This window comes from Perognathus longimembris, chromosome 28 (genome assembly GCF_023159225.1).
Source record: "Perognathus longimembris pacificus isolate PPM17 chromosome 28, ASM2315922v1, whole genome shotgun sequence".
NCBI classification, from domain to species: domain Eukaryota; kingdom Metazoa; phylum Chordata; class Mammalia; order Rodentia; family Heteromyidae; genus Perognathus; species Perognathus longimembris.
The window spans coordinates 12,537,362-12,681,540 of NC_063188.1; the positions used below are offsets into that span (position 1 = coordinate 12,537,362).

At 40.1% G+C, this 144,179-nt stretch overlaps 1 protein-coding gene across 8 annotated transcripts; it reads right to left on the minus strand.

The window, feature by feature from the left end:
- Positions 1-56,151: 56,151 nt before the first annotated feature.
- Fhl1 (four and a half LIM domains 1) lies at positions 56,152-111,793 on the minus strand. 8 transcript variants are annotated; one of them, XM_048335920.1, is made up of 7 exons: positions 69,387-69,742; positions 61,457-61,638; positions 60,347-60,524; positions 59,580-59,749; positions 58,901-59,087; positions 58,048-58,247; positions 57,554-57,637 (listed from the first exon to the last, which is right to left on the minus strand). In XM_048335920.1, exons 1-7 carry the CDS (start codon positions 69,406-69,408, stop codon positions 57,554-57,556), a joined length of 1,023 nt encoding a protein of 340 aa, XP_048191877.1. In that variant the 5' UTR covers positions 69,409-69,742. The 8 variants fall into 8 exon arrangements, with proteins under 8 accessions (XP_048191878.1, XP_048191876.1, XP_048191877.1 ...); XM_048335914.1 differs by lacking the exons at positions 57,554-57,637; positions 69,387-69,742 and adding exons at positions 91,758-91,827; positions 111,689-111,793 and having other exon boundaries at positions 57,858-58,247; XM_048335913.1 differs by lacking the exons at positions 57,554-57,637; positions 69,387-69,742 and adding exons at positions 91,758-91,827; positions 111,295-111,416 and having other exon boundaries at positions 57,858-58,247.
- Between the last annotated feature and the right edge of the window lie 32,386 nt (positions 111,794-144,179).

A 144,179-nucleotide genomic window follows, 5' to 3' on the forward strand; every position in this document is an offset into this window, starting at 1 on the left:
TGGTCCTGGGGCTTGAACTCAGGGCCTGGATACTGTCCCTAAACCTTTTTGCTCAAGGCTAGCACTCTGCCACTTGAGCCACAACTCCACTTCAGCTTTTTTTTTTGGGTTATTAATTGAAGATAAAGAGTCTCACAGATTTTCTTGCCCAGATTGGGTTTGAGCCATGATCCTCAGATCTCAGGCTCCTAAGTAGCTAGGAATAGAGACATGAGCTACCAGTAATTGGGTGATAATCTTTCCTAATAAAGAAAAATGGTAATAAATCTTGATGCACTGAGATCCCTGGGCAGTTTCCCAGATGAACTTTGAGATACACTAACACGAGGGGGGAGGGGAGGGAGATAATTTTATACCATAATCTGAGAAAGCTAAAGACAGATGTGTACTTAACTTTGCCAAAAGTAGGTCTTCTCCAGACCCCATTGTTCTCAAAGGGAATAATATTGGCCTGAAGACAATGAAGGAAACACTTTGATATTTAACACACCCATAAAGTCCTATTGAATTATCTGTTCAACTGGATGATTGCTGGGCTAGTACAGAAGGACCTGGCTTTGCATGAAAGCAATACTCCTTTTAGTCAGTAGGTGGCAGCAACACCCAGTTTTGCCATAGAGCAGCAAGTGGACTTTGGTGTTATTTCTAAAATGACCTCTAGTGTGTTTGGTTCAGGAACAAGTTCATGATGTGTATTTTTATCTTTTAATTTTTCTGAACAGCTAAGTGATTTAATTTAAATCACACATAATTACAAATAATTATACACATTTCAGGAAGAAGAAAAAAGCGTAAAATATAAAGCCACAAAATGAGAGCTGTAATTGAATAGGGCCTTTTAATTTACAAAGAATAAAACACAACTAGAGTGACATAGATCACATAGGTAGTTAATGGCTCAAATCGTTTTTACTTTCAATCCTAGCCTTTTCTCCTTTCTATCTTTTGGGAGGCAAATACACCCAATAATTTCCTTTAGTAACTGTACACTGGAGCAGTTTACTGAACCATCTGTAATTTGAGAAATGATCATAGGACTTGTGTCGAGTTTTCATAGGATTAAATAAGACCATACATGTAAGAGAAGGAAGTCATATCACACTCAGGAAGACTTGTTACATACAACAGGTGTGTCACATGTAGGACAGAGCAGAGCAGCACACACCAGTAGGGATGTTACACACAGAGATGTGTGAAGACACTTTGTACTTCAATTCCAGATGATAAAGTCTGGTATAACATATTACCTACAATTTTCTTTCTTTTCCTTATACTAGACAGTGTATGCATTTTTAACTCGAATCAAGAAGCTAGATTCAAAAAATAAGGATAAGGAAAGGGAATGTCACATGAGAGGTTCTAAGGCCTCTCCCAATGAGAATAGTGTCCAATTCCAATATGAAGGTATAATAAGTCTAACTCTAGGTGTCTCCCTTAGGAGAAATGCTTTCGATAAAAGTCGCATTTCATGCAACTACAACAAAGACCTGAGTTAGAAGACTTAGGCTTCCCCTGACAATTGAGACCATGTCTACTTTATTTGATACTACTGAAGACAAGTACAAGACATGAATGAAAAGGTCAATATAGGTGTCTCCCACAGATGAACATCACATTTACAAACAGCATAGTGCAGTCATTACCTGGGACCCAGTACTCAGACATATATCACTAAATCTCTCCAGCCACATGACTATTTGGCCAGGTTATATGACTAAGCATCCCACTGAATTATTATCGCTAAATTAAGCCTAACTGATGATAATGACTTGCATTTACAAAATGCCTACCCAGTCATACAAAATTTTGCTCACTCTTTATGAGATGCTTTATAATTTTTGTCCCATTTTTCTCCTTGAAAACACAGTAGAGTCCATATGACAGACAGTAAGTCACATTCTCATCAATGAGGACATGAGTGGTAAAATAAGATCAAGCTAGCTATAATTGTATGCACCTATAATCCCAGCACTCAGGAAGCTGACTTGGGAGAATTGAAGCCCAGGAGTTCGAAGGGCTAATCTGGGAAACATAGGCCTTCTATCCTCCCCCCACCCCCCGCAAAAAAGAATCATGACCCTTGAATCAGATGACTTGCGTTCATACTATTATTGTGATGCTTCCTAGCTTTCTGATTCTGGGAAACTTAAATGATCTTTCTTAATTCTCAATTTCCTTCTCTATAAAATGGAGGCAGCAGAATGTACTCCAAACATTGTTATAAGGATTAGATGAACCTACTTAAGGTGGCTGGGAATGTGGCTTATATTAGTAGAGTGCTTGTCTAGCATAACTTCAGCCCTAGTTTCGATTCCTCAGCACCACATACACAGAAAAAGCTGCAAGTGGCAATGTGGCTCAACTGGTAGAGTGCTAGCCTTGAGCAAAAAGAAGCTCAGAGACAGTGTCCAGGCCCAGAGTTCAAGCTCCAGGACTAGCAAAAAAACAGAGTACATAGAAGTACTGAGCTAACTATTCAACACTACTACTTAGTATTATTAAATGATTAATGATGTGTAAGTGACTGAAGTTAGAACTAGAAATCCAGTGGGCTAAATGTTTAAATTCAAGTACATGGGTATGGAGATAAAGAATGAGATCTTCCCTCTTCTCCTCCCACTATTTGGCCAGCACACAGTCCCTGGTGAGCAGAAGAAAACTGGGATTCTCTCCTACTTGGCTATTCCCCCACCCTAATCCTGACACCCACAGACTCATCATGGGTCTGGAAATGGTCAAATCTTGTATTAAAATGATAAGTTTTGAAAATAAAACATATATTCAGAGAATTTACCAAGTCTAGCAAATTTACATTTCTACTGCTACAACTTCAACGCTACAGTATATGGAGTGGCAAGCTTACCAACCACAGGGCAGCTCTTTGTTTCCCTCCTAACTATCTGGTGGCTTAATCCATCACACCCACAGTTGGGACAGAGCTCAGGTTTCCTCTTTCTCTCCTTTCTTTTCTGACTCTTGCCCTGCATCTGCTGGAACTTGGCTGTGATGCACAGGAACAGTGATGATTCATTCTGGATTCATGTTCTTTCTTTTTTGGTGGTTTTTTTATTTTGGCCAAATCTCCTCACTTTTTCCTTCCTTTCCCCAAATCTCCATTGCCTTGCCTCCTGGGCTATAGTCTTATCTTTGAGTCTTGCCGTTTCTCACTGAGTTGATGACAGCTTTCTCAGCTCTAGAATTCTCAAGCAACTACATTACACACCCCTTATTGTGGGCTCTCTCTCTCGACTTCCCCTCGCTTGGGAGGGAAGGGGCTTGTCCGCCCCTTCCTGGGTGGCCCTTTATCACTCTCACGTGGGAGCGATGGCCACAGGTAGCCTCGTCTCTCTCTCTCTCTAATTCCCCTCGCTTGGGGGGGAAGGGGCTTGTCTGCCCCTTCTTGGGTGGCCCATTACCGCTCACGAGGGAGCGATGGCCATGGGTAGCCTCGGTGGCATGTGGTCGCAGGGTGCCCCAAAGCCGCCAAGAACGACACGGACGCGTGGGCCCCTGGAGAAAACCTCTAGGGCTTCTGTTTATTCAAATGAGGAGCCTCCCAGATATACCCCAAAGGCGGGCACAAGAGAGGGGCCCCTGATTGGTCCCAAGGAGCTGTCCCTCAAGTGATGTCAGACTTCCTTCTCTTCCGGTTAAAGACAGGAAGGGGAGGGACAGGCTGAAGTCAGCTGTGGCCCCTTAAAGGTGCAGCTGACCCCAACGCCTTATCCCTAACTGACCCTATGGCACCGCACCTTCCCTTCGCACAGATGGCCAGACGATCCTGAGCCATGTCACTTTGGGAGTACCTGGCCCTTCCTGGCATGAGAGGCTGATCCTCACTGTTGGTGAACTCACCAGACTGGAAACGGCCAAGTTCACAGAGGAGGAGGAAGAGGACATGATGGACATCTCCTTCCAAGCTGGAAAGTCAAAGCTCAGAGAAGGGTGTGGCAGCAGTGACAGTCTGCCTTAGAGTAGTCCCTAAGTCTTGAACACCTCATTGTACCAAGCAAGAGCTGCCATCTGTCTAGTCACTGCATGGGAGGCCTTAGTGCTAGAGGTCTGTCATGGACTCCCTCCTGCAATCCTCAGCACAACTTTGTGAGTCAGCTTCTGTGTTCATCCTCATGTTACAGATGAGGAAACAGGCAGAGAGGAATGACTTTGGCCAGCAAGTATAAAGCTTGGGAGTCAAGTGCACATGTATGTGACTTCAGGGGTTCTATTCCTTCCAAGGGAACTCCCAGTTCCTCAGTTGGTAAGCCTTTTGAATTCCTAACCTGATTTCTTCCACTTCCTCCATGATCCTAACACTCTGCTTCAACCCAGGGCGTGTACAATGTCCCTGAGATTTTTTTCACTCATGGCTCGTGCTCTAACACTCAGCCACAGTGCCACTTCTGTTTTTCTGGTGGTTTGTTAGAGATAAAGAGTTTCCTGGATTTTCCTGTGTTGGCTAGCTTTGAACTGCAATCTTCGTATCTCAGGCTCTTGAGTAGCTACGCTTACAGGCAACAGCCACCAGCACCTGGCTGTATCAGATCCTTCAGATAAACTGATTGGAGTATCAATAAAACAGCTGTAAGCAACAGACATTGCCCTCCAATGTCAGTACTTTTACAGATGGGAAACTGAACTCCAGGCAACATAATTCTTAAGTGGCAGAACTGAGATGGGGCCTTGAAGCATTAAATCCCCAAACTCACACTCTTTCCATCACAATGCAGAGGATAAAGAACACATTTGAGGACTAACCCAGTCAGCAAGTCACTTTCCAAGGTATTCTGTGACTAAAATTTGAATGTTTTTATATTGACACTATTGAACTAATTTCCTTCAAATGGCATTGTCTTCCTTCTATAAACCGACTGAACACATCCCTAACTCAAATTTGAACAAAGTTACTTCACATGTTCTTTCTGCTCTAGTTACCCCTGGGGCAATTGCTCAGGCCCAGGGCCAAGTTCCAGCTCATCACGGAGGATGTGTGAATACCATAGGCTAAGAAAATATCATGGGACCAACTGACAGAGGTCTCCCAAGTGCTGCCTTCCCCAGTTATTTCCAAGCAGGCTGAGGATTAAGATATAACCAAAACATATGGCCATGGGGGAAAAAACATATGTCAAGCAGGCTGTGGCCTCTGTTCCTGTCACGCATACACACTGGGTCATTTTTAATCATTTACACATCACCAAGGAAGCTATTCAAATATTTCTATAGAACCCAAGCTGAAATCAGTGCTTTATTTTTCACACTTTCCTTCTTAAGTGGGCCTCATCCCCTCTCTGCCAGTGTACACACATCCAGAAGATACCAGAATTGGGCCCACCCACTCCTCTCCCAGGCAAAGGAAAGAGGGACAAAAGAACGGTTAGTTCCCACTGACTGCACACTTGTTCCTGGGTCTGTTTCCATTGAATTAATTATCCCTAGGCATAATAGCAAATGTCATCATCACCAACAAAAACTTTTTTTTGGCCAGTCCTGGGGCTTGGACTCAGGGCCTGAGCACTGTCCCTGGCTTCTTTTTGCTCAAGGCTAGCACTCTGCCACTTGAGCCACAGTGCCACTTTCTATATATGTGGGGCTGGGGAATCAAACCCAGGGCTTCATGTATATGAGGAAAGCACTCTACCACTAGGCCATATTCCCAGCCCCACCAACAAAAACTTATTGAATGTACACTATACACATAGCACTGAGTTGACCTTGGATCCTGAGGCAGGAGAATGCACGAGCCCAGGAAATTGAGAACAGCCTAGAGAGCATAGCAACACCATGTCTCCAAAAAAAACCTTGCCATCCAATTGACAGCCATCTCGTGAAGAAGAATTTCTCCTATAAAGCCTTGCAGGGACTCTAGAGTTCTGCCATCTTCCCTCTTTCCACCTTAGCCCTTGTTCTTTGCTGCCAGGCACAGTTTTTAGCCACCTTCTCTTCCTCTAGCTCCTTAATCTTCTGGAAAGCTCCTGAGTCAGACTATCCTGATTTTGACTCCCACATGTGGGAAATGGGAAGGGTGCAGATCAGAGATTTCTAGGTCAAGGTGATTACCTGAGAGAGAACAGTGAGCAATGAGAGCATACCAGCAAGAAGGGGCCGTCTTCTAAGAAGCTTCACACAATTTTAGGCCTCCTGAACAGTCTCCAAGTGCACCTTTCTCAACTCTGGATCATCTCCTTCCATTTTTCTCCTATGTTTCTTTTGGTTTCATTATAGTCTAGCTGGATTGTACAATGCTTCCCAGAACTGGGTCGGCAATGTTCATTTTATGTTCCTTCCCGAAGACGTTTTGGTAAGCCTTTTGCATGCATATGTAAAAGAAGGAGCACTACATCTGAGTCAGGAGAGTGGAGCCCCAATAATGGGAACTTGAATCAACTCTGTCTCTGAACCTACACAGGATTAGGAGAGGACTAAACTGCCCTTTAATGAAACTCCCAATGTGGCTCAATTACCTAGGAGACCTTTCTTAGGATTCATAGGAGAGATAGGAAAGGAGTTTATTTCACCTTCTGCTTTTTTTGGGTGCCAATCCTAGGGTTTGAACTGAGGGCCTCAATATTGTCCTTGAGTTTTGCTTTCAAGGCTGGTACTCTACCACTTGAGCCACAATTCCATTCTGGGGGCTGGAGGCAAGTGGGGGGAGGTTGGTGGCTAATTGGAGATAAGAGTTAATTGGTCTCTTCTGCCTGGGCTGGCTTCAAACTGTGATCGTAGATCTCAGTCTTCTACTGGCATGAGACACTGGCTCACCATTTACTTTTTTTTTTTTTTTTTTGCGCCAGTTCTGGGCCTTGGACTCAGGGCCTGAGCACTGTCCCTGGCTTCTTTTTGCTCAAGGCTAGCACTCTACCACTTGAGCCACAGCTCCACTTCTGGCCATTTTCTGTATATGTGGTGCTGGGGAATTGAACCCAGGGCCTCATGTATACGAGGCAAGCACTCTTGCCACTAGGCCATATTCCCAGCCCACCATTTACTTTTTGTATGTGATTATGAATATCATCCCTTTGCACTTGGTCACTTGACCAACTTATTTCTCAGGTTTGAAATTGTAGTTGGGTTGGGTCTACACTGTCTTGGGTAGGGGAAAAAGGAAGGAACTGCATATATGATGTGTGTGTGTGTATGTGTGTGTGTGTGTGTGTGTGTGTGTGTGTGTGTGTGTGTGTGTGTGTGTGTGTGTTTGTCTTTGCCTGTTCTGAGGCTTGAACTCTGGGCCTGGGTGCTATCCTTGAGTTCCTTTTACTCAAGACTAGTGCTCTACTACTTCAGCCCCAGTGCTACTTCTGGCTTTTTCTGTGATTTAATTGGAGACAAGAGTCTCACAGACTTTCCTGAGAGCTGGCTTTGAATTGTAATCCTCAGATCTCAGCCTGTGAGCCACTGGTGCCTGGCTGTGTGATGTGTTTTGTATCAGATTCTGCCACAGGAAATCAGGATACAAGATGCTATCTGACATATCTGCATCCATCCTGAATGTATTTTGACAATACCTGCCTTGTGACATTCACTGAAGTAATGTCATGGTAATGTGTTGGCTTTTGATGTATACTACATCAAATCTTTGGGCAGGTCTACATATATACTATGTATATACACATATATTACAGATATATAATATATGATAAGATATTATGTATTTTCATATCTAATATGGCCTAGTATCAAATGGAATGATATTAAGTATTCTGATATAATCAGTATGATACTAGACCTTCATCAATTCCTTACTTTAGGAGTATGAGTTGTGGGATAGTAACATATAAGCAGCACCTCTGAGAACAGAGCCTAGCAATCTGTGTCTTAAACCATTCTGACTTGTCTCTTCTCATTTTCTCCCATCTGAATTTTACTGTTTTCTTTTTTGTGCCAGTCCTGAGGCTTGAACTCAGGGCCTGAGTGCTGCCCTTGAGCATGTTTTACTCAAGGCTAGAGCTCTACTATTTGAGCCACAGTGCCACTTCTGACTTTTTCTATGATTAATAACTCTCATGGGCTTTCCTGCCTGGGCTAACTTTGAACTGAGGTCATCAGATCTCAGCCTCCTGAGTAGGATTACAGGCATGAGCCACTGGCATCTGGCTCCAATTTTTATCTCTATTAGAGTCCCAGCATATCTTTAAAGGACATTACATAAAATTTTATGCCCTTTTGATCTCTTATAAACCTTCCTCTTGTATTACAGGGCTGTTTTTTGAAGGAAAAGACACAATTTGTGTTTGTTCTATTTTATTGGAAATCAAGGGAAAAATGAGGACATTTTTTGCCCTTTTATAATTTTAACTCTAGGCCTTTCCACATCCCAGTTGCCATCCAAAATATTTTTATTTCTTTCTCCTTCTGTATCCAGGGAGGCTTTTAGTACTCTTTCATTCATTGAACAAACATTCCTAGTAGGATAAACAGTGTGATAAATGTGATATGTTTCCATTTAAACATGTATTCTCTCAGCCATGCCCCTCCAATGCAAGAGTTCAATGAAAACTAAACTTCCAGTTTCAGTAGTTTCCTAGTGTACAAGTCAAAAGGCTTCAGAGTTCTTTACTGATGCTTGGGTTGAGTGTTGTAGTCGAGTCCTTACCTGCTAGATTTGGTACTCAAACTGTTAACAGATCAGGGAAGGAGTAGAAGATATTAGGTTAGGAATTCAAAAGGCTTACCAACTGAGGAACTTGGAGTTCCCTTGGAAGGAATAGAACCCCTGAAGTCACATACATGTGCACTTGACTCCCAAGCCTTATACTTGCTGGCCAAAGTCATTCCTCTCTGCCTGTTTCCTCATCTGTAACATGAGGATGAACACAGAAGCTGACTCACAAAGTTGTGCTGAGGATTGCAGGAGGGAGTCCATGACAGACCTCTAGCACTAAGGCCTCCCATGCAGTGACTAGACAGATGGCAGCTCTTGCTTGGTACAATGAGGTGTTCAAGACTTAGGGACTACTCTAAGGCAGACTGTCACTGCTGCCACACCCTTCTCTGAGCTTTGACTTTCCAGCTTGGAAGGAGATGTCCATCATGTCCTCTTCCTCCTCCTCTGTGAACTTGGCCGTTTCCAGTCTGGTGAGTTCACCAACAGTGAGGATCAGCCTCTCATGCCAGGAAGGGCCAGGTACTCCCAAAGTGACATGGCTCAGGATCGTCTGGCCATCTGTGCGAAGGGAAGGTGCGGTGCCATAGGGTCAGTTAGGGATAAGGCGTTGGGGTCAGCTGCACCTTTAAGGGGCCACAGCTGACCTCAGCCTGTCCCTCCCCTTCCTGTCTTTAACCGGAAGAGAAGGAAGTCTGACATCACTTGAGGGACAGCTCCTTGGGACCAATCAGGGGCCCCTCTCTTGTGCCCGCCTTTGGGGTATATCTGGGAGGCTCCTCATTTGAATAAACAGAAGCCCTAGAGGTTTTCTTCAGGGACCCACGCGTCCGTGTCGTTCTTGGTGGCTTTGGGGCACCCTGCGACCACATGCCACCGAGGCTACCCATGGCCATCGCTCCCTCGTGAGCGGTAATGGGCCACCCAAGAAGGGGCAGACAAGCCCCTTCCCCCCCAAGCGAGGGGAATTAGAGAGAGAGAGAGACGAGGCTACCTGTGGCCATCGCTCCCACGTGAGAGTGATAAAGGGCCACCCAGGAAGGGGCGGACAAGCCCCTTCCCTCCCAAGCGAGGGGAAGTCGAGAGAGAGAGCCCACAATAAGGGGTGTGTAATGTAGTTGCTTGAGAATTCTAGAGCTGAGAAAGCTGTCATCAACTCAGTGAGAAACGGCAAGACTCAAAGATAAGACTGTAGCCCAAGAGGCAAGGCAAATGGACATTGGGGGAAAGGAAGGAAAAAGTGAGGAGATTTGGCCAAAATAAAAAAACCATCAAAAAAGAAAGAAAATGAATCCAGAATGAATCATCACTGTTCCTGTGCATCACAGCCAAGTTCCAGCAGATGCAGGGCAAGAGTCAGAAAAGAAAGGAGAGAAAGAGGAAACCTGAGCTCTGTCCCAACTGTGGGTGTGATGGATTAAGCCACCAGATAGTTAGGAGGGAAACAAAGAGCTGCCCTGTGGTTGGTAATCTTGCCACTTCATATACTGTAGCGTTGAAGTTGTAGCAGTAGAAATGTAAATTTGCTAGACTTGGTAAATTCTCTGAATATATATGTTTTATTTTCAAAACTTATCCTTTTAATACAAGATTTGACCATTTCCAGACCCATGATGAGTCTGTGGGTGTCAGGATTAGGGTGGGGGAATAGCCAAGTAGGAGAGAATCCCAGTTTTCTTCTGCTCACCAGGGACTGTGTGCTGGCCAAATACCGGAAGGAAAGAAGAGCTGGGGAGGGGAGGAGTATGGAAAAGGAAGAATTCTGGAAAGGAGCTGCTAGAATCCTTTCCCAGCTGTGAGTCTGTTTTGACTCCCAGATAAACAGTACTCCTCCCAAACTGACAGCTTTCAGCTCCAGCATTTCTCTGAGAAATACATAGATATTCTGGTAGGAGCTTCTTAGGGAGCTGGTGTAGTCCCAAAGGAAAGCCTAAGGTTTTCATAATAATCATTACTTGCAGCCAATAAGATTCATGGACCTGGAAGGTAAGACTTCCTTTACAGTGTCTTCATATCTTTGCTAGGTACTGAGTAAGTGCTTGGTAAACCTTTAAGTGAATGACTTACCTGTTGGATGAAAAAGTGAGTCCTACATTTCATATTAATCAAAGCAAGTTCTAGGGCCAACAAATGGCTATAGGCTAAAAAGAGGCCTAAAAAATATACGGTTAAAGCAAAGTACAGACTTTGGATATGTTCTCAAACAGAACTAATGAAACAATTAGAAAACTTTAATAGTATTGGATAATTCAGTGGGCCATTTTATTTGCCCTGCACATTTTGCTTTAAAAGTTATCATCATTTGAAAACAAGACATTAGACATCAAAATCTAAATTCCTTGATTATTTTTAATGGGGTGATCTAGCCATTGATAGGCTCATCTTACCACTAAGAAATATGGGCTGAAATTAAAGCTATAGCTTAGAAGTAATCTTTCCATCTCCACCTTGGATGGGGAACAATTACCAATTCTTTTCAAAAGGCCTCACCCATCACTCCAAACAAGACTGACTTCTCATCCCTTGGACCTCTAGGAAATTGTTTTAATTATTCTCCTGGCTCTTTTCATACAATTTTAGATATGTGCATGACTTATCTTCCCTACCTCTACCACATTCCTGGTCGAATTAAGGCCTTAAGAGCCTCTGAAAATACTGAAAAGGTTATATAGGGTGCATTTTCATATGTAATTTCTAGTCAAATTTTAATTTTATTTGTTTTTTTTTTTTGCCAGTCCTGGGCCTTGAACTCAGGGCCTGAGCACTGTCCCTGGCTTCTTTTTTGCTCAAGGCTAGCACTCTACCACTTGAGCCACAGCGCCACTTCCGGCTTTTTCTATATACGTGGTGCTGGGGAATCGAACCCAGGGCTTCATGTATACGAGGCAAGCTCTCTACCACTAGGCCACATTCCCAGCCCTCAAATTTTAATTTTAAAGTGTTAATGTTTAAAAGTAAACTGAAAGCAAACTTTGGAGATTAAAAACAAGTAAATCAACCCCAGTGCTGGTGGCTCATGCCTGTAATCCTAGCTACTCAGGAGACTGAGATGTGAGTGTGAGAATCATGGTTCAAAGCCAGCCCAGGAAAGAAAGGCCATGAATGCAATACCCATTAATATCCCAACACCATTTTTTAATGAAATAGAGGAAGCAATCCAGAAATTCATATGGAACAATAAAAGACCTAGAATAGCAAAAACAATCCTAAGCAGAAAGAACAGTGCTGGAGGAATTACAATACCCAACTTCAAGCTGTATTATAAAGCTATAGTAATAAAAACAGCTTGGTATGGGCACCGGAACAGGCCTGAAGACCAATGGAACAGGATTGAAGACCCAGAAATGAACCCACAGAACTATGCCTACTTAATGTGTGATAAAGGAGCTAAAACAATAGTTTGGAAGAAAGATAGCCTCTTTAACAAATGGTGCTGGCAAAGCTGGTTCAACACATGCAACAAACTAAAACTAGATCCTTATATATCACCCTGCACCAAAATCAATTTCAAATGGATTAAAGACCTCGAAATCAAAACAGACACCCTCGGGCTGGGGATATAGCCTAGTGGCAAGAGTGCCTGCCTCGGACACACGAGGCCCTAGGTTCGATTCCCCAGCACCACATATACAGAAAACGGCCAGAAGCGGCGCTGTGGCTCAAGTGGCAGAGTGCTAGCCTTGAGCGGGAAGAAGCCAGGGACAGGGCTCAGGCCCTGAGTCCAAGGCCCAGGACTGGCCAAAAAAAAAAAAAAAAAAAAAAAACAGACACCCTGAAAACACTAAAGGAAGGAGTAGGAGAAACACTTGGGCTCCTTGGCGCAGGACGGAACTTTCTTAACAATGACCCAGAAAGGCTACAAATCAAAGAAAGGTTGGACAAATGGGACTGCATCAAACTGCAGAGCTTCTGCATGGAAAAGGACATAGCTTGCAAGATAAACAGAAAGCCCACAGACTGGGAGAAGATCTTTACCGGTCAGTCAACAGACAAAGGCCTCATATCTAAAATATATGCAGAACTAAAAAAATTACCTTCCTCCAAAACAAAACCGCAAAGAACCAATAGCCCCCTCATCAAGTGGACTAAAGACTTACAAAGAGACTTCTATGATGAGGAAATGAGAATGGCCAAGAGACATATGAAAAAGTGCTCTACATCACTGGCCATAAAAGAAATGCAAATCAAAACAACATTGAGATTCCATCTCACCCCAGTAAGAATGTCATATATCAAGAAAACTAACAATAACAATTGTTGGAGGGGATGTGGCCAAAAGGGAACCCTACTTCATTGTTGGTGGGAATGTAAACTGGTTCAGCCACTCTGGCAAGCAGTATGGAGATTCCTCAGAAGGCTAAATATAGAACTCCCCTATGACCCAGTAGCCCCACTTTTGGGTATCTATCCAAAGAACACAAACAAAATCACAGTAATGCCACCAGCACAACAATGTTTATCGCAGCGCAATTTGTCATAGCGAGAATCTGGAACCAACCCAGATGCCCCTCCGTAGATGAATGGATCAGGAAAATGTGGTACATATACACAATGGAATTTTATGCCTCTATCAGAAAGAATGACATTGCCCCAGTTGTAAGGAAATGGAAGGACTTGGAAAAAATTATACTAAGCAAAGTGAGCCAGACCCAAAGAAACATGGACTCTATGGTCTCCCTTATTGGGAATAATAAGTACAGGTTTAGGCAAGTCACAGCAGAGGATCACAAGAGCCCAATATAGCTATACCCTTATGAACACATAATATGATGCTAAGTGAAATGAACTCCATGTTATGGAAACGATTGTTATATCACAGTTGTAACTACTTTCAATGTCCCATGTGTATCTGTAGCTTCTATTATTGATGATGTTCTTGTATCACCTTCCTGTGGTTGTACCTACACTATCTCTGTAATCTTATCTGAGTATATTGGAAAACGTGTATACTGATATTAGAACTAGGAAATTGAAAGGGAATACCAAAATTGAGAGACACAGGGTAAAAAAAGAAAAACAACTACAAAAACAATACTTGTGGGGAAGGAAAATGGCGCCGCCACAGTGGGGAGGTACCCTGACTCGCTCCAACTAAATAGCGAGCTGGGAACTCCAGCACCCAACACCCCATCACGAATACAGCAAAACCAGCAGCCAGAAGCAGTGGAGAAATGCAGGAAAACAAAAAGGAGTAAAAAAGAAGAACCGAAAACCTACACAGAGCTGGAGAATCTACGGGGCACCCTCCTCCCACCAGCCGACCCTGGCCCGAACAGGGCCAGGCTGGGAAAGGGGAACCTGGCAATCAGCAGACCAACTGCCGGGAGCACAGAGTCCTGACAGTGGGACTCCACGGACACCAGGGAGAGTGCGGACCAAGACACACGGCTACGGCAGCGATGGGAAGTTCAGGCCCACACCGGGAACGGACGGACGTAAGTGGCTGGGGAACCCAGCAGTGCAGAAGGGGAGAGCCAGTGACACCACCACGACCTTTCGCCACACCACAGCACTCCACGCCTGAAGGACCCACGGCGGTGCGGGACACACACACAATCCAGGACCAGGGCCGGGGGACAGCCTGCAGTGCAAGCCCCACCTGAGACGCCTGGACCTAGCGGAATTTTACAACTAAAATCACAGGTGCTGGTGGGCAATACCAGCACAGCAGGGACACCTGGGCGCCCCCCTCGCAGCGGAAGCGCAATCTGAGGGCGCTAACCCGCACCCGGACAGTTGATCCCACTGGGCCCCACACATACCGCCTCCCACAGCAGAGACACGAGAGGTCGCAAGCAAAACCCAACAACCCGGGACTCACTCTGGTAGGCGTACCCCGCTCAGGTGGACAGGGCCGCAGCGGCAGCGCACTGGTCGGCGGGGCCCCTGGCGACAGCACCCGCTCTGGTAGGCGTACCCTGCTCAGGTGGGCGTGGCCAAAGCGGCAGCGCCCGCTCTGGTAGGCATGCCTACACAGGAGGGCAAAGCTCTCCATCGGCCCGCGCCCGCTCATTTTGGCGCATTCCGCCCAAGGGGGTGGGCCACCCCTCAACAACACCGGCCCTGGAGTGGTCCACAAAGGAAGGCAAACTGCCTGAGAGGTGAGCTCCTCTGACCAAGATACAGAGTGGAAAAAAGAACCAAAGAAGAGATAAGCCTCCATGCCACGCTGAATCAGCGACCAGCAAACCCCCAACAGGGGCACGCTAAGGTCAGCACAGCAGAGCGGCAGGACACTGTCCCGCAGAGAAAGACACAGAACCTACCGGCCCCCAAGAGCAGGGAGAGTGACCACATCAGCAACAACCGTGAAGGTCACGCTCACCATTGGGAAGCAAGGTCCAACAGCCAAACCCAAACCAGAGCCAGGACACCAGGACACAAAGCTCCCACCGGCAGACCAGCAGGAAACAACACAAAACCAAACCAGAGAAGCTACCCACAGATCCCCAGATGCGCAAATCACAAAGAAATATAACACAGTTCATCAAAGAGCAAGCCAACTCGCCAGCTCCAAAAAGCAGCACGACTGAAGAGGAGATGGAAAATAAAAAAGCAAATGAGGCCATGTTAACAGAAATAAGGGAAATCGCCAGAATCGAGATCAGGAAACAATTCCAGGAGTTTAGAAGGGAAGTCTTCAAGGACATCCAGGAAGCCAAGAAAGAAATGGAAGCAAAAATGGATACAATGCAAGCCTCCTTTAAAGAAGACCTTAACATCCTGAGAAGTGAAATGCATGAAAAAATAGATTTAAAATATAATTCTTTAAAGGAAGAAATTTCCACGATCAGAGCTGATCTGACAACCATAAATAGCTCTCTGACATCCATAAACTCCGCAATTGAATCCACAGCACAAAGAATCGACCAAATGGAATCCAGAATCTCTCGCTTGGACGATGAAGCAGCCGACAACAACCAGAAAATTACCACACTCCAAGAAACAGTGAAGCTTCAGGGAAGACTAATCCAGGAACGAATGGATAAAGACAAGAGATTGGAGAAGGAGCCGAATACCAGAGCAGAGGGCTTCATCATATTTTCAATAAAGTTATTGCAGAAAACTTCCCCAATCTCACAAGGGACCCCATCCAGGTAACTGAAGCCTATAGGACACCTGGCAGGCCAGACCCCAGAAAAGCCACCCCAAGGCACATAATATTCAAGACTTCAGATCTCAAGAATAAAGAGCAAATTCTGAATTTAGCCAAAGCAAAGAAAGAAATTTTCTACAATGGGAAGAGGATACAAATAACAGGAGACCTCTCCACACAAACCTACCAAGCACGAAGTGGGTGGAAGAGCACCATACAAGTACTAAAGGCTAACAATATGCAACCTTGGATCAAATATCCAGCGAAATTGGAGTTCACATTCAAAGGGAAAACCAGATCTTTCCACACCAAAGAGGATCTAAAGGAGTATGTGAATAAAAAACCAGCCCTACAGCGAATTCTAAGAGGGGAAACCCACCTAACAGAGATCGTACAAGAGACACAGACAGAAACAGAAAGAAACTACAATAGCCAAAGCCCAACAGAAAGAACAGCTCACTAAAGACAAGGAAAAAAAAAAAAAGAGGAAAAAACAGCCCAACAAGAAAATGGAAGGAGAAAAAACACTCTTATCATTGATCTCTTTGAATATAAATGGTTTAAACTCTCCGATAAAGAGGAGCAGACTGGCAGAATGAATCCGCAAACAACAAGTTGACATCTGTTGTCTACAAGAGACACACCTTACAGCAAGGGACAAAAACAGGCTCCGACTGAAAGAATGGAGCAAGATATTTCAAGCAAACGCACCTACCAAAACGGCAGGTGTAGCCATCCTGATCTCAGACAAGCTGGACTTTTCATTAAAATCAACTCAAAAAGACAAAGAAGGACACTACATTTTAATACAAGGAAAAATACAGAATCAAGACATCACGGTGATAAATGTATGCTCACCGAACAAAAGAGGCCCTACATATGTCAAGCAAATTCTCACAGAATTACAGAACAAGATAGACGCAAACACAATCATAGTGGGTGACTTTAATACCTCACTCTCTCCAAGAAACAGAGCCAACACCCAGAGGATCAGCAAGGGAGCTGAGGACCTAAATAACACCATATCCCAAATGGATCTGACAGATCTATACAGAATCTTCCACCCTACAGAGACCCATTACACCTTCTACTCAGCAGCCCATGGATCATACTCCAAAATAGACCATGTCATAGCCCACACAAAGAACCTCAGCAAATACAAAAGTATTGACGTCATCCCATGTATTATATCTGATCACAGTGAATTAAAGGTAACCCTCAATAACAACGGTTACCATAGAGGCTATACACATTCTTGGAGGCTAAACCCCACAATCTTATCCAACACTTGGGCCACAGACCAAATTAAAGATGAAATCAACGAATTCATAAGCCACAATGACAATGAAAATACATCACAAAGAAACCTATGGGACACAGCTAAGGCAGTACTGAGGGGCAAGATCATTGCCCTCAGCACTCAAGTTAAAAGATTGGAAGCAGAGCAGGTGAATAACCTCACGATGAAACTAAGACACCTGGAGAAACAAGAAATGACCGAATCTAAATCGACTAGGGGGAGAGAGATCCCAAAGATTAAAGAAGAGATAAATCTGATTGAAAATAGAAAGACCATTCAACAAATAAATAAGACTAAAAGCTGGTTCTTTGAAAAAATAAATAAAATTGACAGACCCCTCACAAGACTTACAAAAAAAAGATAAGAGTCTCATACGTAAAATCAGGGAATGCACCGGAAAAATTACAAGTACACACAATATTCAAACAATGATAAGGAACTATTTCCAGAACCTCTACTCAGCAAAAAACAATAATTTTACAGAAATGGATCAATTCTTAGAGAAGTATAAACTGCCCAAACTGAACCAGGAAGAAATAAATCAACTAAATAAACCAATAATTTACAGTGAGATACAGGAGGTAATCAAGAACCTCCCAAGAAAGAAAAGCCCAGGCCCAGATGGATTCACTAACGAATTCTACAAAACCTTTAGTGAGGAGCTAATACCAATATTCCTCAAAATCTTCCGCAAAATAGAAACAGAGGGAGAAATCCCAAACTCATTCTATGAAGCTAATATCATACTCATTCCCAAACCAGGCAAAGACCCAACAAAAAAAGAGAACTACAGACCAATATCACTAATGAACACAGATGCAAAGGTCCTCAATAAAATATTAGCTAACAGGATCCAGAAACTGATCAAGAAAATTATACATCATGACCAAGTAGGCTTCATCCCACAGTCACAAAGATGGTTCAACATCCGTAAATCAATCAACATAATTCACCACATAAACAGAACTAAAATCAAGAATCACATTGTTATCTCAGTCGATGCCCAAAAAGCCTTTGACAAAATACAACATCCATACTTATTAAAAGCTTTGGAGAGAACAGGAATAGATGGAACATTCCTCAAAACAATCAAAGCCATATACAACAGACCAACTGCTAATAGCATATTAAATGGAGAGAAACTTCAATCATTCCCCCTAAATTCAGGAACAAGACAAGGATGCCTACTCTCCCCACTTCTTTTCAACATAGTGCTGGAATCCCTAGCCATAGCAATAAGGCAAGAGGAGGACATCAAAGGATCCACATCGCCAAGGAAGAAATCAAGTTATCCCTATTTGCAGACGACATGATCTTATATCTGAAGGACCCAAAAAACTCAGTCCACAAACTCCTACACCTAATAAACCATTTTGGCAAAGTAACAGGATACAAAATTAATCCACAAAAGTCAGCAGCTTTTCTGTACACCAGCAATATACAAACAGAAAAGGAAATTATACAAACAATTCCATTTACAGTAGCCAAAAAAAGAATAAAGTACCTAGGGATCAACTTAACGAAGGACGTGATGGACCTATTTAATGAAAACTATAAAAATCTAATAAGGGAAATCAAAGAAGACACAAGGAGATGGAAAGTACCTAGGGATCAACTTAACCAAGGACGTGACGGACCTATTTAATGAAAACTATAAAAATCCAATAAGGGAAATCAAAGAAGACACAAGGAGATGGAAAGACCTCCCATGCTCATGGGTAGGCAGAATCAATATAGTGAAAATGGCTATATTGCCCAAATTGTTATACAAATTCAATGCAATCCCCATCAAAATCCCAGTTACATTCTTCACTGAAATAGAGAAAACAATCCATAAATTCATATGGAACAGCAAAAGACCTAGAATAGCCAAAGCAATTCTAGGCAAAAAAAGCAGTGCAGGAGGTATCACAATACCAGACTTCAAGCTCTACTACAGGGCCATCATAACAAAAACAGCCTGGTATTGGTATAAAAACAGATCGGAAGACCAATGGATTAGAATTGAAGATCCAGAAATAAAATCACACTCTTTCAGTCAGCTGATATTCGACAAAGGAACTAAAGACATACAATGGAATAAACATAGCCTCTTCAACTACTGGTGCTGGGAGAACTGGGCAGCCATATGCAGAAAACTCAAAGTAGACCCAAGCCTATCACCATGCACCAAGATCAACTCAAAATGGATCAAGGACCTCAATATCAGACCTGAAACCCTGAAACTACTGAAGGACAGAGTAGGAAAGATGCTAGAACTTATAGTCACAGGAAGGAACTTCCTGAATAGAGTCCCAGGGGCACAACAAATAGGGGAGAGACTCAACAAATGGGACTACTACAAAATAAAAAGTTTCTGCACAGCTAAGGACATAGCCACCGAAACAGAAAGACAGCCAACGATATGGGAAAGGATCTTTACCAGCACAGCAACAGACAAAGGCCTAATATCTGTCATCTACAGAGAACTCAAAAAACTAAGCCCCTCCAAGCCCAATAAACCAATTAGGAAATGGGCAAAGGAGCTAAAGAGAGACTTCACGAGAGAAGAAATAAAAATGGCAAAGAAACATATGAGGAAATGTTCAACATCCCTGATAGTAAAGGAAATGCAAATAAAAACAACCCTGAGATACCACCTCACCCCAGTTAGAATGGCCTATACTCTGAACTCAGGCAACAACAAATGCTGAAGGGGGTGCGGGCAAAGAGGAACCCTTCTCCATTGTTGGTGGGAATGCAAATTAGTATAACCACTGTGGAGAACAGTATGGAGGTTTCTCAAAAAGCTCAATATAGACCTACCCTATGACCCAGCCATACCACTCCTACGCATCTATCCTAAACAGCAAACCCCAAGATATCAAAAAGACATTTGTACTTCCATGTTTATCGCGGCACAATTCACAATAGCCAAAATATGGAAACAACCCAGATGCCCCTCCACAGACGAATGGATCCAAAAAATATGGTACCATACACAATGGAATACTGCATAGCGATTAGGAATGGTGAAATATTGTTATTCGCAGGGAAATGGTCAGAACTCGAACAAATAATGTTGAGCCAGACAAGCCTAGAACACAGAAAACAAAGGGGCATGATCTCCCTGATATATGACTGTTAAGAAAGGGAGACGGAGAGACAGTAGAGACCAAGTCTGCGAAACCAAAAACTGCTTGTCAAATAGTATTTCCCACAGGATTGGGGCAGCAACCCAACAGTATGTAACTAAAACCAAACAATTACTCAACACATAAAGGTCAAAAATTGACCTCTCAGTGGAATACAATAGCTCAAAATCTATGTATGTACGTTCATATAAGACTACTGTCGACATATTGTCTAATATCAACATTGCATTTAAAGCCCTAGGCGAATTTTCTCGGGCGCAGCCACGTGGCTACTGTATATGTTCTTGATACATTGTATATTGTATATATGTCTACCTGACCTAGAGAAGGGAAAGAAAACAGGGCATAAGATATCACAAGAAATGTACACAGTGCCCTACTATGTAACTGTACCCTTTTTGCACAACACCCTGTCCAAAAAATTTTTGTTCAATTAATAAATAAATAAATAACAATACTTGCAAAACTGTTTGGTGTAAATGAACTGAACACCTTATGGGGGGAAAGGGAAGGGGGGAGGAGGGGGGTATGTAACAAACAGTACAAGTAATGTATCCAATGCCTAACGTATGAAACTGTAACCTCTCTGTACATGAGTTTGATAATAAAAATTTGAAAAAAACAAACAAAAAAAAAGGCCATGAGACTCTCATCTCCAATTAACCACAAGAAAACCAGAAGGGAAGCTGGGGCTCAAGTGGTAGAGTGCTATCGTTGAGCTCAAGGACAGTACCCAAGCCCTGAGTTCAAGCCCCATAACCAACCAAAAATAAATAAATAAACAAATAAACCTACACCTAGTGAATAGTTGAAGAAATAGTAAAATGAACTACATATAATAATATAGATTAGATTTTAAATATCATGTTGTATTAACTGTTGTCCTCACTTTTGAGACTACTTGATAGAGTATTTCAGATATGAGACTTCACTCCTAAATTAGTCAGCATTTATGACTTTTTTTTTGCCAGTCCTGGGGTTTGAACTCAGGGCCTGAGCACTGTCCCTGGCTTCTTATTGCTCAGGGCTAGCACTCCACCTCTTGATCCACAGTGCCACTTCTGGCTTTTTCTGTATATGTGATGCTGAGGAATTGAATCCAGGGCTTCATGTATGCAAGGCAAGTACACCAGTAGGCCATATTCCCAGCCCCATTTATGTCTTAAGAATAAGAAACATTTTCTTTTTTTTTTTAAAGAATACAGTTTCCTACATGACTACAATATCATTCTGTCATCCCTTTGGCCTTGGTATAATATTCATATCCAATGTTTCCCAAGTGTTTGTAGTCGATGACTTGTTATATCCTGAGAGCAAGAATAATCCATGGAGGCACAACTAAAGGTAGGAAGGGGTTTTATTTACAAAGGAGCTTTATTTACAACCTAAAATCCAGAACTAGAACATCCCTCCCCCTCCAAATGCTGGCCTGTGACTACCTTGTTCTGGGCTAGATAACCAGAACCCAGAACCCAGCCCTGACCTGCAAACCTCCACTCCTTAACCTCCAACCACCCCAACCTCCAACCCCCAAACCTCCAGAGGAACAAGCTTCTTTCTATTCCTCCTTCCTGCAGGCCTTGTCTCTCCTCAGGCCTCAGATTCCCCCACAGGCCTTAGGCCTCTCCACAGACCTCAGGCTTCACACCTCTCTACAAGCCTCAGGCTCCATACTTCCCCATAGGCCTAAGGATCCGGGCTCCTCCTCAGGACTCAGGCTCCAGGCTTGCTAGGCTTTGCTCCTCTGGCAGGCACGGCCCTGCCTGCTTCTCTCTCTTCTCTCTCCACCCTCTCCTCTTCTTCTCCTCCTCTTCCCCCTCCAAACAGGCAGCATATATATACACTCCGGCCCTCTGATGCCCCGCCCCCCTCCAGCCACCTGACCCACTTAGAGGACTCACTTAGAAGTGTCACCATGGCAGTGAAGCTGGCCGTGGGGTGGGACTTCCTAGGCTGCCCCTCCCACATTCCTGATGTAGCCTAATGTCACGCCCTCTTCTGTGAGTCCATGGCAGTGACACAGGAACAGGGTGGGATTTCGCAGCCTGCTGGTTATTACAGACTAAGAAAGCTATATTTAAATTCAGATTTCAGATTAGGCATTACATTTAATCCATTTAGGTTCCTCTGATCGAGAGTACTTCTCTGCAACCTTCAATGGCTTCCTCCAAAGTCTACAGAGAGGTTAATAACAATAAGCGTGTCCTTCGCTTTAAAGGCTAAGAAACCCCCCAGTACAATTATAATATGAAAATGGACCCACGTAACCCGAGGCTGTGGGGACCGATGGAGAATGATGGAAGAAGTGACACTGATCAAGATACTGTATTTATAAATTGACATATTGAATTGAAATCCTGTTTTACAACTTAAAGATTTCTTTAAGAGTTTTTTCAGTGAATTTTGAGACATAAAAATGTCAAGTTTTGTACCCAACGTATATTAACAAGTCCCCACTCAGGTTGAGTGCCAGAGACCCTTATAACAACTATTTCCCTTTCATCCCTTTACCAGAATGTGGGCTTTTATTTATATAGTATTTGAAACACAGTAAATGTATTATATGAAGGTATTAGGAGCCACTAGGTATGTATCTTAACGGACCTAACGGACGGGAAGACAGGACGTTACTGCATTGCCATGCGACGTAACGGTGGAGATACGTAGAACTCAAGCAGGCTGCTGATTGGCTGGTGCCCAAAACGTCACAATGGCAGCAGGCTGCTGATTGGCTGGTGCCCAGAGCATCAGAGCATTTAAAGCGCGGATGCAGGCGAATTTCTTCTTTGTCGCTGGCCAGCGGGCGAGGCGGAAGTGGCTATTCCACCGGAGCCAAGAACCATGCCTAAACCCAAAGGTAGGAGGCAGAGCGTTAACCCTTCCACCGCTGCCCCACGGCACCCACTGGGGAACACACCAACACAGCCTTCACAGCCACCACGTCCTCGCCTTGCGCCACCCCTCGTACCATCAGCACCACCAGTGGCGGGGCCCAGTTCGTATCCAACCACAACTGTCCCCTTGGCCATAAACACCAGCGACACTAGCAGCACATCCTTGAAAGAACTTCGAGAACACGAACGTGAGTAAACCAGTGGTTCCTCCTATAGTGTGGGGAGGGGGGAAGGTCGAGTAAACTTGGACGTAGAGGAAGACAGGGGGGAGGTGGGGATTCTAGGCCCCCTGAGCCCAAGGGAGCTCTTTTGTATGGAGTTACCTTGACCTATCTGGCTCTACTTCATCCATCCCCTCTAAAACTTCTTAGGATACAACAGGGGTAGAAGGGGAAATGGCCACTCAGTGACTTTGCACTCTTTGTGAAGGCCAAAGTTTCTTTACCAATGGCTGAACCCCCTTGAGTGGGTAGTTGGAGAAGGAATCACCTGTGAGATGCTAGTTGCCACAGACTAAAGCTATGTGGGATGTCACAATATAACCTTTATGGGACATCACAATTGTTGCCATAGAGATCCCAGTTGAAAAGAGAAAAATGATAGCTTTTTGGTCTTAAGGACCTAATAACTCAGATAAGCGATGCCCTGGCACTGGGTACCTGAATGGGAAGGGTCCCTCAAACCCGGGGTCTACCACAAGCCATGGCCGGAAGAGGACAGTCAGCCCACTGAATTTAGTAATAAATTTGCTCACTTTCTTTAATCTCCTGCCAAAACAGTACTAAAGATACTTTATTGGTGTGTGTGTATGTATTCACATAGACATGTGACTGAGAGACTAAGTGCAAGGGACTAACTTGTAGATTATATTTGTTAATATTTGTCAATTCCTAATCATTGAATTTTTGAACTGTTTAAAATTAATACAATTTTCTTAATGTTAATATAAATTGTTCTTATTTGTAGAGTCTATTATTAATATTTTCATTAATCCATAATTGTTGACTTGTTCAATTGTTCAAAATTGTTGATACAAACTTTTTAAATAATTTTGTTGATTTCATTAACACAAATGGTTCTAATTTGTAGATTTATATTTGTTGTCAATATTTTTGTTAATAATTGTTCAATTTCTGAAAGTAATTGTACTCCACAAAACTACCAATACTGCCATTATTAAGAGAACTAAAAAGTATCTAATCTTCAAATTTAGCCAGGACATAACTTATCTCAGTTATTAGGTCCCTAAGACCAAAAACTATCATTTTCTCTTTTCATCTGGGATCCTTTGGCAACACTTGTGATGTCACAGGTTATACTATAACATCCCACATAGCTTTAGTCTATGGCAACTAGCATCTCGTAGATGAGTCATTCTCCAACTACAAGGATATGTGCCCTATTTTCGTTGCCCATGTTAACTACCTTCATATATAGTATGTATTTTGTATGTATGTATGTATGCATGTATAATAGGGGAAAATTTCCTGTGCATACAAGGGTAAAATAACTTTTAATATTCTCCATCCCCTTCCTCATGTGTGGGGATATTAGCTGTGGTTACACATGGAATTAAAATATTCAGAGATGCCCATACAATAAATAACTTTCCTATGTATCAGCCTTTGGCTTTTCTTTCCCTCAAATTGTGGTTTCCTACTCTTATACATTACCCTGATTACTGTCCTTCTAATTACTTTTCTACCTGTTACAAACACACATTAGCATTTTGTACCATTCCTACTTGTTTGCTTGACATTTTTTGTCGTTGAAAATGATGGAGATGGAATTCAGTGGGAAATATACACAATGAACATATCCTACTGGAGCTCCTAGGTTCAATTCCCAGCAATTGAAAAAAAAGCATAGAAAATGGTTTTAAAACAACAGGTAAGTGGTTTGTAATCAGCATAGAGAGCCCCCTGATCTAAGTAATTTATAAATATAGTTTTTAATATTGGGCCCAGTAAAACATCCATGTTGATTCAGATGCATGCATTCTTAACCCTTTCTCATTCTAAATTCCTAAATCATAGCAAAACTTTTTAAACCTGATTCTTCACCAGCTAGTTTTTCTAATTCTTGGTGGAAAGCTATTAACCTACATACACACACACACACACACACACACACACACACACACACACTACTTAACCACAAGCTTATGTTCCCACTATCACTAGCAATTCTAATTGCCGTTTGTCCACAGATACTTTGGCACATCCACATGAAACACTTTCTAAATGTTTTTGGTGGTACTAGGGTTTGAACTCAAGGACTCACATTTGTCAGGCAGGCACTCTACCACTTGTGGCACAGCTTCTTAATTCTTTATTACTATATTTCTGAACATCATAGTTACTTAATATGTCATTTTTTATTATCAGAGTAAGCAAACATGATTTTACTTTATACAAGTGACCTGATCCTTTCATCAAATATTCATTTGGCTGTGGCTTGTTAATCCCTTGTATTTATTGTACTCTTAGCTAATATTTTCTCTCCTTTATCTCTTTGTATTTCAGTTGATGTGGTTCAAGTAATGGCTAGACACCATTGCCAGACTCTCATCTATTCTCCATTTCTCTCATCAAACGTTTTTTTTTTTTGCCAGTCCTGGGCCTTGGACTCAGGGCCTGAGCACTGTCCCCTGGCTTCTTTTTGCTCAAGGCTAGCACGCTACCACTTGAGCCACAGCGCCACTTCTGGCCGTTTTTTGTATATGTGGTGCTGGGGAATTGAACCCAGGGCTTCTTGTATAGGAGGCAAGCACTCTTGCCTCTAGGCCATATTCCCAGCCCCTTCTCATCAAATTTAAGATTAGCATTTAAGGTGGTATTTAAGGTGGTTTGTGTAATATGTCAAAAAGTTGTATCTAAATTATGATATCATGCTGATGTCTATTCCTTCTGTAGTACCTGCTGTTTCTTTTCTGAAAAACGATATGAAACAAAAATTGGTAAGGCAGAGAAGAGAAGAAATGAACAAGAAGTATGAAGGTATATTCTGGATGTTTTTCTTTAAATCAAAATGATACAATTAATTTAAAGTTATATCATTTTAATTGGTTTCACTTGCTTTTCTAATCTGTGTGATAGATTGTAATTTTTTTAGAGACGTGTATTTCATTAAATCCATAATAAAGCAGATAAGTAAATTAATTTAAAACTAAGGTATGAACATGTCTTCGACAAACCGAATGGAATTTCAGTAAAAATTATACTGAAAATTAAAAAAATTGTTAAATGTCTTTTTATGGTGCTCTGTTTTAAAGTTTGATGTTGGATAAATTAGGACTTAAAATAATCTTTGTAAACCTTGAAAACAGTTATTTCTTTTTTTTTTTTTTTTGGCCAGTCCTGGGCCTTGGACTCAGGGCCTGAGCACTGTCCCTGCCTCTTCCCGCTCAAGGCTAGCACTCTGCCACTTGAGCCACAGCGCCACTTCTGGCCGTTTTCTGTATATGTGGTGCTGGGGAATCGAACTTAGGGCCTCGTGTATCCGAGGCAGGCACTCTTGCCACTAGGCTATATCCCCAGCCCCACAGTTATTTCTTTCTTCTATGATCTTATAAATCTAGTGGCAAAACTATAGTTCAACTTTATTCAAATGGAATATAAATAATTCTCCTTTGGATGGAGAAGTTATAAAAAATACTATCTTGGTGGCTGTATCTTACAACTGTGTAGATTCTAAGACTTGGTTAGGAAATGTTTCCATATGGGAAAACATGCACTTCTATCATTGGGTAAACCAATTACCTTCATTAATGTAAAGCTTGACTGACCGGTGTTAGGCCCTGCCAGAAATTCCAGCAGACATCCATGCACAGAACACAAAGAAAGGTTCATTGCCAGCAAAGCGACCAACAAGGCCCCTTCTCACAAAATGAGAAGTCCCAGCTATTTTCTGAGGTGATCTACATTACTTACAGAGGCTAGGAGGGACAAGGAGGCAGGGACCTTGGTGTGGGCATGTGAGCCAGGGACTTCATCATGGTGGCCTAGGATTTATGGCTGCTGCCCAAGTGGTAGATAAGGGGTCTGCAGCTGCCCAGACTTGAAGGTCACTTTAAGGGGATCTTGTTGCTTTATATGGTTGTAACTTCCCCAAATGAGTGCCATCTCAAGGTAAAGAGGGGAGGAGGCTGTACCAAATGGGTCTACTGTTGCCTGGGAGAAGAGGATGCTAAGCTATGGGAAAGCAGCCTACTGGACTAACACTTGGTAATAGGAGGATTCTGAAAGAAGTTTCTTAAAGAAGGAAGCTTCTGTGCATGTGGGTTTTCTTTTTGTATTTTAAAATAGTGTATGAATCTAGCAGAGACAGGTGTTGGTGGCTCACCCCTGTAAGTCTTAGCTACTCAGGAGGCTGAGATCTGAGAATTGAGGTTCATAGCCAGCCTGAGAAGAAAAGTCCCCATGAGACTCTTATCTCCAATTAGCCACTCAAAAACTGGAAGTGGAAGTATGATTCAAAGTGGTAGAGTGCCATCCTTGAGGCACTGAGTTCAAGCCCCACGCTGACAAAAAAAAATCTAGCAGGGCTTGAGTTCAAATCTAACTAGCAAAAAAAATCACATGAAAAAACTTCTTGATTGTGAGTTTTCGTTTAGACAAGATAAAGATCTTCTGAGTCAGACACTAGTTCTTCAGAGTTAAAATAAACACCTAGTAAAAAATGGTTCTTTACTGACAACTTTGCTTATGTACATAAAGCTTCAATTACTATCATAGGTTAGGCTGTGTTTAAAAATACACAAGTGAGATAGATTCATGGTTTTCATATATATGTATGTATATATATGGAAAACTTACTTTCTTGGTTTTCGCACATTGAAAATGTATTTGGAATCATTTAGCCAATACTGAAAAGAACTTTCTCGAGAAAGAACGAAGAGCCCAGCTTCAATTTGAAAAATGGCTAGAAAGCAAGCAACAGAAAATTAAAGAACAGAAACGAAGAGATGAGCAACGACGAATGTCTGTTGAATCCAAAAGGAAGCTGAAACTGGAACAAGAAACGGTATGTGATTTTTCTAGCTTAGTCATCAGATCTATGAATGTGATCTTTAGGACGTTTTCTCTTAACCCTTTTGTACCTTTTCTGGGTCAATGGAAAGGAAACAACCTTTACTCCTGTCTTTTATTCTTTTCCTTTCCCTCAGCATTAGAGGCCTTACCCTACCCTGGTGAAGTCCACTAAGACTTGCAGACCCAGAAACAACCCCATCTGACTTTGAGGATATAGCTTCTAGGGTACCTGTGATCTGGGGTTTACTCTAAGATGTTCTTTCTACTCCCAAGAAAAACATTCGTTGTTGTCTTATTGCCTAGACACTAAGGCTAGATCTCAATGCTTCACCTCCTAGACTTGTGCCATCTGACTGCTTTCTGCCAGTCTCTCTAGTTGTATGACTTTCCAGCCAAGGAACAACACTTGTGCCCTCTCTCTCTTCCTGGTTTTCTCTAGTCTGATGAGCTCCTAATCCTTCCCTTCCTTGCCCCTAATCCTTTTATTCACCCCAGTCACATTCCTGAGAGGGCACTCCTGGATCTATTGTTCATAGTTAGCATTCTCACTCTTGTTTGATGGCACCTGTGCTGCCTTTTCCTTCCTGAACTCTTGTTTCCTTCCTGAACTCTATCAGACACCCTGTTGTTACAAGTGGCTTCATGGTGTCCTCTTTTTTTTTTCCTTATGCTTCCTCACTTTGTCTTTTGTTATTTAAACTTGGCATGTGTCTACTTGTCTCGTTCTGGATGACCTTTCTCTTGGACACTAATTTTTTTTCTCATAAGTCATTCCACTACTGTATTTTGAAAATACTTGAATCCCTTTGAATCAAAACATCTTTTTACTGGTCTATGGGAAGGATATGAAGGCCAGATAGTGGATGAAGTGAAGAGAGTTCGAGGGCTGCTTTTGTTCCTGAAAATAGAAAATCACATACAGAATAAGGAAAGGTTTCTGGAGATGATTCCAATATCTAGTAAAAGTGAAAATTAAATGGTTACGAGACTCAAGTAAAAGTGAAAATTAAATCAAGTAATAATAATAATAATGCATAAAGTATGATTAGCATACACTGAAGGATACCAAATCGTCTTTATAGCAAAAATTTGACTCTAAATTATCTAAATATATAAACAAAGAGGAAAGCATGGATACTTCTTTATTTCAGTGTCCATAAGATTAAAATTTATTCAGGAGAAGTACTGGTATTGTTTGATACCTAAAACAGACTTTTACTTTTGATGATGGGATCTTTTCTAAACCAAAAATTAAAATTATGCTAACCAATATAATTTATATATTTGAAAGTGCTGCCTTTGTTTTAAACAGGAACATTATAAGGCTGTTGTTAATCGTACTATGGAAAGAACCAATCGCCTTGAGGCAAAGAGATTATCATTGGATTCAACTACCGTTGGACCCACTGGTAAGTAATGCAATTGTTAAATTTTAAGTTCATTAATCTTTAAACATTAGCTTGTATTTTCAGGAATGTTTAATTCTTTGTGTATAAAATAAAATGCTTAACATAGTTAATTTAGATTTAGATTTATGTCATATGCCATTACAGAAGAAACACTTAAGATTTTATCATGGATTTTAATTCTTAAATTTATAATCAGCATGAAAATGATGCATAATTACATTGCTTATCCAATGCGGGACATAATTTTACAATTTCATCAAGTTTAATACATGCAATAAGGAAGGAATAATTGATTGAGCGTAGGAATTCAGGGCCTGCCTGGACAATGTAGTAAAATCCCCATCTCAAAAAAAATAGTATTATTTTTGTGTCTCATGAATTGACTGAGGTATGTTTAATGGCTTGAATTTGAAAATATTTCTTTTTTGTTAGGTGCCTTGGCATTGTTTGAGCAATGCTAATGGCTATAAAATTCTAGCACAAGGCTGGGCATCTAGCTACTTAAGAGGCAGAGATCTGAGGATCATGATTCAAAGCCAGTCCAGGCAGGAAAGTCCATGATCCTTTTTTTTATATACATACAAACAGGTGCTTGGTTATGTCTCCTAAGCTTATCCTTACTGTGGCCCGTTGGCCTGTTCATGCCTGACTTGGCCCAGGCTAGCTCACAGTGGGCGGACTAGCCCACACTAGGTTATGGGACCAGTAAGCACCTGTGTGTGTGCTAGCTGAAAGGAGCTTGGTCCGGTCGGCAGCAGGAGTTGAGATTGTTAGATTCGGGCCTCTGCTATGGGCACAGGCTTTGGGAGGGGTGGGACCCCAGAGGTACATGGGAGTTTGCTCTCTGGCCCTCAGGTGGCTCTGACTGTCCCTTGGCTTCCAGCTTGTGTGCATACACTTTGTGGCTTCTGACCAGGAAGTGATACACCAGCAGCTGGGTGACGAGACCTAGCTCGAGATTTTCTTTTTTTGCCAGTCCTCTGGCTTGAACTCAGGGCTGAGTTTCTTTTGCTCAAGGCTAGCACTCTATCACATGAGCCACCACACCACTTCCAGCTTTTTCTGTTTATGTATACTGAGGAATGGAACTCAGGGCTTCATGTATGCTAGGCTAAGCCATGTTCCCAGCCATGGTTTCGTCTCCAATTAACCACCAGGAAACTAGAAATAGCACTGTTGTAGAGCACTAGCCTTGAGCAAAATAGCTCAGGAACAGTGTCTAACCCTTGATTTCAAAGTTCCATAACTGACCAAAATAAACTAGCACAATACAATATTCTAGGTGAAACCATTTAATGTATAAACAGTTGTTGCAATGGTTATTAACCTAGCAAAAAAGAAGTCTGGTTTTATCTTTTAAAAAATCTTATAATTGCCATATGTTGAAAAATACTTGGGGAAACAAGGTTTTTGTTTGGTTCAAATTCATGTTACATTACTTGTATTCTTAGTTATAACTTGTACAATTTCAGCAATAAACTTCAGAGGTCTTTTTTTGCTACCAGTCTGAGGGCATTATATTTTTTGTAATAGTCTGAGAGCAGACTAAGCTTTTACATAACCTAGGTTCATTCACAGATTAATGGAAGGGGCTTTTCTTTAAGTATCTCCCTTGTTATATGGTAAAAATTAATTTCTTCACCAATTAAATCCTTTAGAAAAATGAGGTAACATTAATTATAATGTCACAAGTATGCACTTTTATTTGAATCCAAGAGTTGACTATGTTTTACCAAAGATTTTCTATGAGTCAACAGTCTACATATTTATTGAGCCATGTAACAAAAGGGACAACTGGGTCACTGTCCAGATAGTTAAATTGCACTGAAAGAGTAACCTCAACTAACTTTAAAAATATTTCTTCATTGATATTTAATGGATTATATTATGGCAGTTACTTTGCGAAGTAACCTACTTACAGTACAGTATATTGCACCTTCTGAAGTAATGAATACCATAATTAGTTATCACTGAAAAGCTCTTAAAACTGAAATGAAACATGTTCTACCCAGAGATATTTCAGACCCAAAGTTTATTATTGGACATGTAATAATTTTAAAAGAGTCTGATTTTTATGATTCTGTTTTAAATCTTAACTGAGTCAAGTAATTGGTCTTCCACTCATTTGTGACTCATAGTAACCTTGCACTAGTCTGTTATTTCTTATAATCACATTAGCTGTATCAAGAATTGTCAAATGATGGTATGTTATCAAAATGTACTTTACTGTCAAGCCTCAAAAGAGAATTTTTAACACAATCCTCAATATCTTGATCAAGAATATTTCAAGTAAAATAAAAATCTATCTGTGGAACATGTTATTTTTCTGTATCAATAGCTATGAAATATTTGGTTAAGTTAGGATACCTTATATATTAATTATCACCTAATATAATCAAATTAAAAGTTACTTGTAGTATGAAACAGATTGTATATAAAATTTAAAGTTCCTAACTGAGGAGCTATCGTGTTATCAGACCATTTTGTAACTTTAATCTCATTTCTAATAACATAAAGAGAACTAGCTTTAAGCTTGAGATGTAGAATCTTCCCATAATATTTGAGATTAAATAAATCTTTATAAGCAAGTGTAGAGAAAATACAAAATGTTGTATAAAGCAGGGAACTAACTCTTGAAATAGATTTAAGTAGTTGTTGAAAAATAACCCTTCTTTTCTCTTTCTTTTTGGAAAACAGATCACAGACGAAGCTCAGTAGTGAGTAGTAAAGAGAACAAGCCCCATTCTTGTGTGGACAAAGAAGGGACAGACAATAGCCAAGGTGATTAGTTGTTGCTAAGTACAAATACTGCCATTTGCAAGAAGTATATTGATGTCAACATTGAGTTGCTTGAAAAGTCATTCCTGAAACTGGAAGCCAGAATACCCTTGAACTAAAAAAGAAAGAAAAGAAAAACATCCACTTTGCTCTCATGCTTATTTGGTAGAATCCAGAATCCAGAAAAGGCTATCTTTAAGATTAAGCCTATAATTCTATCATTCTTGTTATCATTTGACAAGAGGTCTATAATCAAGCCTTAGAAACAAATTGCTGAATAGTGGGTATAGGTAAGTTTGTACCAGAGAACTGGATTCACCTCAAGCATTTCATCAGTTTGCATGTAGAAGTTAAAATTGCGGGACACGTTTTGGACAGAGCTTTCCTTCAATGGCCTATATATCTTCACTACCAATATTTACCCATAGACTTAATAATTACTAAATTTATTTATTTCTCTTTAACACATTTCCCTCTAGTATTTCCTTTTCACATGTTTACTTGCTTTTTGTTTCATACTAGTTGGAGATTTGCTTAGTTTATTCAACCTAACTCACACTGGAACAAATACCATTGTTGCAAGATATTTACAGCAAAGTTCACCTTTTCTTGCTTTCTTTTTTTCTCATTGGATATAGTACTTTTTTTAAATACTCATCTTTTCTGATGCTCTATTTTACACCTCCCCTCCCATATGTAAATGGATGCCCACTTTCTATATACATTGCCAAAATCACCCTCAAGGAGAGTACACAGATAAATCCTTCCACAACTATATAAAGTTGCCTGGTTCTACATTTTGGCATTATCTACTTTCTCCCTTTTTGGATGAGACAGAATATTAGTATTTTGTTTATTTCCTAGGATATATGCATATATATACATAGATGTGTTATATATACTTATTTATATATATATGGGTTGTTAAAGCTGGAAAGGTCCTTTAATGTTTATGTCACTCTGAATAATGTCTAGGTATGTGATTTTTAGTATCATCTCAATTTAAACAAATATTCTAAAAAGTCAAATACGGATCATTTTATGTAATTACCCATCATAGTGAGACCTTTAACCCTAGTTGAGATGTTCAGATTATATTATAAAAGTGTTGAAAACCTTGAAAATTTTATGCAAATTAATTTTCAATGTAACATGTTTAAAACATGTTATTAAAACATGGAGAAACATCTTATTTTCATGTATAATTGTCACAACGAGTGATTCTGGTGTTTTTGAAGTACTAAGTTTGTGATGGTCTTCTTGTAAGTCTGGGATGCACTTTCTAAGCTGTATCTAATTCCTGTTATTTTGTTTTCTCTATTCCTATTCTTGCACTAGTTTCTTGCCAAATTTCTAACTTTACCCACCCTTATTCAATTGCAGCAACACGCAAATACGTGTTACGCTATGTTCAAGTCCCATTACTTAACATCCGTGATAAGGAATTGAAAACATCTATGATTGTCCAAAAGTCCAAAATACAAGACCCTCGATCAAGGGCAGTATTGCCTGAGGAAACAGTTGAGGCTCCGGAAACTACCATCAAAGTGTCACCTGATACTAGAGCAGACATATCATCTGAGGTGAATGTGAATGTACCCACAGTCAGCACAGAAGTACATCCCCTGGCAACCATCAGCACATTCCTGATGGTAAGTATGGACAACACCTATGTGCCCTCCAAGGTTGCTGTGCAAGTCTCACTGGAAAAAAATAAGAAAAAAAACACCAAGGTAGCCATAGAAATGCCCAGTAGAATGAGCATGGAAGCACACCCCGTAGTGAGCAAGGATACCTCTCCCATGGCCAGTGTGGACAACTATTCTGTGACAAGTTCCAAATCTCCACTGACAAATTCACACTCATTATTGATGACGATCTTAGTCTTCATCCTTCGTAGTGTGGAAGTGTCACCAGTGGTAAGCACAGACACCCCAGAGGGAAGCCTGGACTCAGGGAGCACAGAAACATCTTCAGAAGCAAACATAGATGAGGCCATTGTGGAAGCAGCACTACAAGTTGATGGGAGGGTGAAGGAGAGCAAAGAGATACTATCTCAGCAAAGTGGGGAAATGACCCCCAAAAAGCAGCCTGAAAGCACCTGCAAGTATTTTCTATTGATATATTTTCTATTAAAATGAATGCAGGGCTGGGGATATGGCCTAGTGGCAAGAGTGCCTGCCTCATATACATGAGGCCCTGGGTTCGATTCCCCAGCACCACCTATACAGAAAATGACCAGAAGTGGTGCTGTGGCTCAAGTGGCAGAGTGCTAGCCTTGAGCAAAAAGAAGCCAGGGACAGTGCTCAGGCCCTGAGTCCAAGCCCCAGGACTGGCAAAAAAAAAAAAAAAAGAATGCAGTTCATTGTATAGATCTTGGTAGATTGGATTTCAAAACATAAATGACATTATTTATAAAAAGTGTATCTAATTTCTAAGGTCCTAGCTACTCAGGAGACTGAAATCAGTTCAAAGTATCCAAAAAAAGCTAAAAATACAGGCATGACTCAAGTACCAGAGCTCTAGCCTTGACTTAACAAAAAGCCAAATGAAAGCATATGGCCCTGAGTTCAAGCCCCTGGTACCAGCACCCAAAAAAAAGACATCTAATTCCCCCCCAAAGAGAATATTATTAAGTAGCAGAACAGTGAAAAATGTAACCGTTTATAGGAGTTACTTCTAAACTCTTTTTTTTTCTCAAATTTTTATTATCAAACTGACGTACAGTGAGGTTACAGTATCATACGTTGGGCATTGGATACATTTCTTGTACTTCTAAACTCTTAAAGAAATGTTTTCGACAAATGCTCTAAGTCCTTAATTAAGATTTAGAAATACAAGATTTTGAATTTAAAAGTCTGTGAAATTATTTTTGTGAGCTACTAGAATTGTGGGATAGCATTTGCTAGTATATAAGAAAGTATTTTTTTGCCTGTTTTTTTTTTTAACTGGGGGTTTCAGGAATTACAATTGTATTTTGTTCCGAATATCTTTCTCTTAATAAGAAGCAAGCTGTAGCAAAAATAATTGCTAATTTCTGACTGCATTGATCTGTTCAGAAACCAGAAATCAGAATTCATCCCATAAGTTCTCTCATGAAGAAACATCCAAATATTCCTAGTTATTTGCTACCTTCAACTGTGACTCGATGGCCATCAGCTTCTCTAGGAAATACGTTGTAAGTAGCCTATTTTAACTATTCCTCAGAGGTGTCTTACCAGGACAAATTCCATGTCAGTGTTTCATAAGGGAAATAACACAAACATAAAGGGAAAAAAACTAATAGCAGATTTACTTTCGCCTATTACAAAAAGTTCCCAGATGGGGCTGGGGATATGGCCTAGTGGCAAGAGTGCTTGCCTCATATACATGAGGCCCTGGGTTCAATTCCCCAGCACCACATATACAGAAAATGGCCAGAAGTGGCGCTGTGGCTCAAGTGGCAGAGTGCTAGCCTTGAGCAAAAAGAAGCCAGGGACAGTGCTCAGGCCCTGAGTCCAAGCCCAGGACTGGCAAAAAAAAAAAAAAAAAAGTTCCCAGATGATATCATTATCTCTTAGTATTAAGATGTGATCGTTTTATGAAATTGTATACTAAAAATTAACATACATATGTTACTTTTTCACAGAAGACGACTCCAAAGCCACTACCCTCTCCCAGTTCTACCACATACACCCAAATTTGCACACGCACCCTCACCATACAGCCTGGCATCTTTTCGGCCCAATATTGTACCACCAGCTGCATTAAGAAAAAAAAGAGACACAGTTTTTAGAGCCACAAACAAATCCGAGGCTCTAAACCAACAGGTCATGAGCAGTGAAAGTAAGTTTATTTCAGCAGTATAGAAAATCTTCAGGTACTTTGGGAATGATCAATTTCATGTTGTTCTCCAATTGAGAGGACATTAGGGAGTGGGTAGTCTCGTACTCACGGGTCTTCAGGACTATTTTCTTTGTTTGTCCTCGCCAAGGTTTCTTACTCTACTCGCCCCCCCGCTTTGTTTTGGAATATCCATGTTTGGGAAACCACACTTAAAGGCATAGTTTGGATAAAAGTTTGGTCTAGGTAATCCCTATGGGCACTTCCATCTCTAATATTGGATAGGTTAAGAGGCAACATATCTAGCCTTTGCCATATAAGCAGGTTTTCATTAAGACATGTAGGTCTGTTTCCATATAAAGGCCATAACATTTGGTGCCTTGTGTTGGATGCTATGCCACATGTTTGTTGTTACTGTTTTTCCTATCACCTGCATTCTTATATCTTAAGATAGTACTTAATTTCAGACACATGAGAAATGTTGCTGTTTTAAGGACTTCCAGAATTTTTATTTATTTATTTATTTATTTATTTATTTTTGGCCAGTCCTGGGCCTTGGACTCAGGGCCTGAGCACTGTCCCTGGCTTCTTCCCGCTCAAGGCTAGCACTCCGCCACTTGAGCCACAGCGCCGCTTCTGGCTGTTTTCTGTATATGTGGTGCTGGGGAATCGAACCTAGGGCCTCGTGTATCCGAGGCAGGCACTCTTGCCACTAGGCTATATCCCCAGCCCCAGAATTTTTATTATGAATTATAAACTGAACCATATTTGTCCTACTTAGCACAGATGATATAGAGATGTTGCATTACAAATGATTAATATGGAGTTTATTTAAAATAGATATTAGTGAGGTGGAGGTGTGGCTCACATGGTGGAACACTAGTGAAAAAGCCAAGCAAGAGTGTGCGGCCCTGAGTTCAAACCCCAGTACTGGTATAAAATAAAGGCATTAATTACATAGATTATCATATTATAATATGTCCCTATGTACTCACTTATTTTTACTGATAGTCTTCATTTTATGTTATTCATACTTAGCCACTTTATGATAACCCAATGTATACACTTCAGGGGAACAGTACTGAGAATGATGCGCAAATTCACATACATAGGCCTGTTGAATTTTGGGTTATTTAAGATTCTTCATTTGGACCAGAGGAAAGCTTGGCTTCCACCATATTTAATATATTTTAATCTTTTTCCATAGGGTAATTTGATGGAGCTATCTCAAAATGGGGTATATGCTCTTGTTGGAAAGAAACAAAATGCTAATTGAAAGATAAGTTGAGGTTTTGAATAAAGCACCTATAGTCTGATTGCAGTTGATAAATATTAGCCTATGCACATATTGTTTGATGTTTTAAATGTTGTAGGTTGTGTTGTACTTTATTGGGCTGCAAGACAGTAAGTTCCTTAAACTAACAGTTTCTCATGTTTAAACTAGACTCTCATAATAAAAAATCATCAAGAACTCCAAATATGGATGCAGCTACAACTTCGGCCAAAAAATACCAGGGAGAAAAAAGACGAGGTCACCAAGAAGTGGGGATGCCAAGGTCAGCATAAACACCCTCCTCTTTTAGACACTAAACTTTCCCCCCGGGTTACAGGTTTTCAGAGTAAGTGACTTAAGTGAGGATCAGAAGTCTCTCATTGCCTTCTAAACCATTACATGATAGGAAGCATTTAAAGGCTTTGTATCTGGCTGAGCAGAGAGGGCTCTCATGTCTCCACACACCATTTTTAGGTTCTCTATGTCATATGCCAATTAAAGATTTTAAGAGGTTTCCAAAAGACACTAAAACGTTTACGGCCCTCTTTACAGTAGCACGTCACATTTCTGTTTCCATTCAGGAGGCCAGTCCCTTTTTTTATTAAAGAAAGAAAAACGTGTAAGTTTAGGATTTGTAAACATGGAAATTACCGTTATTCTTGTTGCACGTTAGCTGCTTGCTCCATGACACTTGAATCTTATCAGGCCAGTAAGTCACTGCTGGAGGACATCATACAAACATCACACAGTCCAGCCTGAAAGCAAGGATCTTGCTCTTCCATCACAATACCTATGTTACGTTGAGCCCTATAATGTAAACATTGGTCCACTTTCTACATGGGAATTTTGACCGTACTGCCATTATTTTCAACTATTATGTATTTTTTAAAAAATACAACCCCAGATTTCCCATCTACTTTATATAGGCTTGGAGAAAAGAGGAAAAAGGGGTCATTTGAAATAGCAAAAAATTATAACTAGAAAAATAGTATCCATAGTCTCATATAAACAAATTGCAAATTGAGCAAATGAAAGCACTGAATACTGGAGCACTATTTATAGACTATGATCTAAATGACTGGTTATCCCCAGATGAGACTTAACTATGAGCACACAAAAATGAAACCTTGTACAGGGATTTCCATCTCCAAAACTGTTAGGACTGATCACTTTTCTCTTGTGTGTATGGGTGTATGTTCTTAAGGTAAAGTACTTCATAGGAATAAACCCTGTCTAGTTACATGGAAAATGTAGTATATCTGGCACCCATGTAAATCGTTACTAGTCACAAGCAATTTCACCATGAACACTCACATACTACTGTAAATTGTATATGATAATGACCAGGGGAAATTCTAAGTCATTTTTTTAATTCTTGGTGTTATTAGGAAATCTACCACCATGGGAGAGAGATCTACTGAACGGATGGCGTTAGCAAAATGGGAAGAACCAAGGAAAAGCAAAGCAAAAACAAACAGAGGACATTCATCTGAAAAATCAGGACGTAAAGTATCACAGGTTTGTTAGATTATGTTACATGATATCACTGCAGGTCATCTAAAGCCAACTTGGCAAATGTCCCACAATAGTTCATAAGGGCATTTCACACAAGCAGAAAGTTGCAGATTCTGGATGACCAGTCTTTTAGTTCAAAATTCTAATTGCTTGCACAGATTGAGTGTGCCAGGTACGTTTTGCCCATCTTGCCTTTGGTGGCGCCACACGGGGCATTGATCTGCCCCTCCCACTCCCTAACAGGGAAGAAGGGGAGACAAGCTAAATGCCTCATTTTTCCAAACCAAATTCTCAAGGTAGGTAATCCCCACAGCCCAGACTTTACTCATTTTGAATTATTGTTATTACTCACTTTATATTCTCAGTGTTAGCATATCATTCATTAAAACTGCTTATCTAGAAGGGCCATAAAATAGAAAGTAACCTTTATGAATCTTCTAAAGATTAGAGAAATATAGAAAATTTGGCTCCTTTCCTTATGTCAGTAGATAGCTCCACAGTTATTGAAATTAAATGACATTTTTTGTCAAATTTCCTAGAAAAGGGAATGCTAAAATAAAACTCAGGAAGCTCTCTCCTCTTGTTCACCATATCTCTCTTTCTCATGAGCCCTTAGGGGCCGTTACAGCAATACTTCAATAAATGAAACTTCTGATGATCATTGGAGCAAAATGGCTTCAGTCTGGTAGGAGTTGGTAGAAATTAGTGTTTTTCGACATTGGTCTGGAATGTGTATCAAGTATGGTCAGAAATACAAGTCTGAGAAGCCAAGATGCAGACTTTTAAGCCAGAGATGAATTTTGTACAACCCATGATTCATCTGGAAGCCAAGGACAAGGCCAAGACAAATGTGCCTTGAGGCCTCCCTGTCACTGAGGATAGCTACAACTTTGTTCACCTTGTGCAGTGAATGGATTTCTTCCATAGAAAACATCTCTCTACTGTGTCCTGTCTTCTCTTTTTAGTAACAAAAGCTCTGGACAATGTGGCATCATTAAGGTACATTAATTTCGTTAACATCAGCATTAGGAATGGTCTAAAATCCTATCGAAATTAATTGGTCTGCAGTGATATATGCATGGCCTAAGTAATGAATCTCTTCTGGGTATGTTCACTAGGAATATGAAGTTGTTATTTGAGTGCTTATGTTATGATAGCAAGTACAACTATTTTCATTCATTGCATTAATATACCTGACTTGGATTGGAAAAGGAGAATTTGGATAAAGTTGTGGTTTGGGAAAAATTGCTGATATCCAACTTCAGTTCCACTGGATTTTCATCTGTTTTCAGGCTTGAATTTTATTTCCCTTTAAATAGAGAGTTGAGGAAATAATAGTGGAAGAGGGAGAGCAAGACACTTGAAAACCTCAAAAGTATCTACCAGCAGAGTTCAAGGATTCTTATTATTTCCTATTCATGACAGCTTTGCTCATTTTTACCCATCTTCTGATAATGAAATAAAGTATCCCATTTGCATTTCTCCAACCATTTAAAAAACTAGAACATGTTTTATCTCTCCAGTTTGCCCTAATGTTTTCTTATCTGTAAAATGCTTAGGCCTTTCATCCTTTTCATTCTTTTTTTATATATAGTTCTTTGAATACAGCTTTTTTTGTTGTTGTGTAGATACCTTCTTCTAGTTTATGGCTTGTCCTCTTGTAATCTTCTGCAGGATAAAAGGTCCTGATGTTAATAGTCTTTATCAATATCTTCCAATAACTATCAAAGTCAAGTGCTTTCTTTCTCATATGCTTTCTGGCCATTTGGAAATATACTTTGGTGATGTGTCTTTTCAAGTGATTTACCCATTTACTTAGTTTGTCACCTGCCTGTTTCTTACCAACAACCTACAAGTTGTTTTGACTTATAGTTATGAGTCCTTTGGTTATATGTATTACAGGAATCTTTCCCCATGTTATAATTTGTTCTTCATTTTAATGAACTCACATTCATTTAACAATGAATGCTTTTTTGGGGGGGGGAGGCGTCTGTTCAGTAAATTACCCCCCATCATGTCTTTTGATGAAAAACATACGTTCAAGTCTTGTTTTCTCTAGATTTTGAGCTCTTGACATTTCGTTACAAAATTGATATACAATTTGTACTTTCCCACTTGCAGTCATTCCTACCATTAAGTAGCATGAGAATGTACAATAGAAATGTCATTGGTGAAAAGTGCTGGTAGTCACCATCTCAAAGTCCATTCAATCCAACAAGTTTGGCTTGGAGCAGCAGCCAAGAACCTTTTAGCTCTATACTGACTGATTCCACCCAGGCTTCCATTACCAAGCAAGCAGAGGACAAACAGAGCTCAAAGCTGTAGCTGTAGTTTTGGGACTTTTGCTCAGGGAAATATTTCATTCCTAATAATTTTTCCCTTAACTGAAAGGTACCACAAGGGCCATCTGCTTTTATCCCCTGTCGATTGTTGGGGCTAAAGGGATTTTTTTTTAACCTTTTATATGAAATGCCAAAAGTTAGCTATCACTCCAGTTTCAAAATCTGATTTCTTTGAAACTCTAAGCCAGAATAATCAAATAGTATGTGCAGTATGGTTTTCTTTTTTAATCACAGGTTCCAGCAGTAACATCTAGCAGCGGCTCATCTGATGACAATGTGGCTGATGGACCACAAATAGATCGCCTGACACTTGCCGGTCAGTTTGCTGCTAATGCTTCTATCCGTAACTGTTTAGGAGCTGGGCTTCTTTAGCTTCTCCCCAGGGCTCCTCCACACTGAGCTTTGTGTTTCTCTGTGTTTAACTTTACAATCTGCAAAAGAGAAAGCTAATGTTGTCTTACTCCTAGGAGAACCTTGAGGTTTCAGTGAGATCAATCTAATAATGATAGTGTCTGACATGTAGAAAGCTCTCAAATATTAGCAGCTGCTGGCAATTATTTTACAGATCATGCTAGTAGACTAGTGGTAGCCACTTTTTCTCCATTAAATACGGGGATTGTTGGCATTTCAGAGCTGAAGGCCTCAGAAGGCTTACATGATTTCCTCTAAGTAGAATAACACTTTTGGTCATGGGGCTTGAACTCAGGGTCTGTGTGCCATCACTGAGCTCTCTCGCTCAGGGCTCTACTGGTTTGGCCCACTTCTGGTTTTCCAGTGATTAGTTGGAGATAAGAGTCTCATAGACTTTCCTGCCTGGGTTGGCATTTAACTCCGACCCTCAGACCTCAGCCTCCTTTATAGGTATGAGCCACCAGTGCCTGGCTAGAATAACAATTTGAATTTCACTCAAAAATAACATTTGGGTCATGGTAGGAATGCCCTCTAAAATGTGTTGTTCACTCCCTACAAGTAAAAAACACTTTATAATAGTAGGAATTGGTATTTGAGAAAATACTTCACCCATATTTATCTTCAAAATAAATGTTGAAATAGGTAAACCAGGTGTTCTATACTGCTCTGGGGATGGAGAGATAAAAATCACAGCTCTCAGCTTCAAAGACAAACACATAAGAAAACACTCATACTTGCACACAAGGTGATTAAACAAGGGTTAAAAGAAGTTTAGTCAATTGCAATGAGAACACAGTGGCAGAAGCCCTTGGCTTAGCAGAGTACAAATTTGCTAAGTGGGCAATCACACATGGGCAAGAAGCAAGAAGCAACCCTGTACTCTGGCTGTCTTTCCTAGCAAAGGACAGGGGCACTTCCTTAATGGTAGCCACTTTGTGCACTGAGATCATATGAGTGCGTGTTTATTGGTCAGCACTCAGGCCAAAACTCAGGCTTGTGAAGCAGTTTAGGACTGGCTCGGCCAGGATTCCCAGAGTGCTGCGCGCCTGTCACTTCCTGCCTAGACAGGCCCACCTTTCTTTGGTCACATCAAAATCAGAGCTTTCACTTTTGTTTTGTCGCTGAAACTTGACTTTGGTTTAATTTTGCTTAATTTTCTTCCTTAGAAAAACTGGAAATGTACTATAAAAACATGGTGAAACCTCAAAAGCTGCTGTTTTTACATTCAGAAGCAAATGACCTTCAGGAGAGGAAAAAAGTCTATTTTCACAAATATGTAACAACATTTGGAGAAAAGGGTACAGAAATTGAGTCTCTTGCTCAACCATCAACTTCACGGTGAGACATTCATTGAGCTTGTTGTTTGCACATAACAAACACATATCAAGCATGTGCCATAAAAGAAACATAATGCCAACAATGTTTTCTTTATCTTCATTTTATTTATTTTTGAGTTCTTGTGGTAGGTATTAAGTTGTACGTATACTGAATTTTGTTGATACTCGCCTTCTATTATGCTCTTATTAACTTCCTCTATTTTCCTCTTTCTACATCCCTAGTAGAGTAGTCCTTTTACATTCAAGACTTTGTTTTGTTATCTTTCACTCCTAGCTTCCACAAATGTTGAACAAACACGAGATCCTTCTCTTTGTATGACTAGCTTATTTTACTTGACATTATGATCTCCAGTTCCATATAGCTCCATATATTTTTTCCAGGAAAATAATTCCGTTTTTCTTAGTGGCTGAGTAAAACTTGATTGGATGGATGAATAGTTAGATAGCCATATATTCTTTGGGGGAGTGGTATTTCCACTTGAACTCTAGGCATCATAGCTGGTGTTATATATCTTGGACCACATTGCTGCTTATTTTCTGGTTAACTGGTGATAGGAATCTTGTACACTTATCTGAGCTGGCTCTGAACTTTGAGTCTCAGAGCTCAGCCTACTAAATAAAGATTAGAGAACCACCCACAACCAGATATAGTCTACATTTTCTTTATCCATTCATTGGTTGATGAGTACCTAGATTAAGTTAATAAACTGGCAATTGTCAATAGTGCAGCAATAAATATAAGCATAGAGATATCTCCACAGTAGTTTGCCTGATTCTTTTGAGTATATACCCAGAAGTGGTATGCCTAGATCTTTCTGAGAAGACTCCATATTGATTCCCATAATACAGAGTAGAACATTCCTGGAAGAGCTCCTTTTTCTCTAGGTCCTTTCCAGCATTTGTTATTTGTTTACTTTATTCTGGATGGAGTGAGGTGGAATTTGAGTGTATTTCTCATCTGCATTTCCCCAATAGATGAGGGTCTTGTGCATTTCTTCATGTGTTTATTGGCCATTGTAATTCTTCATTTGAAAAGTGTCAGTCTGTTCATATGACCATTTATCAAGTGGATTGTTTAAGTATAAATTTTGAGTGTATTTCTCATCTGCATTTCCCCAATAGATGAGGGTCTTGTGCATTTCTTCATGTGTTTATTGGCCATTGTAATTCTTCATTTGAAAAGTGTCAGTCTGTTCATATGACCATTTATCAAGTGGATTGTTTAAGTATAAATTTAAGTTTGTGAGCTCTGGATATTTTGAATCTTAATCTTCTACCAGATGAATATGTGACAAAAATTTTCTTCCATTCTATAAACTCTCTTCACTCTATTATTTCTTTTATTGTGCAGAAGTTTTAGTAATTTTATAAAATCCAATTTGTTAGTTCCTATTCTTCTTTCCTGATCTATTAGAGCCTATTTAGAAAGCTTTTATCCACGTCTATATTTTCAAGTATATTATGTTTCCCCATAGTAGTGTCAATGCTTCAGTCTTTCACAGTTATTTTTAATCCATTTTGAGTGGATTTTTATTTTTATAATTCTTTAATTTGAACTCATGGCCTTGTGCTCCCTTAGCTTACTTGATCAACTGGCACTTTACCACTTGAGCCTCACATCTAGTATGGATTCTTATTAGTTATTTGGAATACAGTCTCATAAAATTTTTCTGCCCGTCCATCCTCTGACACTCTGCCTCATGAGTAGTTTAGGATTAATGACACAAGCCACTAACACTCCACTAGTCTGCAAATATCTTTTGTATTTATATTCATTAAAAAATTGGTCCATTGTCTTTCTTTATTGTTCTGTCCTTATGCAGTTTTGATATTAAGATACTAATGGCTTCATAGAATAAGTTTTAAAATGTTAATTCCCTTCCTGTTTTGTGGAATACTTTGAAGAAAGAAGATTGGTGTTAACTCTTCTTTAAGTGTCTGGAAGAGTTTAGCAGTGAATCTAACTGGTCCCGGGATTTTCTTTGTTAGTTTTTTTTAAAACCATTACCATTTCTTTGTACTTTCTTGGCTTTTAATTTAGTAGGTCGTATATGTCTAGAAATTTATCTATTACTTCTACATTTTCCACTTCACTAGAGTTAGCTTTTCAAAAACATTCCTTAGTGATTATCTAGATTTCAGTGGTATCTGGTATGGTATGACTTCTTTTAGATCTAATTTTACTAATTTGTGTCTTACTCTTTGGTTAGTTTGGCTGAAGGTTTGTTAATCTTGTTTACCCTTTTAAAGACATTGGTGCTTGCTATTTTTGCCATTCAGTTTGATCTATTTCAGCTCTTCTAATGCTATATATGGGCTGAGGATGGCGTTCAGTCAAGAATTAATTGTTGGCTTCAAGACTGCATTCCCTTTAGAAGTTGATACTAGGATTCACTGATGGCCATAAGGAGCCTATGAGTCTGACAGATTCCCACTTGTTCCACATGCCACTCCAGTTTATGTCCCCAGAGGCATACAAACCTAAAGTTCTCTCCAAATGATTTGGAGAACGGGACAAGAAAAAAAGACCTTCACTGGAGGAGTATAAAAGAGTGAAACCAGAATTTTCATGCTGATCTGAGTACTTTCAGACATCACTCAACCACCCTTTGGGTGGCAGCCGATTGGTGAAATCAAATAATACTATGGGACTTGTGTTCAGGGTTCTCAGTCCTGCCTAACAGCAAACCTCTCACAGATGGTATAACTTCCAAGAGGCCAAGTAATTAACCAGCTTTTTTTGGTCAATGGTGATCCTGAAGTGATAGTGCTGACTCCTCTTTACAGAGTAGGGTCACTATTATTGCCCTTATTCCATGCTATTTAAGCTTCTCATCAGTTCTACTACCTACACGTGATCATTCTCCTCTCCATAACCACTTTCCTGGCCAGCTCCCACACAGATACCGTGGCTGGGTGTCCTGAAGCTGCCTAAGTTGCAGTTGTTTCTTATTTTTAGATGCCCCATAATAGCTCAACCTCAAACAGTAGGCCCTCTCTCAACACAACACATGGCTTTTGCTCTCTGAGCTATGGCAAATGCCAAAATGTGTTTCTTCTCCAACACTAGCCTGTCACAATGTTGTACCAAATCCCCACACTATATTTGAAGCCTATGAGAACTCTGGGTTTCTCTTATAGCGAAGACTCCCAGTCTATTGTCACTAGGTTTATTGAGCTTACTTACTGGTTGTAACGTTGACTTTCGTCTCCCCGTCCCTGGATCCAGGCTCGAGTTACAGGTCATTTGCAATTAGCTTCCATTATCTATATATTTTTTTATTAATTAAAGTTTGTTGACAAGGTGTTGTGCGAAAGGGGTACAGTTACATAATAAGGCAGTGAGTACATTTCTTCTGATATCTTACACCCTCGTTTTTCTTTCCTTTCCTTAGATCAGGTAGGCATATATACGATACCCAGTGTACCAAAATCATATACAGTAACCACATAGTGTACGCCAAAGGAAAATCACCTAGAACTTTAAATGTAACGTCAACAATAGAATCCTCCTGTGTCCTTCTCTTGGAGTTGTTTTTGCTTATACATAATGTAAGGTCACTGACCCAAACCTGTGGAAATACCATTTGACAAGAAGTTTTTTGTTTCACAGACCTGGTCTATACTGTCCTCCACCCCCCCCCCAAAGTTATATATCAAGGAGACCATGCCCCTCTGTTCTCTGTGTTCTAGGCTTGCCTCACTCAACATTATTTGTTCAAGCTCTGACCATTTCCCTGTGAATACCAATATTTTATCATTTTTAATTGCTATGTAGTATTCCATTGTGTATAGGTACCACATTTTTTGGATCCATTCATCTGTAGAGGGGCATCTGGGTTGTTTCCATATTTTGGCTATTGTGAATTGTGCAGCAATAAACATGGAAGTGCAGATGTCTTTTTGATATCCTGAGACCTTTTGTTCAGGATAGATGCCTAGAAGTGGTATGGCTGGGTCAAAGATAGGTCTATGTCGAGTTTTTTGAGGAACTTCCATACTGTTCTCCAAAGTGGTTGTACTAATTTGCACTCCCACCAACAATGGAGAAGGGTTCCTCTTTCCCCGCACCCCCTCCAGCATTCATTGTTGCCTGAGTTCAGAGTATAGGCCAGTCTAACTGGAGTGAGGTGGTATCTCAGGGTTGTTTTTATTTGCATTTACTGCCAGGGATGTTGAACATTCCCTTATATGATTTTTTGCTATTTTTATCTCTTCTATTGTGAAGTCTCTCTTTAGCTCCTTTGCCCATTTCCTAACTGGTTTACTGGGCTTGGAGGGGCTTAGTTTTTTGAGTTCTCTGTAGATGACAGATATTAGGCCTTTGTCTGTTGCAGTGCTGGTAAAGATCCTTTCCCATATGGTTGGCTGTCTTTGTAGTTTGCTGGCTATGTCTTTAGCTGTGCAGAAACTTTTTATTTTGTAGTAGTCCCATTTGTCGAGACTCTCCCCTATCTGTTGTGCCCCCGGGACTCTATTCAGGAAGTTCCTTCCTGTGCCTATAAGTTCTAGCATCTTTCCTACTCTGTCCTTCAGTAGTTTCAAGGATTCAGGTCTGATGTTGAGGTCCTTGATCCATTTTGAGTTGATCTTAGTGCATGGTGATAAGCTAGGGTCCACTTTGAGTTTTTTACATGTGACTGCACAGTTTTCCCAGCACCAGTAGTTGAAGAGGCTCTGTTTATTCCATTGTATGTTTTTAGTTCCTTTGTCGAATATCAGCTGACTGTAAGAGTGCGGTTTTATTTCTGGGTCTTCTATTCTATTCCATTGATCTTCAGGTCTGTTTTTATACCAATACCAGGCTATTTTTGTTATGATGGCTCTATAGTAGAGCTTGAAGTCTGGTATTGTGGTACCTCCTGCACTGCTTTTTTTGCCTAGAATTGCTTTGGCTATTCTAGGTCTTTTGCTGTTCCATATGAATTTATGGGTTGTTTTCTCTATTTCAGTGAAGAATGTAGCTGGGATCTTGATGGGGATTGCATTGAATTTGTATAACATTTTGGGCAATATGGCCATTTTCACTTTATTGATTCTGCCTACCCATGAGCATAGGAGGTCTTTCCATCTCCTTGTGTCGTCTTTGATTTCCCTTTTCATATTTTTATAGTTCTCATTAAATAGATCATTCACGTCTTTAGTTACATTAATCCCTAGGTAATTTATTCTTTTTTAGCTATTGTAAATGGTATTATTTCCATAATTTCCTTTTCTGCTTGTGCATTGCTGGTATATAGAAAAGCTGCTGATTTTTGTGGGTTGATTTTGTATCCTGCTACTTTGCCAAAATGGTGTATTAGATCTAGGAGTTTGTGGACTGAGTTTTTTGGGTCCTTCAAATATAAGATCATGTCATCTGTGTATAGGGATAGTTTGATTTCTTCTTTGCCAATGTGGATCCTTTGATGTCCTCCTCTTGCCTTATTGCTATGGCTAGGGATTCCAGCACTATGTTGAATAGAAGTGGGAAGAGTAGGCATCCTTATCTTGTTCCTGAGTTTAGGGGAAATGGTTTTACTTTCTCCCTATTTAATATGATGTTAGCAGTTGGTCTGTTTTATATGGCTTTTATTGTTTTAAAGAATGTTCCCTCTATTCCTGTTCTCTCCAGAGCTTTTAACATGTATGGTTATTGTAGTTTGTCAAAGGCTTTTTGGGCATTGGCTGAGATGATGATGTGGTTCTTGGTCTTAGTTCTGTTGATGTGGTGAATTAGGTTTAGTGATTTGCGGATGTGGAACCATCCTTGCGTCTGTGGGATGAAGCCTACTTGGTCATGATGTATGATTTTCTTGATCAGTTTCTGGATCCTGTTAGCTAATACTTTGTTGAGGAGCTTTGCATTTGTGTTCATTAGTGATATTGGTCTGTAATTTTCTTTTTTTGTTGGGTCTTTGCCTGGTTTGGGGATGAGTATAATATTAGCTTCATAGAATGAGTTTGGGATTTCTCCCTCTGTTTCTGTTTTGCGGAAGAGTTTGGGGAGTATTGGTATTAGCTCCTCACTAAAGGTTTATAGAATTAATTGGTGATTCCATCCGGGCCTGGGCTTTTCTTTGTTGAGAGGCTCTTGATTACCTCCTGTATCTCTCTGTAAGTTATTGGTTTATTTAATTGATTTATTGCTTCTTGATTCAGTTTGGGCAGGTTATACTTCTCTAGAATTGATCCATTTCTGTAAAATTTTCATTCTTTAGTGAGTAAAGGTTCTGGAAATAGTTCCTTATGATTGTTTGAATATCCTGTGTATTTGTTGTAATTTTCTGGTGGAGTCCTTGATCTTACGGATGTAAGTAAGTCTCTTCTCTTCTTTTGTTTTTGTAAGTCTTGCAAGGGGTCTGTCAGTTTTATTTATTTTCTCAAAGAACCAGCATTTAGTTTTATTTAGTTGTTGAATGATCTTTCTAGTCTCAATCAGATTTATCTCTTCTTTAATCTTTGTGATCTCTCTCCTCCTAGTCCTTTTTTTTTTTTTTTGCCAGTTCTGGGGCTTGGACTCAGGGCCTGAACACTGTCCCTCGCTTCTTTTTGCTCAAGGCTAGCACTCTGCCACTTGAGCCACAGCGCCACTTCTAGCCACTTTCTGTATATGTGGTGCTGGGGAACTGAACCCAGGGCCTCATGTATACGAGGCAAGCACTCTTGCCACTAGGCTATATCCCCAGCCCCCCTCCTAGTCCTTTTAGATTCAATTTTTTCTTGTTTCTCCAGTTGCTTTAACTGCATCATGAGGTTATTTACCTGTTCTTATTCCATTCTTTTAATGTTTGCGCTAAGGGCAATTATCTATCTCTATATATATATTTTTAATTTTTATTGTCAAACTGATGTACAGACCGGATACATTTTCATACGTTAGGCATTGGATACATTTCCTGTACTGTTTGTTACCTCCTCCCTCATTCCCCCCTCCCCCCTCCCCCTTTCCCCCCATGAGTTGTTCGGTTGATTTACACCAAACAGTTTTTCAAGTATTGCTTTTGTACTCGTTTGTCTTTTTATTCAGTGTGTCTCGATTTTGGTATTCCCTTTCAGTTTCTAGTTCTAATACCAGTATACATGGTTTCCAATGTACTCAGATAAGATACAGAGATAGTGCAGGTACAACCACAGGAAGAGGATACATGAGGATCATCAATAATAGATGCTATGGGGCTGCTATGTCTCTTGGTCTCTTGTGAGAAGTCTCTTTTCAAGTCTTTAGTGGGCTATTGGTTCTTGGCGGTTTTGTTTTGGAGGAATGTAATTTTTTTAGTTTTGCTTTTATTTTAGATATGAGGCCTTTGTCTGTTGTATGGCTGGTAAAGACCTTTTCCCAATCTGTGAGCTTTCTGTTTATCTTGCAAGCTATGTCTTTTGCCCTGCAGAAGCTCTGCAGTTTGATGCAGTCCCATTTGTCCATCCTTTCTTTGATTTGTAGCCTTTCTGGGTCTTTGTTCAGGAAGTTTCGTCCTGTGCCAAGGAGCCCGTGTTTCTCCTACTCCTTCCTTTAGTGTTTTCAGGGATTATCTATATTTTTATAAACAAGAAAAAAGTGCAGTACAGAGAAACTAAAGGCCTTATTTGCCCAACAGCCTACTTTTTAAGGGCGGAGGCCAAGTTCTAACCAGATGCATATGCCTCTAAATTGCTCTTGTTCACATGGTTAATGTTTAATTTATTGGATAACTACTGTAATTTGCTATCTATTTCCCTTTTTTGTATATTCATTTCTTTATTGTCAAAGTGATGTATAGAGGGGTTATAGTTTCATACTTAAGACAGCGAGTACATTTCTTATCCAACTTGTTACCTCCTCCCTCATCCCCCCACCTTCCACCCTCCCCACTTCCCTTCCCCCACATGATTTGTACAGTTGGTTTACAGCATATAGTTTTGTAAGTATTGCTTTTGCATTTGGCTCCTCTTTTATTCTTTGTCCCTCAATTTTGATATTCCCCTTCCCTTCCTAATTCCAATACATGTACATACAATATCCGGGGTACCAAAATCAATTACAGTGACATCAGGGGTAAAACCATGGGAAAGACAAAAGAAAAAGGGCATAATTTCACATGGTATGTTGAAAATAACAATGATAAGCCACTTGTTTTGCTGCCTATTTTCATTCTTGCTACAGCTCAGAGATCTTTTTCACTTATGGGGAAATAGAATTAGAGATCTGGTCAGGATATAAAGAATAGTTTCTGAGCTTGGTATTGGTGTCTCTCAGTTGTAATCCTAGCTACTCTGGAGGCTGAGATCTGAGGATCACAATTCAAAGCCAGCCCAAGAAGGAAAGTGTGTGAGACTCTCATCTCCAATTAACCACCATAAAACCAGAAGTGGTGCTGTGGTTCAAAGTGGTAGAGCATTAGCCTTGAGCAAATAAGTTCAGGAACAGTGCCTGGGCCCTTAGTTCAAGCCTTACAATCAACAACAACAACAAAGAGAATAGTTTCTTAAAAACTACCAGAGATTACCTTTAAAAAAAACACAAGTCTGTGAAGACCACAGAAGCAGGAGTCTGCTTGCAGACTCAGTAGCAATAACTTTGGGGAATTGGATTCCTGTACCTTACTAGTTATGTCCTTGGCAAATGTGAATGTATAGACCTATGGTATTAGCTTCTCTTAGGTCCTGTTGCTTCCATAGGGCTTTCTAAAATATCGTTTAAAAAATCAATGTATTTTTCCCTAGGATTTCCAGGTAGATTCCTTTCCAGGTTTCCCATGACAGGATTTGGAAAGTTCATTTACATCCAAGATACTTCACAGACATTAAAGACAAAGCTTCTTTCAGGGCAGAACCTTGATTTTCATATAATCAGGACTCTAAACATAGTATCCCTTTCCAGACCATCTACTTGAAGACTATGTACTTTCATACCCAAACTAGGAAAACTTACAGCAACAAATGACATCACACCATCATCCATGAGTTGGAAGATCAGCCAGTTAATTGACTTCCTGCACCCTACTGAATCTCCAGTCCTCAGTTCTGTGATAAACAGCTACAAATACAACTTAAAGGATTTTTCCTCATCTCCATGTAGTTTTCAAATACCCATATTCTATAGAAACAAACAAACGAATACCACCCTATTCATACTTTCCAAAGTCCTCATTTGTTAGTCAAAACACTGATCCATCTTCCAGCTTTTCTGGACCAACCTTTGAAAAGGATGAGAAAGAAGCAAATGGTGAGTACAGGAATTATCTAGAAGAGTTTTCTATCAATTTCAGTAGTCTAATCTTTATCTTTCATATTTTCAGCCCTTGAAGAGGAAGAGAAAGAAGAAAGAGGTGAGTACAAGAATGATCTGGAAGAGTTTTCTATTAAATTAATTTCAGTAGCGTAGATGACTTATATTTCACGTTTTCTGATAGACATAAAAAATAAGTTCTCTCCAAACTCCAGACTCCTCTGAGCTTCTTAGCAAACCCAGATGTTCTTCTAGAGCGGAGAGTTAGGGTCTGTGGAATTAGTCCTTCATCTTGTTTCCAAAACTGAAAATCCATTGTTTCCTTTCCCTAAGAGGCTCTCTATATTTAAGTGAGGTATCACATCAGTATCTTCTCTACTAATCATTCCTTTCTTTCCCTCTCCCCCACTAGACCAATAAGCATCATCAGTCCTAATTTACCAGCCAGAAACCAGTGAATCTTACTCCATAGCACAATTACCATGGAAAAATAGGGAAATAGGCAACACCTGAAGATCACCATGACCTCCTCTCATCTCACGCTAATCACACGACCACCAGTGTGGCCATTTTCATCCTTCTCTGCAGGATTAGTTAGTAAAGGATGTTTTGCATTCATTACCATTGTCTCATTCTTTGTGTATGTGCTAGTGCATGATGTCGTTTTTAAAAAATGATCATGATTTTTTAAGAATCCAATTAATAGTGTTTTTTAAAGAATCGCCCTGCTGTAGTATTTGAAATCCTGAAATAGTGTTTATTCTATTTAAGAATGACAAATTCTAACAGGTGGAAACCACATTTGATCATATACGGAACATAATAGATAGTGCAGAGCACTCAGCTCGCTCCCAAGAGCTGTTTCAGGTGGTTTGTAGTACACAGGTACTGAAAGTTGCATAGCATACTCAAAATTTACCATCATATGTGTATGTTTTTAATTCTTCTGTTGTTAGTGTCTAGCATTGATACATTTAAATGCTGGGAGTTCTAGAAAATGTAACTTCAGAACAGTCAGCATCTTTTACATTCTTGTCTATGTTTCTTTTTTGAAGTACACACTGATTGACATACAAAAATATGAATAATTTTCTGTTGTACTTGGCTGTTGCCATGGTATATGTTCAACTTCTCAAAATGTCAAATATTATCTATTTCTGCTTGTATACTCCCCTAGACCTGTCCTTCAATATACATTCAGGCTACCGACGGGTAATAATGTGTTTGCCTTCCTCTAGGCACTGGCTGTGAAGACAGCAGGGGTACTAGTTTTTGTGACAGGCACACAGTTGCGCACGCACGCACGCACGCACACACACACGGAATATGTCCTTCCATAAAACTAAATATGTCAGGTGCCAATGGCTCACATCTGTAATCCTAGCTACTGAGAAGGCTGAGATCTCAAGATCACAGTTCAAAGCAGCCCAGGTAGGAAAATCTATGAGACTCCTATCTCCGATAAACTACTCAGAAAAAAGCTGGAAGTGGTACTGTGGCTCAAATGGTAAAGTGCTGGCTATGAGTATGGAAAAGCTCAGGGACAGAGCCTAGGCTCAAGACAGCAAAAAATAAAAATCTCACACTAATCATACATTCCATGTTTTTTTTTTTTTTTTTTTTTTTTTTTGGCCAGTCCTGGGCCTTGGACTCAGGGCCTGAGCACTGTCCCTGGCTTCTTCCCGCTCAAGGCTTAGCACTCTGCCACTTGAGCCACAGCGCCGCTTCTGGCCGTTTTCTGTATATGTGGTGCTGGGGAATCGAACCTAGGGCCTCGTGTATCCGAGGCAGGCACTCTTGCCACTAGGCTATATCCCCAGCCCCACATTCCATGTTTTAATGGTAGTGAATTTTTAGTTCTGAATCACAAAAAGTTTGAAACAGTCTTGCATTAGTAAAAGCAAAGATTTTTTTTAAATTCCTGGTTCTTTGCTATTTGTGATATATCAGTCCCTACTTTTTTTCTTTGTTTTTTTCTGAGTCAGGTGTTTTTGCTCAGAGTGACTACTGGTGTCAAGCAATCTTGCCTCAGTCTCTCAAGTAGTTGAGGCTACAGGTGTATGCCACTGCATCTACTAAAAGTATATTCACAAGCTTGTGAAACCATCGTGATTAGTTTGGAGAACACTTTGGGAATATTTTGCCTTTTTGAACCTTGGATTTGGTATTTGCCTCTGATGAGGAAAACCTACTTGCTTTTTACATTTCCCCATGACATGTTACTGCAAATGGCAAAACAAATGTTCTGGTTGTCTGTGTAAATATGAAGTTTTCGGTCTTAAACTTTGTCAGGTGTGGTGGTGCACACCTGTTATCTCAGCTCTCAGTAAGATTACAAGTTCATGGCCAGCCTGGGCTCCATAGGAAGGCCCTATCCTTAAAAAAATAACAAGTACAGTAATACTTGAAAACTGTTGTGTGCACTGTTTTTTATAAGACTAAGTCCTTGTTTTTCCACAATCTTTAGGACCTGGTGCTTACAAATTTTGTGGCAGCCAGTCCCCACTGCACATTCTAGAACATTTTATGAACAAACAAGCTGAACACACCTAAATTCTGGCAAATGAACCACCTCCATGTACTTTTACCGAGCTACAAGCGCCTCAACTAACGAGTGTGGAACTGGGTCTTATTGATCCATTTGTTGGGAACTGTGTTCTCTCAATGGGTTTTGCCACATTGGGAGTAAAATGGTGGCTTATGGCTTACAGAGTAGATCAAAGATACCAGAGAAGTCCAATGGTGCTGAGAACAAAGTTGTTACTTACACTGATTTAGCACTTTTACTAGATAATTCTCACAGCACTGAGCACTCAGTGCCACGTGGTTTTATAAGCAGAAAACACAAATGCAGTGAGATTAAGTAACTTGCCATTACTAGAGTCTCAAAAGTAGTCAGAATTTGGATCCAGGCATCCTGACTCCTGATAGAATCCAGTTAACCACAAATTGCTGTTTTGGACTTCTGCTGCTAATATGGTAATTCGAAACTTACTCATGTCTCTCCTGAGCCTAATTTCACTCAACATACACAGATGCCTACTAAAAATAATGAGCACCATGCATAAATAATTTCCTTGTGTAATTGTGTCCATTCCTATGACAATTCCGTGCCCTACCTGATACACTACAGGTTTGAATTTTCATTATTAGTTGTATGACCTTAGAGAAGCACCTTAACCTCTCTGAACTTCTATTTTCTCACCTGGAAAGTGGGGAAAATAGACCCAGTGTGGCTGTGCAGATGAGAGCCAATGTGTGAGGCATTTGCTCATGAAGACAATGTTCAGAGCAGGTACTGTGTAGCAATCTACAGCCAAGGCTGATGCCTGATGGGCCTGTTTTCTCTATGAGCAAGGTAGAAGTGGGCAGTCTGCTGGAAATGTGGAGCAAGTGGTAGAGTGATTCTGGAGTTGTTGGCAGTGTGGCTTTTTCTTACCAGCACTCAAAAAGTTTAGGTTGAGGAGTTTAACGGAGATAAGAGTCTCACGGAGGGCTATGAATATGGCCCAGTAGTAGAGTGCTTGCCTCACATACCTGAAGCCCTGGGTTCGATTCCTCAGCACCACATATATAGAAAAGGCCAGAAGTAGTGCTGTGGCTCAAGTGGTAGGGTGGTAGCCTTGAGAAAAAAGGAGCCAGGGACAGTGCTCAGGCCATCAGCCCGAGCCCCTGGACTGGCCAAAAAAAAAAGTCTCATGGAGTCTCATGGAGTTTCCAGGCTGGCTTCAAACCACAATCCTCAGATTTTAGCCTCCTGAGTAGCTAGGATTACAGGCATAAGCCACCAGTGCCAGACTCTATCCTGTTTAAGTGAGGACAAAACTCTAGGGTCAGAGTGGCCTCAGGTTTTTTGTTATACTGGATTAGAGTGGTATTTATAATTTCTATAATTTGCATGTTCTAAATGACTGCACTGAGATGAGTTTATCTCTGAAGCTTGAAAAAAAGGTCCTACCAGTTCTGTATTTGCATCATCTGTGATACTTCCTCTGAGAAGAATGACAAAACAGGAGGCAAGTTCTTTCTATGCTCTTTTATTTCTGTAAGGATACACTGAAACATTAGATGATAACAGCTAATGACAAAATGCAGAAATGAGGCATCGGTGTCTACAACCACTTCTACAAGAATGCGAATATGTATTTTATTACATGTTTACTTTCGATATTGTCTCATATATGTAATATCATAATGGAAAATACAGTAAGGTGATCCCTCATTTCAGGGAAGCAAAATGTGAAAGGCTGGGTCTGCCTGTGGGGCCAGTGACTGCCCCACTTCCCCAGACACAGCGAAGCTCTTGGGAAGTCACCAGAGAGGGGACTTTGTAGTCCTCTTGAACACATGGACAAAGAGCAGACAATGTTTATTTTACAAAGGAATTTCACTTGTCACGGTTTTGAAATGTCATATATTCAATATTCACGTTGAGACAGCCTGGCGCCTGCTTAGCTACCCCTCAAGAGTTTTCCGGTCACTCACTTCTTTAGGATGAATCTCCAAACTGCAGCAACATCTGAGGGGGGCTCAATGTCATGCAAGTTCCCAAACCCATAAACTATTATACTATTGAAACAAAATGCCATTAAAAAATAAAAAGGACCGAGGGTTAGTTTTGTCAAGTTTCCACTGTGACAATGTTGCTCTGAAGCAGGTTCGTTTTCTCAGATATGCCTATGCTTTCCCAGTCACCTAGATGTTCTGTACTTTCAAGTGGGAACACTCAGACAACACGCCACAGGGAGGAATCCGATGTTAGTAGGGGGGAAACTTACAGCTAAGTTCAAATGTTAACTTTCTGGAAATTTCTGTTAGTCAGGTGAGATCACAAAAGAACAGAAGGGTAAGTTCTGAGGAGGAAGTTAAACCATGCATTCCAGCAAGTTCTTTTTCTGCTCACTAAAGAGTGTGAGCACGGTGAGCTGCAGCAGCCGCTGCAACTCTCGCATGCCGTGTAACGACATGGCGAGTCCCAGATGAGCCTGGAAAGGCAGCTCAGTGGGAGCGTTATCACTTATGCTTCTTGCTTACATCACAAAGTAGCTAAATGGTGAACACTTTTCTGCTCTATGATAAACATGCAGAAGAGTCAATCTAAGGTTTTGTTTTCTCATTGCAGCGATAGAGAAAGTAACTTGGCTGCAAGGACGCTTGTTGCGAAATCCTAATACAATCACTGTATGTCCTTATTTGAGCAACACTGCAAAACAATAGAAAGGACAGTAGGAACAACTTTAAAGAGGTGCAAAAACCACTTTTCCCCTGTCAATGGTATGGGGCAGAGAAAAGAACAAGGGCACAAAAAACATGACTGAAATCCCGTTTCACAAGACAGAAGCCCCCATCGATTTACAGCTTTTTGGCACAGTCGGGGCAATACACCTGCTCCCCGTGAAAAACAAAGCGCTTGTTGGCCAGATTCACGGAGCATTTTTTGCAGTGGAAGCAGTAGTCGTGCCAGGATTGTCCTTCATAGGCCACCACACTGGAGCCTTTACCAAACCCTGTAGTTAAGAAAAAACACACAAAGAAAACAAGAAAGACAGCTGAATGAATACAGGCCAGGAAGCCACGATTCAGAGGTAAAATGACCACTTTGTATGTTCACAGAGCCAACAAGCACACAGAGCCACGATACGCCCTGCATCCCACCCACGCCCCCTCCAATCCATCGTGCATCTGTCCCCCACTGTGCACTGCCCCGCATGCCGCTGCAACCCTGTCAGGGATCGCAAGGACCTGAGAAGATGCCAGAGCTCAGCCATGGGCTTCCCTGATTTAATGACCCCATACCCCCAACACCACCACTGCTAGCTATCGCCCTGTGACGCGTTTCTTTGATTTAGGTCAAGGCCATGGCATCAAAGTGGCCACCAGGAGGCAAACTTGGGCCGTTTGTGGGGTGTGCACTTACCGGGCCTCGAGGAGCGGCTAAGCTTCGATTTTTTCTATAAAGAACCACCACCCACGAGGGACAAGTCCTCTCTCCACCCGGATGCCTGCCCCGGAGGTTGGCGCTGGGAAACAGGGTGAGAGGCAAGCGTTTCCCGTGGCACACTGGGGGCTTCCTAGCTTTAGAGACTGGGTGGCTCACTCTTGACACAGTCCTTTTCCCTGAGGATGGCAAAAGTCTTCTCAAATGTACATTTCAAGGCTCTCCGGGGAGATGGGAAAATTGGAGGAAGGGGAAAGGGCCCAGGGCACGTGGATCGCGGCCGCAAGATGAGGAATGAAGTGATTAGCTTTGCTTCTGATCGCAAAAAAAATTCAAAAGAAACCAAAAAAGCCCTAACAGCAGGCACCTCTATACTAACCTTCAGCTACGGGGAACTTTGTAAGGCCAGGTTGCAATGCCTTCGCAGCCTCCCTAGCCCACCCCCTCCCACTTGGCCCACCCCTGCCCTTCAACGCAGTCTCTCCCCTTCCCCCCTCCCATCTCCAACACCCCAGCCCCTCCCTCTTCCCCCAGAAGCCCCTTGGCGCAGTGCCTGCCTATGGCCCAAGGCAGTGGGTCTCAGGCTTGTGAATTGGCATTGTTAGTTGGTCAGCAGTTGTCAGGAAGTGTTCTGCATTGCAAAGGCTAACCTGACCTGACCTGGGGGAGAATCCAAGACTCTTGGGGAGGGGCCTTTACAACTACAATGGCAAGGGCCAAAAGGCAATGTTTAGGGATCTTTCTGGATGAAACGGAAGACTTAGGAAAATGAGAGATGGTTACCATGCGCAAAACCTAGCCTGGCAGACTTAGCAAGGACTCTTTAGCCTACCAGTGATGGGGTTCTTGCATCCAGCACACTTCTTGGCCACAAAGTTCTTGTAGCAATCCACGCAGTAATACTGGTCCTCCACAGCGGTGAAACGCTGCCCAGCCAGCTTCTTAGAGCAGGTAACACACACAAAGCAATCGGCATGCCAGGGCTGATCCTGGTAAGTGATTCCTCCAGATGTGATGGCCTAGACCAGGGAGTGTAGCACTGGATTCAGATTCAACAACCATTCTTTTTGAGTGCCTACCATGTGCCAGGCACTGTGCTGGGTGCTCTGGTATAAAAGATCTCATTTGATCTCCACAACAACCATGGGAGGCGGGCGCCATTATTATCCCCAGTTTACAGATGAAGAAACCAAGGCTCAGAGAAGGTGAGCCTTGTGGCAGGTGACACAGGAATTAAATGGCAAAGGCAGACCTCCAGAGCTGAGGCTACCCGGCTCAAAGCACAGTGCCAGCCACCTGTGCCGCCAGGCTGAGCAGACACACTGACTGCATGAATTAGTCTGGGCATGGCTTTCTAATCTCAGTCTCCACATCTGTAAAACAGGCACAATAATTCCCACGTCACAGGGCTGTCGTGAGGATGGAATGGGATAGTGTGTGTGCAAGTGCTCTGCAAACTGTGAAACACTCCTAGAGACAATAGTGAATGCACAACTGCCTTGAGCACATACCTTGTTGCACTTCACGCAGTGCTTGGCAAACTTGGTCTCATGGCAAGTCACACAGTAGAAGTCCTCCCCTTTCGGGAAGAAGCTTCCAGTCCCGATGACTTGCTTGCAGTTGCTGCAGGTGAAGCAGTCCTTGTGCCAGACGAGGCCCTTGTACTCCACGTTCTGGTCTCCTGCAGAGGGAAGGGAGTGTGTAGCCCCACTGACAGGCTCTGCAGGGGACTGCAGCCACTCGGGAACAGAAGTGAGGGGTGCAGGCCCTGCAGTCACTGGCCTCATGCCTCCAACTAAGCTGTCCGTGCGCTACACGGGCTTGTGCCAACCCAGGGTTCTGTTGTGGGTGGGGACCCCCGAAGTATTACATTAGGATGAGATGCCTGATCCCCACTCCCCCACCTTTACCCCCTGTGTAGACCTAAAGGAATATATACATATATATTATAGATAGAGAGATCTATATATATATATACCCTGAAGAGGAAGCATGCTTCGATCACTTACTACACCCAAATGGGAGAGCGCTACATACTTTTCACTTCATTCTCTTGCCACAGGCTGCTCTTGCCCAGTGTTCTTTAGTCTCCGAGTGTGTGCGTGTGTGCGAGCATATATGTGTACGCATATATACGTGTATGTATATGTGTACATATATATGCTAAAACCTCAAAGCATCTCACAGCAACGTTAACCCCACCACAACAATCCAACCCACATCATGTCTGCCCTTAGGGCCTCTTCCCTGGCAGCCCAGGGGGGAAGGGAGGAAGTACCTGCCACAAGGGCCTTGAAGCACCCTTTGCACCTAGGGTTTTCATCCCCACGAGTGGCACACTTGTTGCACAGAATCTTGTTGTCCTTGGCAACAAAGGTCTCACTGGCCAAGGGGTGAAAGCACTTGGCACAGCGGAAGCAAGTGTCGTGCCAGAAGCGGTTCTTGTAGTGCACTTCCTGGAAAACAAGCAGAGCAGGGCGAATTGCTGCGAGGGACACCAGGCTAGATGCTGAGCGCTCCCTTGCAGGCCTCAGTCAACTGCCTTCCACACGAACAGTCCCCCGTGTGGAGGGTGTCCTGAAGGAAGATGAAAATCCCAATTCCTCAAATACTGAAGAGTGGACAGCTTGAGCAACCTTAATCCCCAAAATTTGCCCTCCACAACACTCCAAATTCTGAAACTTTCTGAGGGCCAACATTAAGCCACGTGTGGAAAACTGCACAGCTGGCCTCGAGGCTAGGCCAGTCAAAGCCAGAATCTTAATAGTTAAGTTTATTGAGTGTCCGTGCTCAAGGAAAAAAAAAAGACCCTTCCAGCTCCTTCAGCTGTGGGTAACAAATATTGTATCATGCACCCAATCATTCAAAACACTGTAGAAAAATCATCCCCGCCTATGTATATAAGGGTGGGCAAAACATACATTAATTTTGGGTTTGGACTTGGGTCCCATGACCAAGGTAAGTGTGGTGGTGCTTGTAATTCCTGCTGCTTGGGAGGTCGAGGCAAGAGGATCATGAGTTTGATGCCAGCCTGGGCAAAGTGGGTGAAACCCCACATCTCAAAAAATGTTTTAAAAATACAAATAAAATGGCTAGGGTGTCTCAAGTGTTAGGTGCTTGCCTAGCATGTGAGACAACCTGGATTTAATTCTCAGTTCCTCCATAATGTAGAGATTCAGAATGTGAAACACTTCTGCTGAGAAACATGTCAGAGAAGAGATATTCCACCTATATAACCAAAAAGAGCCAGCAAGGGGTCCATCTAGTCTAAGACCCATATTTAACCACTAGAAATAGCAGGAGTCCCTCAGGAAGCAGAAGGGCTGCTTTTAGGCATCAACTGAAGCCCAGCCTGTCCACCTCACACATAGACAAGATGGTAGGTTACCTTGGAGTCCGCGCCGATGGGTTTGCGGCATTCCACACAGGTGTTGGCACAGAACTTGTCGAAGCACTTCAGGCAGCAGTGGTGGCCATCCTTCTCCACATACTTCTTTCCCTGCAGGGGATCCCTGCAGTAGTGACAGTCGAACTTCTCAGCCATGGTGCCCACCTTATACCTGGAGGGACCTGCAGAGACAAGTGAGTTGAACGAGTGACCACTGCAAATGCACGGATGCTCTGTTGCCGAGGATCCGGGAGGCACCTGGCACTGCTGCACTTGGCCAGGAAAAAACCTCCTGAATGTCTGTGGCCCGCAGTCCAGATTTCCCCTGGAGCCTGGCTAGCTGCTGAGTAACAAAGCAACTGATATTTTACTACAGCTCCCAGGAAGAAAGTGCTCTGAGTCCAACTGTCCAAGTGCCAGAGGCTCAGGGCCAGTGTCTCCTCGGGGAGATGGCAGAAATCCTTGCCTGGATGGACAACTGCGCGGACTCACAAAGGACACTGCAGGGGACAAGTGGATTGCAGCTGGTACGGTTCAGTCACTGCAAAGAGTGAAGGGTGGATGGAATGGGCAAGAAAGAGGAAATTGTTTTACATGAAGGCAGGGCAGGGAGCAGCTGGTGCCCTGTGCACACATAGCATTGGCTTAGGAGGTAACCCACTGGCTAGCGGCCCTCTGCTCTGAGGGCTGCCTAAAAATGTCACAATCCACCCCGCAAGTTTTACCTTTTCCTTTGTCAATTTTCTGGGAAGAGTATTCTCTGAAGGCCTCATTCTCTCCTATTTGTTTAATTCAATTCATTGGAATATAAACTTAACAGGTAGCTGGGAGCTCTGGCTCATGCTTGCAATCCTAGCTACTCAGGAAGCTGAGATTAGGAGTGTCCTCTGTGCAATGCCAGCCTAGACAAAAAGCTTGTGAAACTCTTATCTTAACCAATAAAATCTGAGGGTTGAGGTGGGCACTTGTCATCTCAGAAACAGAAAGAAAGATAAATTTAAAAGATGGCGGGGCTGGGGATATGGCCTAGTGGCAAGAATGCCTGCTTCATATACATGAGGCCCTGGGTTCGATTCCCCAGCACCACATATACAGAAAATGGCCAGAAGTGGCGCTGTGGCTCAAGTGGCAGAGTGCTAGCCTTGAGCAAAAAGAAGCCAGGGACAGTGCTCAGGCCGAGTCCAAGCCCAGGACTGGCCAAAAAAAAAAAAAAAAGATGGCAGTCCAGGCCAGCCCAGCCAAAAGCAAGACCTGAAGTCAAAAAAACGCAGAAAAGGCTGGAGGCATGACTCAGGTGATAATGCACCTGCCTAGCAAGCATAAGGTCCAGAGTTTAAATCCCAGTACTACAAAACACACACACACACACACACACACACACACACACACACACACAATGTAACTGTACCACACTAGAATTACAATAAATTCTTGTTTAAAATGTTTGTATTTACTTGAACTATGATAGTAATAGTTTTGATCCCCTAACAGATGCCAAGAGTTTTGTCTTATATATAGTTCACTAATTTCTGACGCCTGAATCATAGGGCCACAAAAAGTTTATCAAAGTAGCATTCTCAGCTGACTCTGGCTAGCTTCACAACTATGAATTATTTGTCACAGGGTTCTCTCATTTGTGACACATGAGGATATTCAAGGAAGCTGTAACATTTAGGACTTCATTGTTTCATTCATCTCAACGTTAAAGTATAATTTGGAAAAAAATATGAATTTTACAAAGGGTTATGATGACTGACCCCTAATCTCTATTCCCTCGCCACCCGCTCCCTGGCTGTGGCCCCTAGAGCACAGCCTGTGCCATCCAGAGACTTCCAAAGCCCTCTGAGGCCCCTTTACCAAGTCATTTTCTAAAGAATTCTGCCATTAACAAGGCACAAAAAAATATGAGTTTTCTATTAGCTCTCAATGCCTTACACATGCTAATTTTTCTTCTCCTCCCCCTCCCCAGAAATAAATTTACATGAGTAAACAGATAGCAATTATTTAATTTGTGTAAGAAACACAAGAATGGAGGCTCTTTTAGCTTCAACGATCCACACACATGATTATCATGCTAGCAAATATCTGCAGTATAATTTAGAAAGAATGAGGGAAAAGAATTGAGCAGTTGCCCGCAACTCACCACAGCTCTTCCACCAACTGCAAAGCCCCAAACTGAAGCTTTGGGTTCCATTCCCAGGTTTGTTTTTTTATATAACCACATGTCCAAGTTGTTTGGATCCTGTTGCCTTAGGCAACCAAATAGCAGAGAATGAGCTAAGGAAACCACACCCAGTGTCTGGGAACCGGCCTGGGCTGAGGCTAGTGAACTCTCACTCAGACCTGTGTCAGTCTCTGCAGCCAGCCTCCAAACAAGGGAAAGTGGGCCACAGAACACATACAATGCTTTCAGCCTCACAATGACACCACCCAGACCCCTCATCTCAGAGAGCTGGCACAGAAAGCAAATAAGTGACATTCTTGGGCAAGGACAGTTGCTTGGCACAGGTGCATCACTGTTAAGAGACTAAGGACGACTAAAGAATGGTTCTTACTTGTACTTTTTCTCTAAAAAGATCATCAGGATGTTCCCTTACATTACTTAGTTAGAAAGTAAATACACACACACAATGAATCCAGGGCTCACGTCCTAGAATAACAGTGTTTACATGAAGCAGCTGTCCAACTGCCTTTGGCAGGCCTATAAGCAGAGGACCTGTGGCCATGACAGCATGTGGAAAATCACTCCTGCATTCATTCTCACTAGTCTTTCTCACATCACATGAGATATTTGTCTTCCCTTTGCCATACTGAAATTATGCCCTCAACAAAGACTTGTTTTCTTATTAAGAACTGACTGAATTAAGAAGAAGAAATAAGCTGAGTTGAGAAACCACGTGAATCTCCATCCAGTAAAAAAAAAATGCCAGGAAATTAAATTATCAGTGGCTCCTAAATGTCATTTAGCAGAAAAACAGCATTTGTACGATTAGCCAGCCTGGACTTCCTGCAGGGCTAGTAATCATGGCAGGGTTAGCACTTTGGAGATTATTCTCTCAGAGAGAAAAATCTTGTTTTGAAAATTTGCTTTTGGAGTTTGATTATTTTATTTAGAATACAAATTTGAATGTAAGCATCTTACTGTCACTCTCTTTTGATGCTGATCAAAGCAAAACTAGATTCCAAATATTTATATATTAAAATACTCGAACTGGAGACCCATCCTTTGATATTTTTTGAGGCCCAGCTATATGGTTAATATACAGCTATTCGTATCATACAAAAGAAAAAAATGCTAGAAGTCACAGAACATTTGATATAGAGCTATCTAGAGGTTTTGAAGACAAGGAAAACTGATTTATGGTTCATAGTACCAAAGAGATCTTACCTGCTACATCTAAAAGAAAACACTGACATTTTCAGAACTTTTACCAATGTCAACTTCTTTTATGCTCACTTTCATAGTTATAGCACATGAGTCATTCTGTTTCCACAAATCAGATGATGACATAATCCTGGGTCACCAATGAACATGGAAGTGCCATGTTCAATGTGAAAATGTCAGTTAATCACATGCTACTGCCACGTTACTAAATTATTACTATTTTAAAAAAACTATAAATGCCAAACAAAAGGAACATTAACTGAATCAACTCCAAGCAAATAGTATCAGCCTTGTGTCTTGGTGCTTTTGAGTCTTAGCTTAGACAATCTCTTTTCTGTTCTGCAAGGATAAGAAACATAAAGGATGTTATATATACATATATATACATATATACACACATATATACATATATATACATCTACATATGTCATCTTATATTTTCCACTACTGTATATTTAAACCCAGACTGTATCCAGGAGAAAGAAATATCAAAAGGCTATTTTAGAATTGATTTTGATAGATGACTTGTTATTTTTATGTGTGGAAACACTTATTAATCAAGAAAAAGTAAGGACTTCTAGTATTGCCTAATACTTAAAGTTTATTAATATGTCTGTGTCAAACTCTGAATTAATACTATTTTTGCAAGGAATCTAATTAAGTAGAATTTTGGGCAATCTGAATTAGCTCACTGCATGTTTTTCTCACTTTGTAATTATTTGGCAAAAGACTATTTCAAATCTTTATGCTGTGTACTTTAAGTAATACATTCCAACTGGCATGATAGCTTACTATTCCAAACTTTGCATAAAGTATAGGTGATGTGTATACAAGACCAAAATATTTTTGCTAGCGCTTGTCTGCAAAGGGATTGACAACTCTAAGAACTCGGCAAATAAATGATCGATGCTGGTATAGGTGGATGGTCTCCCAAGGCAAATTTAAATGATCTGAGTCTCTATTTCATTTATTCAAGCCCATTTCAGGGCAACACTAACTGTGCTTCTGCAAGGACTTCACTATCTTTCATGGCCCAAGTAACCTAATACAATACAAAATGTTATGACTTGATTTTACTTTTAAGAATATTTTTATTATCTTCAAGTAGTTGTACCAGAGTTGCTATTTAACAAAGCAGTTTGTAAATACAATGTATCTTGTATTGGTTCTAAAAATCATGCCCCTAAGGTGCTAAAATCTCACTATCACTTTATAGTCATGTGAGTTGCCCCAATTTTCAAGACAAAATATTTGATATAAATGTATTTAATAAGGAATTCTAGAAACTTAATTAGAAGGCATTTAGAAAAGTTAAGCTAGTTAATTAGATGATCAAATGTTAGGTGTCTGTTTTCAGAGATAATAGTCTTCCTTTCCTTCTACGCCTGCTTGAAAAGAAATCATTCTTGTTTTTACAACCTTCCCCTCTCCAAAAAATTCCTGCTCTACATCCAACATGCTAACAAGTGCCTCAGTATATCAAAAGATTTAAATTTACATGTAAACATTGGGATAATATAACATTTCAACATTTCTTTTTTTTTTAACTCTAAATGGCTCAGAGAAGATACAGTTTGTATTTAAGAAAGTCCTGTTTGTATTTTATATGTATTTTTCATGTACTTCTATTTGGCTAATGTTCATTTTTCTCAGACTCAAGTGGTTCAAAATAAGCATATGTAAGGTGAATGTGAATACTATAACTAATATGCTTTCCCTGAGTGCTACAATGTACAGTATAAGCAAAGAACAGCAACCCAAATAGGGAAAATACACTTTGTTAATTCCTAAGTCCAACATACTGGTTTCCAATAATGACTCCACATATAAATGTTACCTTCCAAAGAAAGAATATGTTGCTTTGCTGAGAATTTCAACAAATGGAAAGAAGCCTCAGGCAGTAAGCAAGACATTTGTCATTCGCATAGAAATGCACCTGGAGGTATCCGCAGATAAATATATGAGAAATAAACAGCTCCATAGCTGCTATGCGATGGAGTGAGTCAGAGCTGAAAAGCTGTGTCCCGTAAAATTTCATAGAAACAAAATATATACATGATTCAATGCTGTTAGAAACATCACTAGGATGTTGCATTTAGAAAAAATCGTAAGACCCTTTTGAGTCACTGCTGTATATATAGCTAATACCCTCTTAGACTATATCTGGTATCAGGAGATTATTAGAGACTATCAAATAAAAAATTACATGTCACTGAACTTCCATCAGAACAAATTCTATTCTAGTACCATCATTTTGTCCAAGTATGAAAAATATTTAAGGTTATGCTACATGTAGCACATCCCATCTTTCATATGAGAAGAAAGCACTTGAGATTGACTGCAACGGAACATGTGTTTTTAGTTTCTCCAATTATGGTTACCTAGTAGGCAGTTATTTGCTGGTAAAAAAAATGTTCAGTTTTACCATCAACCAAATCTCTGATTATCATTTTTGGCTTCTTTAAGAAGTCAATCTACTTTATTACTCTCCTATTTATCCTCCTGCAGGTATATGTAGCCTCCTGAGCAGCAGTTAGTGAAGGGGCTTAATGATTGTAGAATATGGCAAATGATATTATTTCCCTCCCTATCCTATTCAAATCCTTGACTTGAAAAGCCAAAGAATGAAAGAAAGAATAATTTTTCAAAGTATTCAATGTCAAAAGTACATAATTTTTGTGTACTTGAAAGTTTCTCTCAATGTGTGGATTCTGATCCAATAATCTGAAGCCCTTTTTTCAGGACAACATGGTCTGTCTTTCTGTGAAGACATCTCTCTTTCATAAACCTTACTTTTTTTTTCTTTGGTTCAAGACCAGGGCTTGATCTCAGTATCCAATGATGCTTTTACTACCACCCATTTGAGCCACGCATTTAGGTTTCCTTCGCTGTGTTTAATGAACCTAAGACAACTAAAAATGTCATTTTCTTATTTTAAGGATCATATAAACAGCCAGGCACCAGTGACTCATGCCTGTAATTCTAGCTACTCAGGAAGCTGAAATCTGAGGATCGTGGTTCAAAGCCATACTTGGCAGGAAAGACTCTTATCTCTCATGAACCACCAAAAAGCCAGAAGTGGAGCTGAGGTTAAGTGCTAGCCTTGAGCAAAAAAAGCTCAGAGACACTATCTAGGCTGAGTTCAAGCTCTAGGACTGGCACACAAAAATTATATGGAAGTATTAATTATTGGTCTAATCTAATGAAAGTTGTAGCCCCTAGATTCAGATAAGCACAAATTATGTAAATATTTGCTACAATTTAAAACTCATAGTTGAGTATGCCATATATCTATTACCTAATATTGGTAATTTCTGTCACTTAATTAGTAAATAAATGGGGAGCTATTTTCTGGATAAATGTGTTTTTCAAGGGCTATTAGGACAACTGGTACCACTGACTAGTCTGTCTTCACCTAGAGAATGTGCATGTCAGTCCATAACCACAATCTCAGACATGTGGTACCATATTTTTTAAACAGTTCCTAAGAGCTCTGAATACTTGGAAACAAAGACGACAAACTAATCAAAGTATGGAATTCCACTGTAGCACATATGCCTTAAATATGAAGAGAATTTTCCAAAAGTATTTTCACTGTTGAAATATAAACAGGCAATTACAAGTTTCAAAAATAAATTTTCCCCAAACCACCACCAGTCATTATTTTGTCCCTTAACCTAAAAGTTGGGAGACAGGACCAAAGTGCTTGTTTTCGGCCCAACTGCCTTACTCAACCAGCACCAAGAAAAGGAACTATTACTTGGGCAGAGGGCAACAGAGCAACTGCAACATTCTTGGCTTCAGGAAGAGACAGAGACATCAAGCTGACTTCAGAGAATTGAGTTTCAGTCCAATTCTACAGCCCTTATTCCATGGGGTTCTTTCTATGGCCAATAGCTTCCTTTAGGTTAGGGTAGGAAAAAAAAAACAAGAAAGACTCTTACACATAGACATAATGGTCTAGAACAGAAATTATGGTCCTTTTCCCCAAAAATAACATACCATATAGATGTCATATCAAAAAGAGCCATAGATATTCATTCCAGATTAAAAACATCATTCAGTAATAGGGAAGAGATAGTTATTATGGACTTTCTCAGCTACAAAATTCCTCCTTCTTGTTCTGTATTCAATTTATCTTATTCAAAAAATTTAAATTACGTGTCCAACATTGTCAAGATGTGTGGGTATGAGAGAGAGAGGGAGAGAGAGAACAAGGAAGAGAGAGTTAAGGACTTAGAAGTGACAAAAAAAATCCCAACCAAGGTCCCAACTTCCCTCACACAACGTTCTATTTCACTAGACTTTCTGGAAGATGTAAAATATAGTTGCATATTTACATACACTTAAAAAGTAAGTCACTCAAACTGCTACGAGTCATTTGTCTTTGAAATAACATGAAAAGGCAAGGACAAAATAGAGACAAGCTGTGATTTATTTACCATTTAGACAAGAGTAGAACTACTTAATAGTTTAGCCAAATGACAGATTCACTGCCCTAACAAAACTGTACTCAAGATAAGAGAAAGAACATGAAGATCTTACCTGAGTGTCTCTGAGAAGCCATGGCTGAGAGACCAAGTTCAGAAGCAACACCAAGACCAGTCTTCCCTCAACCCCAGCTGATAAGGCTGTGGCTCATTTGTGAACATACATTTAAGGGGAAGCGGCTCACACAAAAATAACCAAGAGCAGATGTCTCACCCCTCCCCTGAGATCACAACCTTAATCCCACTAGAAAATTCTTAACCATTTTAGGTGATCCAAGGGAGAAGAATAGGACCCAGTAAAAATACCAAACGCTACATATAAATACCTGTGGGGCTACTCAGCATCCAAATTAGCTCCAGAGCCAGAGAGGCCACATAGAAAGTCATCTCTACCGGAATAAAATTTGGACTCAGCTCTGACATAGCTTACTACTGTGCCAACCTTATTAATCCTCTTTATATGCCTCAAGTGTTTGTTTTTGGTACTATAAATAATGCATTTTTGTGCCGTTAATGATAAAAGTAACTGTAATAGATAGATTTTTGTTATTGGCATAATTTAAAGAGATTAGCCACTATAACTATAGTGATGAATGACATTATAGATGCTACCTCCTTGTCTTCTTTGGCCGATATCAGCAGACTGCTGAAATGGGGAGAAATTCTAGCTACTCTTATCTTCTCAGTATCAGATAGAACAGAATGGAATGGGGACACACACATATCCCTACTACATACACGATAAAGACATTTTGTTCTACCAACTCAATGTCTTGTTTTCTAACTGCCAGGAACAATAAAAATCAAAACATGAATTAAGACATCAACTTCATACATTATGGGAGCTCCACAGGTCATCAGTTGGCTAAACAGTGTTGATCATGATAGGTTCTAGGAAAAGTCTACAGTACTGCAAGTCCCCCTAGGACCCATCCTTATCTCAGCCTGGCTCTGCCTCACTGGCTTCTTCCATGCTCCCTGCACCCTCTTTGGCATAATCCTCCTTCCAGTTGTTCCTCTAATCCCTGCAAGTCTTTGGTCCAAATTGCTTTGTCAGTGAAATCTCACTGTGCTCCCACCCATACGTTTCTAGCCTTTTCTTTGTCCAGACTGATTCAATTAAATGGCAGAGATATTAGCTATTCTTTGACAATTCAAATTGCCATCATATTCTTCACTCTCCCTTCCAATATGCTGTTCCCACAGTTCGAAAGCCCTTCTAACACACTAGGCAGGACAATGACTTTTCTCACTTGTCTGATTGTCCCCTTTGTCCCATGCCATGGCTTCAGTATCTATAACACAGTCCAGTTCTCCACAGGTGCTCAAAAATGGTATGTCAGAAGAATAACTTTAAAGAAGCCCTAAGTGTCCATCAAGCCTCCAAAATATAGTCCCACCCAGAATCCTAAAAGTGGCTTTCTTTGGCTACTGAACTTCAAGGAAGGCAGCTGGCTTTCACTCTGGCACAGGACACGGGCCCAGTAACCTTTATACCTACTGTCTTGTCTGGTTATACACGTCACTGTTAATGACCCTAATCACGTATCTCCTTTACCAGACTGAATAGTGCTTTACTTGTCTGCATGTTCCTATAGCAACACAGTACTAGTGCTTCATTAATAAATAAGTGAAGGTGTTTCCTAATTCTTATGCTCCTTAGGCCTTCAAGAGAAAGTGACTGGTTAGCTGGTGAATGGCATACGATAAAAGCCAGGGTGTTTCAGGCAAATATATAACCTGCTAGGGTAAAATAATAATAATAATAATAATAAAAACTATGCCTGGGGAAGGGCAGAGGCATTGTGCTCTCTCCACCCACCTCTTTCTTGATGATCTTTGTCCAAGCTGATTTAATTATGGCTAAGGGATTGGCCAGTTGTAATAATACCACACCTCTAAAATAAATTTACACTTTTCACCTAGGGTAAGTACTCTTATTATATGATTAACGTTCACAAGCCCTAAACTTTAGATCTGCGTGAGGCACATTTTTAAACGCACTTTTAAAATGACTTTCTTGTAGTATTGAGAACATATTCTTGGAGTAGCAAATGTTCTTCACATTTTTTTCCTGGTGTCAGTACTGGGGCTTGAACTCAGGGCCTCTAGTGCTCACTTGAGCCACGCCCCTATTCCTAGCTTTTTGATGGTTAATTGGAACTAAGACTCTTGGTCTTGTCTGCCCAGGCTGACTTTGAACCCAGGCTGACTTTGAACCTCAATCTTCAATCTCAGCCTCCTGAGTAGCTAGGATTACAAGCATGAGTCCCTGGCACCTGGCCCAAATGCTTTTCTTTAGGGAGACCATTCTAGTTTCAACCTAGACATCGAGATGTAGAGTCTTGTACCAAGCAAAGCCATTCTTTTAGGTGGCAGATCCTTTTGAAAAGAAATCACATAATATGGACAGACAGATAGCCTTAAGAAGTTGGCAAATAAACTTAAATCTATTTTTCTTGAGAAAATATACAAAGACAAGAGAATTGCTTTTTGACAACTAGTGAATTAGCCAATGGTAACAAACCAGTGTGAGCTGCGACCTGAGCCCCTAACTACATTTACTCTAGCTGTAACTCACATCAACCAGGTAACACTGCCTTCCTATAAACTTCATAAGGCATAACCAGTGCCTGGTCAAACATTCCTTTCCAGTATACAACTCACAAGGCTAGATCTTTCACAAAACCAAAGTACAAAGCCAAAGCCCTTTGACTTGTGAAAAACAAACTTCTCAATAAGAATAATTTGTCCTGTCTTGAGTCAATGCATCAGACACCTTAATGGTTATTTAGCAGATACATAATCAGTCACTGGCTTTGTTGATACTAGAGTTGATCTTGTTATACATTAACAGCATGCTGTTTAATAATATCCTCTATAATCACTGTACCGTTTACACAGTACCTTTATACACTGTTGGTGGAGCTGGCTGGTAGTTAATGAACCACTCTTTAGTATCTATACTTGGCTAGCAAAAGATTTTCAGTGAGGGCTAGTAGGTATTAAAGACCCTTCAGCCCCCATCTAACATGCCCTCCTCTGGGAAAGACTTATATCCCAGTTTATCTATACAACCCCTCTCATTGGAATCTACCTGTAGATGCTGCTCCATCAATTCACTCATCATATGTAACACTTTTTGAAGAGATGTCCTACTATGTGGTGCAAGGAAGGTATTTTTCTGGATATGAAAAATAAAATTCCATATTTACCATCATCTGTGTTAACATAAATTTACAAACAACTGCAGTGCAAGGCAGAGCACAGTATTACAGGAGAAATATAAAGTGTTCCGTGACTGATCATTGTTAGATATCATATCAAGTTTGGAGATCAGAAAAGAGGTTTATGGGTGATCCCTGAAGAATGGAGTATATAAATAATGGGGAGGACACATTCTAAGAAAAAGATGGCACATTAACAATAGTGTGAGAAGAAAAGAGGGCTGACTGAAGAAGCAGGACGCAGCCTGGGAGTGGAGAGACTGACAGCAGCACAGTGACAAAGAAATGGAGAGACCCAAAGCTAGAGAGGGAGGAAAATAAGAGCAGAGGGCCTTCTTGCAATCAATTCGAGAGAAAGGTGAGATCTGAGCAATACAAGCAGTGATAAGAAAGGTAGATCTCACAAGGAAAGTCTACAAGGCAAGAAGTAGTCTAGGAGGGTATGGCATTTATTCAGATGAGTCATAAGAAAGGGTGGATGAATGAGAGGGAATTACAGTGATCGGGAAAATGAAATACTAGATAGAAGGGACACTGTGTGACAGGACTGAAAAATTTGAGTAGATACAGAGGAGGGAATGTACCAACAAGCTCTCTGAGGTTGAGATTCTGAGAAAGCAGAAAAATAATGGGGAATGTGAGAAATAATGGCACTTTATTTTCACATATTACAAATGAGGTTCTTCAGAGACATCATGAGTAAACCTCTTCTAATAGGATTCAGTTGTCAGAAGGCAGAGAGAAAGAGGTTATGATGGAATACCATTTGTGGGGCTTCTTACACTGCAACTTCACTCTGGACTCTACTTCTGAAACACCACTGGGAGGATCACAGTTCAGGTTCCAAGTGGTGCAACCCAAGAGTCAAACACAGCAAGTTCGATGACCCACTTGGCCCATGCACATCTCAGGAGTTCTTTACAGCATGACTCGTGCCCATGCTTCTCCTTCACGATGTCTTCATTTTACTGAAGACATCGGCAAACTGTTGAAAACTTTCGCAGATAATTACTAGCCATTAGTTATCACTAGAAACAAGAGGTTGATAATAACCTGGAATGTAACTTCGAGTATTTACTAGTGATGTCATCTTAATTTGTTCTACACTACTATTTCCCCTTACCTCCTTCTTATAAATTAATACAAGTTTGTTTTCCTCAATATAATTTTGTGTGGCTACTAGTCCCTCTGTCAACAATTTCTCCTGAGAGAGTCCAATTGCAAGATTAAGGCATCTAGTCATGTACTATGATATGATGTGATTCAATGTTGAACTCTCCAGAGTATTTCTTGTCCTATGTACTCTTGCCAGAAAAAGCCCAGAGCAGCTTTGGCCATCTCATGTTCCTGTCAATCTTTAAGGTGGGAAGAGCACTTTTCCCCATTAACAAGTCCAAATTTGCAACGCCACTGCTTAAATGTCACAATTCCGAGCATACTCGTCAAAGAACAGAATGAAAGAACACCCCAAAACCGTACAAAGGGTGATTTTATAATTCACGATCCAAATAAAATCCCAGGATTCTGTCTCCTGAAAGGATCTCCAAAACTCAGAGCAAAAGCAAAGGTGACTATGAAAAGAAGAAGATCTATTACAAATGAGATCAGACATGTGAAATCTAAGTCCCTTTTAACATCATGGCACCTTGAAAATGCTAAACAACTCCACTGAAGACCTGCTCCTTTCACAACCGTGGAGGACTTAGAAGGTTTCCTTACAATGTGCACTCAGGGATTAAGAACTAAAGCAAGTGCCATGGCCTCTGTCATTTGATTTTTGGAAATGTCATTCCATGATTAGTAAGAGTACTAAATGTCTCCTGTCCCCACAGTTTGACTCTCACCAAGACACAACTATCCCAACTACATCCCATAGATGTTTTTGTGGGTCTCTAAATAGACATAATTACTAGGACAACACTGGATAAATGACTGTCAAATCTGATTGTCTCAGATTTTTAAAAAAGTAAAACTAAAGAATAGAAACCAGAAAGAATCTTAGAAAGAAATATATAACACAAATATAGTCTCAGATCAAAGGGAAGATGAATGCTTCATGAAACCAAGAAGCTATCGGCAGGGATAAATCTTTGTCATATTTTAGGTGTTAAAATTCTCTTCCAGTCTATTTCTACCACCCACTTGTGGTATATCTGTTTTATTTTCATGTTGCCATGTGCCATGACTCAAAACACCCTTTCAATCATGCTAACTCTTGGCATTCACCAAGTCCACCTGTTATGAGCATTTCAAGCCTCTGATAGATCCTTGAGGGCTAAACATTCCATGGTCCTATCCTATAATTTACCAAGCTGATTAATATCCCTAATAGAAGAGTCAAACCAAACATACCTATAATAATACTGATAACTGTGATTAACTTCCTTGGTTACATGAGCCCTGCTTCCTGGTGTGAAATGTTAAGGTTAATAACACATGCATTTATTTACCAGAGGACTATAATGAACACAGCACTTTATTGTGCATTGATACTTTCAAACCCTACACCAAAACAGCCCTAAAATTCAAAGGTAAGTTTGAAAAAAACACTCAAGTGGCTATGTGGGGTGTGCTCAGAACATCTGCATTAATGTGGCACATAGAAGTGGGAATGTGAGCATGATAGAGTACAAGAAGTGACCTGGACGTTACTCAGGAAGTCCACATTTTATTAGGCACTACAGGTGACTATTGGATATCAGGGTCAATATGGATTTCTGAAGAACTGAAAAAGTACCAAAGGTGAAAGCTCACTTGGATGCCATCTTCCAGGGCCCTTGTTTGCCTGCCTCTGAAATGTCTCCATCCAGACTGGAGTGCTTATAGGCCGACTCAGGAGAGTGGTAGCCCACAGTGACTTGTGGGCTTGATTAAAGGGCAAACAAAAATAATTTGCTGTCAAAAGAGTTAGTTGTTGTGTCAGTACAGGCATTATTTTGTAAAACCTCAGCAGCAGGACCAGAGTGATCTTGTTGATCTACCAACAGATTACTGCCATAAGGAGTAGCTTGTCTTCCCCGTTGTTCAATTTCTACATGGTGATAGCGTGTGTAGGTTCCTCCAAAAGTTAGCAATCCTGGGAGGACTTGTATATGAAGTGGTCCAGCTCTGTTGCCACCAATTTAATTATGATTGTTTAATGATAGGTGGTGGAGATCATATTCAATGTGATCTAGTCCAATTGTCTCATTTCACATATGTGAAGGTTATGGCTCCATGATGGGGAGATAACTTGCTACCCTGAGTTAAAAGTAGCTCCTGAGTTAAAAGTAGGTCTGGTCTAGAACTTGGGTGGTCAGCACACTCAAGGTGCTGGCTTTACATTAGCAAGCTGCTTCAATAAAGAGTCTTTATTACTCATGAAAATGCAAAACCTGGAAATAAGGTTTATGGTAGATGAGGGCCATGGTTTCTTGCACTTCCATAGCCTTCAAAGTCTACCCAAAACAGCTGATAAGGAACAAGAGTGACAGGTGTTTAGGTTATGAAGTTTCAGTCATCAAGAATGGACTAATTTTCGATTCCCCAGCACCACATATACAGAAAACGGCCAGAAGCGGCGCTGTGGCTCAAGTGGCAGAGTGCTAGCCTTGAGCGGGAAGAAGCCAGGGACAGTGCTCAGGCCCTGAGTTCAAGGCCCAGGACTGGCCAAAAAAAAAAAAAAAAGAATGGACTAATGCCATTATGGAAGGAGGGGGCTAAACATCTTAGGAATGGGTTCTCTTCTCTTCTCTCTGTCCTTCCTCTTCTCTTCTCTCTGTCCTTCCTCCCTCCTCCTTTCTTTCTCTCCTTTGCTTATTCTTTTCCACCTTCATTTCCACCATGTTATAGCACATGGAGAAAGACCTTACCGGATGCCTGCAGTTTAATAATTGAGTTTCCCAGCCTGTAAAACAGTGACCAAAAAATTTCTGTTCATTACGATATGCCAGGTAGCAAGTACATGAATGAGAATGTCAGGAACACCAAGTCTAGCAAATGGGCCTAGAGAAAAGGAAGGTCTTATGAATGTGGGTATAACTCTATGGTAGAGCATCTGTCTAGTATATGCAAGGTTCTCAGTTCCATTCCCAGAACATCGCCCCGCCCCCGCCCAAAAAAGATCTGCCACCTTATGTAGACTAGTTGCAGAACCCACTAATGGGCATGCACTGGTTAAGACTATATAATATTTATTTCAATCTCAACTGTTTGTGTTCATTTGCAAACAGTGTGATAATCAAAGAAAAGAAATATGTGAAACATGTGCCTAAGTGTACATACGATCAGCTTGCCTAAGGTACAGAAAATGAAATAAACAGTAACAACTGATTATTCTACTGCATTTAAAAGCTTCATATAAAGTGGTTTAAATGACACAATAACTTTTCAAATGCTTCATTTAAAGAAATTCAAGGTATAATTTTACATGAAACTGGCTGAACAATTAACATTGCTAGTTCTAAGATAAATGGCATGAGAATTCCCTGAATTTAATGTGATCACACATTTTTATAAATTTTCAGAAGAATATAGTATAGTGGCTAATAGCATGGATTCTGGAGCCGGCATATCTAGATTGGCATTCTGTCTTCACTGCTTCCTCCTTTGATGACCTAGGTAAACTTCAGCCCATGTCTCTGCAACTCAACTTGCTCAACTGTAAAATGGGAATAATAACCCAGTTATAAAGACCATGTGCCCAAGAATGACTGGAGCACCAGAGAGCAAACCTCAAATACATAGGGACTCTAAGGAATGTTCTCTTTCAATAGGAAAGCTCACTATGGAAAGATGAATATCCAAACATGAGCAAGAAAGGTTTATGAGATTGTAATTCAAACTGAGGCAGGAAAATCACAGACTTCATTGCAAAATGAGACCCTGACTCAAAAACAGGAGGGAGAAATGAACAAAGGATGAAGACAGAGGGACATCATAGCTCTTTTGATCCTGGGGGGTTGGAAATCCCCCAGGGTTGGTCTAGGCCACCTGCCCAATTTTGGGTTGGTGTCTTCTTTACATCCTCCTTACCTGGAATGGGCCAGGAGATGATGAGCATTTTTTTCGGCCAGAGTTGATGGATCTGCTAACAAAACAACTAATGTTTGCCTGTATGAGTACAAATGAATAAGGCAGCCCACCTTGGCTCTATATCTCATAGATTCAGCTGGTCTCTAGAGACCCACAATAAAAAGAGGCTACCTATATCCATTATGCAGCTCCAGTCAGAATGCAGATTATATTTCTATTATGTCATTTAGTTGTAAATGAATGCCAAATCATGTATCTATCTTGTTAGGCCACTTGCAGGATAAACTCAATAATCAGTATGAAAATATATGGTTGCTTATGTTGGGACATGGCTAGGATGTCCCTAAAGCCTCAGGTCTCAGAAATATGCATCATCTATACCATTCTTTTCTCTCTTCTATGTGTTCCAGTCCTGGGGCTTGTACTCAGGGCCTGGGCACTTACTCAGAGCATTTGTACTCAAGGTTAGCACTCTACAGCTTGAGCCATAGCTCTCTTCCAGCTATTTGGTACTTAATTGGAGATAAGTGCCTTTTGATTCAATGTCTACTACTCATTGCTCCAAATCACAATGCCTTACCAATGAATTCACAAACGTGGGAGAAAGTTTATATCAGTATTGTACACCAACGTATGCTCACACCACAATACGTTTAGTGGTGATGGAGGGTATACATCTCAAAATTAAGGAGGTTCTTAGTGTTGATCAAGTCTTTAGACTGAAGGCTATAAAGTACACATAGTACTTGATTTCCAAATGTTCACGTTGTCTTCATCTATTTTAAAAAAATGAAAGGTGGCTGCTCAGCTGGGGATTATAATGGAGCAACCTGAGCTGGGCACAAGCCCTTCTGGATGATCACGCTGGCAGCCTGTCATTGATGCATACCACCAAGGAAGTGCACAGCTCTGAGTCATAGGTCTGACCTTAGAACTGCATGCTGGGAAAACAAAACACTATCCTCACTCCTTATATAAGTGTACCAGGGGCTTTAAAACTATATCTGCATCAATTTTCAGTTCACTCAGAAATTTCCTTCCATAGTAGGAACTTTATAAAGCAGAATAATAGCCTGATGTCTACAGGCTCAAAAATCAATCTTTTCTGAAACAGGCACTTGGCTTTTTTGAAAGGTCACATAACTAACAGAAGCCAGGTGACCCATGGTCTGTGAGTATCTGTCACTGAACTAATTAGACTATGCCTCTCTATTTCTACAAACAAGGAAAGGAAATGTCACCAACAGTATCATTCCAATCTCATAAGTGGACATTTTAAAAATTAACTCTGAAGGGGTGACACTGATCATACTTCTTTGTACAACTACTTTCAATAATTAAAAAATAAAAATTAACTCTTAGTTTCAGGGAAAAGATTAATATTATATTATGTTTGATATATACAAATAATTTTAAATAAATATATATATATACACATTATTTTTAATAAAAGCTAAAATGGGGAATCTCTAGTTATGGTGTTAGGGCAATGCAATGTGGCAAACCAAGAGTATATAGCAAAGTAAAAAACAACTGAGAGTTAACTTCGTAAAATCAGACTGAGATAATAGTATAACACTTATATTAATTTTATACTTTCACTAACAAAAACAAGAGTGGGGGCTGGGAATATGGCCTAGTGGCAAGCCTTGGGTTGAATTCCCAAGCACCACATATATAGAAAATGGCCAGAGGTGGCGCTGTGGCTCAAGTGGTAGAGTGCTAGCCTTGAGCAAAAAGAAGCCAGGGACAGCGCTCAGGCCCTGAGTCCAAGGCCCAGGACTGGCAAAAAACAAAACAAACAAACAAAAAAAAAAAACAAGAGTGAATCATTTGTTGACTTTACTGCATGCAACTCAAGCAAAGAGCAGCAGACTTGGAATAAAAAGCCCAGGCGTAATCTGTCTACTGAGTTACTTACTAGCCAAATTAATTTTCTTCATTTATGAAATGGAGATATTGATACCTGTTCTGCTTACCCATAGAATTGTTTTAGGAACAAAATTAAGCAGTATATATCTAATATATCATATCTAACAAATATATACATAAAGTAGGCTTTGTACTTGAGTAGGCAGTCCTCTTACTTTTTTTGGTGGACTTAATTTTCCACATGCCTCACACAACTTTCTAACAAGCACACACACATTTATCATATGCCATAAAATCTAGAGACACATCATTGTGAAAAGATTAGCTGTGTTTCTGACTGAAATTCTCTCTCTCTTTCATGTTAGCCCAGACATTGCAGATGAAAAATTTACAAAATGGTAATATGGCTATTTTCATTTTCTTAAGAGTAAAAGTATTTAATCCTCTTTATTTAGTTAATGTTTAATTCTTTGCAAAAGGGATAAGTAGCTGGGAACAAATGTATAATAAGCAAGCTCACATAATCTTGGTGCTTTGACTTTGATCTAAAAATCAAAAGCATACCCATGTACATATTTGTATAGGGTATTTTGGGCTGCTTTAAGTAACTGACATGGTTTATCCTTTACTCTTTACATAGAAATTAACTTGAAAAGCCCTCAACAAAAGAAAAATTAAGCCAAGGTTAGTTATAAGGCTTTTATTTGAAAAAAAAAAAAGAATATAAAGAACACTTTTGCCTTCTGTTGTTTAAAAGCCTGGAGCTTTAGTAACCACTTGAAGAAGTGAGTTAATCCCTTTGTAATGCAGCCAGGATGGGATTTATTTTCCTACTGTTATGATGGTAACTTAGAACACACAGGACAACAATATCAAGTATCAATTCCCTCCAGAGTTGTAACTTTCTAAATGTAGTAATTAGTAATTTGTCAAGATTATCATTCAGCATACAAATACTTTCTACCTAGCAATCTGAACTTCCATTCCACCTTCTATGTCAAGTCCTCAAATGCTGTCAAATGTAAACCACGTACTGTCTTCATGAAATAACACTACAGGTGTTATGGGTGGATAAAGTGAAACATTAAAAGATTAAGTGTCTTATCTTAAGAAAAGGTGGTGAGGTCAAACTAAGAATAGAAGCTCAAGTACTATCACCTGTCCTAAGCATAAATCTAGAAAATGTTCCATCTTCCTGCCAGCCCTAAGTATGTAGTATTATCAATTTTATATTTTCAACATAGGTTTTAGTGTTGAGAAAACTAACCTTCTCAAGAACTGATATGTGGAAATATCATTTAATTAATGGTGGTACTACATATATGAATTATAAAATAAGTATTCATACACCAAAAACTTTATTTATAAAATTAAGTCTGATTTGTAAGATTAATGGTCACATGTAAATTTGGGTGACATTATTTATAAACTGGACCTTTAACAAAAACTATTGCTTTATACTCAACTCTTACACTACATACAGTAAATCTGTTTTATTGTGGACTATTATGAAATGATCACCAGACAAGTAAGTCACATCTAAGATCAAAGAGCAAGTCAGTAGTAGGGGAATCAAAAACTTCACAACCTAATAGTCTCTTCCAAGACCAAAGTGCATGTTATTCAACTGTGCCAGGGAGTTTTATGGGTTTTAAAGGCTCATGTATCTCAAGGGGTTGGCAAGGTTTTTATAACACCATATGTATATACATTTTAATTCAAACCTCTCTACCTATGTGTCCCACCTAATCTTTGCTCCAAAGATCTCTGTATAAGGACACAAGGTTTTATGGACCCTCCAAAAATGGACATCATACCAAAAGACTGTTTCTGTACAAGCAACAACAGCTGAAACTTAAGGGGAAAGTAGAGGATTAGCCCCTATGGCAAGTGAGAAAAACTGCTTGGAAATGTTTTTAAGGGATCTCCTGACAGGTAACTCGAGTGCTAGTGAAGACTTCCAGAAGGAAATATATCAAGCCAACCCCCTGGACCAAGAGAAAGTGTTTGGACACAATTCTGGAGACATACTAAAATGAACAACACAGCTTTGCAAAAACATAGGGGAAGCACTTTCCACATAAGTAGAGGCAAAGGCCACACACTGAAGCCTTTCATGTCCATCTCCATGTTGTCTATTTGATTTGTAACTAAAGTTGTTTTAATCATTTGCGCTTAACACCCTGACACCAAGGTTGGGACCGGATCCAGCACAGCCTAATTTAGTCATTAGTTAACTGCTGTACTACCCTCCAAACGCAGTAGATTTTTTGTGAAGAACCAACAGTTGGTGTTAATAACTCTTAAAGATGATCCTTCCTCTCTGTAAAACTAGAATTTATTTAGTTTTGGCCTACGATAAAAATAAAATTTATAAGTATACCCTGCCTTATTAGAGGACAACAATGTTTGAGTCACAAACATACACAAATATTTGTCAGTATTTTTTCCAACTCCATGTAAGAATTTTTTTTTAAAAAACTTACTAAATATTTCCCAGCAAAACTGGAGCATTTCTTTCTTTCACAGTATTCGCTGCCAACTGAGGCACATTAGTATCATATTCAAAGGCTAGATTTTGAGTGCCAAAAATATATGAAGTTAATGAAGAAATCTATTACATTCACTTTGAAATGCATTCCAAAATAAGATGGACTGGTAGATAGAGGAATAGATAGGTCTGTCATAAAAAAAAAAAACGAGAAGACAATATTGTCAATGCAGTCTATTCTGCAATATCATTCCAACATTATAATTTTTCATAATAAAAAGAAGAAAGGAAAATACGAATACGCAAAACTCTGAAAAAAAATAGCTACAACTACATGCAAGCAGGCATTTAAAACCACAGGCCCAGAATGTAGTACATTCTGGAATGAAGGAACCAAAATGAGTACCAAAGTCCCCAAATGGAAGAAATTTGCCAAACCTATTTGAAGGTTTTTCCAGCATAATCAGAGATTCCCTAAAACTCTTGCAATGAACTACAGTATTGCACGCATGTGTTTTTTTACTTGCTTGAGCAGTCTCATTCAATCAAGTTCCCTAATCCATTTGCACAGCCCCATCTGAAGGATGACACCACAGCCAGCCTCCAGCTTCTTAATCATCTCTTCCCTTTTATGGCCGTTTCAAGTTTAAAGCATATACTCATCTGTTTCCAGATTCCTAAAGGTAGTAGAAAAAATCTAAATATAACAGATGGATAAGTGCTCATGGTAACTGGAAACCCAAATGTAACTTCAGCTTTTACAGGCCAGTGCCTTAACACCCATGGCTTTAGTGTAATGGCCCTGATGTAGACCTTTTGTCTTCAGTCTCCCAACAGAAATATTATCCTGACTTTGATGGATGACTGATAAGTGCTATTCAAAATTTTATTTTAGGCTGACATTAATAACCTTTACTTATTTTAAAGTCAATTAGTAGGTGTCTTCTGGGATATTACATTTACTATAAAACATAATTGAGTGTGTCTGTCATTTTATGAGCTCAATATATTTTCAAAAATCCAATTTGAATATTGGTGATACCTCTGAAACAAACTTGTATGAATTCTAAAATTCTATGGCATATAAAGTTGAAAACACTACTTGTTTACTGAAATTGATCTAATAATTAAACCAAACTGAAATATTAACACGAAAGAAATCATGAAATACATAATTTATATCAGTTGTCAGCACATTCGCCAAACTGGGCTTCCAGTAGGTGACATAAGGTTGATGTGATAATGAGAATGGCAATGACAATTATGATGGTAAAAAGGCTATTCATTCTCAGCACTATTGATAGCTTCAGGTCTGAACTTTGTGACTCCTGTTAAAGGTTTGAGCTATGTTCCTCATGCTGACCATGAAAAAATTTCTAAGATTTAAAATCTATGAGTTTAATCTAATAAATTTTCAGATCATAGTGACATGTGACTCAAGGTTTCAAACCCAGAAATTAAGGATCATCCAACATTCATTTCCAAAGTATAAACATCTTTCACAAGTGATCAACTGTTGCTGGTGTCTCAAATCTGTCCTATCCATAGAAGAGATGATGATGGCCATAATCTTAAATCAATTTCCACATCAACTGAGCTTCCACAGTGTTCAAACACCTTGGTAAAACGATCAGCTCCCAAAGCTCCTACTGGAGCTGAACTGAAGTCGATGACAGATCTAAACTCTTAATACTTTATGTTTGAAGAGTAAGGACTGAAGGACACAGGTGGCTTCCCTTGTCACAGCCATAATTTGATTCCTTGTTTTCAGTTAAGAAAAAGTTATATATGGAAGTACATTCCTAGAGAAGGTGAAAGGACTTGCAGATAAGATAAATTATCTGTGAATATAGTATGGACTAAGCTTAATCAAGTAAAGCATTCTGACTTTATTTTGGAAAATTATTAAATTTCCTAAAACTAGAATATTTTTGTAAGTCTCAAGGGATTATATGGAAGAAACAAAAGAGTGCTTGCTATATGTTCATTTAAACCAACTGAAGTCCAAGATAGTTTGACTCTAGCTAACGTAGAGGCCAGATATCCCTGTTTTCATTTTATAGAAGTTGGGTACAGATTAAAATACTACATTTGAATTTCAGTGTTCAAATGTGAATTCCATGAAATCCTGATCAAATACAACCTTTCTTATGGACTTCGATGGCACAGTTTAATGAATTTAAATGCTTAAATATGCATGGATATTTATAATCCTGTAATACAATAAAAGTTTTTTTAAAACTATTTACTCATTTTATATATATGAGATTTATAAATCCTGTGATGGATAAAAGGTGGTCTTTTAAAATAACAAGTATTAAGTCCAATGTTCCACTGATTTAGTAAATCCTTAGCAAAGGTTCTCTTATAAGACGTTTTCACAGACAGTTCATTCACATCAACTAAACAATCCTTTATTTCACTGAGAAGAATTATTCCCTTAGGACATCAGAGGTGCTGCACTCTGATAGAAGACTAGGGGTCATCTTCTTCTTAAGTCTCATTAGGAATCTTTTTGTAAGTGAGGCATTTCTCTCTTCAAATAAAAATGAATTCCTTCTAAATCAGAAGCTGGGAAAGGTTAGAAGATGGTATAGGAGGTCAAAATTAAGTTCATTAAATTCCAGACCCAGATTTAGTAGCCATAGAAACAAGGGAGCTAAATAAACCAGTAACCTTAACAAATGTGTTGCACCTTTGCCAGACATCTCTGACTTATCCATATTTTTACTTAAGATTCTTTCAGTCCAAACATAACTTTGACTCTGAAGACTACAAAACCAAACAGAACTAGGCCCAAAAGAAATATGAATTCCCATTCAAGCAAAGGGCAAGCAAAAGTTTCAAGAGTTACACTCTCTCCCCCTTAGCAATGTGCTCTCTGTTACCCTTGAAAAATGATTGCAACATGCAGCTCTAGAGGCAATGACATATGGGGAAAATATGCGGTGCCAAAGCCAGAGGAAACTATGTCAAAAAAGAAAAACAGACATGAAGTAACTGACCTAATTAAAGAAAAGTACACTTACAACAGGGAAATAAGTACATCTGAAAAAAGGATTGCAGCTCAAAGGGGGGTGGGGGGTTGCTGAGAGAAAGCTTATCACCTTAAAGTGAATTCTGGGATTTATCAAAAGGAATTGAGAAGATAAGATGGGCACTGCCCTTGAATTCAGAGAATCATTAAGATTCTACTTGAGTATGTACTGAACCTTTAGATAGGAAGATTTGTTCCCTGCCTACACTGATACACATCAATTAAAAGCTCTGAAACAATTATCTGTGTTTTGTCATGTGGGAAACCAAGATGTTTCACTACCAACCACTAAAACAGAAGAAAGAGAGATGGGGTACTTGCATAATTGAACAAAATAAACAAGAAGGAACTGTACTATTGGAAATCCATGATTTGGCCTGGGCTGGAGTCCTAAATCATGTTCCATGGTTATTTATCTACTGTGTCATCAATAGGGATATCCTACTTGTCATATGAAGTTAACTTAAATAGGTAAATGCAGAACATTCTCAACCTTTAAGTGAGCACAAACTTATGGTAAACCATACAACACGATAAAACATCTCAAATATAATACTTACAGTTTTCCATGTGCCTCCCAGTTCTTGTCCATATGTACAAATTGCTTTAAATGTTTATAATGATAACATATATACAATTTTGTATCCTGCACTTTAGTAATAAGCATGTGTTACACAAATGCTTTTATATTGATAAATAAGCTTCAAAATTATGCTTTTAACTGATTCATGAAATTCCACTGCAGAGGTTATCACAATTTATTTAACCAAAAATATTTGTTGAGTAAATGAACAAATTTTCTACTGTACATTTAAATGTGTTCTTTTTTCTTCACAAATAACATGATGAAGTCTATAATATGGAACATATTCATCTTTTCTTTTTTTTTTTTTTTGGCCAGTCCTGGGCCTTGGACTCAGTGCCTGAGCACTGTCCCTGGCTTCTTCCCGCTCAAGGCTAGCACTCCGCCACTTGAGCCACAGCGCCACTTCTGGCCGTTTTCTGTATATGTGGTGCTGGGGAATCGAACCTAGGGCCTCGTGTATCCGAGGCAGGCACTCTTGCCACTAGGCTATATCCCCAGCCCCTCATCTTTTCTTGAGACTGTTTCTCTCTTAGAACACTATCTTGGTCTCCTACTTCTCAATTTAAGACTGCATTCAAAGGTAATAATCTGTGACTTTTGCCAAGTAATGTTAGAAAAGGCTTTGTACCAACTTACACTGCTATCAGCTAGCTAATTTAGTATAGGTCCATTTCAAGGTAGCCATACTAGCACACAGTTTTGTTTTTACAGATGTATCAGTTTAAAAATGTACTTTAGAGATGCTTTTTTTTGCTGGTCCTGGGACTCAAACTCTGGGCCTGGGCACTGACTTTGAATTCCTTTTTGCTCAAGGCACTTTTGCTCAAGGCACATTCTACCACTTGAGCCATTTCTGGCTTTTTCTGTTATTAATTAATGAGTGTCACATTTTTTCCTACCCTGGCTGGCTTCAAATACAGATTCTCAGATCTCAGCCTCCTGAGTAGATAGGCATGAGATAATGGCACCTGACTTGAATATGCTTAATTATTCCTACTATTATACACCAAGAAGGTTAAATTTCTTTACATGGATTTATTTACTTCGTAATATAATGTGAAAGTCTTATACCTAACCACCTACTAGAGAATTAATTCTGGCAACAGTTATAGAACATTTACCTTCTGCCAGGCCTGTGTAATTCTTTTCTTACAACTTGGATGAGTTCTGTACATAACAGAGAAATCAGTTGCCTTTTTATATAGGCAGTAAGTTTTTCCGGAAAGATTTCCTTTTCATGTTAATATACTTTTTCATAGTAGGACTGTATCTATCCAAATCTAATGATTTTTCATCCTTTGGTTTTTTACACCTAGCAATTTGATAATTATTGCTTTCTGTGGTTTTACTTTAAGCTTTCTAAGAGCCCTAAAAATATATTATTCTATACTAAAATAAAAAATGCTAATCTTTATGATTTTTGAGATTTAATATATCTAGCTTTTTTCTTAGAAACATAAAATATAGGACATGAATTTAAATAAAAAATTATCCTCCACATGTATTTTATTAAAAAATTTGATCTGGGCTGGGAATATGGCCTAGTGGCAAGAGTGCTTGCCTCCTCCTACACATGAAGCTCTCGGTTTGATTTCCCAGCACCACATATATGGAAAACGGCCAGAAGGGGCGCTGTGGCTCAGGTGGCAGAGTGCTAGCCTTGAGCAGGAAGAAGCCAGGGATGGTGCTCAGGCCCTGAGTCCAAGGCCCAGGACTGGCCAAAAAAAATTTTTTTTTGATCTTTTTCACCAACCTTTCTGTAACTAAGTGAATCCAGGCTTATCTAACAAGATCTGTTCCAAATTTCCCTTATACTCTTCAGACAGAATTTAAAATGATGTTTTATATGACTCATTTTTTTCTTTGGACTGCTTTAGGGTACAATCTTCTTTTTTTTTTATTTTTTTGAGCACTGTTCCCAGCTTCTTTTTGCTCAAGGCTAGCACTCTACCACTTGAGCCACAGCGCCACTTCTGGCCATTTTCTGTATATGTGGTGCTGGGGAACAGAACCCAGGGCTTCGTGTATACAAGATAAGCACTCTTGCCTCTAGGCCATATTCCCAGCCCCAATCTTCTTATTACTAGATATGTTGGGCCTCAGACTAGCAGCAGTATAACCTGGTTTTGGTTGTAACTTCTGAATCTCAGGCCTTCCTCTAGACTTTTACAGCAAAGTCTGCACATTAGAGGTTGGCAAATGCTGCAGGAAACCACAGAAATCTTCTAGAATAAGATAAGACACCCATACCTGTATTGTAGCCTCCTCTTATTCAAGTACCAGCAGTATGTAACACTCCCCTAAAGTGTTTACCTTCACTGCTCCCTGTACCAAGTCTTGACCACCATTTGAGCTCATCTACAGCTCTAGCAAGCTCATCTTCTCTGATAAAAATGACCATAAGTTTGTAACTTCAATTTAATTTAGACCTAGAGTTGGAAAATCATATGCCTCGGTAAGTATAACATTCCAGTAATGGCAACAGACCCTTCATCCTAGTGTCAAGTAGACTGCAGACAGTACTAGAGACTTAGGCACACCTCTGACTTTGTTCTCTATCTAAAGGAGCAGCAGCAATTTGGCTCTACATTAGACTAGCCAAACAGGAATGCAGGCTCCATGCTGCCAAATTGTCTGATATTTCAAAAGACACTCCATTTTCAAAAATGTGAAATCTCTCCATTTTTAAATGCTGGCAATTGACTTGGAATTTTAAAAGAGTACCTCTGTGTGCCAAATTCAGCCTTCCAGTTTGAGACTTGGGCTCTAAACTGGTGATTTCCAAAGTATCTGAGCCTAATTAATCTGTGCCCGTGTACATATATGTATTACTAGTGTTCCAAAAAGAGAGGTCACATTAATAGAAATGACACTCATAAATAACTATGACTACTGTCTTGTAAAATATTTTGTCTTGTAAATACTAAAAAGCCATCAAATCAATAAGGAAAATCACCATATGTCAGCAATACAAATATTTCCTAGATGTGAAATGTGTCTAATTAATTAACAATATTATCATTACTACAGTGCAAATATGTTGTGTTCAATTGGTATTCTAAATAATTCCACAACTAAAAAGCAGCCAAATGGAATAACATCAAGTTCATACTATAAAGTTTATCTAAGATAAATGCTATATTAAACTTAAAATAGACATACTATTACTTTTGAAAAGCCATCCTCCTGTGGGAATGGCAAAGTCCATTTTCCTAAACTACTCAATTATAAAATAAACATTTAAAAATAGTGTGAAATGGTTTATATTTGTGTTAATTTGAGGGCATCTGGTCTCATGCACAGCTGCATCCTCAACCATTTACCACATACTTTATTGTTTTTGCATGATTACTGGAGGTAGTATAAAGCACAGGCTCAAGGAACAAACTAGAAATAGAGACTTGAATTGTTTGCTCAGATTGCGGCAGCATTATTTTTTATAAAGTAAAGGCAATGTTCAATGTCTTCTTCTAAAATGTACTGTTTTTTTGTTTTGCATACCACTGCATTCCTGTCATGGCAATCTGGAAGGAGTAAGAGAGGAAGGGAGGGAGAGAGGAGGGAAGGGAGGGGAGATGGAAGGGAAGAGGGAAAGGGAGGAGAGGAGAGATTGGGGGGGGGAGGGTGGAGAGGAAGGGAGGGGAGAAAGAAGGAGGAAGGGAAGGAAGGACAAAGAAAAGGAGAGACAGAGGGAGGGAAGTAGGTAAGGAAGGAGAGAGGGAGGGAGGGAGGGAGGGAGAAGAGGAAGGGAGGAAGGGAGGAAGGAAGAAATACAACTGCATAAACCTGTGCTTTTGTCACAGTAAAACAGATTTTAACACATTCTACTTAATTGCCTCACTTGAGAACCTCACTGCTCTAAAATAATGCTAAAATGTTTGTTATGATTTTTACACTGATAAAGCACATCAAAGTTACAGATTGCTGTGGAATTCCTACTGGCAAATAATGCATGTGAATTGCTAGGTTCCATCTAGCTAGCATTTCCAGCTAAGTGCACTGAGGATGTTAAAACACCTTTAAAGTATTTTATCTGTTTCTGTGCAAAAAGTAAAATAGAATTTGTTGGAAGAGCACAGAGATATAATCCTCACTCTTTAGGTGAGCACTGTAGGATTTCTCAGAGGTGAATGTCAGAGTCACGTGCTTGAGGAAAAGATATTATTCTTTTCTTTCCTTTTGGGGAGTTGGGTCTAAGACTTTTTAAAATATGTTTTTCTATTATTTGTATGTGTGTGTGCCAATACTAGGGTTTAAATTCAAGGCTACATGCTCTTGCTGGGCTTTGTTGCTCATAATTAGTGTTCTATTATACAGGCTAGCATTTTGCTAGTTAATTGGAGATAAGAGTCTTATTGACTTTCCTGCCCAGGCTGGGTTCTAACTATATCCTCAGATCTCAGCCTCCTAATTAGCTAGGATTACAGGTGTGAGCCACTAGCATCAGGCTTCTATGATTTTTTGTTTTGTGTGTAAGTTTGAAGACAACCGAGCTAAGTAGAGGTTATCTATAAGTGAGGGCTAGGGCAAAGACCAGATTGAAGATGAGTGTACCTCATCAGGTGGAGAATTGGGTAGTACTTCTAATGACCACTATAATTAATAAAATTGAGAAAATTCATGTTAAACCTTTCTAATTTTTTTCTTAAGAAAATTTTTATGATTAAGAAAATTTGTATTCCTTAAGGTTTAATATATTCAGGTATTTAAGTAGATATACAAGTTAACCATCCCTGATCCAAAAATTCAAAAATTTCAAAGGATCCAAATAATGAAAGTGGGTACTGACATGTCCACTGAAAGTGGGAAATTACATACTTAACCCTAAGGGACACGTCACAACCAAAACAGAGGCACACTAAAATATTGTGAAAACTATGTGTGTAAAGTATATATGGAGCATAAATGAGTTTCCTGTTTAGACCTAGGTTAGTGTCTCATTATGCATACGCAAGCATTTCATCCAAAAAATATGACCAGTCCCATGCTCAAATAAAGGATATTCAACCTGCACTGTAAAATCTGTGGTGGATTGTACAGCTGTGGACCTAGTGCACTTAGTGAACAGCTACCAGAATTGAAAAAGGAGTATGTTCACTGAGCATCTGTGAGGTGGGCCAAGATAGAAAAGACACCAACCAGCACAAAGATAGCAACCTTCTCATAGATGAAAAGAGAACTCCTGATAGGCACTGGGTTGACCAAATTCACATCTCCTCTTGTAAATATATGGAGACTAAGAAACAAAGTCTCAAAACGTGACAGAATGAGCCTTTTTTAATTTTCAAAAATGAAAATAATACTCAGAAGGCTGAAATCTGAGGATTGAGAGTCTGAAGCCAGCCGGGACAGGAAATTCTGTAACACTCCTGTTCAACTAACCGGCAAAAAGCCAGAAGTGGAGCTGTGGGTAAAGTGGTAGAGTGCTAGCCTTGAGACTTTCTAAAAAGCTAAAGGACAGAGCCTAGGCCCTGGGGCCCAGAGTTGGCACAACACAAAAGAAAAAATGAATGTCCTTCTCTCAAGGAGAGAAATGAGGAAGCTTTGGGTCATCTAGAGTACATTTAGCTAACAGAGGAAGACAACAGAGGATGGCTAGTCAATGTATGGCCAAAAGAAAGTCTGGGTAATGTGGCTGTATCACCAATGCAGCAGAACTTGAGGGCAAATTAGAAAACCAGTTTTCTGGCTGGCACATGTTAATGCGGCCAAACAGCACTCTTATGCTTTGCTATCACAAGAATTTGCAGTAGCAGTCCTGCACCTTGACTTCTTCCATCAGGGAAAGGGGAAGGAGTTTCCTGATCGTTCATCAGGTCAACATAACCTTTTCCTGTCACCAGTAGGAGGTCCCTCCTTCCCATCCTACCAACTGTTCCATGTAGTTTTCCTGATCTCTACTGTTCATACTGCCACATGAGTAAGTCTCTATTTTCAAGCAAACCTTCTAGCAGTTCTGTTGTGTCTGGCACATTCACTTTTTATGTCATTGAATTCAAAGCAAATGAGGTTTTCCCTTAAAAAGGCATTCCCCAGACAGCTAATATTTAGGGTAAGCATTAATACTGGTCAGGCCAATTAAAATAAACCCTCTTAAACCTCCTGTACAAATGAAGCTCTTTATACAATGCCACCCCTAACACCACAAATTGGAAGGATGGTGATCCGCTTAAGAATTTGTAGCAATTAGTAAAACGTACCTCACACTGGATGTGTGATCAGAATGTATTCGGCAAAGGCTGGGCACAGTTGAGAACAGCTTCTCTTTGCCTAAGTTAGGGAAAAAATGAGCAATGTTACCTTTTTAGAAGAAAAGTCAGAAATTCTTTGAAAAAAAAACTTGCTTTGAAATGGTTCATGGTAACACATTCTACTTTGTATTTACAACCCTTAGAGTTAACAGAGAACTGCCAAGATGTTTTGCATATTTCTCCAAATGTCTGTTTATCATATAACATTAGCACTGGCAGTGGGTCTGGCTGCCTCATTATCAAGCTGTATTAGCTCAAACACTCAGCATTGTTAGGGGAGTGAGCTCAGGGCCTATTTCAGTTTTAAATTAACATTTGGCAATCACCCGAGTAATCAAAACAAATGACTCAGTCATTTAGAATAGATTTATTAGTTGAATTCCCCCTTTTTCCCCCTCTTCTAACATCTTTAGAATATTTTGCCACAGAAGGGCTTGGTTCCAGCCAGAATGTAGACCACAAGTCACCAGAGGAATATTTAGAGGTGTTGCCATGGAGATGAGGTGCACCATGACCACTGAAGTTATCTCCAGTCAACAACAGGATTACAATGTAGGCTAGCATGCAGGCTCATCCCAGTGTCAATGATTCTCTAGCACTAGGAAACAAGTGCACATTATGCTGTTCCCATATCTGACACAAATATACTGCCAGCAATGTGCTGCTTTCCCCACCGGCCCATACACATTATCTCCTCCTGCCTTACACCACCTTGCAAACAAAAATTGAGAAAATAAGAACTCCCTGACAACCCTATCTGAACTGTTTTACTTATTGATATTTTTATTTGGGGGGCTAAGGGGTTTAGCTTTTTTGAAAACAAGGGTCTCACTACACAACCCAACTGGCCTGAAACTGTGATCCTCCTGCCTCAGCCATAGTAGCAGGATTACAGGTATTCTCCAATACACCCACAGTGCCTAGCTCCTGTTTATATACTACTCTCAGCTTGCCACACAGGAGCCTCTCAAGAAGGGCTAAGAGAAATAGGGAAAACATAAACCAAGGATTATAACCAAGCTTAAATCCCCATCTCTCTACTTACTAATTCCAAGCTGATCAAACTAGCAGTGACTGTAGATTTTTTTTTTTTAATTTTGATGTGCTGGACAAAAAAGAGCTCGCCCAGTTATGCCTAAAAGGCTAACAATAAGTTCATCTTTTTAAGGGATCTTAGTAACAACTGTCATCATTGAGAACAACTGTTCTCCAGTCCAGGTAGATAAATCTGGTGAGTAAAAGAATAGGGTTCGTCTTGGCCAGGTCAAAAGCCCAAGAGGATGGCTAGCACTAAAACAAGATTTTTTTTTGTCAGTTTTGGGGCTTGAACGCAGGGCCTGGGCACTGTCCCTGAGCTTTTTTTGCTCAAGACTAGCACTCTGCCACTTTGAGTCACAGCTCTACTTATGGTTTTCTGGTGGTTAATTGGATATAAGTGTCTCATGGACCTTCATGCCCAATACTGGCTTCTAATTGCAATCATCAGATCTCAGCCTCCTGAGTAGCTAGGATTATAGGTGTGAGCCACCAGCACCCAGCTCAAACAAGAATTTAAAAGCAAATGAATTCAAACCTTCTAGTCCTCCTCCTACTAAAACTTAAGTAGAGAAAAGAGAGAAAGTGGGAGAAAAATTAGAGCGGGACTAACAATGTTCAACAAATAATGTACTCATGACCTTACCTATATAAAAATAACCCCTCTGTACAACACCTTTACAATAAAATTAGATTTAAAAAATAAAATAAATGTTATCTGTCATGTTGTATCTTGTTGGTAGTACAGGGATTTGAGTTTCTCGGTGGAAAAGACAAATATCTCTTGTTTCTAGTTTGTAGTACTTGGTATGGCTTTTAAAAAAAAGTCTTTGCTTAGTTTCACCTCCCACCACACCCATTCACACAGAATTCAATGTTTCTAGAAGATGCCACACCCTTTCACACAGCAACAGAGGGAATATAGCATGGCAAACCTGTTCACAGCCAGGGTCCCACAGTGAGATTGCACGTCAAACACTGGCTTCACCTTATATTAGCTGCCCAACCGCCCTGAGTCTCATATTGGTAACCTACCTCTCAAAAGCACACGATATGAGTCTGTGCCTTACATACACAGGTACTTCCTGAATATTAGATATCAAACAATTACTTAGAGCAGGCTATCAAGTTATCAAAATGCCAACAACCTTGGATGACTATGTAATAGGTTGCCACAAGCACTTGGCGCTTAAATGTGCTCCTCTTTCCATTTTATCCCAATTTGAACTTCAAAACTGAAACCTTCATACCCTAGCTTTAATATCCAATTTCATCTACCCCTCATGGAATTGATTTTCCCTAGGGATATGCATCCATACAGTCTTCATACTGGGTTCTACTGAAGGAAATTTGTTCTTTAATTGGAGAGCTAGACTAATCTTTATTCTTCCTAAGAGTAAGAGCTCAGCCCTGCCAATGCCTTCCATACCTTCTGTCTGTACCCCACTTATGCAAGTTCTGAGCAAGCAAATAGATTATATCTGCAGAAAAGGCAGGGAAATTGCTTTTTAAGTAACTAGTCTAGGCTTGTAGTGACTATCTAGTAACCCTGGCTATCCCTTTCAGAGGACGTACTTGCATCTCATGCTCCCTGATACCCTCCAGAGGGCAGAAGAGGACAAGAACCAAAGACTGAGGAGGCAAAGCTCTAACATCTGGTCCAACTCAGGCCCTTGTCAGAGCAGTCTTCTGTTCTATAGTTCATGGCTTCTCCATCAAGAACAAATCCACACAATATAAAAAAGTACAGTGTGATTTGTACTGCAATTGTGTTTCCACTGCACTCTGTTCACAGTACTAGTGTGTTGTCCTGAATGTTAGTTGGGGTTTTGAGGATAAACACTCATAGAAGGGGATTTGTATGAACATTCAAATCTACAATATAGAACTGTGGCTCTTACTAGACATAATACAAATTCAGTTAACAAAATTACACAAGACAAAGAATAAAAGCAGAATAGTAGCCAAACACACAGGGTAAAATTAAGTAATCCAAAATTAAGACTCAAATACTTTACAATCAGACACACTTTAAAATAAACCATGTTAATCTTATCCTACCCTAAACAAATTAGTAAGTGAAATGAAGACAGACAACTTATGTTGTTGCAGATTAAGCAAATGGTTTTGCTTTACTAAAATTCAATACAATCACTTTCCTTAGGGTTTAAGGAAAGCATTCTGGTCCTAGACACTATAAGCCTTTCACTACTTATAGCCAAGCTTAAATAATCCCCAGACCACCAACCGATTCAGTGGCAAAATCCAGAGACAACACTGTTTTAAAGGACTTAAGACCAGCTGAATCAATCAAAATGGATGATCTCTACAGATGCACAATGTCTGTCTAGATGCTTTGAATGTGGTTGTCATGGCAACTGTTCCTTAATCATGTCCTTTGGAATATTCTCCTCCACCTAAGAAATCAAAGGACTAAACCCTGAACATCTTAATTAGGTAATTTGTGATGGTAACAGGTAGCTCAGATTTCTCATTTACCTTGGTATTCATTTACCCTACTTGTGTTACTATGAGTCAGAAATACTGGCATATGTGCCATTAAAAACACATTTTCAAGGGCATCATAAAAATATTCTAAATACAGCAGCGAAAGCAACTGATTTCTTCCCTGTAGCAGAACGGATAAAATGGCTTTCATTTGGGCAAATAATGTATTCAAAATAAATGGCTCAGAAGGATATCTCATTTTTAATAATTTCAATATATTCAAGATCTGCAACACAATCAAATCTTCAATAAATGAAAGAAAACGAGACGGATATTAATGGTTATACAAAACTACAAAAGTCCAATTTTGCATCTTTTTAATAAGACTTGATACACAGTATATATGCTGATGTACTCCCTACTCTGCAAGATGATATATTCCACACATTTCTGCATTTATTTTATAGACTGGCAGTACTATTCACAATTTGAAAAAAGCTGTATTTTTATAAAGTAACTACAAGATGTACTGTACATTTAAAAGTTGTGATCAGTCCAGATTTCTCTGCAGATTTTTACAGTTCCTTAGAAAACTAAAAAGCACATAGATTTATGAAAGTCAGTGTAATGAGCCAGTTTTCACTTTACACTGGAATATATGTAAGCTTTTAAAACACAGAATTTGCTCATATAAGTTTCCAAACTAGAAAACAATTGTCTTTTCTCCTGAATGTAGCAAGATCTACAAAGTTAATAAAAGGTAGAAAGGTGAGCAGTGTCTCCTTACCATTAATGTACTCAAAATGTTAAAATCCATCAAAAACATAATACGGGAAACTAAACTTATCAGGCACTGGGGGAAAAAAAGCAAAATCACAACAAGAAATCCAACAAGAAAAACAGTGACAAATGTTTGTGAGTGTCAAAAGGCAAAACTTTAAAAAATTCTTGTCCTTTGCCCTAATGTTCAATATTTTTGTTTTAAAAACAGAGAGACTGATGCCCTTTCAATGAGTATTACAGCAGCTCCCAAATAAAACAAATGATAAAATAAAAATCCACTTAATTGACTAAGAGGCTTGAATTAATCATTGCCAAGTTTACGACTTTCTCACCACTCCAAGCATTCTTTGGGTGAGAAAAACAGCATTTTTCCCTCTGACTCAATGATCATGAATAGCTTTTTAGGTGAGTATAATTCCCTATTTTAGGGATTTGTTTTTGTTTTGTTGTTGTTGTTGTTTTGGTCGGTTATGGGGCTTGAACTCAGGGCCTGGGCACTGTCCCTGAGCTTTTTCACTGAAGGCTAGTACTCTTCCACTTTAAGCCACAGAACCATTTCCTAATTCCCTATTTTTATATAACTCTCTGTAGGCCCCCAAATTAAAACTAAATCAAAGGCATGAGGGACAAGCAATTGTACAGACCCATATGTAACGATTCTGATATATACATCTAAAGAACCTCCCCCTCCCAGAAGCCTGGGAGCAACACATGCACTAAAGTCATCCCAAAACCCATGACCTTCACCAAATGCTGTTCTGCATTTTTCCTTCACACTCTTTTTTTTCCCTGTAATTTCATTTCTACAGTCTTAGTTTGGTCAATTATCACGTCACACAAAGACTACTCATCAGACATCTTAACTTTGGACATGCTTCCTTCATATAGCTGCTGGCTCAGCTATGGGTTTAGCTGACTTCCTGCATCTGAGGTTCATTGCTGCTACAGAATGCTAGATGTTTTCATTCATAGCACTCTCCCCTAACCAAAATTCGCTGCACCTGGGGAGCTAGAGTGGTCGGTGGCATCTCTGTACTTGATGAGCTTTCAAAAGTTCAGTTTTGATGCTTAATGGCCAATGTGATTAGTATTACAAGAAATGTGTCGTTTATGAGGTGATTAGGCCATAAAGGCCCTTAGAAAAGAAGCTTCACCTACACAGCCTTCTGGCCCTTTTACCTTCCCCATATGCTGAACAAGGACGGCTTCCCAGTGTTCTATTTGTGCTGACCATGCTTCCCATGGATGACTCCTACCAGTATCTGGACACTACTGATGGCCTCACCAACCTCCTACATAGTAGTAGTCTAGGACCTCCCCTCCAAAGCCTTTCTACCCATTTTCTTCTCTCTAACAGCTCTCCCTTTGCCCTAATATTCAATAGGTCCAATAGCTTAAATGTTCTTGTACCCTGGAAAATTATCTTTGAAACTTAATCAACAACTTAATCAAGGCAACAATATTAAGAGATGGGACCTTGAAAAGGTGATTAAGTCATGGACAAAGGTCTCATAAATTGGGTTATAAAACAGCTCCTTTTACAGGACTATACAGCATTCCTCTGCTCCAGTAGATGCAGTAATAAGGCAACATCTTGGAAGTGTACAGCAACCTCACCAGACAATTGAACCTGCTAGTGCCTTAGCTCTGGATTTCCAAGTCTCCAGAAATGTGAGAAATAAATTCCTGTTCTTTTTAATTTACCCAGTCTTAGGCATTTTGCTATAGAAGCAGGAACACCATGCCCTGCCCTTAAAAGTTCTCCAGATTAATCTAATATGCACTCAAGACTGAAAACCACTGCCCTAAATGCCCATAGCTCACAGTTGTCATATTTTAGTGCTGATCAGAATTTCCTGAGGGGTGGAGGGGGGCTTGTTAAAAGTAGAGTTGACTGAATTTCTGTTTCCAGGGACCTGGGGTAGAGCTTACAAATTTGCATTTCTATTAACCTCCTAGATGATGCTCATGCATCTGTCCAAGGACCCCACTTTGCGAAAGTTATCTATAGCCATAATTAGTACAATTACTCAATATATGGATGTATCAGATAACAGTAATCATTACATGTTCAGGATGAAGATCCCTCATCTAATATCTTAAAACCAGAACTGTTTCAGCTTTCAGTTTTTTTCCAATTTTGGAATATTTGTATAGACTAAAATTTGAGAAGTCCTAATCTGAAATATGAAATGTTTCAAAATATAAGTATCTTAGGGGAGTTCAATGTGAACAACTCACTTGGCAAAAGCAAATGTGCCATCGTCTTAAATCTCTTCCACATTTGTTTATAAACAAAGCCACAGTGTGTCTTAAGAGATAACCTAGTCCAATTCTTTTTTTATATAAACTGAAGCCCTGAGAGGGAAGTGATTTGCCCAGAGGATCAAATGATACCAGCAGAACTCCAACTAGGATTCAAAGGTGCCCCCTCCTTGCTCTGCTCAGGTCAATAATCTTTCTACCACATCCTTGATGCATCTCTAACAGCTTCTCTACTTAGAACAGGCATTCCTTACTTGAAGAGACCGTTTTTATTTAATATTCCCCACAGCACTTAGCAAACCCAGCAAAGTACCTTTCATGTTAGACTAAGAACTAAACAAACACCTGCTGATTTCATTTTATCCAGTATGCAGCCTCATATTTGTCAGAAGCTGGGTTTGGCACCCTACAAATTTTCCTTACACTGTGGCAAATGGGAAGCTCTGCTCCAATTAGCCATAGACTTAATGTGCTGCCATTACATGCTGTAGGGACAATGATAAACATGAAGAAAAATTATGGGAGTTTTAAAAGTGGCAGGAATTATAACTAAGTTTATAAATTGACATAATCCAACTTTCAAATTATAAGGCAGAAGACCTTTAAAAAGTACTGTTTTCTTCCTATCAAACCACAGGCGTGGTAAAACTGTGAATGCTCAGAAGCAATACAGTACATTGATTGATAGGACAGTCTGAATACTCTGGCTAATTTATTTCATGCTGAGGTCCTCCTTATTTTATAAGAGAAAATGGAAAAACAAATCGCTAAGGGTAAAGAGAAAAGGAGGGAAGGAAAGACTTAAGAAGAGTTCAAAATGGCAAAGAGGATGAATAGCAAACGGACAAGAGGATGTTGTCACATATCTTTCCTGAAGTTTACTGCCTTCCAAATACAGCCAATTCTCCAGAAACATATGCATATTCAACCAACTTTGAATGGAAAATGCTCAAAGAAAATTCTATGCATACTGACCATGTTCAGACTTTTCTGGTCACAAAAGCAGCATGGTACCCCAGTTGGTAAAAGACAAGGAAAGACCCACAGAAGTAGTCACAGTGACCATGTATTGGCTATTTGTGCAACTAGGTACAGAGTTGGGCCGTACTGGATAGCTCTGTGGAACCTCATACTTGCCCTTTCAGGCACCTATGTGCTACATACTATGTTACAAAAGGAGAAGCATTTATTTTATGTTCCTCACCTGAAAAACAAATACTATCTGTTACCTACAAGATATAACAAAAAGTGCCTCATATAAGTCACTGCATTTTTGAGACCCAAATATATAATGTTTCTGGGTTGTTTTTGTTTTGACGAGATTCTTTAGGTTTATAAAAAAATGAATGCAAAATGCTGAGTTTCCTTCCATATGCCTCCTCAACACTCCTATCTGAGTTTCCCCTAATATCAACATATTGTTTGATTGTGGAACATATGCTACAATTAATGGGCAAATAGTGATATATTTTTATGAACTATATGAACTAAGCCTATAGTTGCCATTAAGGGTCATTCTTTATGTTATACATCTTTCAGGGTTTGAAAAATGTTGAAAGGATTTTTAATTTCTTTATAACACATTCTGAGAAATGATAAATCTTAGTACATCAAGACTATTTAATTCCTTGAACTCTGTTATCAAAGGAAGTTTCACGGGAGTGTCATAATAGAAATCATGTATTTGTTTTCAGTGATTCATGGTTTCAAAGTCCATGGTAACATCGCTAACCAAATATATTCAACACAATTCCTGAAAACCAGTCTCTCACAACTCTGCAGCTTCTAGTATGGTTAAAAACTTGAAAGCAGTCTGAAAATTTTACTGGATCACAAAATAAAAGAAAGACAGCCGAAAAAGATGTTGTTTTGCATGTTGGAATTACTTGGGTTTGTTACCCAATTAGTCTGGAGATATTCCTAAAAATAGCTTTTTCTTGAGAAAGCAGAGCAGTAAAAGAGAGATTACATCAGGATTCAAGAAAGACACAGAATAAAATCAAGGGAAGAAGACAGAGAGGGCAGAAATAGTATCAAGAGTTCCTTACCACTGAATATAATACCATGATATGCAGTCTGTAGCCTAGAAAACAAGAGGCTATAACATAGTATATAGATATGCAATAGCCTATACCAAGTAAGTTTGTGTAAGTACACTCTGTATGATGGTGAAACTGCCTGACATATTTCTCAAAAAATACAGTCATGGTGACTTACCCCTGTAAATCCAGCCACTCAGGAGGTAGAGATCAGGAAGATCATGTTTTGAGACCAGCCCAGGCAAAACAGAAAGCGAGTGAGACACCTATGTCAAACAACAGATAGTTGTGGTAGTATGTGCCCATCATTCTAGCTCTGTGGGAAAGGTAAATGGGAAGGCTGAAGTCCAGGATGGTCTATGCAAAACTCTCTATCCAAAAATAATGAAAACAAAACAAGGCTAGTGGTGTGGCTCAACTGATGAGGTGCCTGTCTACAAAGTATAAGAACCTCAGTTCCAAACCCCAATCACAGGCTAGGCGCTGGTGGCTCAAGCCTGTAGCCCTCTGTACTCAAGAGGTTAACATCTGAGGATCACTGTTTGGAAGATAGTTAAGGTAGAACAGTCCATGAGACTTTTATTTCCAATTAACCAGCTAAAAGCCAGAAGTACTTCAAGTGACACCACCCTTGAGCAAAAATGGTAAAGTAGAGTGCAAGGCCCTGAGTTCAAATCCCAGTACTGGCACCCAAAAAATGAGTATGGGTTACAGATTGAGACTCTTATTCAAAAAATGCAGTAATTTTTAAAAAAGTAGTGCTGATGGCTCACACCTATAACCCTAGCTACTTGGGAGGCTGGGATCTGCAAATCACCATTGAAAGCCAGCTTGAAAGTGCGGTTCAGGTTGTTGTAGAATACTAGCCTTAGGTCCAAAAGGCCAAGTACTCTAGTTTAAAAAGTACCACAAGAAAAAGAAAACAGATTTTCTTCTATGAGATGACTGTATATAAATGTAAAGCCTTTGTTATCATCTTTTCTTTTACCTTACGAATAAGTATGAAGCAAAATTTAAATTACTTTGCTTTTCCGGGGTTTTTTTTGTTTTGTTTTTTCTTTTTTGTTGTTTTTTTTTTTGCCAGTCCTGGGCCTTGAACTCAGGGCCTGAGCACTGTCCCTGGCTTCTTTTTGCTCAAGGCTAGCACTCTGCCACTTGAGCCACAGCACCACTTCTGGCCATTTTCTGTATATGTGGTACTCGGGAACTGAACCCAGGGCTTCATGTATATGAGGCAAGCACTCTTTGCCACTAGGCCAAATCCCCAGCACTCCTATTCTTAAAGATAAGACGGCTTAATGGAACTATTTGAGAACATATACCAAATTCCCATTTATCAGAATTATTTCTCTCTTGCCTGTAATTTTCCTAGGACCCAAGTATGTAAATGTGATCATTTGATAAGTAGTTTACTTGCAGGCAATCAGAAGATTCTATAAAACTGACACCTATAATTCCTCTGCAATATTACTATTAAACATAGAGAAGAAAATTGTATCTCGGACATATATTTGGTTGTTGTATAGAGAAGGAACCACAAGCTTTCAAAAACAGCTTGGAAAGTGGCTCTCCTACAAAAGCAGATCAGTACAGGCCTAGAGACAAGGGAAAAGGGAATAATGGACTAAAAAGGAAATGGAGCTGGGCCCTGGTGGTTCATGCCTGTAATCCTAGCCCGAGACTCTTGTCTCCAATTAACCACCAGAAAACTGGAAGTGGAATTGTGGCTCAAAGGGCTAGAACACTACCCTTAAACAAAAACACTCAGGTTCAGTGCCCTTGCCCTGAGTTCAAGCCCCACAATCAACAACAACAACACAAAACAGGAAATGGGAAAACTTATTGGGGTTAATAATATAGATTAGGGAGGGAAAAGGGGTGGGAGGGAGGAAGAGAGAGACACAAGACAGAGAGAGACAGAGAATCTTGACTATGGCACTAGTTTCATGAACAATGGTCAAGGAACTAAAGATTTTAAAGTAACTGTAAACAAAGACTAACTCCTTTATGTATACATTTGATTCAAACTTTCACTGCTATATATTAGCTTGTAAGCTTGGAGCTTGACTTCCTAGTGTGATTAGATGTGCTTAGTACATTAGAAAATTCTCCTTAGTTCTTTCTTTTACAATGGAAGAACTTCTTATGAACCAGAAAGAAGTGGATCTAGGGTATGAAATCTTGCCTTGATCCAGGAATCTAGAGGTACAGAAATCTTTGCCAGGCTGCTTAAAGGGAGTATGTAAAGGTAAATTTAAAACCTTGTGGATAGTTGCTTATAAAGTCTTGTCATTAGAATGTCTATGGAACAATTTGCATCTTAAAATTCACTTAACATTTTGTGATCAAATAAAATATAGATTTGACAAGGAGCAAAGTGGTGACAAGGAAGGCTTATTGTTTTGATTATTCCTTTCTATTTCTTAGTTTCACTTTATAAGTCCACATGAATCTTCTGTCTGTGCCTTTTATGTCAATAGGTATAAAATGAGGTACAAATGTATCTTAGGAAAAACAGTTTCCATATGAAATATATGATATATTATAGAAAGCTGGGAAGAGTGGGCTTTTTACTGATTATGCATATACTCATTACCAGGCAGTGATGAAGAACAAAAGTGACACCACCTCTAGAAAAGGGTACGACTTTTCTCATTTGTTCAAATTGTACACCCTTGACAATGACTACTCATATCATTTTTTCTCAAACCTTTAGCATTTGCTAGGACCCTGACCATAAAAAAATTAGTTTTGTATTCTCAAGTATACATGTATTCTGAGCCTATGAAAACTCGACACATATTTTGTTTTACCTATTCTGTCAATGATATTTCCCTATAGAATTGACACCAACTCTTCTCACTTCACCCCTGCCTTACAGGTCAGTTTCTCTGTTCAGCCAAAGGTAAAACAGACATAGCAAGGGTTATCATCAACACTGAAAAATAGGAATAAGGGTAGATTACAGGACAGATGAATGTGCTAGAAGCATGTGATTAAACTGGGAGCCTGAGAAAAGTGGGCACAGTGAGATGGGCTCTTAAAAAAAAACTTGAGAATGAAGCCACACACAAAGGAAACACAAAGAGTTGAGCCACATAGAGACAAAAAAAGTGAAGAATGCAGGGGGAGGGACCTAGTGCACTTTCTTTTTGGTGTCAAATTAAACATGTGTAAGTGTGTGATGTGTGTGAGAGTGTTTTAATGACACTGCACAGCATATGCTTTCTACTTAGGTTTTGAAAGAGATGCAACCTTCAAAATCTCCTACAATTTCAAGAAGCACCTCATTTTATAAAGAGAAAAATACTTGTCATGGAGGAAAAAAAACCTAAATGTGGTCTTCCGGATTGCCCTGTCTAAAGAATTAAAGTCCTCTTTTCTTTTCTTTTTTATACCTATAAACATACTAGGTATGTCATGAGACTTGACCCATAGGCCAGGGGAGTTATGCTGAGGGCTAGATATAAGCAATAGGGGCCGGGAATGTGGCCTAGTGATAAAGTGTTTGCCTAGCATACATGAAGCCCTGGATTCGATTCCTTAGCACCACATATACAGAAAAGGCTGGACCTGGCGCTCCGGCTCAAGTGGTAGAATGCTAGCCTTGAGCAAAAAGAAGCCAGGGACAGTGCTCAGGCCCTGAGTTCAAGCCCCGGGACTGGCAAAAAAAAAAAAAAAACAAGCAAGAGGCTCCTCATCACTAATGCTCAACTTCAGTTCACCATAAATTGAAAAACTCCTGTATTGCACACAAGTAGTTTTTGATCATCTTCTAAAATTAAGAAATATTTGAACTTTTGTTACTCTTTACTACCACTACTATATTTCCACCATAAAAGTTTGTTCTTTTGAGGGCTAGGCCACCAAAAACTTCTTGACATTGAAGACTGTCCAATTGGGAAATACAAGCTTACCTGTGTGTCAAGAAGACCTAAATATTCGAACTGGAAAAAAAATTGAAACCAGAACTATGATATTACTACATTCTAATATCTTCAGTCAGTAGCTTGACAATACTGAGCCTCAGTTTCCTCATCTATAAAATGAAGGGAAGGATGAAATACTGACAACTCATTCTAGTAGTAAAATTCTAGGAGTCAAGTTGGACAAAGAAATCTGCAGGCACCACTGTTAAGTTTCTTTAGCAGGCTTACCAGGAGGCCATAGACTAGTTCTTTAACTCCCTGGCAGCTTTCTTATTTCACTCACATGTTATGATTGCAACTTTATCTAGAGATGCAGCAATCATTCAAAAAAAATCTTAGTTTTTTAACTGAAGTTGACTTGTCTAGTATTAAAAATTACTACATTTTCAGAAGACATACAATATTCTGTCACTAGTTACTTGGTGGTAAATTATACATGTTTTTTACTTTATTGAGACTTGTCTATAACTTCTGCATTTCCCTGCAATGAAAAAGCACCACTTTCATCTACAAGATGTCTCAAGTCTACTCTAAAATTAGAGTGGGGGCTGGGATGTAGCTCAGTGGCAAAGTGCTTGCCTAGCAAGTACAACGTCCTGGGTTCGATCCCCAGTACCAAAAAAGAAAAGAAAAGAAGAAAAATAAAATTAGAGTGGGGCTGGGGATGTAAGTAAGTAGAACACTTGCCTAGCATACATGAGGACCTGGCCTTCATCCCTTACACCCCCAAAATAAAATCACTGAAATGTGAGGGGAGCAAAACCGGGCAGTATAACTATGAATGCCTGAACACAGTGGTTGATTATCCAAGTAGTTGATTGCTATATTCAGAATCAGGACATTATTATTATACTCAATCTATGGCTCACAATCCTATGTGGAAATCAAACCATGCACTTTATCTAAATAATAGTTCTCTTTTCCCAGCATGCTGGCCCTTGAGAATCATGGTTAAAATTCCTTTTCAATTTAAAGTAAATGAAATGAAACACAAGGTCCTTTTTCTGCTCACACATAAAAAAACACTTCTCAGACAAAATGATTGTTATTGGTCTGTTCCTCTCCTCTTGCTATGCTCTAAGACAAAACACATCAAAAGTTAAAATAAATATTTAGCTGTCAAAATAAAACACCCTCATATGGCAAACACGAGTATGAATTTGATGACTGTTTATTATAAAAAGAACTCCCACAGCAAGCTGATGTTTAAATTGTGTAAAAGAGGACAAAACCAAACGATGTCATTATTGACTTCTACAAGAATCCTAAGAAAAGTAGAAGGTGAGATGCTGAAAGGATATAACACAGGCAACGTTCAGGTTCATGGCTATCAAAGCACTTCTAAAAAACCCAGGAAGGCTAGAAAATGGAAGTTTTCCCAATTTATAATCCATGGCACTTTGCATAGGTTTTTACAATATTGAATTCAAGTCTCATCAGTTAAGAAAAGTGCAGAAATTAACCTCCTTATTCTCAACCAGAACACAACAAAATCCATTGTGAACACATATTACTTCTGAAATTACCTTTTTACCTAGGACCAATTGCTCTCCTCTCTTTACCAGGCTCCTGTACTTACCATCAACAGAACAAGACACAATGACATTGGCTTAATCCAATTCAAATCCTAAAACTGTCACTTGCAAATTTTCTAGTCCCTCACTCTCATCTGAAAAATGTACACCCTAGCCTTTCTGAATCGTTGGTGAGGATCAAATCAGATAAGGGAGGTAAATTCAACTAACATACTTCTTAGAACTAGAGTAAATGGTCATTTCGTGTTGGTGTCCTTTTTCCTCCCTAGTTCTTACAGCTCACTCAAAGTATGAGCAAATTTAAACATTCATGGTTTTAATTACTCTCAAGCAAGTTCAATGATATATAGGACATTCAGTAATTTTCATTTTGTTAAGCAAATTTTGAATGGTGTATGCCACAAGGGAGACAGTATGAAACCATGCTCACAACCATGAACTTTGGAGAAATAAAATCCTCACCTCCCTGAGCCTGGTTCCTCATTTATAAAATAAAGAGAATATATAATGTATGCAAGTGCTAGGCACAGAGTGATATAAACAGCATTTGTTATTACTCTACTCAGGTTGGTGTACAGGAAATAGTAATTTTTAAGACTAATCAAATGAGCTCAGCAAACTACTCTGTCGCATGAGTACACCGTTATTGTTCTCTACTGTCCTAAAGTTGTATTTTGTAATGGAAATCAAATCAAGGTCAGCAGCCATATTACTGAAACTTCAGGCTGGATATTTCTTGCTGCCTACAACATTCTTCACTGTACATTCTAGACTAAGCAGCATCCCTTACCTCTACCACCTAGATGCCAGTCAACATATCTAGCAAAAATGTCTCTTGGACATTGTCGAATGACTCCTGTGTGACAAACTCCTGAGGGCCTAGCACAGTTCATAAACAGGTAGATTCGCCAAGATCTCAGGAAGTAGTCTGGAAGAAAAATCAAAGGATTACTCAAACTACTATGCAATGCCATTTAATACTTGGTGGGCTTCTTCATCCATGATTATCTGTACCTCAAAGTTATCACAGAAAAATAATTTAGGGGGCGGGGGACAGTTTGCCATCAGAGGATGTTTAAACCATCACACCATAACTTATAAACCATATTACACTTGCCTTGCAGAACCTATTGGAAGTTGGTTCCAGGACCCCCTCTGCAGATACCAAAATCCAGATGATCAAGTCCCCTTATATAAAATGGCATATTATTTGCATATAACCCCCACACATATTCCTGTATTTTTAAGTCATCTCTAAATTGTTCATGATACTCAATCTAGTATAAATGCTATGGGAATAGTTTTTATTGCTATATTGTGGAAGGAATAATGACAAGAAAAAAAAATCTCTTTAGCCAGGTGCCAGTGGCTCACATCTGTAATTCTAACTCACTTTGAATCTGAGAGCAGAAAGATCACAGTTTGAGGCCAGTACAGGCAGAAGAGTCTGTGAGATCCTATCTCAAATTTAACTAGCCATCATGCGCTGAAGGCTCACACCTGTAATCCAGCTATTCAGGAGGTTGAGATCTAAGGATCATGGTTAGAAGCTAGGCTGGGCAGAAATCCCATGAGACTCTTATCTCCAATTAACCACTCAAAAACCAGAAATAGAGGTATGGCTCAAAGTGGTAAAGTGCTAGCCTTGATCAAAAAGAGCTCAAGGACAGCACCTAGGCCCTTGAGTTCAAGCCTCACACTGACCAAAAAATTACTAGCAAAAAACAGGCTGGAGGCATGGCTCAAGTGGTACAGCACCTGCATAGTAAAGCAAAGCCCAAAGTTCAATTCTCACTACCGCCAAAAAAGAAAGTCTGTAAATAATTAATTAAAAAAATTTAATATCTTCAAATCTTAGTTGATTAAATCTGAGGACAAAGAGAGTCAACTGTATTACCCTCCCCCAAAGTATATCTTAGTTGGGAAGGTGAGAGAAAATTTATTAAATGACTCACTCTCTGCATAGCTGAAGCATTTTTAGTACCTATACATTTAATATGATAGTGTCCATAAAAGACTACAGACACCTCTTGATTTTTGACAACAGATTCCTTATCTATTTTTTCTTTACAACAACCAGACCCAAAAGGCAGGAGCCATTTCATATCTTCCCAGCACCTAGCACAAGAGCCTCCAACATAGGAGGCAACTCATTAAATACCTGTTTAATAAAGAAATGGCCATATATTGTGTTTAGTACTCTGCTGAGAAAATAAAGAGAACCTTTCTTTGCTCTTGTCTAAGGAGAGCTCAAAGAAAAAGTCTTTTAAAACAATTACAATCACTCCATTCACTCCAAGTTCAAATAACTTAGTAGTTTAATTAGTAACAACAAAAGAAAGTATAGGCAAGAGTTGAGGAAAGCAGCCAAATAGATAAGGCTTTAAAATTTAAGCAAGCAGGAACATTTGTTCAACTCCCACAAGGTTATAAAAGCTAATGTTGTTGGCACGAAGTGGGGGAAAGGGAGGGATGTGGGCAAGAAGGGAACCAGGAGGTAGAGTTGGAGAACAGGGATCGTCTTTGGAGATTAGCTGCCATTCCTTCCACAAACTATTTTTTAAGATGACCAGACAGGAAATGGAGCTGTGGCTCAAGTGGTAGAGTACTAGCCTGGAGCTGAAATTCTCAGGCACAGCGCCCAGGCCCAGACAGAGTTCAAGCCCCATGACTGAGGAAAAAAACCAACCAAACAAATAAGATGCCCAGACTTTAGAAAATGAGTTTCTCTCACATGAAAGCTTACAAAACACTTTTCAAATGGATATTGGCAAAAAAAATCACAAAAATAACAAGTCACATATTTTTGTTAATTCCTAACATTTCTTCATCATTTCCTTCCTATCCCAGAGAAGGAACAGGTTCTTGCAAAGCTAGATAAAAAACAATCCATTAACTCCTTTGTCTAAAGTGGAACTTAAGATCCACTATTTACCAATCTGCTGCTCCTTGTAAAATATTTTAGCTTTTCTTAATCTCCCAGAGCTGAGAACTGAACTCAGTGCCTTGCCAGTCAAGTGTTCTTCCACTGAGCTAAATCCCAAACCCAGATTTTATCATTTTAATCACTCTGTTCCTTGGAGGGAAAAATAAGGCTTAAATTATATCGTAAAAATAATGTGGTTTTTCTGATTGTGGCATGCGTACACAATAGACATCATATAAACGTTAGAAATGGTACACACAATAAATAAATGCATTTTCATCTATCTTAGAAACCCAAACTCTATTTCCAGTTTAAAATTTTTGGTAAACACCGTCACTATCTTGTCTAGTGATGTATTCATTTAATATAAATTAGCTCCAATGCACAGGCAGGTTTCACTCCAAAATCTAGACTTGCTTGGAAAAAAAGAAAACTAGTCTCCTCCAGAGATTAAATGTGGAAATGGTAGCTTAACATTTCTAAAATCGTATATGGTCACAGCATCCATAGGCTAGTCTTAGAATACTTATTGTGAGATGGTTTGCACAAATCATGGCCTATTTGACCAACTTCCTGTTGCATTAAGATTATATTTGTCCTTAAAAATGTTAAATAAGCATTCTTAAAGACTGAAGGTAAAGCCTAGATTGGAACCTTATGCAACCAAATGGAAAAGCTTTATAGTCCCACCACATAAAAGGCTGATGTCGTTGTAATATGTATTCTTCTTAAGCAAATATGAGCCGGATTTTCCAACGCAAGGCTACCATCCCAGACTCCCTCTGTTTTTCTGTGTAAAGAATGGGGAGGAGCAGTTCTTTCTAATGAGCTGGGTTGAGAAAAACTTAAGAAAATTCTGAGGGATTCGTCATTGAAACTCATGCCATTCCACAAACATTCACATTTCCAAGGAACACACATTTGCATTGAACCTATCTTAATCAAGATAATGAAAATGAAAGATTCTTGGCAACATGCTTGCCCTACATTTGATAACCAAGAGAAGTATACAAGCATATTACAACATGATGGCTCCAATTAGGAAAGCCAATCTATTGCACAGTCAAACCAAAGGAGGCTTAGATAAGTCTCAATGGAATAATTTAAATAAACAGTATAGGGGATTTGCAGCAAAGACATACATTTATCGTACTATTTCTTGTCTTCTAAAAGGCAAGCAAAAATGCTACGAGTATGTGTGTCTTGCCTTTCAGGAAATCTAAAAACCAAAGCTGCAATCCTGTTAATTTATCTTGTTTTCTCCTTTTCCAGGTGTGTCCCTAGGACAGGGTTTTTATTGGAAGGAGTAATCTAAACCAACTGAGAAACTTGCAAGATTGGAAAATAATCTAAGTTTGGACATGTACCACACAGTGTGTCTCTCTTAGCCTTGGTGATTTTTCAGAACTCTACCTAGTTGTGGAATAGTAAGAGGCCGAAAGAAATGGAAAAGGAAGAGAAACTTCGAAAGCAGAAACCATTTTTCCTGTGCCTGGAACAGAAGACACCTGGTGAGGATTTGAAGCTTTCTAAGATGGAAAGGTCACACCTTGCAATTCTGAAAATGCACCCTGTACGGTACAATCGTAGAGCTAGAACCTTCCTCTGGCTTCTTTAGGTTCCACAATGGATCTAAAAGTCCCCAGTCTCCCCACCCCCGTTCTCCAAACCCCTGCCACTGGTTCACTGAGAAGAAATGGTGGGCCCTCCCGACCCTCATTCTTTGCACTGTCCCTCCATCATCCTTCCCCTTTTCCCTCTCTTTCTACCCCCAACCAGCATTCTAGACCCCCAAACCGCTTGGGTCTTTCCACCTCTACTCCATCTTATTCCCTGTCTACCACCCCTGTAGAACCAAGCAAGGCAGGTCCCCCACCTTCTCCCTCACCGAGGGCCGCCATCCTTGATGGGAAAATCAAGGGAGCCCTTGAATTCCTCTTCATCCGATCTAGACACACACACACACACACACACACACACACACACACACCCCCAAGTCCACATGGGATTAAAAAAAAAAAAGGTGCTCGCACCTCACCCCACCCTCACTGCCCACCATCCTCGGTGGGGGAAACCGATGGCCCCTCCCTCACTCCCACCCCCTACCATCCGCCAAGAGGAAAACATAGAGAGCCTTCATTTCACTCTTGACTCCCCCCCCCCCAACACACACATACACCTCTGCCCCATTCCATGCAGTCCCAGACGGTGGTAAGAGCCCTGAGGAGGCCCAAGTACCCACCCCAGGGAACCCCCGTGTTTCTGCTCCTGCACCTCGAAGCCCAAGTCGGGGCGCCACCTCCCCCCACCCCCACCCCCGCTCCGCCGCGGCAAGGCTGCCGAGAGTAAGCTCGCAGGTACCCAGCCCTGGGAAGGCGGGCCGTCCCGGCCCTTCGCGTGCCCGGGGGAGCGGCTGTGGGGGAGCCGCTGTTTCGTCGGGAGATGGGACTTGGGGAAGCGAGGCGGCAGGGCGCCACACACGCACTCTTCCACACGCGCACACACGCGGAGAGAAAGCAGGCTTACTGCTGAGGGATGCTGGCCGCGCAGCTGTCTTGGCGGCGGCGGTGACCGCTGCCTCCACGGCGGCCGAAGCGCGGCGGTGGCGGTGGCTGCGATGGCCGCAGCGACGAAAACCTACTGAGCCCCCTCAGCGGGGTGGTGGATGTGGAGCGCGCGAGGGGCGTGAGGGGAGGGGCGCGAGGGGAGGGGCACACGCGGGAGAGGCGGGGAGGGGGGGATAGGGAGGGAACGCACGCGCGCGCGGGCGGACGCAACGGGCTCAGGGCGGGGGGGGCGGGCCGCGCGCCAAGCTACGCTTTGCCTCCGAGAGGTGGGGGCTGCGGTGCCAGCGCGCGCGCTCAGCCCGGAGCTGCCTGGGCTGGCGGGGGGGGGAGGGAGGGGGCGCCTCGCCACGCACCTGGCAACCACCGCGTGCCTGGTCCCAGGAGAGGCCCGGCTGTGCTCAAGGCGCGTGCGCGCGGAAGGTGGCTGCAGAAAAGCTGTGGCCGGCGCTTCCCTGAGGAGCCGCTAGCAAGTGGAGGCGGGGAGGGGGGCGGGCCAGGGGTGCTCCGGGCCCCCTCCCGCGCTGCAGGCCTTCGCCGCCGGCGAGGAGTCACGAGTCACTGCAGACAGCCCTGGCCTGGACCGACGAGGTGGGAGCGACAAAGACAGAGCCAGGAAAGGTGGCCTCCCGCCAGGCCAGGGGGCCTTGGTAACCTGACCACTCGCTGCAAAGCGGCGCACGTTTGGGGGGCACCCCGATTGCGGAATGCCATGTTCTGAGGGGTTTGGGGAGAGCCATCAACCACCCTTCCCTTTTCATAATAAGCGGAGAACGCTTTAAAAAATAAAACCCCCTTCATCCCTAAGCCCTAAGTGTGGCATCACGCACACCATCACAGGTCTTTGCACCACGCCGAGAGCGCTAATAGCAGAGCGGCGCATGGCGACTCATTCATTCAGGGGACCTTGAGTGTACGGAGCCCTCGCCGCAGGTGCCAAGGGCAGTGCCAGGCGCCGGGGACACAGGGCACGCGCCTTGCCTCGTGAGCTGCTGAAGACAACCAATGTTTTAAGTTTTAAAAAAAATCACATTTGGATAAAGGTGATCGCGATAAGAAGGGGGGGCAAACAGTGTAGGGTTTATAAAGAAGAGGACAGCGTTTATGTGGAACCCTGAAAGATAAGAAAGAAGCAACAATGTAAGGAACCAAGGACCCAGGCGCCGGTTCTCGCGGTAATAATCCTAGCTACCCTGGATGCTTAGATCTGAACCTCGCGGTTTGGCGCCATCCCTGGCACGCAAACCTGTGAGGCGCTATGTCCCATTAACCAACAAAAAAGAGAGGCTGCTGGAAATGGAGGCATGGCTCCGGTGCTGGAAAACCTCCAGAAATTAATAATTTTTTAAAAAGAGCCTCAAGAAGCATTGTAGTTTGATCTTTTTAGATCGCAAAAGAAGTCCCACTGCATGTTACCTAGGAGGACAGGAAGTCAATGTATGCCCTAGCATGATGGGAAGACACTGATCAGCTACTCTGAAGTCCTGTGCTAAACTGGAAAGAATTGTCCAAGAGGCACCCAAAAGGGAAACTTCCAAACAGAGGACCTTGCAGGGAAACTAATGGTACTCAATCTGTATATGATTCATTCCTCCCAAGTGCCCTTCCTATATCCTTTCCTTCCTTCCCACCTTCATTCCTGTCCACCTCTCTGCTCCACTCCTTCCATCTTTCCTCCTCTTCCCTTCTGAAGATATTCATGATGCTGCTACAAGGTGCAAAGTACCCAGTCTCACCATCTACATAGCCCAAGTCTGCACGCCAAGCCAGCCCTGTGCTCTTAACATTTCACCTCCTTAGATTGAGACTGAGCATCTGGAGGTCATGGAAACACATTGTTCCACTTAAAACATGCAGGGGTCTGTGGTGTTGCTCAACAAGCACAACTGGTAAGAGGAAAAGGATCACTCCAAATGGGACCTTGTGTACTACACTACCCTAAATTAAATACACTCAAATCAAATGGTGTATTCCCACACCCAATCATTTAATTTTAGGAAGCAAAGGATCATGAAGAGAAGGATCTTCAATTTCAGCAGAATTTCATGCCTTCTTGGAAGGAAATATAGAACATTTATCAGCACAGAGAGGAACTGAGTTGTTTTCCGTATTTTTTTTTCAAAAACCACCCTTAGAAGTACTTTAATGGTATGTCAGTAGTAGAACATTTACCCAGTATAACTCTTGGATTCCAGCCCTAGCACTGGGGGAAGTACCATTAGGACTGTAATTCTATGTTACCAAAAATACACTATAGCAGGCCGCTGCTGGCTCATGCCTGCAATCCTAGCTACTCAGGAGGCTGAGATCTGAGGATCACTTCGATGCCAGCCTAGGAAGGAAAGTCTGTGAAACCCTTATCTCCAAGTAATCACAGAAAAAGCTGAAAGTACCACTATGGCTCAAGTAAAATAAAAAGGAACTCAGGGACAGTATCCACGCCCAGAGTTTGATTCCCAAGACAGGCAAAAAAATATATTTTTTCTTTTGTCTTTCTTCCCCATGGTTTTACCCCTGGTGTCACTGTAACTGATTTTGGTACCCTGGGTATTGTATGTGCATTTATAGTAACTAGGGAAGGCGAAGGGAACATCAAAATGGAGACACAAAGGGTAAAGGGGGAACCAATGCAACAGCAATACTTACAAGACAATTTGCTATAAACCAACTGTAAAACTAGGAAGGAGTGAATTGGGGAGGGAGAAAGGTGGGAGAAAAATGAGAGGGGAGGTAACAAGCTTAATAAGAAATGTACTCACTGCCTTACGTATGAAATTGTAACCCCTATGTATATCACTCTGACAATAAATTAAGTAATTATTATAGAGCACACCGTTTACACATATCATTTTATTTACTCTCAAATGAGGCCCATTTCACAAAAGGACAACTTTGGTGTCCAAATTTTTTATTTAAAAAAAAAAGCAGTGTAGCTCTAAAGTCCATACTCAAAACCATTACTGTACTTCTGAAACATGAAGGTTTATCCCTTGTATCAGGACCATTGCTTCTTTTGGGTAAGTCATTTTCTTTTCAAGATGGCTCGAAGTCCTTCATCTGACTTTCCCCTGCCATTTCTGACTATCAAGTATCCCCTTCTATAAAAGAACTCGCATGTTCAAGCATTTGACCCATTTCGTGATTATCAAGCAACCTGACAAGTGAGAAGCCCAACATAATAATCTTATCTTCCTCTTCTTTCTACTCACACTCTGTGGGTATCACCTGAGAATCATACTGTATCACACACACACACACACACACACACACACACACACACGTCATCACTATAGTTCCTTCTGCCTAGAAAACCATGCCAATTATGTCCCAGCCATCTCTACCTTTCACGAGTTTCTCAGTCTCAGTAGATGGAAAGCCAAACTCACTCTGCCTGTTCTCATTCTTACCTCCTCCTGTCTCCATTGCCACCCTAAGATACCAAAAGTAAAAACTTCGGTTACTTTTGACTTCTTCACATCCAATAGGCTACCAAGTTCTATAAATTCCACTTCTGAAATACTGAAACCTCAGGCAGAATGCATGGTTCCCCTAGCACCTGGTTCTTGCTATTAGCACAACATAACCAGGTGATTTATTGAGTCAGAGACTCCACAAAGCAGACAATATAATATGATTTTCCTGTTTATAACTCCAGTTCCTTGGAAATAGTAGTCCCCAAATTAATAGTTCTTTTATCCACTTTCTCTATAAAGAAATACTGGTCATTATCTGCAAAATAAACTTCCATGTATCCAACACTCAGCTTAAATAGTGTCAACACGTGATAGATTTCATTTTATTTAGAGCCCTACCTATTATCTCCAATTCACACCCGCATACCGGATATTTTAAACCAAATGAAAATAATCCTGTCAGTTTATCAAGAAATAATTCAGTGTATATTGCTAAAACACAGGAGTTTTCTTCTTTTCTTTTTTTTTTCACTACTGAGAATTAGACTCAGGACCTTCCACTTGCTAGGTAGGTGCCCTACCACTTGATCCATGCCTTGTTTTTCTTTTATTTGGTTAAATAAAAAGTGTCTATTTATAGCATCTTGCACTCTTCCTGGAGTCAGCCTCTGACCTCCATCATAATATCTCCACCTTCAGGGTAGCTGGAGTTACAGATATGCATCACCAACCTTAGCCTAATAATCTTCTGTTTTTCATTTGTTTGTTTTGGCATAAGCACAATACCTAAGAGCAGTTAGCTAAAATTTCTTAAGACCAACAAATAGAATTCAGATTTCCCCCAGATGTCTCCCAAATATTCTTATTTCTTTATTCCAACCAGTATGTTTTAAGGCTTATTTATCATATTTAGCTATTCTGTTTTTTAACTAATGGTTCTTGAATGGATACATGTGTGAACAAACAAAAATCTACCTTCTCTTTCATTTTTTTCCATAGTCTAAATTCTACTCGTTTTACAAAAACCCATTTATCTGATGCCACAACCTGTTCAAAATCTTCTCTAATACCTTAAAGTAATCTTTCCCAGCCAGATGCTCATGGCTCATGCCTGTCATCCTAGCTACTCAGAAGACTAAGTTATGTAACTCACATTTCTAAGTCAACCGGAGCAGAAAAGTCCATGAGACTTTTTTTTTTTTTTTGCCAGTCCTGGGCTTGGACTCAGGGCCTGAGCACTGTCCCTGGCTTCCCTTTGCTCAAGGCTACCACTCTACCACTTGAGCCACAGCGCCACTTCTGGCCTTTTCTGTTTATGTGGTGCTAAGGAATCAAACCCAGGGCTTCATGCATGCAAGGCAAGCACTCTACCTCTAAGCCATATTCCCAGCCCCTCCATGAGACGTTTATATCCAATTAATCAGGAAAAGCTAGAAGTGGTGGTGTGGCTCAAGTGGTAGAGCACCAGCATACAGTGAAAAAAATCAAGTAAATGAGTAAGGCCCTAAGATCAAGCCCCAGTAATTGCACATGTAAAAAATGATCTTTCATTTTCTATAGCATTTTTCATAAACCTTTCTTGTGCTTTTGACATTAATCTTGAAGTTAATATTTTGTGAATTTCCAGGTGCTTGAAGGCAAGTAAATGTCTTACTAGTGTGCATCTATTGGCACCAAGCATAGGCTTTGCTCATATTGGAAACCAGAGTATTGTTTCTAACTGAATGGAATTAATAATCCAGATAACCATCCATAGTGTCCTATGACTCCCTCAGATATAGTCCAAGAACCATTGCAAACAAGGGTTTAAGGCAGAATTGGCTTCCTGTTGGTTGTGCATCACAAGGCAAGTTGTTCCCTTGCTCCATAAAATAATTTTGAGAACTTGTGTACCGCTCCCCACAAATTGCAAGTTGGTAACTAAGGTTCTTCATCCCATGTCCCAATGAAAAAGGAATTACAAAAGGAATTTGATACTTATTTTTATAGAGAGTAAATATACACATTCTAAAGAAAAATGGTTATGTCATATTTCTGAGTGTCTCCAGATGAAACTAAAAGAACAATATCCTATATCCACAGCCAGGTATTTAAATATACAATTAACTATTTTACCAATTGGAAATTTTACCTTCTTCCTTTTTTTCTCCTTAAACTCATAGATCCATTCACTTCTACAACAAAATTTTGTCTTACTGTAACATATTTCTAAGCATATAAGTCTCTTTTTTGTTCATTCAGTGTATTTCTCTACAAAACTACATGCACACATTAATTTTTTAAAATCTCCTCTCACCACAAAGCCTATACGTTTAAAAATATTAATAGAGCTATCTCTACTATGCAATTAGTAAAAAACACATATTTTATAAAATATTTGAAAAATAAAGTAATTACATAGGAATTTTTGGAAATATATTTTTTAGAGATGGGAGAAATAATTTTCAATTCATTCATGCATTTGTGGATAAGCATTACTTTTATTGGAGAAAGGAAAAGGTAAGTATCGTGCTTCTTCATTTACTTCTTAAAACTATCAGGACTCAAAAGCTTTTTTCACATACATTTGCAGGTTTTTTTTTTCTCAAGACATTGTCACATAATCCTTGTGCTTCTTCTGAGTTATATACCAAAAATCCCGCTGGGATCTATCATCAAGCATTAATTTTAATGATTTATTGGCTGACAATTCCATTAGATCCTTCAGCAATTTTGTTGCAGGCAAAGAATAGGAGCCCACTTGTGTTGCAAAAGGTCTCGTTATGTGGTGATTAGGGTCATTTGTTTTTCCAAACCAATACTTTTATTTTGCCTTACCCTTTTGTCACCAGGAAGTTTCTCTCCCCTGGGGCGAAGCACCAAAAGCAGATTAGCAGCTGAGGAAGAGGATTGTGTTTCTTTTTTAAATGAGAGGAGGGCTAGGGAAAAAGAAAAGGCTGGAAAGGAGAGTGCACCTGCCTAGGAGACTGGTCTCAAGGAGATGAAATTGAAAGAAGTCCAAGGAAAGTCTCTTTCATGTCTTTACAACTGAATGGGCCCACAGAATCCTGGCAATTCTTCAGGTGTCCCCAGTGAGATACATACCCTAATGTGGCTTAATTTACCATACCCCAGTTTCCACATCTGCATTTGGATTGTTTGATAGATGTAATTAAATTACATGCCACATGTAGAGTACCTAGCATATTAGACATATAGTTAGGTGTTCAGAAAAGGTTATATTCCTTCTCCATTTTTCCACCTTGACATTGTTTTTCTACACATGGACAATTAGTTGTCTTTTTTATGTCTAGTTTTTTTAAATAAAGGTTATGTGACTTAGCCAAGGCATGTGAAGTTTGAATTTTTAATTAGGAAATTGTTCCATGTATTTTATAGCTTTCAGATACTTTTAAAGAATAAAAACATTAATAAAATAGCAAACTCATACTTCCACCACTCTGAATTAACAAAGATTAGCAGTTCATATTATTTCCAATTTCTCTTCTGATCACTGAAAGAAGATAATATTACAGGTTAAATATTGAAGATTAGCCACTATCTCCAGTCCTACCCCTTTTCTCTCCTAAGTCAACCTCTAGTCAGACTTGGTTTGTTTTGTGATGTTATATTTAATATACATCTGTGGTACCATCAGTATATACCATTCTGCAACTTATTTTTATTCACCAGTTTGACTCAATATTATAGCTTTAGACCTCTTTTTATCTCCACACCCCAAGTGTTGAGAGTTTAGAAGCTTTTGTATTGCAAAGCATTGGTTTCAGGAGGCCCCTCAGATACCAAAATCCACAGATGCTTAAGTTTCTTTTATAACGTGGCATAATATTTGCATGTGAGCTAGGCAAGACATCTTCATCTGTGTTGTAAGTCATTTCTCAATTACCTGTAATACGTAAATGCTATTTAAACCGTTATTAGGCTGTACTTTAGTGGAGATACTGAAAAGAAGAAAACTCTGGGGCTGGATATGAGGCTCAAGTGCAAGAGCATCAACCATGAGCGGAACAGCCAAACAATGTAAGGCTCGGAGTTCAAGCCCCAGCATGAAAAAGAATAAAATAAGAAGAAAGTTCCGTACATGTTCAGTATAGACAAATGTTTCCCATGTTTTTCAATCTTTATTTACACTTCCATCTATATGTACCTGAATGTACTCTCAAATGTACTCTCAAAATAAAAAAAATAAAAAACTAAGGAAAGCAAGAAAGCTGTTGGGGCTGGGAATATGGCCTAGTGGTAAAGTGCTTGCCTCATATACATGAAGCCCTGGGTTTGATTCCTCAACCCACTTATATGGAAAAATCCAGAAGTGGCTCTGTGGCTCAAGTGGTAGAGCGCTAGCCTTGAGCAAAAAGAAGCTGGGGACAGTGCTCAGAGCCTGAGTTCAAGCCCCGAGTTCAAGCCCCAGGACTGGAAAAAAAAAAGCTATTTTGTCCTTAATCATTCCCTTCAATGGAATTGATGATGTCCTTAAATGCTAAAGCAGATCACATAAAAATGCTCAGAGGAAAAACATCCCTTTTAGGGGAAAAAAAAACCCTCAGTACTGTATGTTATTTCATAGGACCTTTACTTGGATAGATGGAAGTCTTGGCTTTTTAAAATGGTAAATGATTTGAAAAAATTCACTTGTGATGATGAAGTCTAGCTTCGGGGCAGACCTTTACCCAGGCTTCAGCAGTCCCTGAATATTTGCTCTGACAAATATGTACTTAGGCCATGTGTGACATTTTTTCTGATTACTTACTGTTGGACATCTTTTTCTTCTCCGCTAGGGATGCTAAATTTAGATACATTTTTAAGTCTCTGTTTTAATACTGACACAAAAGCCTTCTCTGCTCTTTGATATTTAACAGGCTAATTTGACAGTGGCTTTTCCTATTAGTTCAATTGCGAAATATAGCAGCCGACATGGTGTCTGACCAAAACCAGTTAATTAAACATTCCTTTCCCTTCATTAATATTTCAATCACTCACTGTTAAAGCACAAATAGCACTGTACAAAAAGCAATGCAAAACAAATGCCAGGGCTGGGAATGTGGCCTAGTGGTAGAGTGCTTGCCTAGCATGCATGAAGCCCTGGGTTCAATCCCTTAGCACCACATAAACAGAAAAGGCCAGAAGTGGCGCTGTGGCTCAAGTGGTAGAGTGTTAGCCTTGAGCAAAAAGAAACCAGGGACAGTGCTCAGGTCCTGAGTTCAAGCCCCAGGACTGGCAAAAAACAAAACAAAACAAATGCCATAAACATACTGCTAATCTTATAGTGTAATATTCTGCTATTTTATAATTATTTAAGTACTGAAAGCCAATGAGAAGTGCCAAACATTTGTTTTTCAAAATGTAATTTTGGGGCTTGGAATATGGCCTAGTGGTGGAGTGCTAGCCCTGAGCAAAAAGTGCTCAGGAGCTGAGTTCAAGCCCCAGGACTGGCAAAAAAAGTGTCAAAATATAATTTTGACATCATAGGCTGACAGAGCTTTTTCAGAACTACAGAAGCTGAGGGAGGCCAAAAGACCCACTTTGGCAGAGCTACTTCAGGCTTTGGAAATTTGCCTTGTTTGAAATTAAATCATGTTCATGGAATTATTTTCTTAGTCCAGATAGCCACATGCTGTCTCCCACCCTCTATACTTATGTTCCAAACATGCCCCTCCTGGCTCCTCTCAGCCTGGCTTACCTTTGTACTTAGAGCTGACCCAGTATTAACAGCCATTGAATTCTGAAGTGTTTAGATGATTTGTGTTGTTCTTTGATTAATAGGCTTATCAAAATAGAACCTGCATGGAAGGAAATGAATTCTTGACATTATCTAGGATGAATGATTTAGGAGTGAGAACCATTTGGGGTGATTAGACATATATTTGGAAATAGTGTAGGGTGCTTCTCTATGAAGCTCTTCAGAAAACAGCTCTAGAAGCAGAAGACTGTAACTGAAATTACATCCATTTAAGTGATCACTTTTTTTATTGTGTCTCTTTCTCCCTAAAGTTCTCAGCTCTGTTAACTGCTAATTCAATTAGCATTTGCAAATGCAAATGTAAATGGCCTTGACTCTGTGAGTCTTTAAAAAAAAGAAAGTAGGAAATAATTAACAATGGCTAACTTTTGTGATTCTATATCTTTGTAATAACCTCATGGAGAAGATAATTTATTATCCCATTTCTATTTTTGTTTATTTTTTTTTTGCCAGTCCTGGGGCTTGAACTCAGGGTCTGGGCGCTATCCCTGAGCTTCTTTATGCTCAAAGCTAGCACCCTACCACTTGAGCCATAGAGCCACTTCTGGCTTTTTCTGTTTATGTGGTACTGAGGAATTGAACCCAGGGCTTCATGCATGCTAGGCAAGCACTCTACCACTAAGACACATTCCCAGCCCTATTATTCCATTTTATAGTGAGGAAAGTGAAGGATTAGAAAGGTAAAGCAACTTGTCAAAGGTCCCAGTCCAGCCACTCTGACTGACTCCTCCATGCTTGAATAGACAGACCTTCTATAACTTATGCCAACTGAAGAAACATTGTTTTAGAGATGTTGGATGAGGATTTGCCATTATATAATCATATGGAAGCAGTTTTTAATCACAGAGCAGCAGAATTCCCTTATTCCTGCTACTTTTTATGTCAGTGAATAGAAGGCCTAGAATTCTGAGGGAGACTGAAACTGGAAGTTGTCAGCCTCAGCCCTTCTGTTTTTTCACTGATGCTAGTGTTCAGTTCTCACCAGATATGACCTATAGTGGCTGCTCTGAATCCCATTGGAAGGATTTTTTCCTTAACTGCTGAACTGTTTCAGAGGTCTGAGAATATTTCATATTCTTGCGCACCTGTGCATATGCTCCTGCCTCCCCTGCCCCCTCCGGTCTCTCTCAGCCTCCATACTCATCCTCTTACACCAACACTGGCCCTCCCTCACCCCCACCCACCTTCCCACACCCACACTCTTCATTCTGTTAAGGAACTGGAGGAGAATGGAAAAGGAATAGACCAGATTCGATAGTCAACAGGCCAGGACTGTTTATTGAGGAACAGCGAGGGGCACAGACCTTCCCGCTGGCTTGGAGGTTGTGTGTGTGTGTGGGGGGTGAATTTGGCATCAGGATTATAAGGGGTGTGATCAAGGAGGCAGAGGTCATTGAAAGCGCCACTAGGTCTAGGAAGTTGTTGGCTTTGCCTTTGGCCCACAAGGGATTGTTTGCAGCTAGGCCTAGGTGAATTGCCCTGCCTGCATCCAAAGCAGGTTCTCATATTGAGGTTTTGCCTGGTGTCTGTGTGGGCCTGGGGCAATGGGGGGGTGGTCAATCCTTCTTATTCCATCTTTGGATACCTAGAAAGAATGGGCCTAGAGGGGCTGAGGCAGGTCCTTCCTGTAGGATCTTTGGATACTAAAAAGAATGTGCTGAGAGAAGAGCAACAAGGAGTTAGGAGAACAAAGTAGATTCCCATCACATCCCACATATACCCACCCACCCACAGGGATCCTTCCACATGGACAGTAGCGCCCGTGCGCGCGCGCGCGCGCGCGCACACACACACACACACACACACACACACACACACACACACCACCTGTCAGTCCTCTAAGAGCCAGACAAGGGTCTTGTTCACCACCAAGCAGCAGTATCCCACCTGTTCACTGCTCCTTCCCAGTGTACCTTGGAGAATGGGACACTAATGATCCTGCACAATGGCAGCTTCTCTTCTTCTTTGGAGGCCTCATTGGACAATCAGGCTTGCTCTATTCACCACACAGGTGGTTGAGTTCTCTTGACGTCGCATGTAAACACTAAAGTACTCCTGGCATAGATGGGCTTCATTCCCCTGGCTTTATCCTAATGGTGCCTTGACAAATGAGGCCTACCTAAGGTTTGTTGATGCCGGTCCTCCTAGTCACAGCCTATTTTTGAAGGCTGTTTAGGATCCCTAGACAGTAGTTGTTAGAATATATTAGACATTGCCAGACACCACGCAGATATCCAGGTACAGGAGAACAAAGGAAAAGTTTATTGCCGGCAAAGGGGGCCAGCAAGACCCCTTCTCACCAGGAGAAGTGAGAAGAAGTGCCCTCTATTGTCTGGGGTGACCTATATAAACTAGGAGGTCTTGTAGTTGAGGACCTCGGTGTGGACCTGAACACCAGGGGCTTCATCATGGTGGCCTAGGATTAATGGCTGCTATCCAAATGGTAGATAAGGGGTCCTGCAGCTGCCCAGGCCTGAAGGTCACTCTTAGAGGATCTTGTTGCCTTATATGGTCATAATTGCCCTAAAGGAGTGCCATCTCAATGTAAAGGGGGTGGAGGCTGATTAGTTACTGCCCTCGCTACATGGGCCTAGTGTTGCTCAGGAAGGGAGCATGCTAAAGCTATGGGAGACTGGGCTCTCAGGCTTGTGGTAGTGAATGAATTAAAAGTTACTAATTTACTCACTAGTCTGCCTAGTACTGAGGAGTACTCAAGTAGCAATATTACTAGAACCCCCTTCACAAATCAGAATAAATATTCTGAAGCAGAATAAAATCAAGACCTATGGCCACACTCAATGAGGCCATACATTCCTGGCCCTAGCCTCTTCTCCCAATTCAGCTGCTATAAGCACTTCCTTCTCTCCCCATCCCACATTTGGGCTGTCCCAGGATTGAGCACAATGTACTTATTTCCATTTCAGGGCTATGGGCTTCTTTTCCTTTCTATATCCATCTTTGCCCTAAATCTTCACATGGCTCCTCAAGTCCACTGTCACTACCTTATTTATTTATTTATTTATTTATTTATTTATTTATTTATTTATTGCCTGGGGCTTGGACTCAGGGCCTGAGCACTGTCCCTGGCTTCTTTTTGCTCAAGGCTAGCACTCTGCCACTTGAGCCACAGCACCACTTCCGGCTTTTCTATATATGTGGTGCTGAGGAATCAAACCAAGGGCTTCATGTATACAAGGAGAGCACTTTACCACTAGGCCATATTCCCAGCCATCAGCACCCTATTTAAATAGCACCTCACCCCAGGTGACAGTAACCTTAACCTCTCTGCATCTTCTCAGTGCCTGTAACTATCTGCACAGATTTGCCCATTTGCTGGCGGGTACAAGGGATTCTTGACCCTTTAATCCTCTGTTACCTCAAGTGCCTAGAGCAGCACCTAATACCTAGTACATGCTTACATATCTATTTTTTTCTGTGTAGTTACAGTGCTGAGGATGGACCCCAGGGCACGTACCAGGGTAAATGCTTTAACACTGAGCAACACCACATGCCCTATCAAATACCTGTTTATCAGATGAGTAGGTGATTAAATACTAACTTACTTGTTAGTTGGATGCACAAGTAAATTGCAGATGTTAGTAGGAGAAGGAAGAGACCAAAGAAAGAAACGCTTTAAAGAAATCAGATCTAAATTAGGAGATCCATGTTAGAATGATTCATTACGTATGCATGAGACCAACTTTTGCTTAACTGTGTCTCTTTTAAATTTTCCATCAGCCAATTATATTTTCTAAAAACCTGGGTACATCAATGCAGATGCTATCCAAGGAAGAAAATCCTTTGAAAATGTGGAATAATTAGCCCTTCCTCGGCTTTATCTGTTGTATAAATAGTACTCTTGGCACTGGAGTCCAAACAATTATTGAGAAATTCATAGCTAATTAGCTGTTGACTAACTCTGGCCAGTAACGATTTGTCCAAACCTCAGTCTCCCAAGCTCAGTAGGGGCTAGATGAATCAGCTCAGGACTCCAAGGCCTCCGATTCAAAGGCCTCCTGGGATCAGCAATTGAAGCCACTGAGCAAGTGGAGAGAGGAGAGCCTACCACTCCCAACGCACCACACTTCAGTGTGGGTCTCACATGGCCGACTTCCCCCTCTTTTTCAAGAAAAGTCAGAAATCATGCTTTTTATGTGAAACAGCTTGATTTTTCAATGTTGGCAACTAATTGAGATATTTTTAAAATACTGCAGGGGCCAAATAAAACATGTCTACAGGCTGAACTTGGCTCACAGACCCCAGTCCTGGCTTTCCAAGGTTCATTCCAACTTTTCAAATGCCTCCCGTCTGTGGATTTTCTTTTTAAAAGTTGACACAAAACCTAGATAAACACTTCAAAAATCCAGATTAGAATAGAAACCATTTGGGGATCAAAAGAAAATATTGTCTCAAGTAAAATAAATTAATATGCACTGCATACTTGAATTATAACCAATATACTATAATATAGTTGTTTATTATTTAATTAAGCAGGAAATGAGAAGACATTTAAAGAGGTGTATGCTAGCTGTAATGTTTTAAGGTCAGATGAAGAATGACATGAGACACTTCTCTAGGTGAGAGATTGGTGTGATTTGTGTGTCATGTAAAACCTAAAATCATTCAGGTCATTAACAGCAAAGTCCTCATCATGGCCCGTGAGACAATCTTAATCTCATTGGATCCAATTTTCAGCTCATTACAAAAGGGAAAGTTGAAGAGCCAGCCATGGTAGTTCATGCCTATAATCCCAACCACTCAGGCATAGATCGTAAGGAACACTGTTTAAGGCTAGTCTGGGAAAAATGTTAATGAGACTTCTACCTCAATCAGCAGTCTGATCATGGTGCCTAACACCTGAAATCACTGCTGTGTAGGAAGCTCATGATCTGAGCTTGGTCCTGGGCAAAAACAGGAGGCCCTCTCTGAAAAATAACTAAAGCAAAGAAGGACTGGTGACAGCATAAATGGTAGAGAGCCTACCTACCAGACACTAGACCCTGACTTCATTCCCCAAGACTACCAAAAAAAGAGAGCAAAGATTAATACCAACATACAGGAATTTTCTATCTCCTTTAGAGAAAGAACTATAATTACAGAAATGCCCACTCACCCAAGGAACATATTAAACCCATTAACTATTAGCAGATAAGTTTCTGGGATAACCAAAGTAAGCAATTTCACATGAACATTCCTCTGATAGGATGGGGCTGGCTTACAATTTTTATGATAATATTAAACTCATTACTGAAGTCAATTGTTTCCACATTACCAAAACATACTAATGGAATAATTTTTGTAAGCTACATTACTGGGTAGGCCATTGTAAAACATTGAAACCTTGAAACTAACAACCAAAAACAGTAATAACCTTCGATTTTAAGCTTCAAGACTAGTCATGTGACTTTTTTGTCTCTTATTCAAGATAAAAATTAAGATAAAATTACAAAAACAATTCCATCTATAATAGCATGAAAAGAATAAGATATTCTTTTATTTGTTGTAAGAAATAAACTTAACAAAAAGCTTGTACTGGGCTGGGAATATGGCCTAGTGGTAGAATGCTTGCCTCACATATGAAAAGCTTGTACTCTGAAAAGTTAAAAAAAAAACATATAGAAAGTATAAAGCATTGCAAAGAAATTAAAGAAGACCTTCAAGGAGAAAATATTTAATAGATTCTTAAATTTATATTTAATATATCTACGTTGTGATTATATATGCATATACTGAATTGATGTGCAGTTCAGTACAAATTTTCCACAGTCTTCTTTGCAGAAACAGCAAAGCCAATCTTCCATGGTATATGTAATTGCATGAGACCTTGAATAGTTAGAGCTACTAATAAGGCAAAATAAATTGGGCAGACTCACACTTCTCAATATGGAAACGTACTAAAAAGCTATAATTATTCAAAGTAACTGACATAAGGATACCAATCAATGGAACAGAGTCAAGAACCAATGTACACCTACCATCCCCTGATAAACATCCTCCATTCAATGAGGAAAGAGTCTCTTCAATAAATGATACTGGGACAAGGGGACATTCATATCCAAAAGGATAAACTAGAAGCCCTACTTCACACCATAACAAACAACAAACTCAAATTGGATAAAAAAAATCTAAGAGGAAGAGCTAAAGTAGAAAACTCTTACAAGAAAACATAGAAGTGAACTTTGATATCATTTGGTTACCAGGTAAATAGCTCAGCAAAGCAGTAAATGTGATGGGATTCTTCCACACTTCCGGAAATTAAAGACTTCTCTACCTTATAGACAAGATAAAATACTTTACATTTCAGGGTAGCATGTTAGTTCATGCCTGTAATCACAGCAGTCAGGACACTAATGTAGAACAATCACAGCCTAGGTTATATAGCGAATGCCACACCATTCTGAGCTGTCTAGACTCTGTATTAAAAAGCAAAAAGAAGCCAACAAAGCAGCACTTACCTCAGTATGACAGTTGCTCAGGTCTATAATCCTAGCTATTCAGGAAACTGAGACTTGGAGGATCACAGTTTAAAGCTAACTGTGGCAGAAAAATGTAGCAAACCTCATCTCTAATTAAACAGCTAAAAGCCAGATTGGAGGTGTGGTTCAAGTGGTAGTGCGCCAGCTGTAAGCAAGAAAGCTGAATGACAGCATAAGGCCCTGAGGTAGGTACAGTACTAACACACACACACACACACACACACACACACACACTATATACATGTCATACAATGTATGAGGTGTTCAAATCCCAAATCTGAATTTTCATCTCCATTGTCTCAGCATTTATTGTATAGTATATGTGCATTAATGACTAAAGAGGTATGAAAGTTATGACTAGACTAATAACAAGGCTGCTTCACAGATGAGGCAGCATCCAGGGCCTGGGAGGACAGGAGGATTTGGGCAGGTTGACTTAGGAAAAATCTTCTAGCTGGTGTTGGGAGTGAGCATGAGAGGGGGGTCGCAATGTGCAGCTAGAACATGGAGGTAGGAAGCACCTGTTGCGTTTAGGATGTAGCAATTACTCCAGTGGGTCTGGAGATAAGAATTGAGGTATAGTGAGGTCTTAAGGCAACACAATGGATTTAGATCAGAGCCAGGGGCAGGGGGCAATTACTGAACGCCTCGCCAAAGACTTTGCCTCACTAAGCAAAAAAGAAATGAAAAGCTTTGTTTTTTTCTTCTTTTAATGTTAAAGAGAAGTGGAAGTTTATTACAGAAAAAAAGTACAAAGGATACTCGAGGCAGAGCCCTGAAGATGTTTGAGCAGGGGAGTTACCTAGCCTGGGCTATACTTATTCCCCCCCCTGTCCCGCCCCACCCCCCCACCCACTACCTCTGTCTAGCCTCACCCTTCACTGCGTAACGCCTACTATATACCTCCTCAGGAGAACATCTGAAGCAATGAACCGAGGACTTCAAGACTTCATGCACAGAACAGGCTGAAATGTTAGCACAATGGGAATTAAGAAAAGATCTAAGAACTTTCCACATAGCTGCTCACATGGAACACAAGGAAGAATCCAAATAGCTTTAGGCTTCTTGTCAGCAAGGAGATGTTACAAGATAATTGAGGGGGGGGGCTGGGAATGTGGTTTAGTGGTACAGTGCTCGCCTTGTATACATGAAGCCCTGGATTCGATTCCTCAGCACCACATATACAGAAAAAGCCAGAAGTGGTGCTGTGGTTCAAGTGGTAGAGTGCTAGCTTTGAGCAAAAAGAAGCCAGGGGCAGTGCTCAGGCCCTGAGTTCAAGCCCAGGGCTGGCAAAAAAAAGATAATTGACAAATGCCTTAAAGTGTGAGCAAAAACAATATTCAATCCACAATTCTATTTCCAGCTATACCTCTAATCAAATTTGCGGTTACGGTCTTTGCAGGTGCCAGATGTGGTGGTACACATCTGTCATACCAAGATGAGGAAGGCTGGGGTAGGAAAACCAAAAACATTTGAAACCAGTTTGGGTGACACAACACAATGCTATCTCCAAACAAAACAAGCAAAACAAAAAGAAACAACAAAAAAGAACTTTTCAGAAATCCAAGGGCTTAGAAGAAAGTTTTGTGTATCTTTTTTTTCCCTAAAGGCCTACAGATTTATGACCTACTTGTGTGCAGCAATGAAACAAAGAGAAAAATAATTTTCCAATAAGACATGTCCAACAGTCTAAACAGTGCTGACAATTTCTGCCTGGTGCAGGAAGATAATCGTGACATGGTAACGGTAGAGATCTGGATGCCATGTCTTGTGCAGTTATACTCAGGTGGGCTCTTTTCTAGTGTCTCCTGTGGGGTCCTTAAGTTTACTCCTAGTTTTCATTTAAATCCACTGGGGAATGTATTAATTTTGCTTTGGTGTCTTGGCCAACAATCTAGCTTTTCTTAAAAAGGTGATGCTTTCCATTCTTACATGAAGGAATGGCAAAGAATAGAGTCAAGTATACACACCCCAATGGTGGACAAAGGGAGGAGGGCTCAGGTACCTTCCATAGCAACTGCTGGAGGATATGCTCTAGCTAAACAAGGGACTAAAGACCAGGATAGATGTGAGGTTGAGAAAAGTGAATCCAACATGTGGCCCCAAGATGGCTCGTGATGACAAGGGTACAGTCCACCTGAGGGGCATGAGACTAGATTGTCTGTGTCAAACATTATAGACAAGTCTTAAATAATATAGATGTGGGTGATTGGTAGGGGAAACAATGTCAAAACATGAGATAGTTATTCCAGGAACCATATGTTCCAAGAAAAGAAGAAATAAGTGCAACATGTTGTTTGGCTCCACAATGCTAACATAGTTGTAGTTGTGTAAATGCCAGTATTATTTGAAAATGTAACTAAAATGCAACATCATTACATAGTGTTGGACAGATTTGGATCTTTCTAGTGCTCTTCTAGCATAATGAGAAGTCCATAGATGATGTCTGCAATGGACAAGCTAGAAATGCCAAGGAAATCACACTGTAAAGGAATGTGGCCATAATAACTAGAGAAAACAGCTAAAAGAATTTAAGTGGCTGTTTCTGTGCAGCTGAACTAGGGTGTGGTAAAGGGCGGGCAGGAGGACTGTGGTTTCTCATTTTATGACTTTAAGCTTAATTTTTAAATAATGTTACTATACTAATGCATAATATTAATTATGTGATTATGAATAAAACAATCTAATGGTGGATATTCCATGAAGAGTGGCCTGGAGAACATAAGTAAAACTTAATTAGAAGGACAGCATCACAGTCCTAAAGAGGAATAATAAGCATCTGGATGAGGCTAATTAGGCAAACAAATATTTAACCAAACTTATACAAAATCATATTCACAAAGACCTTTTTCCCATTAGAATGTCATCTTTTTCAGAGGAAAGGCTACTGCGTTTTGTTCACAACTGCATTTTCATCATCTAGCAGAGGGTCTGTCCATAGATCAACAAATATCAGTTAAGTGAGTAAATTAATATATCTACACACCATTCTGCAGGACCAAACTGTATTCGTCCTGATTCCTAAGGTGATGTTTCTTTATAAATTGAGTGTATTCATAAATAACAACAAAATAATCACCATACCACTCTTGTATCTCCTTTCCTAAAAGAAGACAGAATAAGATGAGACTCAATCTTATGCAAAGCAAGACCATATTTTCCTCCAATGCTCATGTAAGATCTGTAACACCAATGTGCATATTTGAAGGTAAATGATTATAGAGGAACTAGTGAACAGACTATTTGGACCTAAGAGTTTAAGGTTTCTAAGATTCTATTCTCTGTATCTTTAGCAAACAGACCTGGCTAAAATGCATAATTGAAAATCCATAAACTATATATCATCACACAAGGTATTTTAACAGAATTCTGTGCATAATCTTTATAGTCTTAGTTGGAATTTGAACATGCGATGTAGTTCAAGAAGTGCCTGAGAAGTGATTTATCAAGTTCTACACTGTCTTATTATAAGCAATGTCACAATTCTACCTCAATATATTAGAAAATAGAGAAGGGATGTTGGTTACTCTCTACCTAAAAACCATTTAAAGTATGTTTAGTCTGAAAGCCACTTCCTGATACCTTTTGGAACTACAGATTGAGTTTTAAGCAGAAATTCTAATGGTGAAGGACACAAGCACAGCTAGTTTTTTGTTGCTGTTTTATTCATTATTCTTAAGATTTTTTATTAGCATATAGTAATTGTACAAGTTAAGTTTTATTGTGACATATTTTCTCATCCCTCTTCCCCCTTCATAAAACAATTTGAATGAGCTCCATTGTTCTATTTTTACACACATATACATACACACATACATACATACATGCATACATACATATAAATTACTTTGACCATACTCACTCTCCTTCATCCTTTCCATTAGTTCTCCCCACACACTGGTACTTCCTGCCTCAGCAAAGCCTATTTTTACTTTGTCATTCCTTTTTTCTTTTTTTTTCACATATTAATTGTACCAAGAGGTTTCAGCATAGTATTTCTCACAAGCATATATTATAATTTAGCTAGATTAGCCCCCTCTATTACTCTCTTTTCCTGTCCTCTTAACATTCAACAGCTTACAGTGAGTTTCATTATGCGGTCATCACACACAGACACAGTACATTTCAGTGCTATTCATCCTCCATCATTCCCTTTTCTCCACCCCACCCTCCGCTCCTTCTCATCCTGCCAAACAGTTCCATGTTTACAATATTGTGCATGTGTTTATATCTTTTTGGTCTAAATTTCACAATGTATAAAACAAGAGATATTTGGCTTTCAATATGGCTTGTCTCACTCAACATGAAACACAACTACCTCCAGTTCCATCCATTTTCCTGCAAATGACAAAAATTTACTGTTTATCACTGAGTAATGCTCTATTACATATATCAACTATATTTTTATCCATTAATCTGTTGCTGAGCATATATGTGTGTATATGTCTCTATATGTGTGTATATATCTGTGTGCATGTATATGTGTACATATGTCTGTATATCTATAGAGACATAGAGATATAGATAAATAGACACGTATATGGAAAATTCTGGAAGAATATATATACATATATATGGAATTTTTTGAAAGATTTAGGCACACATAATTATTTTCTGAATAAGACTCTCATGCTCAGAAAATAAGAGGAAAAATTGACAAATGGGAATGTGCCAAATTAAGAAGTTTCTGCAAAGCAAGAGAAATAACTATTAGAACCAAGAAACAACCCACCGAAGAGAAAAATGCTTGCCAGATATTCAGTGAATAAAGGATCAATATCCAAAATATACAAAGTGCTTAAAACTTAAACAGTAAAAGAACAAATAATCCCATTAAGTTTTTTTTTTTTAATTTTCAGTATTGGCACTTGAACTCATACCTTGTTCTTGCTAGACAAATGCTCTAACAAGCTTTTTGTTTCCGTGTGTGTGTGTGTGTGTATGTGTGTGTGCCAGTCCTGGGCCTTGAACTCAGGGCCTGAGCACTGTCCCTGGCTTCTTTTTGCTCAAGGCTAGCACTCTGCCACTTGAGCCACAGCGCCGCTTCTGGCCATTTTCTATATATATGGTGCTGAGGAATTGAACCCAGGGCTTCATGTATACAAGGCAAGCACTCTCGCCACTAGGCCATATTCACAGCCCCTGTTTCCTTTTTATTATGATACTGCAAATTGAACTCTGGGCCTTGCACTTGCTAGGCAGGTGCTCAATCACCCTATGCCACACTCCCGGTCCTTTGGGCTTTCATTATATTTTAATAGAGTTTTGCTTTATATCTGGACCAACCTGATGTTGTACTTCACTATTCACATTTCCTATGCATCTGGGATGAAAAGTGAGTGTCACTATGCCCAGCTATTGGCTGAGTTGGGGAGAGGGGTCCTCATGAACTTCCTTTATCCTGGTTGAATTAGCACTCTGATCCTCCCAATGTCCACCTCCAAAGCAACTAGAGCACTACTGTGGCCAGTCAAGGCTACGTAATCCCCACCCACCATTGCCGTCATTCCACAGGTTAGAGACAAAATCAATGCATGTCTAATGGTTATTCTCCATCGACCTTTAATCTTATTTTAAACTGTCACTGTAGGAAGATAAATTACCAAGGCAAGAAGCAAGCTGCAAGGGAAATGCCCACAATCATGCTAGTGTAAGCTACGTTAGTCCTTTGACTTGATTCCTGCATCTCCTTGTCTCACTTGCCCGCATAGATTTTGCTGTATCCCTAGCCAGGTCCACAGTACCACCACTCCCCTCTGCTTCCCACCTTTGAGAATATCAACTTCAAAGTTTTGGAGCCTTCCCGTTGCAGGGACTTGTAGCAGTTAACCCTCTTAACTCTAGCCATTGGAATCTCTGAGCCACTCAACGCAGCCTGTATTGTATGGCTTGGTTGCATTACTACTTTTATATTATGAAAGAGTTCTTTTTAAGAGGTAGAACAGTGTTCAGATATGTGAGCCCATTTGTATTTTCATAGCGCACACAGGCATAAAATATGTTCCTACGTATTTCAGCTGCTAAGTAACACAAATACTTACCCAGGCTGTTAAACATTAGTTGATGCATTTCTGCATTCTTCTGATACCATTCAAAAGTTGTCTTTAGTTCCTCCTTGATTTGGATGCATAAGAGAAATAAAAAGATTGTTTCTCAAGGTTTCTTCTTCGTAATAAATAACAATACCATAACAATTCTAAACAAACCAGTTAAAAGCAGATAATTATTCAGGAAGAGGTAGGGCTGCCATCTTGTTCTAAACATCAAAGCTAAGGCTCTATCATCCACCCAATGTCAGTGCTCCTGCTATTTACTGGGGATATAGAAATGAACCAGACACATGTTGTCCATATTTCTCAGTCTGCTAGGGAGAGCCAGATCATAGACCAAAACACAAAGGAAGAACAAAAAGCATCACCAAACAGCATATAAAGTCGATCAGATGTGATTTGACCTATAGAAATAAACAGGACATACTATGCATCACTAGGGTGGAAGGTTCCTAATATGGTGACTAGACACTTTTCATATGACTCAGGAAGCTTTGCCCTGAGAAGTTTGCAGTCTAGTGAAGAGGACAGAATAAATGTAGAGAGACAAATAACCTAATTATAGGTTGTGATAAAAAGGAACAGACAAAGGCTAACATAGGCCTCTCCCAGGAAATGCTATTTCAGCTTAGGCCTCTTGGCTGAAAAGGGACTCTACAATGTCAGAGCTGGGGAAGGACCTTCCAAATAGTGGGGTCAAAGATTCTAAAATCTCTCAGATAGTAAAAGCTAGATATTTCCAGAAAGGTCAAAATGGCTTACAGAACAAGAGGGAGCGTGGAAGGGAACAAGGTTGGAGAATAGACAAAGACCCTCTGGCCCACGTCTGTGATTCATATCTGAAGGGCACTGAGAAAGGAAAAAAGTTGCCTACAGCCTTCTGTTGTCTGGCTTTCTGTTTTGCAGTGGCTCTTCTCTGTTAATTCTTACTAGGCAGAGTGTTAGTGAGAAATTAGAAATGATTAAAAGCATCACACATTAGCTTCAGCCTTTAACAGTTTCCAATATATTCAAGTAGATGTTTGAATGCTGTACATAAATGTAGGCCTTTATTCCTGTAGGTTGTTAGGGCCAAGTAAGTCTAGTAAATCTAATGGAGCCTAAGTCCGTTTCCATTTTGCCCTCCAAAGTGGTTAACAGAAATGTTGCTTCCATTTGTTGTGTTTATAATGCCTTCCTCCAAGTCAGTATGTAACTCATGGCTTCCTTCCGAAGAAGATATGCAGTGGGGCACATTGACCTATGCAATATAATAGGCTAAAACCACGCAAGAGATATAATTCATGAAAATATGGATAGGAGAAGAAAATGAAGCTGAAAGGAAATAAAAACAGTATGCCAAATGCCACAGTGGACCATGCTGGCTTGGGGCTTCCGGGTGGACCAGGGGATAAAGGAAACACGTTTGTATTGTTCATAAGATCACCCATAGTTTTTTAAAGCATACATTCATAATACACAATTGTGGATAAGTGTAGCTTTTCCTGACACAAAAAGAAGCTTGAGAGAAAATTCTCTCATGTGTTTTATGAGATCAAAGACATTATACTAACTCAACTCTATGTCTTATTTTGAAAGCAGCTTGTTAAGACATATCATAAAATTCACCATTTCTAAACATCCAATTTCCTTTGTCTGCTTAAAGACTTAAATAAAACACTACCCAAGATTTTGTTATCAGAAGATTGATTTATTGTCTTTCCTTTAGATGAAGATTCATGGGCTAGGGGTTTTGCTCAGTGTTACAACACTTGCTTAGTGTGCATGAGGTCCTGGTTTCAATCCTCAGGACCACAAAAACAAAAAACCAGATAAAGGGATTACTCCTATGAATCTACCACTGTTAGCATATTTTCATATTTTCCTAATTGTTGATATTACAGATAATATTAGTTCCATTGTAAGATGGAGAGCCTAGGATTCAGTGAGGTTGAGCAATTTCGTTGAAGCTAGACATTTAGCTAGGGCTAGATTTCAAAGCTGGAACATTCCACAAGTCAAACTCTGACTGAAATTGCTTAATATGGGTTGATTTCCCCTGTTTACAGACTGCTACGCTTGTAACATGTTCAGCTCACTCAATTGGACTCCAGAAATGTGAAAAAGGTTCAAGAATTCAAACACTCTTAATGGCTCTATTTGGTATTGCTAAACACAGATTAAGTGTAAGTAATATATCCTGATGTTGCTAATGAAGAAATAAGGTGTTTTCTTTCTTGTTTCTAGAATAACATGAAAAGTATGTCTCAAACCCTTAAAAAGTGGATAGGACATTCCAACATTCCATCACACTAGAGATCCATTTCTTAGAACTTTGTTGATTATTGGTTAATGGCATGTTGCTCAACAAGAATATATAGACAGTAACTCACAAGCAGAATGTGAAATACGCAAATATTATTACAAAACATGTTGCTATTTCCCCAAAGTATATTAACAGAAGGATAACAAGAAGGCCAAAAGATTTGTAAATTCATCCTCTTTGTTTATCCAGGACTTTCTAGTTCCTTGTAAAGAATTCTTCAGATCCAAGCAAGAAACCCATGGTCCTGAAACAGGACATATTGCTGCAGATGCCAGCCAGCATAGAGTAAGAACTAGAGAGAAGTAGGAAGGCCGACCTAGCACAGGGCTGGGATCACAACAAATGCTCTGTAATACAACTTTGAACTTGAACAGAATAGAATGGAAAAATGGTTGATTTTCTCATTTTTCTGTGCATTAAAAACAACTTTTATTGATAGTAAGTGTAGATCTTGGTAAGTTTTCACAACATAACCTCATCTGTGACAAATTTCCCATTTTAAATGGAGAACTAAAAGTTTTTAAATTGTTTCTCTGTAGTTGATGTACAAAGGGGTTACAGGTAGATGAATCAGGTACCATCAGTACAATTCTTTTTGAACCATTTTCCCCCCTTTCCATCACTGTCTCCACTGTAGTATTTGTTCATCCTTGTTCGCCTTTATGTTCCCTTCCTGACCACCCCAAATGCAAACTAACAAATAATACAAAAGGCAACAATGGCAACTAAAGGATGTCTCTTGTTTCCTTTTTTTGGAGTTCATGTTATGTCATAGAATATAGCTATTGAGCCTTTGCTCACTATTCCCATGCTTATCCTCCTTTGGCCTCTGTATGTTAATGATTAGAATCCTATTCCCTATGACCCAGCAATTCCACTCCTGGGCATTTAGCCAATGGACCACAAACCAGGCCAAACTAAAGCCACCAGCACAACCATGTTTATTGAAGCTTTGTTTACCATAACCAATATATGGAATCAACCTAGATGTCCCACAGTGGAATAATGGATCAAAGGGAAATATACATACATATATATACATATTATATATTCATATATATCCCATTTGTAAAGAAATGGAAAAACTTGGAAAATATTATATTAAATGAAGTAAACCAGAACCAAAGAAACATAAGCTGCATGGTTTCCCTCATTTGTACCTATTTGTACCTAGAATGTACCTATAAATCTACAAGTAAACACACTGAACGACCAAAACAAATACATAAAACTGGGACACAGTAGAGAATTTTTAAACAAAGGAGTGTGAAGAAAACGGGTAAGACCTGATAGCAGAGACAAGAGATGAATGATTTAAGCAATGTGCTGAGTGCTCTAATAAAAGTGTGTGGATGGTACCTGAGAAGTCAGACAAAGAAGTGGATCATCTATACAGTGATTGTTGGTGACATTTTCATAGAGAAGAGATATCTGAGAGAGGCCGTAAGGAATGAGACCTTGTCAGATGGAGAAGGAGGGAGATGGAACTTGGCCTATGGCAAAGATAATTGTGGACAACAGCAAGTTTAGGAGAACTATGAGAATAGTGTGGGAAGAAGAGCTGTAGCTCAAGTTGAAGTACACTAGCCTTTGGGAAAAAAATAAGCTAAGAGTACATAGGCCCTTAAATTCAATCCCTAGGACTGGAGAAAGAGAAAGAGACAGAGATAGTGACAGAGATAGAGACAGAGAGACAGAAGAGTATGGGAGGAGATCTGGAGGCTGAGGTGCAAAGTCAGTTTGAACAGAAAAGTCCATGAGACTCTCTCTCTCCAAGTAACCAGCAAAAATGCTGGGCTAATTAAAATGAAAAAAAATCATCATTTTTATGTTAACAATGTATTTAAATTTCATTAAAATATAAAGATTAAAAAATGAAGCTGGACTGGACACGTCTCAAGTGGTAGAAGGTTTGCCATGATCAAAAAAGCCAGACCTGGAGCTGGGAATATGGCCTAGTGGCAAGAGTGCTTGCCTTGTATACATGAAGCCCTGGGTTCAATTCCCCAGCACCACATATATAGAAAGTGGCCAGAAGTGGCACTGTGGCTCAAGTGGCAGAGTGCTAGCCTTGAGCAAAAAGAAGCCAGGGACAGTGCCAAGGTCCTGAGTTCAAACCCCAGGACTGGAAAACAAAAAAGCGCCAGTCCTAGGGCTTGAACTCAAGATGTGGGTGCTGTCCCCTGAGCTTTTTTTCTCAAAGCTAGTGCTCTACCACTTGAACCACAGCCCTATGTCCCCCTGGGGTGGTTGTTGTTTTTTTTTTTTTCAGTAGTTTATGGGATATAAAAGAGTCTCATGGACTTTCCTGCCCAGGTTGTCTGGAGAACCTCAGATCTCAGCTTTCTAAGTAGATAGGATTATAGGCATGAGCCACCAGTGTCCAGCTCATTTCCCAAATGTTAAAGAGCAGTCAGAAAACTCTGTGAATGCTCAGTTTTAAGAGATGGATTCCCAATAAAGTAAGGCTACCTTGTGTCCTTTGCAAGCAGAATGAAGCGCTCCCATTTCACTTGGCCAAAGTACTCAAAGTAATTCAATCCTTCCCTCCCCTTCAGGACTTTAAACGAAGTCAACTGGTTGTCTTTGAAGAGATTTAAAGAAATTATTAGAACAGCTGGAGTTCCAGTCTGCTTTGGAAAAACCAAAAACATATATGGAATTATCCTACACTGTTTTATTTTACATTTTATTGATTTTGAACTACTTAAGGGGCCATCTGCTAGGGTTTTTGGAAAGAAATCAACTTGCTGTTTATAGACAGCTCCAGATCCAAAAAGAAGACTAGCTCCTCAGCCTCAGTGTGACCCCGAATCCAGGACAGCATGACCCCATACTCTCAACTGGATTCAGTTGGCACTCTAGTTGGTCAAAAATGGAGAAGTCGGGCTGGGGATGTAGCCTAGTGGCAAGAGTGCCTGCCTCGGATACACGAGGCCCTAGGTTCGATTCCCCAGCACCACGTATACAGAAAACGGCCAGAAGAGGCGCTGTGGCTCAAGTGGCAGAGTGCTAGCCTTGAGCGGGAAGAAGCCAGGGACAGTGCTCAGGCCCTGAGTCCAAGGCCCACGACTGGCCAAAAAAAAAAAAAAAAAAAAAAAAAAAAAAAAAAAATGGAGAAGTCAGCAGATGGAGAAATAAGGTAATTTTTAAAAGGTCAATAGAAGCTGGACACCAGTTGCTCATGCCTATAATCCTTCCTACTCAGGAGGCTGAGATCTGAAGTTGGTGGTTCGAAGCTAACATGAACAGGGATGTTTGTAATGATTTTATCTCCAATTTAACTACCAAAAAGCCACAAGTGGAGCTGTTGCTCAGGTAGTAGAGCACCACCCTTGAGTGAGAAAGCAAATAGACAGAACCCAGACCTTGAGTTCAAGCCCCTGTACCAACACACACACACACACACACACACACACACACACACACACACACACGCTAAATCCTACCAGTTCCTCTGAATAACTTTCCATATCTCTCCCCTCCTCTCCGTTCCAACTTAGTCTTTGATAATTCTTCTCAAACTTTAATACAGACATCAGTCTCCAAGAGATCTTGTTACAGTGCTAGATACGTCTGGGAAAATGTTTCTGGATGGGATTAGCATTTAACCTGCAGACTGAAGAAAATACTTCACCCAGTCCATAGGACCCACCGGCAGGAAGGGCTGAAAGTCTTTCTCAGAAATGCACTCAGTCTGCTATCTATAGGCAGAATGCCTATGAGAAGCTTCAGCCATGCTCCCAAAACTTTCCATCTGTTTGAATCAAGCCCACTCTCAGAGAATCCAGGATAATCTCTCTTGTCACTTGAGGACATTCATCATATCTATGAAATATCTTCAATGCAATGCTGAGATTAATGTTTGATTGAATAATGAATAATTTTTGCCTCATCAAGAACACATAAAAGTAAACATTGCAAAATATAAATTGCCACAATACCTTCTGAAAAAAACTGACAATATATACTAAAGCAATACACACACATAATTTTCTTTTTGGTTGGGTTTTTTTAAACTGTATTTTTTGTGTGTTTTCTTTTTTGGTACTGGGGGTCGAACCCAGGACGTTGCACTTGCTAGGCAAGTGCTTTGCCACTGAGCTACATCCCAGCCCAACACACAATTTTCTTAAAAATGCCCTTCCAGGTTATATGCAATATGAATTGTCAAAAGTTATATACAAGTTTTGTACAAGAATGTTTGTTATAGCATTATTTGTACTTCTCTTAAACTGGAAACAATAAAGACATAAGAATATATAGCTGTTAGAGTCATTCAATGACTCTTTTTTATTTTCTTTTCCTGCCTTTTTTTCCTCTGGTTTTTTTTCCTTTTTGTAACGGACTATCTCATAGCAATGAAAAAGAACAAACTACTTATCTGGACACCAGTGGCTCATGCCTGTAATCCTAGCAACTCAGGAGGCTGAAATTGGAAGACCGTGGTTCAAAGACAATCAGGGCAGAAAATTGATGAGACTCCAATAAGTCTCCAAGAAACTGCCAAAAATCTGAAATGGAACTATAGCTTAAGTGGTAGAATGCTGGTCTTGAGCAAAGAAAAAAAAGAACAAAGAAAAAAGGAAAGAAGCTCAGAGACAGCACCCAGGCACTAAGTTCAAGCTCCAGGATGGCACCAAAAAATATATATATATATATAAAAGAGTAAACTACTACTATATGCAACAATAAGAATGAATCTCATAAATATAGTAAGTAGCTTAAAATCTATTTGCATATGAGTACATCCTATGTGATTCAAATTATATAAAGTTCAAAAACACACAAGCTACACATTACAGTTAGAAATCAAGAGACTAGTTAGCTTGGAATGGAAATAATTAAGGAGAAAAAGGCACAAAGGAGCATTCTGGATATTGATACCCTGATGTTTCTTGATCTGAGTGGTGTTTACAGGTGTGTGTGTGTGTGTGTGTGTGTGTGTGTGTGTGTGTGAAGCTGTACACATATGACCTGTACCCTTTACATTCATTTGCACTTTAATCATTTTTTAGAAAATAATTTAAGATTTCAGAAAGTCACAAGGAATAGATTAAAAGCAGCCAGATGATATTGAATGTCCAATAGCTGGAAAGTAGAGCATGAGAGACCCGACCGGGGCAGCGCAGAGACAGATTGGGGGCAGTGGTCGACCACAAGCACTGTGCGTCAGCCCTGAGGCATGGCAATTTCAGGACTTCCTGTAATTTAAGCTGCTGTAGCAGAGGCATAGGCTCTGTTATGTTTCATCTATTGGCCCTGGCCCATCATTTTCAAATCACTATGAATTTTCATTCTGTCATGTAGGACAGAATGGGGTTGCGGAACAAACTCTTAAGTAGGAAAATAGAGTAAAGCCTTGGAATCATCTTTGCAACAACAATCATCTTTTTTACTGCTAAATAAGAATCCATCAAGTGGTTTTCTTCTTTTTCTTTTTGAGCTTGAACTCAGGGCCTGGGCACTGTCCCTAAATTTTTGTGCTCAAAAATAGCACACACCTCCACTGACAGTGTTTTGGGTGGTTAATTGGAGATAGAAGTGTCACAGACCTTCCTGCCTAAGCTGGCATTGAACTGCAATCTTCAGTTCTCCGCCTCCTCAGTGGCTAGGATTGCAGGCCTGAGCCACTCACCCCTGGCTAATTTGTTTTCTTTATAAGTGCATTTGGGTAAAAGAACCACGTGCCGCTGGGAATATGGCCTAGTGGCAAGAGTGCTTGCCTCCTATACATGAGGCCCTGGGTTCGATTCCCCAGCACCACATATATAGAAAATGGCCAGAAGTGGCGCTGTGACTCAAGTGGCAGAGTGCTAGCCTTGAGCAAGAAGAAGCCAGGGACAGTGCTCAGGCCCAGAGTTCAAGCCCCAGGACTGGCAAAAAAAAAAAAAAAAAGTCTTAAGCACCACGGGCAACACTTCCAAAGCTGTTAGGAAGCTGGTCACCAGTGGGTCACAGCAGTAATTCTAGTGATTCAAGATGCTGAGTTTTTCAGCTCAAACCCAGCGCAGGCAGAAAAATCCAAGAAGGTAATGGAGGAACTTGAGACAAAAAAAAAGAGTTATGGTGAGATGTGGAAGGCATTTCAATTGGGATACCGGAAGGGCTAGCCTGGAGAAGAAGGCATGTTCATTTGTTCCTGAAAGAAGAGCTAAACTAATAGATTAGTGTGGAAGGTGAAATGATCTTGGGCTGTGTTGTGTATTAAGAAAGAAAAGTGTGGCTATTCAGAGTCCTGCACAGGAAACCAGCCTGGCTCTCTCTCATGGGGAGAACTTAGGCATTGTGGTAGACTAGACAGGACTCAGAGGAGTCCTACTGGGTACCAGCTCTTTCCAGATGTGAGAAAATAAAGAAGGACATGAAGATAAAGGCAGGTAGAATCTTAAACAATGAGAAAGGCATTTGGGTAATACTTGATTATTTCTATTCATTTACAATCTGTTAAATTTCAGCAGTGGGTATGCTTACAAATATTTTAAATTATGAATAGAAGGCAAAAAAAAAATAGAAGTTAGGCACCAGTGGCTCATACCTGTAATACTAGCTAATCAGGAGGCTGAGATCTGAGGATGACAGTTCAAAGCCAGTCTGGGCAGGAAAGTCCAGGACTCATAGCTATAATAAAGAACCAAAAATCCAGAAGTAAAGCTGTGGCTCAACTGGTAGAGTGATAACCTTGAACATAAAAGCTCAGAAACAACACCCAGACCCTGAATTCAAGTCCAAGTACAGGCAATGAATGACTGAATGAATAGTAGGTAATCTTGTTACATTTCCCTAAGGTGCCTCTGTAAAATGAATCTGTTACTAACTCCCCCAATTAGATTTTTAGAAAAAAAAACACCAGTTTCAAATGCTTTCTAGACTGACTGGCATTATTAGTATGGGAGCCACATTTCAAAAATCTTGCCTCTGCCAAGGAACATACCAAAGTCCTTCCTATAACCATTTTTTAAATCTCTCTCTCTCTCTTTCTCTCTCTCTTTCTCTCTCTCTCTCTCTCTCTCTCTCTCTCTCTCTCTCTCTCTCTCTCTCTCTCTCATAATTCTTAGGGCTTTAAGCATTCTACCATTTGAGCCATAGCCTTAGTCTTTCAGGACCATGATCCTCTAGCCTATGCTTCCTACATAGCTAGGGACACAGGAAGGACCACCACACCCAGCTTATTTGCTAAACTATGTTGGCACAAGCTTTTTAATGGGGCTGGCCTCCAATCATGATCTTTTCAGTCTCTACCTTCAAGTACCTGGGATTGCAAGCATGCACTATAATATCTGGTCAAAACTCATCGTGTGTGTGCATGCGTGTGTGTGTGTGTGTGTGTGTGTGTGTGTGTGTGTGTGTGTGTGTGTACTCTCCAGCTGACCCTGTCCAAAATGGAATGCTCATTTTATTCCATAGCTGCAAAATACGGTCATAAATATCTGACTATTAAGTACATAAGGTTATTAAAATACAATCTCGTACTAAAGCAGCACAAAAATGTTACATAAATAAACCTAGAAGCAGGCATATTTCAGTTGCTTAAATAACACTAAGGAAGATACTGAAGTGAAGCTGGTGGCTGGCAGGGAACAGGGAGATCATTTCATTGATGATATGGCATGATAAATTGCCTCTGCTGTATGCAATTTTCACTCCAGAAATTAACTCATCTCCTACTCCCATCATGCTGTTCTTTCTCACTGACACATGTGCTAGCTCCGTTATCTCTGGAGTTTGAGCAGGACCAAGTTGGTCCTTTGTGGCTGTTGCTCCAAAAATGAAAAAACTCTAAAATGAAAACCACAGAGCATCACTTGCTTTTGGATAACTTCTGAAGTATAAATATCATTGTTTTAGTTACACACACACACACACACACACACACGTGCACGTTGAGAATAGAATAATCTTTTGAGTTACCACCTTGAGAGGAGGCAAGATAAGCCATATTGTGACTCTATGTAAAAGGCGAAAGATTTATATGATCTGAAGAGAAACCAGAGTATATATTGTGACTCTATGGAAGTTCCACTCAGAGTTCTAGAACTTTGTAAGTGTGTAAGTTTAGGAAATTGACTTAACTCTTTCATTCTTTCATCTGTAAAATATGAGTGATAACAACAACAATAAAATAATAATAACAATACCTTCCTGGAGTTGTTATAAAGCTAATAGGAATCATGAATGTTGTATATCTAGTTTTTGTCTGTTAATTGATACCTGGCTTTATTATTCAATCATTTAACTAAGGTTTAATGGACACCTATTGGCTGAATGCTGTTCTATTCTAGTTCCTAGGAATATAGCAATGAGTGGAGGAACTCAAAATCTTTTATGAATAGATTATAAATCTACAAAATAAATAATTTTTCAAAAGGCTATAGCTATTAAATAGAACAATTGAACAGGGAAGGAATGAGAATGGTGAGATTGGAGTGGGTGGCAGTTTATTTCTTTGTGAGTGGCAGTGGATTAGAGTGGCTGGGATTGGAGTGGGTTGGCAGTGTTTGATGTGGTGTCACCTATCAGGTAAAACCTGAAGGAAGTGAAAGAATGAGCCCGGAACCAGAAAGATACGTAGGAGGAACATGTTTCAGGCAAAGAGAATAGCAATTGAATAGTCTTTTTTTCAGGGCCTGGGCACTGTCCCTGGCTTCTTTTTGCTCACGGCTAGCACTCTGCCTCTCCAGGCACAGCGTCATTTCTGGCCATTTTCTATATATGTGGTGCTGAAGAATCAAACCCAGGGCTTCATGTATACGATGCAAGCTCTCTACCACTAGGCCATATTCCAAACCCAAAAGGGAGATTTTTTTTTATAGCTATTTCTTTGAGTAGGTGAGAGGGGTGGGAATCTAATGAACAAATGAAA

Excerpts from the sequence above, each read along its gene's own strand:
- Fhl1 (XM_048335920.1), bottom strand. The coding sequence starts at position 69,408 with ATGGCTTCTCAGAGACACTCAG. Across the intron at positions 61,639-69,386 it reads GGCTTCTCAGAGACACTCAG|GTCCCTCCAGGTATAAGGTG; the intron begins GTAAGATCTTCA and ends TTGTCTCTGCAG. Across the intron at positions 59,750-60,346 it reads CTTCAAGGCCCTTGTGGCAG|GAGACCAGAACGTGGAGTAC; the intron begins GTACTTCCTCCC and ends TTCCCTCTGCAG.